This window comes from Pelodiscus sinensis, chromosome 2 (assembly GCF_049634645.1).
Source record: "Pelodiscus sinensis isolate JC-2024 chromosome 2, ASM4963464v1, whole genome shotgun sequence".
In the NCBI taxonomy this organism is placed as follows: domain Eukaryota; kingdom Metazoa; phylum Chordata; order Testudines; family Trionychidae; genus Pelodiscus; species Pelodiscus sinensis.
Window position 1 is genome coordinate 170,437,645 of NC_134712.1, and position 121,323 is coordinate 170,558,967.

At 43.7% G+C, this 121,323-nt stretch overlaps 1 protein-coding gene across 1 annotated transcript; it reads right to left on the bottom strand.

Annotated features, from left to right (window-relative positions):
• Window positions 1-480: 480 nt before the first annotated feature.
• On the bottom strand, window positions 481-97,647 carry NPSR1 (neuropeptide S receptor 1). Its single transcript, XM_075919805.1, has 9 exons — window positions 97,501-97,647; window positions 82,958-83,090; window positions 39,553-39,656; window positions 37,143-37,236; window positions 32,812-33,013; window positions 13,617-13,693; window positions 8,142-8,231; window positions 1,386-1,566; window positions 481-1,210 (listed from the first exon to the last, which is right to left on the bottom strand). The coding sequence occupies exons 1-9, from the start codon at window positions 97,645-97,647 to the stop codon at window positions 1,120-1,122; spliced, it is 1,119 nt and encodes a 372-aa protein (XP_075775920.1). The 3' UTR covers window positions 481-1,119.
• Between the last annotated feature and the right edge of the window lie 23,676 nt (window positions 97,648-121,323).

Sequence of the window (121,323 nt, forward strand, 5' to 3'; positions counted from 1 at the left end):
TTAATTACTGAAGGCAATTCATGGGTTGTCAAATGTGAACACGTCTACTAAATATAACTTCATTAGGATTGCCAGATGGTGTCAGCAAAAATACTGGACCATCTCCCCCCTCAAAAAAAAAGTGCCAGGAAAAAAAATAGGCCACCAAAATGCAGTTGTGTCCCATTTAATTGGTGGGCCCAATCCTCTGCCACTCCCCCCGCCCCTGCCGCATGTCTGTTGGGCACTGAGCCCGGAAAAGTAGATAATACTGGACATTTTGTATGTCTGGTATTTCCTCAATGTATTTACCGGACAGAAGGCACAAATACCGGTCCAGTTCAATACCGGACACCTGGCAACCCTAAACTTCATAAGATCTGATTTGACAAACAGGAATATGGGTGTGAATAGTCCTCTTAATTTCACTGGAACTCCTCACAGACATGTTTGTGGGATCTGGCTTTCAATTGCAATACAGAGGCTTCTATATTTAAAAAAACCAATACAATCCATCTGCACTAGTTTTATGACTATTGTATTAGCTCTTACTTAAACAGGTGGGGAAAGAGCAATGGCTGTTGTAAATCAGGGGCATTCTACAGCTCAAGGGTGCTACACCAGTTGGTGTCACTAGATATTTTGGCCCATTAATTACTATTTCCCCCACTGACTTTTTGCATACTCCATAAATCATGGCATGTAAACCAAAATCTCACCAATACATTAAACTGAAGGTGTTATGGGCTGAACTGAGATGATGCCAACACTTCATTGTGCATGTATTAAATAAGGCCCCTGTCTGTAATTAGCTCTAAATGTTCTTTGTTGCATGAGCCTGTGCAGTATTGAGCTTCAACAAGATAATCTTTAAAAACAGATAGAAAATCCTGATCAATAAAATCTATTTACATTTAGGTACACCACTTGGATACATACAACGGCTTCTCTGGAAATTGAGGGCCAAATTCAGACTTGGCGTAAAGGCATGCAACTTTCCTTTATCCCCGAGCTGAATGTGGCCTGACGGAGATACAGTGGACGAATTTGCAATGCCATTCCAAAATCCATATGCTGTAGAGCAAGAATGAGATGTTAACGTTCCTCGGGCAGTACTGATGTGATCTTGTTACGTGCCCTCTAGATGTATTCAGGCTTGGAGAGAGCATGCATCTCCTGCCGATCAGTTCGCTCTCTGGAAGTTCCCCCTAAGTTTTTTGCTCTTCTTTCCCTAAAGAAAATAAAAGGTAAAAATTAAAATACTAACCCACCAGAATTATCTATGCACAACTGATAAAATGTATAAATTTTATTTATGTCCTCCTTCCCCCTTTTATTTTATTTCAGCTTTTTAAGGGGAGAGGGATAGGTGTTAGGCAACAGATACTGCAATAAAGAAACAGTACCCAAAGGGACGGCAGAGGCTGTTGCTGAAGATGCAATAGATGAGGGGATTAACTGCACTGTTTAAAGATGGTAGATTCTGAATAATCACAGATGCATAGAAGCGTTCTTTGGTCTCAGGGAGCATGTTGAAGTTGTCCAGGATATCAAAGAGAAAGTAAGGGCTCCAGCAGAGGACAAATGCTGCAAAAGAAAGAGGGAGATTTAAAATGCCTTAAATTAGATGGGGTGATTTTTTTAAGATTACCATGAAACAGATTGGCCACATATACGTTTGCTCATGCAAGAATCTCTCTCCCTATTAGAAAGTCCCAGTTAAGCGATTCGTTATTAAATCTTCCTCTAGCTGCTTTTTTATTTTTAATGTAATAACTACAAATTATTGTGCTTCTACCAGTAAGTGTATTCATAAAGAGGTCCTCCTAGATGTATATAATAGCTAACAATTAATTTAAGGTGACATTTGTAAACAAGAAACAGGCAACATTATTGCCTGCAAATGTAAACAAACGTGTATGTATTAGTGACTGGCTGTGAATAAGAAGTAGGACTGAGTGGACTTGTAGGCTTTAAAGACTTTTTTTGGTTTTGAGTTCATTTATTTTTTTACATAATTCTGCATTTGTAAGTTGAACTTTCATGATAAAGATATTGCACTACAGTGCTTGTTTGGGGGAAATTGAAAAATACTATTTCTTTTGTGTTTTGCAGTGCAAATATTTGTAATAAAATATAAATATATAGTGAGCACTGTACTCTTTGTATTCTGTGTTGTAACTGAAATAGATATTTAAAAATGTACAAAACATCCACAATATTTAAATAAATGATGTGCTATTATTGTTTAACAGTGCAACGAACCATGTGATTAACCACAATATTTTTTTTTAAAATTGTGCAATTGAGCTTAATTTTGTAATTGCTTGAGATCCCTATTGTATGTCTGAGAGAGACAGAGACTGAAAGCTGGAAATTAATCCCTAATTTACCAACATCCACTGAAATACAAAGCACGGGTGCTGGCTTCCTCTGGCCCCCAGGTGTGCTTCACCCTCTGTTCTGCCAGTGACATATGTTATCCCTACATGCAGTGAGGTAGACAAAGCTCACTGTTCCCATTTGGGCAATCAGCATGCTTCTAGCATTGAATCAAATTGCTACATTTTCTCTCCTCATCCCCTGCTTCCCAGATGTCTGCATTTCTTAGTCACCGCAGATCTAACAGCTGAAAGTGAAGTCAATGTATAGTTGTTTTCCCAGTGTCATTTTTTGCATGAATTGTGTGTGCCTCATATATTAATCAGGAGCACTGTGGGGTGTCAATATCTCTCAGCTCGATCTCAAATCTGATGTCAACTGTTTAATCTTCCAATATGCTTGCTAATTTAAGTGGTAATACATAAAGCTGACATTCGCTCATGTAGGAAAAAAGACTTCAGCACCAGCAAGGACTGTGGAAGACTCTGACTGCAGGTGCCACCAGCTGAGTTCCATTATTTTGGAAACGGGCAGGTATGGAGATGATTGCAGAACTCTGACGTAACCCTGAAGGCTAAGGCAGTGAGAGATGGGAGCGGATGAGAAGAGCTGTAGCCAATGAAGCCAAAACCATACACATCTGTCGCCTACTGCTTTGTATGTGTATGTGCGGGGTGGGAAGGGTATTACACACTCGCAGAGATCATTTTAAATGGCTGAGAGTAAGGAGAGAGAAGGTGGGTGAGATAACGACTTTTATTGGACCAACTTCTGTTAATGAGAGTAGGGATGTAAGTGACTAGTTGAGTAGTTGTCTACTGAGAAGCCTAGGCCTATCAGGTAGTCAAGTCAACATTGCATTCCCTACCTCCCACCACTCCCGCTGCCTCGGTATCGGAGGCAGCAAGGGAAGCAGGAGCCGGTGCTGGGGAGAGCTGGCTTAAGAGCCGGTTTCCCCCAGCACTGTCTCCGTGCTGCTGCCTGCATCTCCCCATGATGCTGCCCAGGCTCGCCACAAGCAGAAGCTGCTCCACATACTGCAGAGCAGCAGGAGGCTCTTACTACATTTAAAATGCAGAGCTGCAGCGGTCCCAGTCCCAGCTCGCACCAGGTCCAGCAGCCCCTGTCTGCATGGGTCCCAGTGGGGAGCTGGGATCCCCTGCAGACAGGGGCTGCTGCCGGAGCAACCAGTATTTGCAGCCAGCCCCATCAGCCGTGGACAGGGGCTACTATTGCAAAGCAGTCCCTATCCGCAGCAGCTTGGGCTGGCCACAAACACAGGATGCTCCAGCAGCAGCTCTTGTCCACAGGGGATCCCAGCTCCCCACTGGGACCCACGCAGACAGTGGCTGCTGGACCTGGTGCGAGCCAGGACTGGGACCACTGCAGCTCTGCATTTTAAATGTAGTAAGAGCAGGAAGCTCTTACTACATTTAAAATGCAGAGGCACAGTGGGGGTAGCTCCTGGACCTGGTGCGTGCTGGGACAGAGTGCCTCTCCTTATCGACTAATTGTGTAGTCGATACAAATTGTCGATACAAACCCATCTCTTAACATCTTTAGATGAGAGAGAGAAGCTTTCAAGCTTACATAGAGCTCTTCTTCAGGTCTGAGAAACTTAGTCACAGCTCAGTACAAAGTGGGACAGATTATTTAGCTCATGTGGGTGACACATTTCAGGGAAACATTCAAAGTGAAATGGCCCATGAACATCTCTATAGTCCTAGAGAGGAAAGAAAATGGAGGGGGACAGCAGGGATAGTTAGTGTTACAAACTGTTGAAATAAGCCATAAACACAATATCTCTGCTCAGTTCCTGATTTTTAGGCTATGTTTACAGTGGCAATTGAATGACAACACTTTTGTTGTTTTGAAGTGTTAACCCTCCCTTCAAGGGTTCCCTGCAAATTGTGAGCTTATATGGCCATTCAGGAAAGATTCAAATGCCCCCTGGTTGATTAGCGGGTGTCCACAGCTAGGTTTTGTTTCAGTTGTTGGTTCATGTTCATACATGCCTCAGTGAACATAACAAATGTGTGCGGCACATGGATGGAAAAAATTCACACATGGGTGGAAAAGATTAGAGGAAACCTCATCCCCTCAATGAAAGACAAAAGTTTGCCACAAGTGCCAGTGTGAACAGTGTATGGTTGGCAGAAACATTCTCCTTCTAACAATACAAATAACACTCATGGGGGAGTATTTCGTTGGCAAAATAGCTGAGAAACAATGCCTATATTGTTTAACTTTTAGTGACACAGCTGTGTTGACACGACAATCATAGAATCATAAAATACTAGGACTGGAAGGGACCTCGAGAGGTCATCGAGTCCAGACCCCTGCCCTCATGGCAGGACCAAATACTGTCTAGACCATCCCTGATAGACATTTATCTAACCTACTCTTAAATATCTCCAGAGATGGAGATTCCACAACCTCCCTGGGCAATTTATTCCAGTGTTTAAGCCCATTGCTTCTTGTTCTGTCCTCAGAGGCTAGGAAGAACAATTTTTCTCCCTCCTCCCTGTAACACCCTTTTAGATACCTGAAAACTGCTATCATGTCCCCTCTCAGTCTTTTCTTTTCCAACCTAAAGAAGCCAAATTCCTTCAGCCTTGCCTCATAGGTCATGTTCTCTAGACCTTTAATCATTCTTGTTGCTCTTCTCTGGACCTTCTCCAATTTCTCCACATCTTTCTTGAAATATGGTACCCAGAACTGGACACAATACTCCAATTGAGGCCTAATCAGTACAGAGTAGAGTGGAAGAATGATGTCTCATGTCTTGCTCACAACATACCTGTTAATGCATCCCAGAATCATGTTTGCTTTTTTTGCAACAGCGTCACGCTGTTGACTCATATTTAGCTTGTGGTCCACTCTAACCCCTAAATCCCTTTCTGCCGTACTCCTTCCTAGACAGTCACTTCCCATTCTGTATGTGTGAAACTGATTGATCCTTCCTAAGTGGAGCACTTTGCATTTGTCCTTATTAAACGTCATCCTGTTTACCTCAGACCATCTCTCCAATTTGTCCAGATCATTTTTAATTATGACCCTATCCTCCAAAGCAGTTGCAGCCCCTTCCAGCTTGGTATCATCTGCAAACTTAAGTGTACTCTCTATGCCACTATCTAAATAGTTGATGAATATATTGAACAGAGCCGGTCCTAAAACACATCCCTGAGGAACCCCACTTGTTATATCCTTCCAGCAGGATTGTGAACCGTTAACCATCCTCAGAGAGTAGTTACAGTATTATCCAGCCAGTTATGCACCCACCTTATAGTAGCCCCATCTAAGTTGTATTTGCCTCGTTTATTGATAAGAATATCATGCGAGACCGTTTCACTAAACAATGTCACTAAAAACTGTGTAGTATAGACAGAGCCTCAGTGTCTAGCAAAATTATGAATTCAAGCTCCTAGGCTTGTCTTTTGAAAGAGTTGTGCAGGTTTCTTTTGAGGTTGAGATGATACTTTGATAAAGTGGAAATTCTCATTCTAGAAAGGAGTTGAACTTACACAAGAGAGATCAAAATTCAGTGTGTTTCCACTACATCATTTTCTGGTAACGTCATTCTCTGTCCCTAAAATACTAGTTAAAATCCTTCCTCTGCAAGTGAGTCCACGAGGTACAATAATTCCTCATTTAACACGTGCCCGCTTAACACGTTTTTGCGATAGCACGATTTTTTTGGGAACGTTTTTTGAATTACATGATCATCCCCGGAATAACATGATTTCCTCAGCCAGCCCATTGCTGGTGGCTGCATGGGGTTTCCTCTGCCTCCCTGCAAAGCGACGCAGGGTTCGCTGCTCGCCGCGCCGTTCCCTGCTGACTCCCCCTTGCCTGACACCTTGCCCCCTGTCCTTCACCCCCACTTGCAGGCTGGCAGCATGGTTTCCCCAGCTGGCCCGTCACCGGCGGCTGCGTGGGGCTTCCCCCTCCTCTCTGCAAAGCGGCAGAGGGTTCACCACTCGCCGCGCCATTCCCCGGTGACCCCCCCCCTCGCTTGACGCAATGCGGGTCCCAGCAGACCCGTCACAGGGGCATACTCCCAACCCAATCCCCCTCCCCTCTCCTCCCCTTACTTTTCCCAGAGCCAAACACCTCCCCTCCCTGCTGTAACCCAGTCCCCTTTCTCCCCCAACCTTATGTCCCAACAGACACCACCGCTTGAAACGCAACCCCCCCCTTTTCCATTATTTTCAATGGGAAAATTGACCCCACATAATATGTTTTCACTCAACACAGTCATTTTCTGAAACATATCTATAGTGTTAAATGAGGAATTACTGTATTTTCATTCTAATATCTAGCTCTGTGTGTGTATGTTTGCACAAATCTTAGCTCTCGTTTAATTCCAGAAACAGAGTCCCTTTTTCTCCTTCTCAATGCCATGCTGGCAATGCTGAGCTCTTTGCTAGCCCCTTTTTATACGCCTCTCCTAATCTATCTATGAATTCAGTGAGGGTCAGAGTCTGCTTGATTTCCTCATACTGTGTAGTATCTCACCACAAGCTGTCTCATTAAATGTGAATGGAATATCCAGGGTGTGTGTTCAAGTGTTTATATATAACATATCCACTAGTTGGATTTATACAAAAAGACATGAATTTTAAAATATAATTACATAATTGTGAGGATAAGATGAGAATTAGACAGTGTTGTGATACAAGTGGCACAGAGAAGGCAGTTGTCATAAAAATGCTTAGTTGGCTCTCTCTGGGTAGGACTCAGGAGTGGTCAATATTGAGGTGTATTATAATAATTCCTAATACTTCATTTTGACAATTCAGATGAAGCTCAGCTCAGCAGAGCCCGATAACTATTACCATCTGATGGCTGTCGGATGGTCTAATGTGAAATGAGCTCTTATTTCAGACCACATCAAAGAAGTGTGCCGGTCATAAAAAACTGTAAACAGCTACAACAAACCTAAACCCACATCTACAACAGACACTAACTGGAACTCTTGAGTAATTGCAGCCTAAAAGGTAGATTTCTGGGAAAGGACGTTTAGCAGTTAAATGCCATCTCTATCTGTTGCTACTGCAGTACCATAATTAGTCAGCCCCGAAGAGGATCTGGAATTATTCTGCTGAATGTTAGTGACTAAATGAGCTCAACTGAACAGTGACTACTGGAACTGTTATTGCTCCTGTTGAAGTCAAGGACACTTTGACTCATCTACATCTGAAATAACCTGTTTTGTTCTATTGAAGTCAATGGTGCTACCTGAGTTTATTTCAGTTGAGGATTTAGCCCTGGCTGGGGTGCTGGAGCTGTATGTAGAGTGGGGGTGCTGAGAGCCATTGATCCAAACTGTAAACTCTGGATATAATGGAAACCAATTCAAGTCGGGGGGTAGGAGGGAGGGGAGAATGCAACAGCATCCCCAGCATGAGCATCTATGGGATCTTGTCTTCAAAGGGTGCAGATTTAGACCTGTAGGGTGGAAACTAGTTTGGGCAAGGGACCTGTATTGTATGTCTGTGATGCACAGTGAGGACCTACGCCACTGTAGAAGTAATAATACATGTACATAGAAGAAATACAATGCCAGGTTAAAGTCATTCACAATTAAACATACTGGTACTTTCTAAATATCCTTACTATTTGCCAATGAGCCATTTATATTGCTTATAGCAAAAAAGCAGTTCTAAACGCATTGCAACCAAAGTTCTGGATCAATCAGTCAAATCCCTCTCTTATCTATTCCAGCTCTTTTCATTCTCTTTGCCGCTATGGGTACCAACTGTGTGGTTTTCACTTACCAAGAATAATTACAATGCTGTACTTGATAGCTTTAACTTTAGCCTTCGATATAAGACCTCGGTGTGTGTAGCTGGCACAGAATTTGCCATCTGGGGAAATAAGAGGGGAAAAGGTCAAATATAGGATTTCTAGTGAACCAGCAGGAAATGCAAGGATCAATGGAGTTACAGAATCTGGCAATGCATTGTGGTCAACCTTCCACTAATTTAAATAAATTTCAATCAGACACAGAGTGCTAGCACTGAATGGGAATCTTCAGAAAAACATTATTAATGTTCATACATGCTGATTCATCAAAACCAAAGCTTCATGGGAAAGAGTCTGATATGATGAATTTTCCTACTGGCAACTTGTTTTGGAAAAAGTTTTAAAATTATCAATGCCATTTTGACATTTTTGAATGGTCAAGTGTTGCTTTTTGGAAGTTTACATTTTGAAATATTAGTTTCTCTCTCTCTGTGTGTGTATATATATATATATATATATATACACAGAAAGAGAGAGAGAGAGAATTTTTCCTACTGTATGACAGAGTTAACAGGCTCTCTCAGGGAAGCAAAATCAGCTAGAGAGAGGGAGATAGGCGAAAGTGGGAGAGATTTTCCCCAGGGAGGCTCAGTTGGGGACGGCCCATTACAGTGAGTGCTGGCTGGAGTGCATGGCGCCTTGCTGCTGGGTAAGCCAAGCAGTGTTCCCTCAAGCTCCGCATCAGCACAGCTTCACAGATGATGAATCAGCCCCACGTCAGTCAGCTCCCTGAAGGGAGCCCTGTAAGGTTACCAGATGGCTTTCAAAAAAATACCGGGCACACATGATCTCAGAATTGGAGGTGGGGGGAACCGGCCGGCAGGGAGCGGGGCTGGCCGGGAGGGGGTCTGGAGAAGCGGGGCTGGCCAGAGAAGATCAGGGGAAGGAACCGGCCAGCAGGAAGCAGGGCTGGATGGGAGGGGACCAGGGGGGGAGTGGGGCTCGCCGGGCGGAAACTGGCCAGCGGGGAATGGGGCTGGCCGGGGGCGGGGCTGACCTGGGCACATGCAGCTCCTGGGATGCTGCCCGTCCCGTGCACGGTCCTGGCGGGGCGCATGGGCGAGTCCAGCCCCGGGGATTCCATCCTGCCCTGGCTCCGCTCCCGCCCCCCTCCTCTCTACTGTGTAGCTGTGTACTGCCTGGCTGGTAGACACGCTCACACAGTACGCAACTACGTGCAGATACTCATTATAACAATAAAACTTACTTAATTAGAAAATATTTTTTTGTCCGGTATTTTCTCAATTTGTTTCCCGGACAGAGAACTCAAATACCGGACTGTGCAGTTCAAAACCGGACACCTGGCAACCCTAGAGCCCTGTGCCCCTGTCTGGGTGGAGCTGACTAATCAGCTGTGAAGCTCTGCAGTCCTGCAGCTTAAAGGGAACACTGGAGCCAAGGCAAGCTTGGAGTGCTGCAAACAGGAGGGAAAACCTGGCCCAGCCACAACCCGCACTGTCAGTGGGTGCAATGTGGAAAAGCCCTGGCGCAGGGCACTGGCCGCACCACAAAGGGCTCTTTGTGCACTACCCATCTCCCTCGAAGGTGAGGCCAGAGTGGAGGGAGCCCCTGGGCAGCCTGGTCTGCACCAGGGCAGCGCAGTGGCGGGATGTGGCAAGTTCCCTGCTAATGGCTTCCTCCCTCCTGACCCTCTGTGCAGCAAGTAAGAGGCTCTGGCACCACCATTGTGCTCCCGCCCTGTCCCCCGCCATTTGGGTTCGGCACGATTGTTATTTACTGACTGGTGGTTGCCCAGGAGGGATGTTACTGGGGGAGGAAGGGGGGATGTTCTTGGATGCAGAGTAGCTGTGCAAAGCCCCCTGAAGCTAGAGAGAGGCAAGAGGCCAGGCAAGGGAAGGAATTAGGGGGGCAGAGGGCATGGGAAGCTTCCTGAGCCTGGCTCAGATAGGGGCTGGCATGGTGCTATGGACAGGGAGTGTAGCAGGGACTGTGCAGGCATGGGGTGGGGCTGGCAGGGTGCAGCAAGCGGTAGGGGAGGGGAACTGCAGGGCCCAGGCATGGGGAGGGATAGGGGACAGAGCAGTCGGGGGCATTGCAGGAGCTAGACATGGGGAGGGGCTGGGGAGGCACAGAGGGCGGGGAGGGGGGCCATTGAATGGGCTGGGCCCAGGGAGAGATTATCGGGGTGTAGCGTGCTGGGTGTTCTGCAGGGACTGGGGTGGGCATGGAGAGGGAAAGACGGTGCAGTGGGAGTGAGGAACTGCATGGGCTGGGGCAACAGAATGACGTCATCAGCAGGCGCTGTCAGTGAAGTGGAAGCGGCCAGAGAGAGGGGGTTGGTGAGCATAGCGAGCAGGGGGCACAACCCCCTAGGATATTAACCAAAAAATTAAATGAAAATGAAACAAAATATTTCAAAACTATCAAATGAAACCTTTCAGTTGACCCAATCCCAATATTTTTCCTTTATAATATTAGTTTTTCTTCTATACATTCATTATTTTTGAGAGTTTGACCTTTTGTCCTGATTTTGAGGCATGAACATTTGAAATCTCAAAAACTCTCACAGAATGGGAACACTATTTCCTGCCCACCTCTATTCGGCACATTCTGATAATCCGGCCCACTTGAATGTTGGGCCTCCAAAAACTGATCCACCCAAAATCGCTATTCACCTTTCAAAATTGTGGCCCAGGTAAAAACTTACCCAGCAACAGCCACGCAACTTTGCATGTGATACTTTGTGAAAGGTGTTAGACATCATCACACACACAAAAATACTTTGGAAAACATAATTATTATTCATTTCTTAAATGCATTTTACTAAGAAGAATTTTTTAAAGCTATGCTCTCAATTCCCTTAAGTAATCCTTTTCTCTGTTTTTGATCCCTTAGGTAATCAATCATACATTTTCTCCTACTCGTGTTTATTTAATAATGAGAAAGGGCTTATGTTGAACCGCTTCTCAGAAATAAAACGTGCCTTGAATTTAGAAGCCATGAACCTGATTCTGTTCTCAGTTACCCTGCTGTAAGTTAGATGCAAGTCTCTGGAAGATGCACTGCTGTAACTGAGAGGAAAATCAAGTGCTATAATTGAATAATTACACCAAAGCCATGGCTATAATATACATGATTTCACTGTGATTATCCATTTTTTTCTCTTGTTGCTGTTGTGATGTCACAGGGCTTGAACCCAGCCCAAGGACACCTCAAGTAACTGCTATGGCCAGACCTCCACTGAAGGCTGGTAGGCTAAGGAGCTAGTAGGAGTATAGCCTCTGCCAAAGCTCAGCCCACATGAGGCCTAATTGGTGGATTGCCCAGCTCCACTGATTGGTACATCCAAGCTATTTAAGCCAGAAGGAGGGATAAGACGTTTGTCTCAGCAGCATGGTGATCTCTTGTTGTGGTTGTAGTCAACCCTGCTTGTTTGCCTGCACCCAACCTTGTTTATGATTTGTGCCTATTTCCTGCCTTTGGTCCTGTTCCCACTGTGCTCCTCCATGCTTGATCCTTATCTCCTCCTCCAGTTCTTGCCTTTATGCATCCTCTCCAATCACCTCTTGCCATTTTTGTCTTTGATCCTGGACTCCGACTACTGACCCAGGCTCTAGTTTGACCCACGGTTCTGGTGTTTACTCTCTGACCTCAGCTTTGATTCCTTGTTCTGACCCTGGCTTAGTGATTGGCAGTTGACTCTGGTGCAGACCCTTGACTTCTTTCCTCAGCCTGGGTGCCTGTTCTGCCCGCTACATCTGACTCGTTCTTTGACTACTAGGCAAGACTGCCTGCATCCTTGTCCATGGCAGCTATAAGGTAAGGTTAATTACATTTTAAATGTAAATAAATTTGGGGATCATATTTATTAACTGACCTCTTGTCTTGCATCGCCTCAGCTTAGAAGTGAAACATTAATGACCTCTTTGGAAAAGGCACACTGTGTATATAATGTCGTCTGCATGTCTTACTGCAAGAACGTGTTGAGGCTGCACAATTGGTGTAACAGGTTGAAAGGATCAAGATGGTTTTGTAGCCAGTGAAAAGTACCATCTGGAAGCTGACTGAGCTTACATTTAACATTAATGGAAGTTAAGCACTGGCCCAAAAAGGAAACGATAGCCCATAGACAAGATGGGTTTCTTTTTTCAGGCTGCCTGAGCCTCACTGAATTATGAACTGGTGGAGTAGCTGGAAACCTAAACTAGATCTGTTCTGATTTGCTAAGTGGAGGTAAAGTTTTGCAAGTTATGCGATTGATAGGTCTGATATTATGATGCAATGCTAATTGTGTGGAAGCATCATCATATTTTTGATCTTACCCCATAAGTGCTTATTGCTCATGTATAAATGTGTACATTTACCTATTCAAAATTGCATACCCAAATTTACCTGATTTATGCATGTCAGTGTGGGATATGCTAGCATGCAAATTTTGGATGCATCACTTTATTATTGGTAACTAGAGTATGCAGGTCTGAGTGGTACAATAATCTAAATGCCTGGATGGGGGGCACTTTAAGTAACCATTTGCAATAAAATATACCTAGAAACAATTAGGGATGTGAACAGGTGATGCTCCCCCCTTTAATTGGTTAACTGGCTAAACACTACATTTAACTGGTTAAACAATTAAATGGGATTTTACATCCCTAGAAACAAGTGAAATATTTGTATTTGGAAAATGATGGGTTGAAGGTAAATCTCTGGTTTTAAAAATAAAATCTTATGTATAATTAGGACCCCAGCTAAAGTGATGTCATTGGCTTGTTTGTTTTATTAAATCATACCTCTCCTTCCTATCTCAATATTCTGGTTCTACTTAATCTTCAGAGTTAATTGGTTATTTCATATCAGGCAATGTTGTGAGTAGGGGAAAGAGTAAGATGGTGACAGCTAGTGAGTGGGAAACATCCAGTGCATCTTAAGGCTAAGAGAAATAGCTGCCAAAAAACTCAGGCATTTTTTCAAATCACATCAGAACAGTCTGAACCTCTTACCCTACAGAACAGGGAAAGAAACCCCAGGAGAACAAGTCTGTTATTTTGACATTTGGGTGTTTCTGATGCTGACTGGATTCCAGAAGTGCAAAAACATGTCAAAATGTAGCAAAAGTAAAAAATGTTTTGACAATAAAGTGTTTGTTCCAGACATGGAAGCTATAGAGAGAATAGGGGATCTCACTCTTTTCTCATCATCTGTCTCCAGTAAAAATGGTTTCTTTGTCCAAGGAAAGAGGAAATTGTACAGATAGGTTAGAGATGGTCAGTGAACAAAAAACCATTAAAAATAATTCCAATAATAAAAATAATACAATATAATAAAATAATCGTAATTATTATCCAATAATAAATTACTATATTACACATTAGTCTCACACCAAGACTCTGGGTTCAGCTGCTCTCAAACGTTAAGGAGATCAAAAGCTTGAAGACCCACATCAGAATGTTATGGGTTTGGCCCATCTCTCAAAAGTCTAGACTCACCAGAACAGTTGGAAACAATCTCGGCATGAGCTTTACTCTTCATCCATATGGTTCGAATCACAATGAAGTAAATGACACTAGAGTTAGGGAAAGAGGGAAATAAAATAATCTTTGAGGCTATGAGATGCAGTGAACTTAACTAAGGCCCTGGATGGGCATTGAGCTCTTTGTAGGGGCAGAGATCTGATTATTTGGCACTAATTGCAGGGTCAGAATCGAATACCTAGCTCCTATTATCAGGAGATCTCAAAGCGCTGTACAAAAGAGGTAAGCACCAGTATCTCCATTTTATAGATGGAGGGGAGAATCAAGGCAGAGTTGAAGTGATTTGCCCAAGGTCAGAGTCCACCCGTGGAAGAAGTAGGGATAAATCCCACATCTCCAGAGTTCTTGTTTCTCTCATGTTTATGGAAGGACACAGTGCAAAAATGTTACACCCTATGCTATGGAGGAAAGGGAACTCCCCCCACACCCTGGGTTTCTTCCTGTCTGATCCAGGGACCCAAATACATCATTCAGCCAGACTCTGAGCATGTAAGCAACATGGACCAGATAGGTATGGGAGAAAGTTATCTGTAGTAACAGGGAGCCCTCCCTGTCCAATGCCCCATCTCCCACCATTGGCAATTTTTCCTACCGGCAGTTGCCAACGGACCACATGCATAGGCAGCCCCATCATACCATGCCCTCCATAAACTCATCAATCTCAGTCTTGAAGCCAGTTAGGTTTTTTGAGCTACACTCCCTCACCACCACCACCACTACCACCCCTCCCCTTGGAGGTCTATTCCAGAACTTTACTCTTCTGATGAGGTAGAAATCACTGTCTAATTACAAGCCTAAACTAGTCATCAACAAGTTTATCCATTTGTTCTTGGGTCCCCCTCCCTCCACCGTTGGTGCTTAGCTTAAATTACTCCTCTCCCTCCCTGCTATTTATCCCTCTGGTATACTTACAGAGAACAATTCTATCTTCCCTTAGCCTTTGGTTGGGGTTAAAAAAAAACCAAAAACCTCTGAGCTGCTTCTCATAAGTTAGTTTTTCCATTCCTTAGGGCATCCCTTGTCTGCATCTTTTCTAAGTTGAATTCATCACACAGTATTCCAGATAAGGTCTCACCAGTGTCTCATACTATGGTACATAACACTTCACTGTCTTTACTGATCCTACCTGCCTCTGGACTGTATTAGAATTTTTGTGGCCCTTATCATATTGATGGCTAATAGCCATCCTGGGATGAACCAATATACCCACATCTTCCTTCTATCACTACCAACTGATAAGACAACAAGCACATGGGTCGCTGGTATGCTAGGCAGGGGTGGGCATTGCCCTCCCAAACTGCCAGCCTAGCCCAGCTGGCTGTGGAGTGTTGCTGCCCCCAGGGCCTGCCCTCCCTATGTTCCTGGCCGAGGAGGCTGAATCCACATACCCTCCACCTTCGTCTGTGTTCCAGGACAGGAGAGGTTGGAGCTGCTCATCGCCCACCCTCCCCATGCTCTGGAGTTGGGTAGGCTGGGACTCCACTCTGCACACCCTCTCTATGCTTTGAGGCCCACCCAGCTTCCTTCCCCCTCGTGGTGGAGGGGTGGGGTGGGGAGATGACTTGGCTCTCATTGGCGGTGGGGCTTCAGCTGAAGGGGCAGGGCTGAAGTCTTCCCTCCCCCAGCCCTACCTTCACTGACCACCCATGGACAAGCCAATAGAATCGAAGAGATCTATTTGGAAGTCTGGTTATGAATTGCCATTATGAAAACAGAGTCACTTATAACAATGAATAAACTTGGGGCTAGGGAAGGAGTGTGAGTGTGATTCTCTAGCCTGGTGGTTAGCACACTCACTTAGCAGGTAGGAGACCCATTTTTCAGTTCTACTATTTATTAAATATAGAACTGTTTCAATAGGAAAAACTAAGCAGACTCTGACCCCAAAAAATCCATGGATCAGTGATTTGGGCACTTCCCTATAATGAGAGAAGAAACAAATGCAAATCCCTGCTCCATGTCAGGCAGAGGGAGGTTGAACACTGGTTTGCTACTTCCTTTTTACCAAGTAATGATAGTCATGGCTGTTGTCAGAGTACAATTTATGGATAGTTTAGGGCCAACCAAAAGAGAATTTGTTAAAAGCTATTTGTCCAGAACACTTGCCCAGCTCTGTAATAAAGGGAGATCCTATACTGCAGCTCTAAGAGCAGCACAAAACTCTCTGTCTAGACAGGGAGGTCACCGTGATGACACTAAGTCATTGCTGCACCCTACCAATCAAAGCACTTCCTTGGTGTACCTTAGACAGGTCTCCAGTGCTGTCTGGGCAATAGCAGCTTCCTCTGGGCTCCAATGCTGAGGTGATCTGCTGGGTCCAGCCTTTGCACATGTCCCCTCCCCTCACTGTTCCCTGGTATTTGCCCCACTGACATATACGTGCCCAGGGTTGCCAGAAGACTCTGGCTACTCTGGAGGAATCCTCTTCCAGCTTTTAGGGCTTCTTTACTTTATCCATAAACATGGGGCTTGGATACTTTATCCATAAACATGGGGCTTGGAAGTGTGTGTGTGTGTGTGTGTGTGTGTGTGTGTGTGTGTGTGTGTGTGTGTGTGTGTGTGTGTGTGGTGTGAGGATCTCACCCAGTGAATAATTAAGGTGGTAAAATGAGACAAAACATCCCTTCTGTGCTTCTTTTAATTGAAGAAATGGGACTTGTCACTCCACCTTCTTGGGATGAATTTTGAGTTGGAAGGACATGAAAGAGAAGAAAAGCAGGTACATGGTGGCTTCCATTCTAGAGCCTGGTCCTGTACCCATTAGACAGCTATGTAGCTCTAGAAGCATTTGCAGCAGCTGTCCCTGTTGCCAGTCAGGACACACACATGTGCCTCTTTCCTGTTAGCTAGCAACTCCATAGTGAACTAGGCTGAAAATTAGAACAGTTTGAATAGCTTTACAGAGACCAAGAAGTGTCTTTCATGCCTATCTTTCTACCCCATGACTTTATTAATAACAAATAAGACAACTTATAAATGAAAAGGTTACTTCCAAATCTTTCAGGGAGAACTTTCATAATAATACAAGAGACCTTACTGTTGATAGTTTCATTTTGGCACTTGCAATGGCTGTGCTTGCATCCTTTTGGGGTCACAACTGTAGAAGTTAATCATCTGGTTTCCAAGCACCATATTTATGAAAATTGAATTTAATTATCTGATCTGTTCAGCCAATAAGGGTTTTATTTACATAAGTTAAAGATTCTAGCCTGCTCTATTTGCTTCATTCAATCAGACACTTGGATTAACTTCTGGCTGACATTAGAATTTTCTTTTTTATCTTTAGAGGTTTTCAGTGACCAAATCATCTGCTTTGGCATGGGTGAGATTTCCTTCCCATCTCTTTGCAACCTTAGAAAAGTATTTGTCATTGACATTTCTTCTTTCATTACTTTAAAGCGATAGTTCATTAATTTTGTAAGTGCGCCTACCTCTTCTGAAAAGAAATTATCTTGCCAGCTCATACAGATTAATTTTTCATTTTGTTTACTTGACCTTTTTATGGACCAGAACAATATGTGCCTCATGTGCAATTTAATCTCTACCTAGTCTTTGTTTCTCATTCTTACCTTTAATTTTTGACCTTTCCTGCATATTCACATAGGCCTTGATTCATTCTCGGCACATTCAATATAATCAGATACATAAACAGTAGTTAATTGAAATTTTTTTTTAGTACTGTTAGTTTTTAATTTCCTTCTACGCTCCTCCTTTAGTGTTCTTCTCTTCCCCCCTCCATTTCATCCAAACTTTTATCTCCACCAAAATGGCGATAAAAGCCAGATCCTGATGTTCTTGTTTTTGTTCCCCCCAGCACACATTTGAGCGCAATCAAAAGTCAACGTATTTAAGGGTTATATGTGATTTTAGAGGGTTTTTTTCAGTAATCAACGCAATAACAAATGTAAATTGTTTTTTACAATCGCTTATCCCAAGGTTTCAGAAACAATACACACAGAAGAGCATTGAAATACAGCGTCCTCAGGGATGGAGCTCTGTGCACAGCCCGTTAGTAGGGCAGAAAAAATGGCACTTCTCATAAGAGTAGTGGTTTGTCCTAGTGATTTTATCATGAGACTTTCAGACTGTCTTAAAAAAAAAAGTAGTAAGACATGGGATCGAATCCAGTCTTCACTGGCAAACAGGTATGCAGCAGGTATAGTAGGGGGCAACTAGTCACATGTATAGAACTAAGAACATCCTTCCATCCCATGACTGAGCAGCATGGCGTACTGTGGTGTGCTTGGTACATTCTAAGTATAGGCAAAATGCATATCTGCTCTGCTGCTGGTGAACCCTTGCCACTGACATCCTACCTAGTCTAGTTTGACACCTAACGGCACCCATTTTACAGAAAAGAATGATTTTGTAGGTCATCAGATAGGTGCAGTTTCCAGAACATTCTTGTGAGTGCACATTCTGAAATACTCTGAACCAAATCTTTTGGCTTTGTTTGTAGAGGGATATTCTGACTTATGTATTCAGTCTAAAAGTCAGAATTCCTGGATTCCAGAATCTAATACTCTTTTATAGTCTTGTTTAGGATATGTTTCCTGCACTGCATTTAATTCAGAGGACACTATTTGGTGAAAGTTGGTTTCCATTGTGAGAAGCATGAAGCTCTGTGTTTATCTAATACACATTGAAGAAGTGGATCTCCTATTTTAATGCAGAAAAGATCAAGTGAGTCTAAGATTTCATCCCAAAATAAATTTCTTGGTACATTCAGAATTAAAGAATGAATGAACCCTGCTAGGATATGAATATATAGTGGCATGAGGTATATAAGATCCAAAGCTTACAACACCCAGTTAGTACACTGAATATCAATTAGTGACATTTATTCCTATCATGGCCGCTGCTGTTCAGTTGTGCTAACTAATGCAGGCCTGGATTCTCCCCTGCGTATCTCATTGATGTTGAAATAAATAGGTACATGGCAAAAAATTAGAAAAGGGTAGTGGCTTCAAGCAATGTCACCGAAGACCTTGATGAATCATACATAATATGTATACTATTTTTATCAGTGACATTAAAAATCAGGGAACACAGTTCATTGCAGGTGGCTTGTTCAAACATAGTTATGCCATGAGTGATTTTCTTTTTGACACTTCTATTTATTTTTCTTTCCTAGACTCATACAGCAGGTGGTACTTCAGGGTATTGGCTGCTTTGACTGGTAGAGCTTATATGTGCTGTAATACTGCCAAGTTTTAGCACCCTTTCTCTCTCAAGAAAAGAGAGGTGCAGCACTGATTGCTTCCTGATGGCTGCTTTGTCGAGCACAGTACCACCATGATCTGTTAGGACTAAGTGCTATTGGCCTACAAATTAACTACAGTCAGTTGGTTACTTGTACGTTTTGTTCTTTATTTTAAAAAAAAGTTGCAGGTGCTATCAGCTGAAAGTAGAGGGCTTTACCCAGTTTATGTAAAGTGAAGGTTTCTGCTTAGGAGGTCATAGCCATGAGAAAATGCAAATATTTTTAGGGCACAATCCTTCTTTCTTAAAAAGGAAGAGCAAGGAGACAGTCCCAAAGAAGCGGAAACAATTCCCAATTGAGAGAGACGGAGGTGGTAGACAAAGAAAATAATGAACAGGGAATGGTGTACAAAAATACAGTCATTGGTGTGCACAGTTCCAGGCATCTCTCAGCTTACCATCTCTTTGTATTAGCATTCATTGCCAAGATATCAACAGTCATCATAGATGGGCCCATAACCATGTGAGCGTGGAACTCATTTAGCAGCAGCAAAAGTTTTCTCTGCAAGTTCCTTAGTATAGATCTAACAACTGACAAGCCCCTTCCATAACAAGTAAGGTGCTGACAGGAACTGTGGATGAAGTCATGTCATTTTTCTGGAAAAAGTCCGATTGACTTCATTAATTTCACTGGGAGTAGGATTTTACCCTGTCTCTGTCTGTACAGCATTTAACACATGCTTAATCCTGAGTGGGGGCTTGGGAGGCGGGTTATAAATCCCAAATTGAGAGCACTCTTGCTAAAGCCTGAGAACTCTACACCTGGATAGAGCAGCAGTAGCTTCAGGAAGGAATTAAAAGAAAGGAAAGAAATGCAGTTGGGTGAAGGTGACTTAGGAGACAGGTGATGTGGAGTTACCACTCTGTAGGAAGGATGTGATGGTAGTCAGTCAAGGGGAGAAACTTATCTAAAAGATGAGGTCTGGAGCAGGCAGAAATTGCTTAGTTTCTATTTTTGGACTGTTTTTTTAGATTTGTTGAGGGACTCCAGAGGGAGGCCCTGCAAGCTGCTCTGGAAGGAGAGTCAGGCTGATGAGCCCAGAAGGGGTTGAAGACATTGTGGTGTTTGACAAAATAATTACAGAGTTGAGGTGTTTGGAACATTGCTATGCCAAGTGGCATGGAACTGTGGTGTAACGTGGCTGGAAAGACAAGTCACCATTGCACCAGACCAGTGCCCTCCAAGGTGGAGCCTAAGGCAAAGTTGCCGACATGCTGTGTTGCGCCATAAAAGGGGTGTTGTCACGTGGTGAAATCATGATAAGATCTTTGGGTTCTACTATAATTAATTTGATCAGTAGTGGTCATTTTAAATTGTCATTGTTAACATTACTTCTAAATGAACGGCTAGAAAGGGAATGGAGACCCAGGTTGGAGGAGGCATGTAAGGGTATGTCTACACTTGCCCCCTAGTTCAGACTAGGGAGGCAAATGAAGCATACCGAAGTTGCTAATGAAGCGTGGGATTTAATTATCCCACGCTTGATTAGCATATTCGCGGCCGGTCGCCATTTTAAAATGCTGGTCACCCGATTTAACTTGCTGTGTGTAGATGCGGTAGTCTGATCCAAAATCCTTCCCTTGAATTAACTGTTACTCCTCATTGCAATTGAGGAGTAACAGTTAATTCGATGAAAGGCTTTTGGATCGGACTACCGCATCTATACGCGGCAAGTTAAATCGGGTGACCAGCATTTTAAAATGGCGACCAGCCACGAATATGCTAATCAAGCGCAAGATAATTAAATCCCGTGCTTCATTAGCAACTTCGGTATGTTTCATTTGCCTCCCTAGTCTGAACTAGGGGGCAAGTGTAGACATACCCTAAGTCTGGTGTGAAACAGAATCTAGACAATTTTCACATGAGTCCACTTGGAAAACAAAGATCCCGTGCTGTTGGGTTGTAGAAGTGCAGTGTTGATCAAAAATAAATAGCACATTCTGTAAATCAAACTTCTAGAAGTGACAAAAAAGGCTTAATGTGGTCCAAGTCTCGGAGTTTGAGGGAGCTGAGATTAGTGACTTTATGAATGTCAACTTTTTTTACTATAAAAAAATTGGGACATAATCCAACAAACCTTATTGTATTCCTTTTGAATAATGGCTGTCATTATCCATTTATAGCATCAGGCCCATTATTTATCATAACAAAAAGTGATGTGGGAATTAGAAGTATCTTAACCAGCAGACATTTTACATCCTACAAGAAATAACGATCTTCAGACTGACAGGAAAACGTTAGTGAAAACTCAATCTCCTACTTTTTAAACAAACCTGTTGTATTTTGCGTTTGGTAAATATACTCTGGTAGCAGGTCATCCAGGCTCAATATTTAGAGGTTCACATCACCAGTATGTCGATAAACAGACAAATGTATTTTCTGTAAATTGCTTACAATTATCTTAATTTGTCTATTGTTCCTCATTCTCTGCTTTATGTAATGCCATGTCACTGAATAGGAGGGTATTATGCCTCCTAATTGTTGGCAATGACTCAGTGTTTGTAAATTAGTTGACTAATTTTCCCACAGACAAATAATTATAGGTATAACCGGTAAGTGAGCTGTCAGGCTGACATGACAAGAAGTGTCAGAAGCTAGTTTTTAGATTCTTAGATGGATATAGGAGCAGAAATTACTCAATCAGAAGCAATCAATTAGCTTCCATAATTTCATTCCTATTCACTGATGTCTAACCTAGCCTCTATTTCACTACAGTATTTTTTTAAACTCAAATTTCTGTATAAATATTGAGTACTTACTTTTTCTCTGCATATTTTTCCTTTTCTGCAATCTGATTTTTTTTTAACCATCTGGCATTTTACTATATTTCAAAATACTTTTGGTTTTACTGGGGTGATGGTGGGGGGCTTTACTAAAGTCTACTTTAGTAGACTTTACTAAATAAAGGTATGTCTACACTACAAAGTTAATTCGAATTAACAGTTGTTAGTTTGAATTAACTTTCATAGGTGCTACACAGGCAAACCACTAGTTTGAACTTAATTCGAACTAGCGGAGTGCTTAATTCGAACTAGGTAAACCTCATTCTACATGGACTAACGCCTAGTGCAAATTAAGTAGTTCGAATTAAGGGCTGTGTAGCCACTTAATTTGAACTAGTGGGAGGCTAGCCCTCCCCAGCTTACCCTGGTGGCCACTCTGGGCACCACCAGGGAAACTTGTCTGCCCCCCTCCCGGCCCCAGAGCCCTTAAAGGAGCACGATCTGGCTACAGTGCCCGTGCCAGGTGCAAGCCTGCCAGCACCCAGCCAGCAGACCCTGCACCTGGCATGGATGAGCCAGCCACCCAGCCCTCCGCCTCTTCCCGGGACCAGGCTGGCAGCTCTCAGGAGCCTGCCCAGGGCCGCAAGAGGCGGGCGCCCTCCTGGTCTAGTGCGGACATCGTGGACCTCATCAAGGTTTGGAGGGAAGCCTCCAACATCTATGACCTCCGCACTAGGCACAGGAAAGTGGCCGTCTAGGGCAGGATAGATGCCAGCCTGGCCACCCAGGAGCAGGTTTGCATGAAAATCAAGGTGGTCGAGTGAGACCCCGACCCTGAGCCCTGAGCTTAGAACATAAAAACACAACAATGGCCGTACTGTGTCAGACCAAAGGTCCATCTAGCCCAGTAGCCTGTCTGCCGACAGTGGCCAACAATAGGTACCCTGGAGGGGATGGACCAAAGACAATGACCAAGCCATTTGTCTCGTGCCATCCATCTCCAGCCTTCCACAAACAGAGGCCAGGGACACCATTTCTACCCCCTGGCTAATACCACTCCATGGACCCAACCTCCATGAATTTATCTCACTTCTCTTTAAACTCTGTTCTAGTTCTAGCCTTCACAGCCTCCTGCAGCAAGGAGTTCCACAGGTTGACTATTTGCTTTGTGAAGAAGAACTTTCTGTTATTAGTTTGAAGCCTGTTACCCATTCATTTCATTTGGTGTCCTCTAGCCCTTCTATTATGGGAACTAATGGAGAACTTTTCTTTATGCACCCTCTCCACAACACTCATGCTTTTATTGACCTCTATCATATCCCCTCTCTGTCTCCTCTTTTCTAAGCTGAAAAGTCCCAGTCTCTTTAGCCTCTCTTCATATGGGACCTGTTCCAAACCCCTGATCATTTTAGTTGCCCTTTTCTGAACCTTTTCCAAGGCCAAAATATCTTTTCTGGGGTGAGGAGATCACATCTGTACACAGTAATGAAGATATGGCGTACCATAGTTTTATACTTTCCCTCCTCCTTCTTCCCCTGGCTTCCCCCTTCCAGCTCCCTCCTCCCAGGTTTCCTCCTCCCCTCTCCAACCCTCTCTCTTCCCCTCTCCCACCTCCTTTTCCCAGTCTCCCCCAGTTTTGTTCAATAAAGAGCGTTTCTATTTTTGAACACACATGTCCTTTATTTTGTACATCAGGAAAGGGGGGCTAGGGAGGGGCAAGTGGAAGGAGGTGAGGGAGGAATGGGGTACGAGCCCCCGATGGGGAGGACTGGGGTGGCTCTGCAGGCTCCTCAGGGTGAAAGCTCTCCTGCAGCCCCCCGATTGACCCCCCCCCCCGGATGGCAGCCTGCGGCAAGTGCAGCCGGGCTGATGGCCGAGTGCTGTGATGTGCCGAGTGTGGGCATTCAGGGCACTCCAAGCCAGGACTGCTTTGCTGTCCCTCATCGAGTTAGACAAGCGAGCTGGGAACCCCTGAGAACTGTCTGTCCGGGGTGGGGGTCGGGTCCCTTTAAGCACAGCCCTTGGCTAGCCTGAGACAGCAGCTCCACGCTCTAAGTCTTAATATGATGCCCTGACGGCACTTCTTCCGGCCATCCTTAACCTCGGTTCAGGGTCCACTCAATGTGGACATGCTAGTTCGAATTAGCAAAATGCTAATTCGAACTAGTTTTTAGGTCTAGATGCACTAGTTCGAATTAGCTTAGTTCGAATTAACTAATTTGAATTAAGTTAGTTTGAATTAGTGCTGTAGTGTAGACATACCCTAAGTGAGTATGTGTTAATACTACAGGCAGTCCCCGGGTTACGTACAAGATAGGGACTGTAGGTTTGTTCTTAAGTTGAATCTGTATGTAAGTCAGAACTGGCGTCCAGATTCAGCTGCTGCTGAAACTGACCGCCAGTTCTGACTTACATACAGATTCAACTTAAGAACCCCAAGCTTCCCCAAGTCAGCTGCTACTGAAACTGATCAGCGGCTGATTCCAGGAAGCCCGGGGCAGAGCAACTCTGCCTCGGGCTTCCTGTAGTCAGCGCTGGTCAGTTTCAGCAGTGGCTGACTTGGGGACGCCTAGGGCAGAGCAGCTGGGGTGCTGCTGGGTTGCTCCAGTAGCACCGCTCCTCGGCGCTACTGGACCAACCCAGCAGCACCCCAGCTGCTCTGCCCCAGGCGTCCTGATTCAGCCACTGCTGAAACTGACCAGCAGCGGCTGAATCAGGACCTGGGGCAGAGCAGCTGGGGTGCTGCTGGGTTGGTCCAGTAGTGCCCAGAGCGGCGCTGCAGGACCAATCGGCAGCGCCCCAGCTGCTCTGCCCCAGGGTCCAAAACAAAAGCCTGGTCTGCTGCGCCCCCCCCCCCAGCAGACCAGGGACACGGGGAGCAGAGCCGCAGCGGCAGCGGGGTGCCGCGCCTCTGAGGCTTTGCTCTGAGGCTTTGCTCTGCGGCTGCGGCTTCAGTCCCGGTGCCTGTGGTCTGCTGGGGACGGTCCCCAGCAGACCACAGGCACTGGGACTGAAGCGGCAGCAGCGGCGGTTCCCCGCGCTTCTGAGGCTTTGCTCTGGCAAAGCCTCAGAAGCGCGGGAACCCGCCCGGTGCCCCTGGTCTGCTGGAGACGGTCTCCAGCAGACCAGGGGCACCGGAGCAGCTTACGAACGGGGCTTTCTCGCCCCAGAGCTCGCAGGTAGCAATCCGCCACCTCGACCTCCGGGGCGAGAAAGCCCCGTTCGTAAGTGTAGATCCGACATAAGTCGGATCCGCATAAGTCAGGGACTGCCTGTACTGATTAAACAGATTAAAGCGCAGCAAATGACAATTTATCAGTTAAATAAACCACTAAACAGAACACGGACCTTTCACAGATTCTGAATTGCTAGAGGTACAAAGTTTTAAAAATCTCAAATGCTCACTACTGATTTTAGTGAGGCTCTGACATGAGTTGCAAGAAAGAAACCTTATTTCTGGCCTCTTTCACATTACATGAATGAATCAAAGGTTTATGACAGAAATCTATTTCCACAGACTCCAGAGGCTACTCTTCTAAAGAAACTGACATAACATTCATGGGTGTAAATCAGTTAAATTGACACCTTTGACTACAATTGAAGTTGCAGGTATTACCATTTGTCAGAATCTGGCAATGTGACTTCAATCACAATTGGTGGTATTCTGTAGGATTAGACCCAAAATAAGACTGGACACGTCACTATGGTTTTGATACTTCTGGTCATTTTGGTTTGAAGTTGTTTGGATATACCACCTCCAGAATAGGAGGGAATTTTGCTTGAATTATGACTGAAGAAAAAGGCCACTGTGGAAAATGGTCTGTTATGGAATTTCTGATTCTTGCCCGACAAAAAGCAGTAACTTAGGATCAGAGGAGTAGCCGTGTTAGTCTGGATCTGCAAAAGCGACAAGGAGTCCTGTGGCACCATATAGACTAACAGATATATTGGAGCATAAGCTTTCATGGGCAAAGATGCATCTGATGAAGTGGGTCTTTGCCCACGAAACTTATGCTCCAATACATCTATAAGATGCCACAGGACTCCGTGTCGCTAGTAACTTAGGAGGCACTCTTGTAAAGAAGAGTACACATACCCCTCACAATGCAGCATATGCTTTGGGAAAAGACTCCAGTTACTACTTTTTATATTTAGACTAGTTCTTCGTGGAGCTGAACATTCCTAACACAACACCAAAATGCCTTAAACTGATTTTTATGGTATATTGCAAGCTCCAAATTCAGTCCACTTTGCTGAAAGATTCACAAAGCCATGTGTGAGTGTTTTAAACAATCCTCGGTTGATCTATGCTTTTGTGATATTCAAAATCATGGTGTGGTGTGTGTTTTGTTTTTGTTTTTGTTTTTTGTGAAAGGACTTCAGTTCTTCAGTTTTAGGTTAATTTTCTTTGAGTTTTCAAGTATGATCAAACCCTAAACTCGCCTCGCATCTCAAAGTATACTAGACTTAAAATTATAGTTCATTAGCTTAACTTTAATAAGTGTTACCTAACTGGGTGGTGGTTCTTTCAGCAAATTTATTTTACTCCCCTCCCCACATTAATATATTTACTTAGACTAAGGTTCTGAGGAACATAGGAACAGATTTTCTTAGATTTAGGTAACTCAGGACCTTTGCAGTATTGCCATGCCAGCTGTGTAAAAGTCACAAATTAGTCCCCAAAAAAGAGATCTTAAGTAATTTTGGTATATTTTTATTCATATTATTCACGTTTTGGTTTCTGAGCCTTTGGAGTGCACTCAGGTTACCTTCTGCGGGCTCTTCTCTGCAACCAGAAGGGCAAAAATGTATTTTAACAAAAGCTTTAGGTTCCCTTCAGAGGTTGGGCTATTATAAAAAACACCAACTATTTTGAAACGTGTGATACAACTATAAGAGTTCAACATGTTGCCACTGCCTCAAATTTCAGTGCCCCAGGGAAGTGGAATTTAATGAAATTTGCAGTTTCCTTGTAAACAAGATTGCATCAGAAAGGTTCTTTGCTTCTCCAAATGCAGAGGGACAAAGAAGTACAGGAGTGATTTCTTAGCTTCCAGCATGAAGCCTTGTTGACCAACAGACCTGTAAGCTCATGGTCTGTCTTTCTCCAGGGCCACAATGCTCACAGCTACTGCGCAGTTTTCCTGCCTCTGCCCTCTGGTCTTGTGTGTTCAGTTTCTGTCTTCTCTCCTTATCAATGGAACCCTTCAGAGACTGCCCAGAAACTAGCACCATATAAAGGCAGTCCCCGACTTACGCGGATCCGACTTATGTCGGATCCACACTTACGAACGGGGCTTTTCTCACCCCGGAGCTCATGGGTGGCGGGTCGCCACCCGTGTCCTCCAGGGCGAGAAAAGCTTCTCCCGGTCTCCCTGGTCTGCTGGGGGGATCCAGCAAAGCCGCTGGACCCTCTCTCCCCCAGCAGACCAGGGACACCCGAGCAAAGCCGCCCAGGCGGCGGGAGTCCCATTGCCTGGACAGCTTTGCTCGTTTGCCCTGGAGCAAAGCCGCCACCTGGGCGGCTTTGCTCCTGTGCCCCTGGTCTGCTGGGGGGGGGGGGTCCAGACGGCGGCTTTGCTCTGGTGTCCCTGGTCTGCTGGGGGGGTCCAGTGGCTTTGCTGGACCCCCCCCCCCCAGCAGACTAGGGGGACAGGAGCAAAGCCGCGGAGAACGCTCGCAGTGGGACAGCCCGGGAGCGCTTGGGCTGTCCCGCTGCGGGCGTGCTCCGCGGCTTTGCTCTCGTCTCCCTGGTCTGCTGGGGGGGGTGTGTGTGTGCAGCTAGTGCTCCCCCCCCCCCCCCCCCCCAGCAGACCATGCTTTTCTTGCCTACTCCTGAGGTAGAGCAGCTGGGGGCTGCCGGGTTAGTCTCGCAGCGCCGCTCCGGACCAACCGGGTAGCACCCCAGCTGCTCTGCCCCAGGCGTCCTGATTCAGCCGCTGCTGGTCAGTTTCAGCAGCGGCTGAATCAGGACGCCTGGGGCAGAGCAGCTGGGGTGCTGCTGGGTTGCTCTAGTAGTGCCGAGGAGCCGCGCTACTGGAGCAACCCAGCAGCACCCCAGCTGCTCTGCCCCAGGCGTCCCCAAGTCAGCCGCTGCTGAAACTGACCAGCGGCTGACTACAGGAAGCCCGAGGCAGAGTTGCTCTGCCCCAGGCTTCCTGGAATCAGCCGCTGATCAGTTTCAGCAGCAGCTGACTTGGGGACGCCTGGGTTTCTTAAGTTGAATCTGTATGTAAGTCAGAACTGGCATCCAGATTCAGCCCCGGTTGAAACTGATCAGTTTCAGCAGCGGCTGACGCCAGTTCTGACTTACATACAGATTCAACTTAAGAACAAACCTACAGTCCCTATCTTGTACATAACCCGGGGACTGCCTGTAGTTAATTAGGCCCTGTTTTAGATGTGATACTTTCACTGTCTCTAACAAGTATCATAAATGAAAGTCTTGTTCATGCATCAGTTTGAACATGATTCTAGTTCAACCCATAATAAGGCTTCACCCAGCTCATTCCAACAGCAAGTACTGTAAGTCAGCTGCAGTATGAGACTGGAAGAGTGAAACCTGAAAGATATGTAAGGTAACTGGACTATGACAAGGAAAAAAAAAACACTTCAGTTGAACTTGCATATTTATAGGGAGTTACATTTTGTGTCCAAAGATGTCAATGGTTATCCCTTGGTTATGCATTTCTGGTAGGGTACATCCAACGTACTATCATTTTAGGCAGTATATGTCTGTTGGGCAAACAGTCTATACAGAGATTCAGAGAAAGCTAACTTAGAATGATTTGCATCTGATGATGCCTGCAAAAATGTTTCAAATGTATTCACAATGTTATCCAATCATAGTTAGTTTGAAGAGGTAGATGAAGCAGGTTTACAAAGGAGTTTTTCAGAAATGTGTTCTCTCTATTTTCACATGTTCTGTTATAAAAACTCTCGTAAGCAAATTGTCCCACCCCTTCACCAAGACCCTACCCTCTGCTCCCTCCATCACTCACTCATTTTCACCAAGTTGGGGAAAAGAGGTTTGGGTAGAGGAGGGCTGAGGGCTCCAGCTGGTTGGGTGCTAGGTGCAGAAGGGGCTCCAGGCTGGGATGAAGGGAGTGGGGTGCAAGAGAGGGTGCAGCTTCCAGATGGGAGTTTGGATGTGGGAGGGGAACTCGGGGCTGGGGCAGCCATGGGTTGGGAAATGCAAGGGGGTTCAGGGTGCAGGCTCCAGGCATCACTGATCTCAGGCAGCGCCCAAGAATTAGTAATAGCAGCCCTGTGGGAAAGGGTAGCACACAGAGCTCCTTTGGCTGCCCCCTCACATAGAAGCCGGACATGCTGTCAGCTTCCCAAGTGTTGCATGGAGCTCAGCAGGAAGCCTGCCAGTGTCACAGTCAAGGGTGGAATTTCGGGAGAGCAGGGGGGGCAGCAGCCGTCCAGGACATAGCTTGCTTTTCATCCCATTCCCCAGTGCTAAGGGAGAGAGGGGAAAGTTCTTTCATTCTGTGCATGGCTCTTGTACGTGGCTTGAGAAGGGAGCTCACCAGCCAGGTGTGAGAGGCACGTACGGAATGCTGTTGCCCCCCCTGCTCTCCTGAAATTCCACTCTTGCCCACAATGTGATCAACCAGACTGCTAATAGCCTGGTCAGTGGTGCTGACTGGAACCACCAAGGTCCCTTTTTGACCGGGAGTTCTGGTTGAAAACCAGACACCTGGCAACCCTAGGCACAGGCATAGAGAGGAACAAAGTGGCCTTAAATACTTTTGGGCTCTCTGGCTACAAGTGTCAGAAGGCCCTGTAATTCTGGCATCAGAGTAGCCCTGACACTCATCTAATTGATGGTCTGCTTCACGTAACCTCCATGACCCCGACAATCCAATGAGTAGAGAAGGCTGGAGCACACTGAGCCATGGTCATACTCACTTCCCCTTCGTTCAGCCCCCATAAATAATTGGCCATGTATGTTTATGCTGGTAACTCTAAATAGGTGGTTTTGGAGCTCCTCTATTCCACCAAAAAATGGAAGGGGCCCAGGCCCGCCGGCAAGGGGAGACAAAGAAGACAGTTGCCCTGTGGCCTGTCAGTTCAAAAGGGCCCGGGGCTCCCCACATCTCCTGCCACTAGTGCAGTATCTGGAGCCTGGGCCCTTTAAATCACTGCCAGAGTACCATGCTACAGGTGCTACAATTAGCTCATAGACTAGAGAAGGCTACTATTAGGAAACCGTGCCTTAATTAATCTAGGCTAGGGCTTACATATCTCTCTTCTAGCATTCTCCCACTGCTCCCTAGCTATGCTAAATTGCAGGCCTTAGAGGAACTGAGGACCAGCTTTATCAAATTCAATTAGAGTCTTGCCGTTGAGGTGTTTTGGGGAGGAGCTGTGTGTGTGTGTGTGAAATAGGATCACACCTATAATGCTGTGCAGCATTGGTAGTTACTGTTGTATATTGTGTGTGACAGCCTAGGACATAGCATTTATCCCCACCATTTGTGTTGAGCTCATTCTTGAATATCACATTGACCATAGCTGACTTCAGGATCATCAGATCAGAAAGAGTAAAACTTTTCTTGCAAGATTTACAGTAGAAAGCTAGGAATGTTGGATGAGTCCTACCTGCTCATACCTAGAAAAGCACATTTGAACTAGTAAGGTAATATACTGCAATGCAATCCTCTCTGGTTGTGAAGTGGAAGTCTTCATAACAGTAAAGTAATATAGTAATATTTTGCCAAACAAAACTTTTGCCAGCCTCCTCCACCTAGAGAACCACTTTTTTTCTTCCAACTTTATGGCTAAAGAGCAAATACCAGAAAGGGTTTTTCAAAATGCCCACTAGCTATTTTGGGTATCAAAGTTTGACCATTGCATTTAGTTTAGAAGGATTAGCTTTTAAACTCCTGGGCTCCCTACAAATAATATAATAGCAAAGGGTGCCGTAATACTTTATCGATGAGTAGCATATACAGACCTTTTGAGGTTGGAGGTTCTAAATATATTCAGTTCTCTGAAGTACTGAACTTCAAAACACATTTCAAAAATACCAAACACTTTGCTGTCCCTTATTTTGCTACTGATCTTATTTTATCCTTATGCCAATCCTCTGAAAAGTGTTTGTATTCATCCCCCTCCATCCATAAGGAAAATGTCACTGACATCTAGAAATTGCAATAAACTTTCTTTGCAAGACAACCAACCAAATAAGAAAATAGAGAGCCCCATTCACAGATGGGAATCTAAGATCTGCCGGGAATTGGTTTGCCTTTTGCCGTGAGTTTATATTTGGGTTGTAATGAATAATACGAGAGTGTGATGGTGGAGGTTTGTTGGGGTATGTGGAATTATTGAATGTGTGTGTGAAAGAGGAAGAATGGCCTCACCTAAGACTTGGGAGACAGTGGTTCAAGCCACTACTCTGCCACAGGGCTTCATGACCTGGATAAAGTTACACAGCTTCTCCGTGCCTCAATTTCCTCTATGTAAAAAAGGGAAAATAACACTTCCTTGCCTCCCAGGGTTTTTGTGAGAATAAATAAAGGTGGGGGCCACACAAGTATCTAAGTTGGGTTTTTTTGTTTGGTTGTTTTTTTTAGCTTTGAAATGGTTGTAGTCTTAGCCTAAGGAATCATCAACCTCTCCTGTGGCCAGGTAAGGAATATTTCCCAAAGCATCCTAAAACCAAAGGTCTATTTAAATAAAGGAAAATGGATTAGAAACTTGAATCAAATTCAAAGATGTATGGAGCAACACATGCCTGGTCTAAGTCACACAGAAGCTCTTAAATTTCAGTAGAGAAGTAGAGTATGAGTCAACCATTGAGTCATAAAACATTCAGCCTGTGTCTATTCTGCCCTTTTTTGTTCAGGGTCTTCTCCCTCAGAGAATTAAATCTTCCCGCTTCCTTTACTAGCCACTAGTATCCATGTTGATCAGCCCCAGGCTCTTTTGGATAACTCATTATGTTCTCCCGACCTCCACTGCTGAGGGATTTTAGGATATGTTCATACTACAGCAAAACACCAGTGGCACCAATGCTCAAAGTCTTAGTCTTTTATCTGCTTCGTTGAACTGCTTCTTATGGAAGTTTTCTTTGGCCTTAATCTGTGTTTATAATTTTGGTCCCTACCTCCCCCCACATCTGACCTGTTTTATACCCAGTGATTACTGCTGCATATCAAATGGAAGGAACAACTTTTGTGTCTGATCCTTTTCTCATGTACATGGATGTAAAGCAGGAGTAACTCACTCAAAATACAAGGAATCTCACTGTAGTAAAACTGATGTGAGGTGAGACTCAGGGTACATTTAGACTGCATTGCTACTTAGGGATACCAGAAATATCCCGAAATGGCAACACTACGTCTTTAAAAGTGCATGCTATTTCCCAAAATAGAGGGCACGCTATTCTAGCGTCCCTGTAATTTTCGTTAGCGCAAATTGCGTAGCTTAGTCCAACAGAAGAGCGCTTTCTAGACATACCCTCAGTCCTACCTTTAGAATGTCTCATGCTTTGTCAAAAATGAAACACATGGCCAAGGAATAATCCTGTGAAGCAAATACCTGTAGGGTCTGATCCAAGGGGGCTGGAACAATTTTTATACTAGGGGTGTTGAGTGTCACTCAGCCAAACTTTTAAACCTTGTGGAGTGGAAACCTGGTAGAGTGGAAACCACTTGCGGTCTGATCTTATTCCCATTGAGTGGGAGAGCAGATCCTCACCACGCATCTTTGTCCTGAAACTATTTGCATTTGAAGAACAAATACAGGAATTTCCCATGCTGATAAATATCCATCCCCATGTGCTGCACTGCGATACATAATCACTGATGAACCCCTTCACTTCTCAAAAAGCTGTCTCTTATTGACATACTACTGCACATGGCTTTCTGAACTCAGCTCTTTTTATAGACATTGGCCAGGCCTCAGTGGGGTGAGTGTTTGTGGCCTCTGCAGTGTCATTGGTAGAGCTCCCTATTGGAATGGAAGGCTATGTTTGAGACAGTGGCACATGTACCACATGGTTTCCTGTCTCTTTCCTGGATCAGTAATATCAAAGCAGTTTAGGATAAAACATTTATATAAACAAAGGCCAAACTAGCTATTTAAAAACTCCCAGTTACATGTTTTCAGCAGGTATCCACTATGTATCATATCCCTGCCAGGTTCTTACCTGATGATGATCAAAGGAATGAAGTATACGAGGAAAGCGACCACAGTCATGTAGGGTATCCAGTAGGAATCATCAGGCCAGAGGGCCCAGCATTGCACTTCACCATTGGACAGCTGCCGTTTCCCAAATATAATCAGAGTTGGAATTGAAAACAGGAAAGAGAGACTCCAGGCCACCACTATGAGAACTTTTGCCTGCCTTTCTGTTCAACAAATCCAAACAAATTTTTGTTAGCATAGGTCCTGGCACTTCTGAAGCATGTCTTTGGACATGTACATCAGGCTAAAGAGAGGGTGGGTAGGGGGGACTTGTGTGGTAGTGCCTGCTTGCTTGGGCAAAGCAAGGCTGAGGTCAGCATGATGGCACATCAGAAATCAAAGAAGCCTTCACCCTGTAGCTGACAGAGGAAGGATAATATTGAGACTGTAACTGGTGCTTCAAGGTGCAGATATTGAAGTTTAATTTCGAGAGAGTGGATCTGCTGACCAATGTAGCTGCACCAGCTTACAGCAACCACAGCTCTCATACACTCAGGCTATGGCTACACTGTAGCCTTTTTCTGGAAAAGCTTATGCAAATGAAGCACAGCATGGACTATCACCACTCTTCATTTGCATAATTAATTAGCAGCCACTTTTGAGCAAGAGGCTTTTGCGCAAAAAGGAGCTGTGTAGACGGCTCCTTTTTCCGCAAAACCCACCTCTTGCGCAAGAGCCGTTCTTCATTTTTTCAGGAAGAACAGCTCTTGTGCCTACACAGCTCCTTTTTGCGCAAAAGGTGCTGCTAATTAATTATGCAAATGAAGCATGGCAATATTCCATGCTGCTCTTCATTTATATTAGCTTTTCTGGAAGAAGGCTACAGTGTAGCCGTAGCCTCAGAGTACTGGAGGATTGCAGGAAGAAAGTACTAGAGAAAAATCATATCTCCTACCACCCGGGCACTGTGATGTTTTGACAAGTGGTGCTTTATATCTCCAGATGATTGACTATATGCTGAAGTAGAACATTACATTAAATTGTGCACTGCAAGAGGCTATATTTAAAATCTATACTCAATCATTTTTAAAGTGTTATAAAAGTGCTTAATTTTTTTTTGCTTCATCCAACATCAGTTATAATATTTGTCCTTATTTTTAAATATCACATTTGATCAGCACAATAGAAGCTTGATTACGTAAAGTGCTTTGAGATCATCCATAACCTTTAGATCAGTGCTTTTCAAACTTTTAGGTTGCATACCCCTTTCTAAATGTCATCCACTGTATACCTTATCTGAAAGAGATTCATAATATACATCTGATTAGACTGTCAAGTCTTACTAAATAAATGTGGTATCTGCCATTATAGGATTTTTTCTTGCAGATCCCCTGCTAAGAGCTTGGGTACCCCAGTTTGAAGACGACTTTTTTAGATAAAAAAGGAAATGAAATTGAAGGATGTAAAAATCCTTCTGGGAGAAGAATTATGTAAAGAAATTCTGAGGATTAACAATTAAATTTATGAAAAAAATTGAGGGTACATATTAAGAATAATTTCCTAACAGATTTTTCAGTTAACCAAGGAATGAGGTTGGAAGACGAAACCTTTGCAACTCAACTAGGCTGAATGCTAGGAAAATATTCTACAGAAACCTGAGCTGGCAGAAAATAGGCTAGCTAACCTGCAAGGTCTTATCTCAAGTTTTTATAGGAACTATTTAGTTTCAATTAAGAATTAGGGCAACAACATTGTCTAGTGGCTAAAATGTTAGATTAGGGGACCAGGAATAAGAAGCTCTAACTTTTGGCTCCTCCATAGATTTTCTTATTGACACAATGCAAACGCTGTAACCATTTTTCTCAAAATACCTCCTGTAAAATGGGTATGATGATAATTAATTTGTTCCTCCATTAAGACAAGGTGTGTGTGTACACATGTCTGTTGCATATGTGTTAATTATGACCCAATTCTGATACTGCTTATGGTAGTTAAAGATATCTTACTTCAGTAGTCTGTCTGAAATCAGTGGATATACTCTTGAAGGGCATATATCAGAGTCTGGATTGCTATCTCTGAAAAGCTTTGAAATTAAAGAATTAAAGGTGCTGTGAAATGCGAAATCCTGTTCAATACACATCCGCAATATTTTCTTTTTTAACTGCCTCATTTAAAAAAAAGTAGTATTCTGAGGAATACCAATTGTGGCTCTTGTTTGTGTGTGTATCTTTTTCCTTGATGAACATTTCTATTGAGAGGCTTTGGAATTGTCTCCCTTGCTCCTGGCCTCAATAGTTTTTGGAACACACTGCAGGATCTCTTTACACTGGCTTTCTTTGAGCTCTTGTCTTCACTGGAGTGTTAGCTTGAATGATCGACACTAGCAGTAACTCTTAAGTTAGCTTAGCTGGAGCGAGAGCAGTCATATTGTGGTGCTCAAGTGGTTTTTCTAGTGTTTAGGCAAGCAGCACAGAGTTGCTGGATCCCCACTGCAATGTTAGCTCTTGCATCCCCACTGCAATGTTAGCTCTTGCATCAGCAACACCTGAGCTAGATGTCTTACAGCTCCACTTAACTTCACCTAGAAGTGTGTGTGGGGACAGGCCAGGTGCCTGGGCTGGCTGCCTTGCACCAGTTTTGGGGTTTTTTTTGGTTTTTGGTTTTGGGTTTTTTTGTAAATACTTTAATGCCTTGTGGCTGGTGAGTCTTACTTATTGGACATATGTATAGGATAAATAAAATCCTCTAAGTCTCTGAATAGGGTGTTTTTATATGACAGGTTGAGAACCTTTTTCTATTACCAAAAATAAAACAGTGACCGTGCTGATTTAAAACCAGGATTTTTGGATTATTGTAGTGGCCATGGGTAGAACCTGAAGCCTCAAACCTTTAAATTCCAGTCCAAACTCTGACACTATCTTTATGCCTTTGATCATATCACATTGTCTCAGATGCCTTTTTTTTTTTTTTTTTTTTTTTTGTAAAACTGAGACAATATCTCTTACTGAACGCTCCAGACTGAGGCTTAATTAATGTTTGTACAGCTCTCTAACATGTTGTATGAGGCAAAAGAATTGAGATTGGGCTACAGACAGGATTTGATTCTCCATTGCCTTGGACCTTCTAGAGCAGTGTTTCTCAAATGGTGTTCTGTGGAACCATGGTTCCACAAGAAAATTCCATTACAATAACATTTTATAATCCAAAAAATATTAATGAATTTTATTGAAAACAATTTTCATTTGTTTGCCATGATAAGTGTCCCTGTGTAAAGCAAGCTTAGCCAGAGAGTGGGGACGATGACGTCACTACTCAACACTGATATCCGTATATTAGACTGTTATTAGGGGTTCCACAAAATTATTTTGTGTTTAAAAGGGTTCCATAGCCAAATAAAATTGGGAAACACTGTTCTAGAGTCATTAGCACCCAGGCATACTGAGAGTAAAACTCCTATTGACAGAATCCTTTTTGTAAGAGATCTTTAAGCACAGCCTTTTTCACAGGAGTTTCCTGTTCTCGCCTCATATTGTAATTGGTCTCCGGTCTAGCCTGGGATCTCAAACTCCTTCACAAAGGATGTTAATGGGCATAAGAGGCAGTGAATATTTAAGAGCACCTTATCCCATTCTTTGGGATGTAGAAGGTGTGGATTCAAATCCCTGCTCTAAATCTTAGATCTATATTTCCTCAACCAATTATTCATTCAGCTCTGGGACTGAGTGCCCAAGATCATATGGATGAAACTTCAGGCAAGTATAGGTGTGTGGGAAAGATTAATGGGGATGTGTAGGGAAACTGCTTTATATCTTAAGACTTGATTCTGCTAGAATTTCAACTCTTCCAATTTTCCCTTTGACACCCTTGTAAATATGGGTGATGAGCTGGTACTCCTTCAAAAAGGATGTCCAGGAGCATAAATAGCATTGTGAGCTAAAGGTAGTTTGGCAAGTCTTGCATAAAATAGCACTTCTTGCATCTGCTCAGGACTTGCTTTTTCCATTCTTTGGGTACAGACACACAGCGGCCAGCATGCATGTGCAATACAGAAGTTGTAAAAATAATGGTTCAAATTAATTCCTGATGTGATGCTTGTAGTCAAGAGAGTTGCTCTAAGGTTTTGTCCATTGGCTGTAATTAATTTCCCAAAATGCTGGAAGATAGAGGAAAACTTTATACTTTTAAAAATAGTTTTATTCCACATTAATTTATAGTCTTGGTAATATTATATTAATACAGGATCTTAGTACACTAATCATAATAGTACTTCTTTCATTTAAAATTTGTTGCTTTAGCATCTTTAGTTGGCTAAACAAGATCTAGAGCAGCAGCAGAGTATAAAATTTCTCTTACCTCCTTGAAGGAACTTCATTGGATAAACTATGGCATGGTATCGATCTATGCTGAGTGAAACCAAAACATAAGTTGAAGCATACAGAAGCACAACCTGAGGCAGAAGGCGGGGGAGAGGGGGGAAAACACACACAAGCATTTGTTGTAGATTGACTTAAAAATACAGTGGGTAGAATTCTCAAGGGGAATTTGGCTGATGATTTCAGTATTTAACTTTTAGGAACACGGTGTGAAATATCCACCCCTGAATTGGATGCCCACATTCCATTATGCAATACCTACATGATTTGCAAAAGCCATTACACTGAGTGGGGAGATGCCTAAGCTGCTGATAGGAAATTCCGAGAAAAGGCATGTGGCCTAGGCCCCACTGGTCAAAGGAAATTAGGTGCCTAATCTGGGTCTTAGTGCGAGTGCCCTAATCACTAGGTTATGGGATATTATGTGGGGCAAGTCTCAAGTTCTTCTGCTGATGATGTTTAATTTTCTCTAAAATACATAAATATTCCTTGGGCCAGAAAGAGAGAAGGAGACTGACTCTATAGTCCTGTGCTTCCACCTTAGATGGGAGGTTAAGTTGAAGGCCCTATTCCAGTGAGTATTTCAGGTGGCTTTGGCCTGATCTTCTGGATCAGGCCAAAAAGGCAATGCCCACTCTGTGAATCTTGCTTAGGCACAGGTGTGAGTTAGGAGCCAAACTACTCATGGTGTCAACAGTATGGCAACTCCATGCATTTTCACTGATGGAAAATTTAGGACTTTACCAGTGGAAACATAAGCAGCTCATCAGGTACTTTGATCTAAATTTTGAATTGAGGTCACTTTAGGCATGTAAGTTCCTTTTGTAAATCCCCTTCTCTCCCCTCCCTCTCCCCCCAATATTTCTCAGTATGTGATATTTGGCTAACAGAGCATGATCCTGCTACCCTTCCTTTTAGTACCTTATTGCTGCAGTCACAATAATGTCAATCAGTGGGCCCATCTTCTAAGTAAAGTTGAACCTGAGTGTGAGTAAGGCTGGTAGAATCTGTTCCTAAAATTCCATTTGGCTTGAGGAGGCTGAACACAGCAAGGAAGCAGCACGCATTCTTGCAGCTCATACAATTATTATAATTTCCTCTCCTCAGTCTCAAATTTTGATTGCAATTGGCAAGGTCCAAAACAATAGAATTAGATCTTAAATTTGCATACAAAAGAGCAGCCCTATGAAATACCATCATACTTCATGATCAAACTCCAAGAGGGTGCTGCATTCCTAAGAAGAGATGGTATGACCGCTTATAAATAACTCTTGTTCTGAGCTTTCTGCTGCCCAGTGGACACACCTGCACAGGAGTATTTTAACCAATGAAGTCTGCATTATTTCTAGTATTACTGGATCAGATTATGTTCCTAATTATTTGAATGTGAAATACTAGGGCTGTCAAAAGATTACAAAAATTAATTGCGATTAATCACGCGATTAATTGCATGCGCTGCCTCTTTGAAATGCTGCGGCAGCATTTCAAAGGGTCAGCGCTGCAGAAGCCCGCTATCAGCTGTAGTCCCCAGCTGACCCTGGCTTCCTGCAGCACTGCCCTTTTGAAGCGCTGCTGCAGCAATTCAAAGGAGCAGCACATTAGGAGCTGGGGATCAGCTGGGGATTCCAGCTGATCCCTGGCTCTGCGTTGCAAAGCCCCTTCAAAGGGGCAGTACAGCATTAATGCCTACCTTAAAAGGACTAAGGTGTTAATCCTGTCCTGCGTTAATCACAGGCATTAATGCAGGTCAATTGACAGCCCCTGAAATAACAGCACTGATTTTCTGTGGAGTTGCTTTGGGTTTACAACAGGCTAAGTCAGATCAGAATCTGCTTTGCTATTTTTGGACTAAGATTAGACATATGGATTTCTGAGGGGGAAAACCATCAAGGGAGAGCTTTTCAAAGGCACAAATGTCTCTTAGGCACCCAGCTCCCAAGAAAGTTCAATGTAAATTAGGGGTCTCTTACATTTTTTATTTAAAAAATCTCCCCTGATTAGTAATTACTCTTAAATACTGTTGCTATTACCCTTAAATGGCACTTTTCAAAATTTCTTCCGTTTAGTGAATGGGAGACAAGAGACAGCATACATTTAATGGATATGATGCTCAGACAAATTCTGCTCTGGTGTAAGCAAAAGCTGATCTATTGACTTGAATGGAATTTGTAGCTGCTTGCAATTTTCTCTGATTTTTTCTCCATTCTCATATCTACCATTAAACTTTTATGTCTTGTACTTTAAATGCCAGGTCTGTTAACTTCTTTGATTGTGGGTGATTTAAGGGCTTTTATACAACAATTTAACAAGCACATGGGGATACAAGACTAAGTTCTTATCTTAGTCTGGGTGCACGGCACTAGGTATTAGATATTGAATAGTTTCTGTACCTGCAAGTAGCGAACAACTCTGCACACAAGATCAGGGGCCATGAAATCTCCTGTGAAGCGCCAAATTATATCAGTCAGTATATTTATGAATCCTGTAAAACAATCTGCAAAGAAAAATAAAAATACATGAATGGAAACTAATATGTGGCAGAAGTTAGTTATTTCCTGCCACATCACTTATTGTGTCCTGTTCATTATAATCTAAAGATTCATCGGCCTAGTGAGACAAAGCAGCCATTTTGTGAAACAGTTAAATGTGGATTGTGAGTCTGGAAATGCACTACATTACCTTCTATTTTCCTTTATCATCTTTTCTTAATCTAAAGTAAACTCCATTCAAATCACAACAGTACTTGAAACACAAGTTCAATTTTTAGGCAACACCGAGATCCACAAAACTCCCATTCAGCTATCATGAAGCCTTACTTAGTGCTTAATCTTGGTGCTTGGTGCTTAGCACTAAAAATTCCTTTGGTGCTTATGTTTCTGCCTCTGGGCATGTGAACCAAAACCTCACTCTAGGCACCCAGATTCTTATTTCCCACCCAAGCCCCAGCATGATTCCAAAAATGGGGCAAAATAGGTGTTTTGTTGCCTGAGCTGTGTGGAGCCCCGATCTGGTAGGAGTGCTCAGAGTGTGCCTACTAAACTAAGCCTCTAGTCCAGTTCACGCAACAGATTATCTCTCTTCCCCACAGCTAAAACTCTGGCTCAATTAATATTTAATTATTCAGGTATTTAAAGTAGAACAATTTCAATAGGAGATACTAAGGAAGACCCACCTCAGAATATCCAGTAGCCTCATGGTTAAGGCACATATAAGGGAGGTTTTGAACAAGACTCTACCAATCCCCATCCCAGGAAAAGATGCCTCACTCAGGATTTGTGGATTGCAATGTAGTTTCTGTGGTTTATTTCCCCGCTGGGTGTCTTGATGCTTGGCATTACAACACTCAGTTCCTCATGAACACTCACTTTCATGAACCTCAACCAAAGTAACTCTTTGTTTTTTGCATACAGAGCAACATAATAATGACCATATGTGTCAGTTTCACATATGAGTCAGGCTATGTCAGCACTGAGAAGGTTTGATGACAAAAGTGCTGTGGACAAGCAAAAGTGCAAATGGGTCCGACTTGTTTTTCTGCCTCCCATTGTTGACATTTCATGGCCACGTTACTAGTTCTCTTGTCAACAGACGGAGCAAATCAATGCGGGTAAGCATCCCACAGTGCAGTGTCATGGGAAGGGAGATGTGACACCTGCATTTCCTGGGATTCTTTCTGAGTTCTCCCACCGCATTCTCAGCAACTGGGAGCAACATCATGAGGAGGTCTGTGATCTCTCTGTGCTGAGGACTGTCAAAGCAGCACAGCAGTCTCTCCAGCCCTCCCCCTGCAGCAGCAGTCTGCCTGCTGCTATGTTCCTAGCAGGGCAGAATGGGAGCATTCCAATGATTTTCTCTTTGTTCTCCAAAGTAAGCAGTTCTCTCAGCTGTCAGATGCTTCCAGGAGCTTTGAAAGGGGAGGGGCACATGCCTGCAGGGCAGCAGAGATCAAAACGTTGAGCAGCCATCAGGGAAGGCGTTGTGGGATACTAGCAGAAGCCAGTTCTCTCGACAAAACAAAGTCTACACTGGCTCTTTGTCAACAATAAAGGGAGGGGGAAAGACAAAAGTCTCTCGCAGGGCTGGAGGTTTTTTGTCTCCAACTGGTGTTTTTCCCAACAAAAGTCACATTGTAGTGTGAACACTCTTAGGGTATGTCTACACTACCACCCTAGTTTGAACTAGGGTGGTTAATGTAGGCAACCGAAGTTGCAAATGAAGCCCGGGATTTGAATTTCCCGGGCTTCATTTGCATCTTGCCGGGTGCCGCCATTTTTAAAGCCCCGCTAGTTCGGACTCCGTGCCCGCGGCCACATGCAGCACGGACTAGGTAGTTCGGATTAGGCTTCCTATTCCAAACTACCGGTACACCTCGTTCCACGAGGAGTAACGGTAGTTCGGAATAGGAAGCCTAATCCGAACTACCTAGTCCATGCCGCGTGTAGCCGCAGGCACGGAGTCCGAACTAGCGGGGCTTTAAAAATGGCGGCACCCGGCAAGATGCAAATGAAGCCCGGGAAATTCAAATCCTGGGCTTCATTTGCAACTTCGGTTGCCTACATTAACCACCCTAGTTCGAACTAGGGTGGTAGTGTAGACATACCCTTACTGTTTTGTCAACAAAAGGAAATTTTTGGTGACAAAACATGCCAGTGCCAACAAGACCAAAATGTTCACATAGGGCTGGATCCTCAATACAACTACTCACATGTTTAAAGTTAAGCATGTACTTAAGAATTTGCTGGATCCTGGACAGAGTCCTCAGCAATTAGTAGGATTGAGACCATGATGTTCTTGTTTTATTACAAATTCCAGAGTAGGCCTAATCTAGCCCATAGTTTCAGTGAGTTTTGCAAAGCATTCCTGTGTACGTGTCCAGGTAAGTCAATGTCTGGGCCACTTTATGGCTTTGAGTCATGTTTGCTTAGTTTTCAAGCAATAAAGGACAAAATTTAGATTGGGTTTTGTAAAAGCAATTTTCAGTTATAACAAACCAAAACTGTGACTTTTTTCAAATTATTTTGTTTCAGCCATATTTATTCCATCCATAGTAGAAGTACTGGCAATCTTTTCTCCTGAGGTTTCCAGCCTTCTTGCTACAGACCCATGGATATTTTATCTATTACCAATACAGGATTGCATTTGGGTAAAATGTTGGGTTAGCACCCAGATGTACAAGTACTTACCTCAACTGAACCAAATATCTAATAGTTTCAATAAGGTTCATACCTCATTACCTTTTTATTGTCCTTTTCACTATATCAGAGGAACACGCTTCTCTGAGTGCATCAACACAGCACCCTTAGCTAGAAATAAACTATGCAATTTGTGCTATGCAAATTGCATAGCTTATTTTGAGTGTATTTCGAAATAGCTTATTTTGTAATTAGTGCTGTCTATGCAGTGCCAAATGTCAGAATAACTCGCTATTCCAAAATGTCTCTTAACCTTTGTGGAACAAGGGTTACTGGGATGTCAGACTAAGCTGCCCGTTATTTCAAAATCTTTTTCAAAATAATGGGCTGCTTCAATAGACATGGAATAGCTATTTTTGGATAGTTCCAGCATCCCAAAATAGCTCTACAGTGTAGACGTACCCTGGCTGAAAACCTCTCTGGCGAAATAGTGTCCCTCCTCCCCATTGAAGTCAATGGGAGTTTTCCATTGACTTTGATATGGCCAGGATTTCACTCCTGGACCAATTATTTTGCAACCATCTCTGTTGTCTCTTTATAGTTAACCTCCTTATGTCTTTCTGATCATGCAGCTCATATCATGGATAAATTCATGCCCCAAGCCCTGTTGTGTGTGTAACCCAAACCCATTGCTTATAAAGGCAGGATGGTGACATAAAAGAGCCCAGTAGTTTCTCTGTTACAGGCTGAACAAATCAACATTCTAAGCTGTTCAGTATTTTATTAAAAACTTTACACTGAGAATCAACAAAACTGTTATGCTTCAGTTCCATTGAACAGTACTGAGTTCTTGTATCTTCTTTACAAGTCCCTTCCTGGAGGACATTTGATTTGAAAGTGCTATGACTGCATGCATAAAAAGCTGCTCTTCAAAGGAAAATGGCACATCACTCCTGCAGCTTTCCGTCATGGAAAAAAGCATGCTATGGGCAGATTTCTCTGTGACCTGGATTCTGTGAACTGGATCTAGCTAATGTTTTGACTTCTCTGCACATAAAGCATGCATGACATGAAAATATTCTCATTGCTGCAATAATTAGTGAGCCTGTATTATGGCTTTATCTTTATTTAATCCTTGGTAAGTTATTTCTCTCCCTGCCGTAATTGTCCTTCATACTCCATTTTCCCTTGTGTGTCTGCACCTATTCCTTGATGCTTTCCATCCTTTTCTGGTCTAGCTAGGATTTTCTTTTGGGGCCTTTATGATGAAGGCTGCTCAGTAGATTAGTGGAAGTGTCATATTTACATAATGTAAAGCATTCACCTTGGCACTTTAATGCGTTGTTCTTTCCTGCTGATATATCCCATGATAAAGCGAAGATGGTCCATGAGAAGAAATCCCTGTCACCCTTGTCTCTGCTTCAGGACCAGCTGATATTGAACTATTGTGTTTTACTTGCCATTTAGGGACTATGTGGCCTCCTGCCTCTGGCTGTGTGTGACCCTGGACTCAAACAGTCCCAGATCGCTAGCTCAGACATTTGAAAGGGCTGAATATACTCTGTCTTTGGACTTGTTTTGATAAGCAACAGATGAGTATCCAAACTTCTGGGTGTTTTCTTGACTAGATTCAGCCTTCCAGATGCTTTGACATCTGGAGATTGGTAGTGTATTTTGGCTCTTTTTAATAGCTAAGAGAGTGGATGAACTCTTTAAGCTCATCACCTATCTTTTTAAGAGCTCAAAGCATTTTGGCTGAATCTTTTATGCAGTACAGCATGTGTTTCCTGGAGTGTGAATGCATGAGATTAAATACAAGGCACCTATAACCAAATGGAGATGTAGATTCAAATTGTTTCTTCCTCTCTAAGGGTATGTCTACACTAGCCCCCTAGTTCGAACTAGGGAGGCTAATGAGAGTGACCAAAATTGCAAATGAAGTGCAGGATTTAAATATTCCGTGCTTTATTAGCATGTTCCCGGGTGGTCGACATTTTGGAAATTGACTAGCCCGGAAGAACTGCCTGCGTCTACACGCAGCAGAGAAGAGCAATTCCAAAATAAACTCTTTACTTCAAATTACCAGTTAAACCATGGAATGAGGTTTAACTGGTAATTCGAAGTAAGGGGTTTATTTCGGAATCGCCCTTCTCTGCCGGGTTAGTCTATTTCCAAAATGGTGACCGCCCGGGTACATGCTAATGAAGCGTGGGATATTTAAATCCCACGCTTCATTTACAATTTCGGTCGCCCTCATTAGCCTCCCTAGTTTGGTTAATCGACTATAGTATTACATCCCTAATTCCCCCCGCCCTCCCTCTGAAGAGCAATGCAGACTTCAGCTCTGGGAGAATGTGGTTCATGGGCACAGAATCCAGGAAACCAGTCACCAAATGGGATCAAACCCCCAAATTAATCAGTCTCGCTCTGTGAGTTTCACACATTGAAAGCTCATTCATGTAAGCCCCCTTAAACAACAAAAGTAGGATGTGCACTAGGGATGTAAGTGTGTAGTTGAGTCAACTATCTGATAAGCCTAGAAGTATTGGGTAGTTCAGTCAGCTACTCTCTTCCACCCCCTTGCTGGCTGTGTATCTGTGCTGGGGTGGAGCTGGCTTAAAAGACAGTTTTCCTCAGCATCATATCTGTGGTACTACTTGCCCATCTCCATGCTGCTGCCTCTGGTAGGGGCAGCAGCACAGGGTGGGAGGACAGGGGAGGCTTCCAAGCCGGCTCTTACTACATTTAAACTGCGGAGCCACAGCAGGGGTAGCTCCGGGACCCAGCGGAAGCCGGGACTGAGAGCCTTCCCTTATCGACTAACCTGTTGTCAATACAAATTGTATTGACAACACGATTAGCCAGTTATCTACCTCTTAACATCCTTAATGTGCACACTGGTTGTTTCCCTCAGGTAACAATTATTTACACTGGGGTTGATAATAAGTAAAGATTTTTTTGTTAAGTACAAGCAGTAGGATTTAAGTGATTGCAAGTGAAAAAGGCAGATCAAAATAAATTACAGAATTAAAATAGAAGAAAATGCATAGCTAGTGCTAATACACTGAAGCTTATTTCAAACTTACCCTAAAACTGTTCATATTTCAGGCAAACCTTCAAGTCAGAGAGGTGACCTGAGTCCCTGGCTCCCCTTTTGGGTGTATCACACCAGCCAGAGGCAAAGACTGATCGTTTCCCAGCTTAAATAAGTTTCCTTTTAGGTGGGAACCCTTTGTTTCTACACATGCCTTCTTCCATGGAAAATTACCTGGTTAAACTGGTACCCCCTCTCCTACCAGCTGGGGTGATCACAAGTCTTCCTGGGACGAACTACTGCTTAGACTAAAAGGATAAACAAGGCTGTTCTCAAGTCGTTAAGTTGATCATCGAGTCATTAAGGTGTCCCAGTGTTAGAAACACCGTAGAAGGCTTTCATTTGTACATTTAAAACCATAAACCATCCATACCCGCATATTTTTAACTTTACATACAAGAGTGATACATACACTAAAAGAAGATATACACATATAGCAGACTGTGACATTAAAACTGATAGATTACATGAGGTATTTTGACCAAAGCATCTTCAGAGTTATGCTTATTTGTTTTAAGACGATTTCATAAAGGATGAGGGGAGGGGGGCTGTCAATGTTAGTGGCAGTCTAGGCTGTGTTTGTATTTGACAAGCCTTTTTTATTATAAGTATTGCTAGATTGTGTACTCAATGTACTGTACAAGCTAAGTGTAGCTCTCAGAGCCTACACATCTGATTTATCAATTTGCTCTTTAAGGGTGTTCCTAAACTCGAAATAAGATACGCAATGTGCACTATGCAAATTATGTTTCTTATTTCGAAACTCTCTCAGAATAACTTATTTTGAAATGTGGCATGTCTACACAGTGCCAGATTTCAAAATAACATGCTATTTCGTGCCATCCCTTATCCCTTGTGTAAAGAGGTTTACCAGGATGGCAAAATAGCGCACCCATTATTTTGAAAAATATTTAAAAATATATTTTGAAATAACAGGTGGCTTGTGTAGACACGGTATCCCGAAATAGCCATGCAGGCTAGACATACCCTAAGAGTCTCATCTCCATGGTACCAGGGTACCATTTAAACAGCTGGCTTCCTTCCAATAAATAGTCTTTTAATTATAAATTCAAGAGATATCTAACCTTTCCATCCCCAAACAATGCAATCTGACTAGCTAGTCAGCTTTTTATGCCAATATCACCTACTTTCCCTACTTCGAAGGATCTTGTCTGTGTGCCTTAAGCCTTCTGCTTATGTTGCTAGGCAATCACAAACACAGTAAATAATATTTCTCCCTCCCCTCCAAAGTAGAGGGTAAAAATTTCAGACTGGTTTTTCCTTCTGCTTTTGATGGGGAAAAACAACTCCATTTACAATTGATGAATCTGAAAGTGTTCCATGACTCATAACAATAAGATCACTCTGCATATACAAAAATACACAGGATGCTTCCTTTTCAAAGAAACTATAATTGCACTGATACGGAGGAAGAAGATTAGTGGTTCTGGATTGAAAAGAAAAAAAAAATCTTATTTTTTAATTGCTTTACAAATTCTATGGGACATTAAATAAATTAAATTATAGTGGTCCAGGTAAAGTAGCATTTGCTGTTAGTAAGAGCCAAATCCTGGTTGGGTTTAAGTATATTCCTTTGACTTCAGTAGACAAACAGGGTTTGGCCATCTGTGTCTGAAGCTTTTTGATCTTTAAAGACCTGATCCAAAGCCCACTAAGTTTTTGTCTGAGCTTCATTTGTTTAAGAAAATGTAAACTTTCCAAACTGTGACTTTTTTTTTAATAAAGAAAAAGGAAGTTCATTAAAAAGAGCATCAGTGAAGAGTGGGGGTGCGGAAGATCTTGTCATTTCCAGGACACGTGAAGCAAAGCACTGAAAACACTGCTAGAACTTTTAGGGCTGGAAAAGATTGCAGCGGGTGAGGCAAAATTTGACAATATTGGACACCAGAGGTCATTTATACTCTTTTACATATTGTGTTCTGTGGAATTACTTTGCATAATCACTGGTGTGATTGAGGGCAGAATTTGGCCCCAGAGAGTTGTGACTAATGGAGCCACTAAATGCATAAAATGACTAAAGAGTCTCCTGTAGCACTGCTTTGTGAAATGATTAAAGAGAATATAAAAATGAAAAGGGTGTGCACTGAATGTAGATATGCCATGGAGACCAAGTAAAATAGAGACCATTCCATCACCCAGAGCAAATTAAGGTAATTAACAAATGAATGTGGAAATACACTTACGCATGGTCATTCTTCCTTTGTTATATGGTCACTAGAATTTCCCATCTGATATATTTGACTCCATATGCAGGATGGCTAGAACTAGGGGAACGGACAGAATTGCTGAGACCCTGGGCAAGGTGAGAGGGGGCCTGGCTCTGCTCACACAGAAGGGGTGCTGCCTCAGGTAGAAGAGGTGAGACAGGTGCAGCCAGCCCTCCCTGCCACCCGGAGCGTGCCGCACCTTGCCCCGCCCCCTCCCCCCACAGCCAGCCCTGAGAGCTGCTTTGAGTGCTGTCCAGGACTCCAGCTCTTATCCCTGAGCCCTTTTGAATCACTGGACCCTGGGCAATTGCTATTTTCCCCACCCAGTCGCTGGGCCTGGCTAAAACCAAAGACTAGTCAAAGGGAAAACAGCCTGACACAAGTGGATAGCTCATTATAAACATTAATTCAGCCCACCATCTTGGTAACTAAGTAGTGGCAGACTCTCACCCAGAACAGCTCAATTATTTAATTATCTTTAAGGGCACTGCTTTGTGTGGTCACTTCCCCTGAGAACTCTGCAGGATGTTTCGGTGGGACGTGGATTTCTATGAAGCCATCACTTTTTCATATACAGTAAAAGCTCTGTTCTCCAGCACTCAGTTTAATCAGAAAACTAAATTAACCCACATTTCTGATATTTCCCGCTACAAACCTGCAGTCTACTACCCAGGACTAGGATACTGCCCAGCATGTTATCCTACAGCACATTCTGCACTCTGCTCATTTTATGCAAAAGAGACCAAAAGTCAAATAAGCAAACTGAAATCAGATTTATTAAAAAAGCAGTTTCCTGGGTATGTCATAGGGTCATTATAGATTCAGCCCAGTCTCCTAGACCTACAATGATAACTGATAAAAACAATGAGTAGTCCTGTGGCACCTTAAAAACTAACAAAATATATAGGATCATGAGTTTTTGTGAGCAAAACCCACTTCAACACATGAGTTGAGGAAGAAATAACAGAATCCAAAATATATACAACAGCAAAAGCAGTTAGGACCCATGTTTATTAAGCTAATTGAGTGGTCTGGATGTGTCCCATTCATAGCTTTGAATGTGAAAATGTGAATGTCAAAGGCAGGGGAAATTGGCTTTGTAGTGCATTAACCAGTTAATGTCTTTATTCAAGCCCAGGGTAAAAGTGTCAAATTTGAAAATGAATTCTAGTTTTGCAGTATCTCTCTGTAATTGGGAGATAAAATTCCTTTGTAGAAGAATGGCTACTTTTAAATCCATGGCTGATTGACCAGGTAGGTTAAAATGTTCCCTGCAGGTTTGTGTGTTACCATTCCTGATGTCTGATTTGTGTCCATTTATTCTTTGTTAAAGAGACTGTTCAGTTTGGCCAATATACATGGTAGAAGGGCATTGCCGGCACTTGATGGCATAGATCACATTGTTGATAAGGATGACGCTGAGACAAGATACCAACGAGCCTCGTGAATCATCAAAGAAAGATTAAATTATGTTCAGTATCATTCTAGTGTTATGTATATTTTGGACATATCACCCACTATGATATGTAGTGTCATAAGATAGACTACTCTATAAAAAACCTGTATTCAGCTAAGTGCTTTAAGAAATGAACCTGCAATGAAGCACTACTACTGGATTGGTGAGAACCTGTGTACTATTTTATGCTTTATTTATTTTATTGTAAGCAGGATTTGAAGGAATGTGTCCCTTACACCTAGTAAGAAGAAACCCTGGTTATGGCAGGTGAATACAACTGGCTCCTGCTTTGTTAAATATTCAGCTGATAGAGTGGTGTTTTACTCATTGTAATCAACTTGGCTGGTGTTGGGTCACAAATTGTATGAATTCTAATTGCAATGTCTGTGATTACGGTGGGAATACCAAAAAAAGACTGTGCTAATGGCTCTGAAAAGGGAAATACTCGCAGTTTAAAGAATGGGAACTCTGGGTGTATGCATATCAATACAGTTTGATCTTGTTTGCTTAGATTTGCTAGATAGTCAACTGATATAGTGATATTTTGCTCATTGTAATCAATTTGGTTGTTGTAGAGTCACACATTATATTAATACTAAATGCAGGAATTGTGAAATATGATCACTAATGCTTGTAATTACTGAAGGAATGCAGGAAAGACAGACTGTGGTTAGCCCAGTTCTAAAGGAGAGAGACACTGTCAGCTTAAAGGACATCAGGCAAATAAGGACTCCATTGCCAGAGTTCTGTGAAGTTAGGAGGGGAGGGAAGGACTCTAATTTAGTGGGCTACATGCCCTTCTGGTGTTGGCTGTAAGACTGGTTCAACCTGTTTCTTCCCACTATCTCTATGGTAGAGCTCAAATAGGCTCCATAAGGAATCTTCTATTTGAAATTTACTCTAGGGCTATGTCTACATTGGCGGCTTCTTGCGCAAGAACATCTTGCACAAGGGTTCTTGTGCAAGAAGTCTTGCGCAAGAAAATGTCCACACTACCATGTGTGCGTTGTGCTTTTGCGCAAGAGCTTCCATGGCAGTGTGGATGCTCTTTTGCGCAAGAGAGCTCGGATGGCCATTTTAGCCATAGGGCTCTCTTGCGCAAGAAATCCCTGCCGAGCTTCCACATTGCCCTCTTGCGCAAGAGCTCCTGCACAAGAGGGCTTACACCAGATAAAAAAGAGTGTAACTCTTGTGCAAGGAGCCCTCTCTTACCATGCCGTACTGTAAATTTCTTTGTGCAAGAGCAGGCGGGCAGTGTGGTTGCTCTGCAGATTCTTGCGCAAGAACGGATGTACTTGCGCAAGAAGCCGCAAGTATAGACATAGCCTTGTGGATGCTGAAATTTCTTGTGGCTGGATTGTGCTTTGGGCTGAGAGCTGAGATCACTGGGTTTTGCCCAAAACCCAAATCTACCACAAGCAGGCAGGAGCAGCAAGAAATTGGCAGTCCGGGAGATGTGGAAAGAGGCCAGCAGGGTGCGATATGCAGCCAGCAGGGTGGCAGTGGAGAGGGGAAATGAAAGGCCAGCAGAGCAGCAGTGGAGAAGTGTAATGAGCAGCCAGCAGGACGGTGGCAGAGAGCAGTGGGCAGGTGGGTGGCAAGTGACCAGCACAGTGAGTAAGATGCCTCTTTACCTCCCTCCACCCAGGATGGGAGGTAAGCTCTATAGCTGCACCTCTGAACTCTGGGGCTGCCTTGACCAAGGGCAGCGACTGTGAGTGGAGTGCAGAGAAGGGTTGGGCATGTGAAGGGGACATTTACATTGCTGGACTTAAGAACCTAAAAGGAAAAGGGCATTGCCCAACCTAGTTAGAGTGGGACTGTTGCTCATGGTTTTTATGAACTCAGTTTATGGCATTTTCCCAAATTAATGCCATGTTACTCCTCTTGCTTTCATTAATATTTTCTTTTCTATTCTCAGACTCTGTGCTTGCCAGTGAGGAAGCATTGTCTCTCAGTAATGCCCAAGGGGGGAGTGGGGTGAATTTCACAGGCTACTGGGTGGGAAGCTGGAGCCAGGTCTGTGTTGGATAAATGGAAGGGAATCCCCTAGATCAGTGATTCTCAACCTTTTTCCCATGGAGGAACCCCTAAAATAATTTTTCGTATCCCGAGGAACCCCTACCTATGAAAACATTTGCTTGGACAGAAAATGTTGACAGCAGGCAGCGCAATTCAATTACTGCTAAATTATTGTCAAGAAAATTTATTTGTAAAGAGCTGTTTATATATGTCAGCTTACAGTGTAAGGAAAAAATTGTATTTATTTATTCCACGACTTCTCAAGAAACCCTTGACGATCTGTGGAACCTCAGGGTTCCACGGAACCCTGGTTGGGAAACAGTGCCCTATATATTGAACCTGGCCTTGGCTGCCGCTGGCTCTACCTGGCAGAAAGGGTACATTGATATTCCATTAGTAAAGTATAACTCTTTTAACCAGAATATTTGATTATCCAGCAACCCCCATTTCCCTAACATGCCAGAACAGTTTTTACTGTACATAAAAAAACAATAAATGGTCTGGTAGCACTTTATAGACTAACAAAACATGTAGATAGTATCATGAGCTTTCGTGGGCACAGCCCACTTCTTCAGATGACTGGAGTTATGAGTAGAGGATTTGAAAACTAGAAATAAATAGGAGAGGGGAAGAGAAAGGAAAGGGGGAGAGGGAGGAAACAGGGCATCATTAAGTATCTGGAGAATGGGTACTTAAACCTAAGCAGATAAAGATCAAAGTCAATAGATAGATTGCTGAGACAGGAAGGATACCGCTCAGAAAGCTGTTAGCACCTTCAGTGATAGAGTCCCCACCAGCCTGTATCTTGATTGAGTCCATTAGCATGTGAATTGAATTTGTGTATGTACTGTAATTCTTTCCCTGTGGATTTGGCTTGAAGAGCTGGCTTGTGTCAAGACCACCATCTGCAGGTCTGTCAGAGTGTGGTTAGGCAATGTTCTCCGATTGGTTTTTGTATGTTCTTTTTACGTATATCTGATTTGTGTCCATTGATTCTTTCCCACAGAGACTGTTCAGTTTGTCCAATATATGTATAGCAGAGGGGCACTGTTGGCATTTGATGGCATAGATCAAATTACTAGATGTACAGTCAAATGATCCTTTGATTTTGTGGCTTATGTTTGCTCCAGTGATGAATTCGTCAGTGTAGATATATGGGCAGAGGAGTTCTGTTATTTTCTCTTTTGGGTCTGTCTTGAAGTAGTTCGTGTCTGGGTGGCTTTTTTTGGCTCTGTCAATTTGTTTTTTCACTTCCCCAGATGGGTATTTCAGTTTTATGAATGCTCTGTAAAGATCTTTTAGGTGATTGTCCCTGTCTATGGGGTCAGAGCAAATCCGGTTGTATCGTAGGGCTTAGCTGTGTACAATCGACTATACAGTACATGGTTATCAGTTGCAAGGGTAGTTTTGATTATTTTTTCTTGCTGCTGAGAATAGTCCTGCTGAGACATGGTGACCTAATGGATCTGGGTTGTCAACCTTTGGCACGTGGCCACCAGAGTAATCCGCTGGTAGGCAGAGAGACAGTTTGTTTATACTGGGACTACAGTTACACTGCCAGGTTTTTTTTTGTTTTTTTGGTGGAGGTTTTTTCGGAAGAGGCACGCTCATTTGCATATCTTCTTCCCATTCTTTTTGCAGAAGAGGTTTTTACAATAAAAAGCCCTGTGTAGACAGGGCCATTTCTCAGAAAAAAACTCTTTTTCGCAAGATCTTGTAAACCTCATTTTTTGGGGAATAAGGGATCTTGCACAAAAGGGTTTTTTTCCCTGACAAATGGCCCCGTCAACATGGGGCTTTTTAGTGGCAAACCCTTTTTGCGGAAAAGGATTGGCAGAAGATATGCAAATGAGGTCCTTTTTCCTATCTTCTGCCAAAAAAATGGCAGTGTAGACATAACCTCAGTGTCTGCAGGCCTAGCTCCTTGTAGCTCCCATTGGCAGTGGTTGCCCTTTCCAGCCAATGGGGGTTGCAGGAAGTGGCATAAGGGCCATTGCTGCTTCCGATAGCTCCCCTTGGTTGGGAACAATGAACCACAGCCACTGGAAGCTGTGGGGAACCAGGCCTGCAGATACTCAATGTAAACAAACTGTCTCTTAGCCCACCATCAGATTACTCTAGTGGGCCATGTGCCAAAGGTTGCTAACCTCTGTATTAGATTTTACAGAGGCTTTCTACTAAGTTGATTTTTCTGTGCTTGACACCATCTGGTAGTATTACATCACTTTCTATACCATGGAAATACAGTAAAGAGAACATAAAAGGGGGTGTTTGGAATTGATTTATTTACAGCCTCAAATTGCATGAGGTAATGTAGCAGCACATTTTGTAATGCAAAGCAGAGGGCATTTTCTTGCAATAATACAAGGTTTCCCTTAGCTGAGTTTTGTGGGGGGTTCCTTGTGTATGCATTTTCTTCACCAATCTCTACCAAAAGGAAACTTCTTTCATGGGTTTAGGAACCAATAGTTTGTTGTGCTCAGCATGTAAGGGAGGGATCTAAGTTTTATAGCTCTGTGTGATTGCCTCATTGCGCTGATAGGGCTCTACACCCATAAATACTGTGTCTTTGAAACTGCTTGACAGTTTTCCCCAGAGCACTGGCTTGCCAGTTAACTGTTTATAACACTCCCGCAGTTATACTGTAACTTTAAGTATCAGAGTGGTAGCTGTGTTAGTCTGAGTCTGCAAAAGTGACAAGGAGTCCTGTGGCACCTTATAGACTAACAGATTTATTGGAGTATAAGCTTTCATAAAAAAAATCTCTTGATTTATATTTCATGGTTGGCGGTTTGTTGCAGAGCTGCTGTCCAACTTCTTAAAACAGCTGATTTCGTTACAACCCGGGAGACCCAGCTGAGCCTAAAATAAAATGAACTGAGTGCTTTGAAGGGGCTAAATAATCAGATCACGAGACCAAAGTTTTCCACAGAATGGGTATAACATAAGCAGAAGCAGTATAGGCTTTCATGCCCCCACCCTCCACGCATACACGTCATCTGCTTATGTAGCCCACAGAACTTGAAGAGCATCCAATGAGAAGTAGAAGGATTTCCACGCTCAACCATTCATTAGACTACTTTCACTGACACTGTCATAAGGGTGCTAGTATTTCCAGCTTTGGAAATGCCTTTCTGATATGGACTCAAACCACTTGAAACTCATTTCCTACAGCTATCAAAACAGATCTGGTTACTTCTGACCTGGTAGGATTTGAATTGGTGGCCTAGGATGAAAGACTCCTCATCCTATTAGTAGTCTCTAGAGCTATTTGGACATAAAATGGCGATGCTCTCCAAAGGATTTTAAAGTCTGTTTCTGTTTATTTTCTTCCTCCCTCTCTCTCTTTGTTGGAAAAGAATCACTAGTTGCTAACAACTAAGTTTGCAAAATCTCCCTCCAGACAACATAGTGCCATTCCTTAAGCCCTTGCTTTTCATACGCTAACCACTAAAGCACGAACAAACAGCTGGCAATGGTCCAGCAACAGCAATGAGTGCTACTTCTTCCACCATCGTGCTGGACAGCACCACAAGCAAGCGGTATAAGGCTCACACAGCAGGTTTAACTGTGAATGAGGCCAAACTGAGTTTATTTTAAATGTCCGTGAGAGACAGATGCAGATATTCAGATTTACTGCTAAATTACTAAGTGCCTGATTAGGAATGCATTGCTAATAGCAGATGTATTGGCCCAATGGCAGGTTGCTCTGAGTTCTCATTGGAAACTAGCAAAAACATCCACATCCTCTGCATTGTGGCACTGTGCTACATCAGAGTGCATGCTATGCAGTATCTTAGATGCTAAGATGTGTTCCAGGCTTCCCAGAAAAAAACAAACATGCTCCATGCTCCCAACACATTTTTAAAATCAATACATAATACAAAAGGGCACCATAAAAGGAGTGGGTGACAGCAGTTTTTATTGCCATAGGATAGCATTTGAGTTATTCTTGTGCTATACACACTGAAAGACACGGTCAGTGGCCCAAAGAGTTTACAGTTTAAAAAGACAAAAAAGGTTGGGGAAGGAGTGTAACATACAAGAAAGATCAGGTTTTTTTAACTTTTGCTTATTAATAAATCAATGCCTATCTGTCCCTTATGCTACCGTTGGGATGCTCAGCAAATTACAACTGGGTAAACGAACCAGATGTTTTGCTGTATGTACTATGCTTAACATAGCATGTCACTGATTTTTAAAAGGCTTCTTAAGCAGTAGCAGTAGAGCAGATGTAGTAGAGGACAAATAATAAGTTATCTTGTTAATAGGTGCCTATAACATTCTACATTGCCTGTGGTTTTGATTGCATAATTTTAAGAGTCCTTCAGCAAAGTGGAACATTGTTCAGATGTGTGTGTCAGATCAAGGTGTGGGACAGAGAGCACTGCCAATGCAAAACTATGCTCCCAAGGTCTAGTGTACCAGAGAGCCAAGCTGGAATGAAAAGGCAAGGGACTTTTTTCGCTGAAGGATCTCTAATGATTCACAGATCTAGAATATCCAGTTGCCTGGATGGTGGGAAGTAGGGGAGACCCACCCAAGAGACTGAAAATTTTCAGGGAAACTTGACCCCCCCCTTCATAGTTATTTCCATGTAAAGAAGAATGTGGCCCTTCTATTCAGAGGGGATGAAGATCGAGTCCTCATTTTCACTTTTTGTTGATTTTTTTTCTTTGTTTGTTTTGTAAGTCTCTAATATTAGGTGTCAGGATGACGTAAAGTATTGTACAAAGTCTGGTCGGGTGCTTGTTGAATATATTTTTATACTGAGGATTGTGCAGTAAGAGAGAGGCTTTAGAACCTGTTCACTCAGCATGTCCTGACAAATGTGGTGGCATTTTGTGGATTATAGTAAAAGGATTCCTCTCCCCCCCCCCCTTTAATGAGGTCTTTTAATGTTGATCAAGGCTTTGCAGCGGAAATATAGGTGCACATATCTCTTCCTAACTTTCATGTGTATGTTCTTTCATGCTAAATTAACAAAGTTCTCAATCATTAGTGTTAGTTGTTGACAAATGATTTCGCAAATTGAATCCACAGTTTAATCCAAATTCTTGTTCAGGTCATGCGAAGGAAGAAAATAAAGAAATGACAAGAGTTATAGAACAGATACCCAAGCATCAGGGAAATAATCCAGCACACTACAAACTACAGAGGGCCAACTCCTCAGCTTGGTTTATGGGTGAGTAGTGCCTCTGAAATCACCAGCAGAAGGATTGGCCCTAAGGGTCTGAACAGATAACTAGAAAACTCAGAGGTAGTTTCTGTAATCAAGGATATTAAAATCAGATTAATTTAATTATATTTTCATTTTTTGTAATTTCTATCTTCCCTCGCCTAACACAGTTTATTTTAAGATGCTACCTAGATTTTTTTTTTCAAGATTCATCTGAATAGTTTTCTTCCCCGGAAAGAAAACTACACACTATTTTATTTTCCTCCTCAGTTTCCTTCCTGGGCCCTTTCCTGCAAAGCATAAGTTCTATCTCTAATAATATAAAACCTGCTCATCAGTATCACAGGCTATGTTGACACTTAGGGTACGTCTAGACTACATGCCTCTGTCACCAGAGGCATGTAGATTAGGCTACCCGACGCAGTAAAATGAAGCGGCAATTTGAATAATCGCCGCTTCATTTAAATTTACATGGCTGCCGCGCTGAGCCGACAAACAGCTGATCAGCTCAGCGCGATAGTCTGGACGCTCCCCTGCCGACATCAAAGGTATTTGTCGACCACCCAGGTAAACCTCATCCCAGGAGGTTTACCTGGGTGGTCGACAAATACCTTTGATGTCGGCGGGGGAGCGTCCAGACTATCACGCTGAGCCGACAAACAGCTGATCAGCTGTTTGTCGGCTCAGCGCGGCAGCCATGTAAATTTAAATGAAGCGTCAATTATTTAAATCGCCGCTTCATTTTACTATGTCTGGTAGCCTAATCTACATGCCTCTGGCGACAGAGGCATGTAGTCTAGACGTACCCTTAAACTCCTCCACTAGCACATCTGCACCACTGCACTTAGCTATAGCTGTAGACACTCATTATAGCAATGGGAGTTAATCCACCTCCATAAAGTCAGGTCCACACTACAGGGGAAGGTTGGCTTAAAGTTGCAATTCCAGCTACCTAAAACACGTAGCTGGAGTCAACGTACCTTAAGCTGAGCTTTGTTTGCATTGTCCTCACAGCGGAAGATCAACAAGAGAAACTTAATTCACTTCTCATGAGGAGTAAGAATACTGGTGCTGATCTTTAGTAGACCTGCTAAATCAACTGCCAGAAGATCAATCACCAGAAAGCATCAGTCTTCCCTCAAGTGGAAACATAGCCTGTGAAAGTTGGGGACTAAGCTGACAGCCATTTTTTTTTTACCTGGTGCTCTCTAAACCCTAAGTGTGGTCAACTTAACTGCATCACTCAAGTGTGGATTTTTCACTCCCTCAGCAGTGTAGCAGAGTTGACTTTTTAGTGTAGCCCTGGCTCAGTCAGAGGGTATGTCTACACTTGCACCCTAGTTCAAACTAGGGATGCAAATGCAGGCATTCAAAATAGTCAATGAAGCGGAGATTTAAATATCACGCGCTTCATTAGCATGATCTCACCGGTGCGTTACTCCAATTAACAGCTGTTTCAAAAGTGAAAGTGCGCACCAGGATGCATTAGTTTGAACCAAACCAAAAAATGAGGAGTAATGTTACTTCGAACCAAGGAATTTTTTTGAGGAGTAACATTAGTTCAAACCAAAGGGTTTGGTTCAAACTAACACATTCCGTCGCGCACTTTCACTTTCAAAACAGCTGTTGATCGGAGTAACACGCCGTCGAGATCATGCTAATGAAGCATGGGATATTTAAATCCCTGCTTCATTGACTATTTCGAATGCCTACATTTGCATCCCGAGCTCAAACTAGGGTGCAAGTGTAGACATACCCAGAAAGAAAAGTAGGTTGTTTTTCCCTTTTAACATTGCTCATCCTGAAAATATCCTACTTCAGTGTCACTTTGCCATGTGCAGCACTGTAGTTGCTGAGAACTGTTTCTGAAAATACTGTGCCAGTAGACCTGGAAGTAAATTAATGTAGCTTAAGTCAATGTTCTTGGATCTACTTAGTATGGTGTCTTCACTGCAGTGAGTTGGTAGCAGATGCTCTCCGATGAACTCAACCTGTGCTGCTCATTGGGCTGGAATACCAGAGACTATGGGAGAGCACTCCATACCCAGGGCCGGATTGAGGCATGGGCTAGCCGGGAAACTGCCTGGGGCACCAACCTATGGGGGGCACCTGATGGCAGCTGTAAGGGGTGCGCAACGCCCCTTACAGCTGCCATCAGGAGCCGTACACCTGGCTACCGGATTGTGGGCTGCAGCAGCTACCAGCGGCCACCCTGCAGCAGCCGCCCGGGGCGGGGGCCGCGTTAACCCCCACAGCGCCAGCCAGCAGCACCCTTCCCCCCGCAGCCATGGAGCCCTGCACGGCCAGGCATGGCTCGCCCCGGACGGCCCCGGGCTGCTCGCCAGCGGCAGTAGCTGGGCTGGGCCGGGCTAGGCACATCAGTCCTGCTGCCGCCAGCTCCGCACGCCCTCCCCCACATGCCGGGTGGGGGCGTGGCCACGCATGTGCCCTCCCCCAACCCGGGGCACAATTAACCTGTCTGCCCAGGGTGCCGGAATGGCTCAGTCCGGCCCTGTCCATACCAGACACATTAAATCAATGCTTGCAGGATCAACTGCTGTCTGTCAAGCCAGCGGGTAATGTAGAAAAGCCTGGAGCGTGGATTCCCTCACAGCATCAAATAGGAAGCATTCTTCCATGTGGACAGTCCCATGCTGTGTCTTGTGACTGAAAATCAGGTTTAATGTAGTTTGACTAAACACAGGATAGCTCTGAATAAGGAACTGAAATCACTACCTCCTCAACTTCTTTGCAGCTGTTCTAGCATGCCAAGAATATTGAGTTATTGCTCAATATCTTACATGCTGCTGAAAGTGTGCCCTGGCTTTCCACGGCGATGTTGATACAACATCAGTTAGAAATGCAGCATCAGAGATGCTGGAGTGAAAGATCTTCAGGAATTATACATTGAATCTTTCACCAAACCATAACTTGTCACAAAAGTGCATGACATTTCATGGGGCACTTGGAGTTAAATGCAGTTACTGACATGTTCTTGTGAAATACATCATAAAATGGTGTAACTTGGGGGGCAATTTCTGTGCCTCTTTTCACAAGTACAGTATAATTGTGATAGTCAATGGGTTGAAGAACTTGTTTAGTTTGTAAATATGTGTAGACTAAACCTGGTAAAGACCTCTCCTGTCCCTTAGCTAGTGTTAGTCCAGGTGCTTTCAGCTCATTAACACAGCTGAGAATTAAACAGATCCTTATAATTCATAAACAGCATTTCCTTCAGGTGAGCCAAAATGGGACAGCTTCCCATCAGCTTATGTGAGGAATAATAGTGATCATACAGATTGGGACAGAAAGCACCTTGAGTTAGATTCACTAAGAACTTAAGTGGTATACCACTGGGCATCATGACATCTAATTTTTAAAGAGCTGAATTATCACAGCTCTGTAAAAGTTAAATGGAATTTGAAATTCACAAAGCCTACGCTCCTATACAACGCATGGGAAGAGGTAGATGGCTTTGAATACAATCCACAGAAGACAGAACACGAGGTAGAGACTCACCCAAGCTAGCCAATGGGAGATGTCAATGACAGGGGTCTATCTTAAGGTCCTCCCTTCCCTCGAAGATAGTCACCTAAGCCTGGAATGCCAGGGGACATCTCTCTCTACTTAGCTATCCAAAAATAGGGACCCTTCCCCTTGCAGTCAGATGTCTTAGGTGCCTAATTTTTAGGCATGAGGAAGATGCCTGTTTCCACACACAATAGGAGAGGGAGATTGTGATGGTGCCCACATTATAATTCTCAGCTCAATGGTTACAGCACTCGGTACACAGGAGACACAAATTAGTCCCCATCGCCACCCCTCCAATGCCACTCCCCGCCTGAAGGGGAAAGGATTTGAATGGGGTATCCCACACCTCTCAGGAGAATACTCTTACCATGGGCCTATGGGGTTTTGTGATGTCAGGTTCCTTCAGTCTCTCCTGTTAAAACTGTTCCACTGTGGATTAGTCATTAGAGCAGGGCAACTGGTCTCTAGGTCTCCCAGCCCCAATCTATACCTTCATTCTGTCTTGCTCCCCAGCTCAGTGATACCCTCATTATTTATCCACAGCTTCAACAGGAGACATAATCCATAATTCAGTGGTTAGATCACTCACCTAAGGCTATGTCTAGAATGCAAGCCTCTTTCGAAAGAGAGCATCTAGACTGCACGCGGAACTTTCGAAAAAGCAAGCTGCTTTTTCGAAAGAAAGCAGCAAGTGACTCTGGATGCTCTCTTTCTAAAAAGCCCTGTTTGCTTTCAAGAACACCTTTTTTCGAAAGAGCACTTTCTAAAAAAGGCATTCTTCCTCGTGCAATGAGGTTTACCGCCGTCGAAAGAAAAGCCGCGTACTTTCGATTTAATTTCGAAAGAACGCGGCTGCCATCTAGACGCAGGTGAAGTTTTTTTGAAAAAAGGCTACTTTTTAAAAAAAAAAAACCTGAGTCTGGACACAGCCTAAGAGGTAGAAGGCCCTTGTTCAAGCCTTTCTTCCTCTCCAGAAAGAGGGGAGAATTAAACCTGTATCTCCCACATCCCTGATGATTTGATGAATGCTGTAAGCACTGAGGGTATATCTACACTACAGCGCTAATTTGAACTAACTTAGTTCGAATTAGTTAATTCGAACTAACTTAGTTCGAATTAGTTAATTCGAACTAAGCTAATTCGAATTAGCGCAGCTAGACTTAAAAACTAGTTCGAATTAGCGTTTTGCTAATTCGAACTAGCATGTCCACACAGAGTGGACCCTGAACAGAGGTTAAGGATGGCCGGAAGCAGTGCCGGCAGGGCATCAGATGAGGACTTAGAGCATGGAGCTGCTGTCTCAGGCTAGCCGAGGGCTGTGCTTAAAGGGACCCGACCCCCACCCTGGACAGACAGTTATCAGGGTTCCCCGCTTGCAAAGCAGTCCTGGCTTGGAGTGCCCTGAGTGCCCACACGCGGAACATCACAGCACTCGGCCATCACCCCGGCTGCACTTGCCGCAGGCTGCCATCCGGGGGGAGAGGGCAATCGGGGGGCTGCAGGAGAACTTCCACCCCGAGAAGCCCGCAGAGCCAGCCCAGTCCTCCCCTTCGGGGGCGCGTACCCCATTCCTCCCTCACCTCCTTCCACTTACCCTTCCCTAGCCCCCCTTCCTGATGTACAAAATAAAGAAAACGTGTGGTCAAAAATAGAATCTCTCTTTATTGAACAAAACTGGGGGAGACTGGGAAAAAGAGGTGGGAGAGGGGAAGAGAGAGGCCGGGAGAGGGGAGGGCAACTAAAATGATCAGGGGTTTGGAACAGGTCCCATATGAAGAGAGGCTAAAGAGACTGGGACTTTTCAGCTTAAAGAAGAGGAGACAGAGGGGGGATATGATAGAGGTCTATAAAAGCAAGAGTGGTGTAGAGAGGGTTCATAAAGAAAAGTTCTCCATTAGTTCCCATAATAGAAGGACTAGAGGACACCAAAGGAAAGGAATGGGTAGCAGGCTTCAAACTAGTAACAGAAAGTTGTTCTTCACAAAGCCAAGAGTCAACCTGTGGAACTCCTTGCTGCAGGAGGCTGCGAAGGCTAGAACTAGAACAGAGTTTAAAGAGAAGTTAGATCAAGTCATGGAGGTTGGGTCCATGAAGTGGTATTAGCAAGGGGGTAGAAATGGTGTCCCTGCCCAAAGTTTGTGGAAGGCTGGAGATGGATGGCACGAGACAAATGGCTTGGTCACTGTCTTTGGTCCATCCCCTCCAGGGTACCTAGGGTTGGCTGCTGTCGGCAGACAGGCTACTGGACTAGATGGACTTTTGGTCTGACCCAGTATGGCCATTCTAAGCTCAGGGCTCAGGGTCGGGGGTCTCAGTGGACCACCTTGATTTTCATGCAAACCTGCTCCTGGGTGGCCAGGCTAGTAGCTATCCTGCCCTAGACGGCCACTTTCCTGTGCCTAGTGCGGAGTTCGTGGACGAGGTCCACGATGTCTGCACTAGACCGGGCGGGTGCCCGCCTCTTGCGGTCCTGGCCAGGCTCCCGAGAGCTGCCAGCCTGGTCCCGGGAAGAGGCGGAGGGCTGGGGGGCAGCAGGTGGCTGGCTCATGCTGTGCCAGGTGCAGGGTCTGCAGGCTGGGTGCTGGCAGGCTTGCACCTGGCACGGGCACCGTAGCCAGCCCGTGCCCCTTTAAGGGCTCCGGGGCTGGGAGGGGGGCATACATGTTTCCCTGGTGGTGCCCAGAGTGGCCACCAGGGAAAGCTGGGGAGGGCTAGCCTCCCACTAGTTCGAATTAAGGGGCTACACTAGGCTTAGTCCTCGTGCAATGAGGTTTACCTAGTTCGAACTAAGCGCTCCGCTAGTTCCAATTAAGTTCGAACTAGCGGAGCGCTAGTGTAGCGCCTACGAAAGTTAATTCGAACTAACGTCCGTTAGTTCCAATTTACTTTGTAGTGTAGACATACCCAGAGTTAGAAATAATAAGGTGAGCTGCTGTTTCTTGCCACTTCCTTCTGTCAGATTGGGTCCCCTTCCAAATCTTACAGAAGTCCTTCCATGCACACTACTAGATCAGGCTCTGCATGCAGGATAAGCAGGCAAAAGCTTATCTTCCCTCAGTTGATAGATCACTCTGGAGCTTAAGTGAGAGAGACACATTCAGATGTCCAGAAGGAAGAAGCAGGGTGCATACCCAGAGGCAGAAATTTAAGGATCTCGGGAACTTTTACCTCGAAAATGTACGTGCCAAGTGAGTTTAGGCATTTGCAAGGTGTGGTCGGCGTTTTTGTGGCTCTCAGTGGAGCTAAAATTGAGGGTACGTCTAGACTACAGGGTTTTGTCGACAGAAGTTTTGTCGATAGTATCTGTTGACAAAACTTCTGTTGACAAAGAGCATCTAGACACATTCAGTTCTGTCGACAAAGCAAGCTGCTTTGTCGACAAAACCCTGTAGTCTAGATGCAACCCTACAGGCAATAACACCTTCTGTCGACAGAACTCTGTCGACAGAAGGTGTTATGCCTCGTAAAATGAGGTTTACCAGCGTCGACAAAACTGCTGAGTTCTGTCGACGTTATGTTGACAGAACTCAGCGGTAGTGTAGACGTAGGTATAGTTTTGTCGACAAAAGTCCACTTTTGTAGACAAAACTCAGTAGTCTAGACAGACCCCTAGACACACCTTGAGACATAAGTGCCTAAGTCTGGGATTTAAGTGCCTAAGTACATTTGTGATTCCCACCCCATATAGTAAAAAATAAAATCCCAGCGTGAACATCTGAAAGGCTAACAGTATAGGAAATGCAAGAGTGGTTCAAAACAAGGTAACGATTACCCAATGCTGCAACTGTCAGAACAAGAGTGATGTTTTGCTCTCTCCTGATAGAAAAAAAAAAGTGCACAGCCTGTGTTAGTGGATGTAAAGTGTACCCATATAGTACAAAGGCCAGAACAATCAAACAGGAGGCAGAAATGGCTGTTATTTTAAGATAACATGGCATCTATTTTTACTGCTGGGAAGCAAAGGAAAACCTCTGGACCAGTATGTGTTTTCACAGGAACATATTAGACAGGGAATGTAATAAGTGTAAAAATAGCTGCTGTTTTTGTACACTGGAACTTCAGAAGAACTGGTGGCTTTTGTGTGTGTGTGTGTTTGTGTGTGGTGTATGTGTGAAGAGTGCTATATATAATGTGATACAGTGCAGAAGCACTAACATTTTGGTGTCCAGGGATCATAATAATACTTAGTTAATATTAATAAGTGCTTTGAAAATGTGAAATTCTAAGAGAACCAAACCCAAATGGAGCTGTAAAATTCTAAAGAATTTGATTACCTCCTTCACCTGATCCAAAGCCCATTGAAGTTAGTGAAACTTTTCCTGCAAAAAGGGATGGATCAGGCACTATTTTTGGTTTTGAGGCCAGGATCCAAAGAAGAAATACTAAAATACTATATAAACAGCCTCTCTCATTCTGTTGTATTTTCACTCAAAATGAAACTACAGAAGAGTTGACACTGCAAGAAGTCATGTGACATCAAGGTTCTCAACATCCTTCCTAAACCAAAGAGATGAACTTTGGGTGAGTATCCCAAACTGTGGATGCCCACTTGAACCAAGTTAAAGATATGAACTGAGTATAAATAGTGCAGAAATAGTCTTGTTTTTTAAATGAATTCACTTTAGTGCTTCTTTTGCATTCTTCTCATCAATATTCTCGCAAAAATTCAGAATGTTTGCTGAAATAGTGACTTTTAAATGAATGCCGAATAGTCACAGAATTTCAAATTTGTGTTGCATTCACACTGACAACCTGATTCTAAGATAATCCCATCAAAGAAGCTTGAATTTCTTTTTGAATAAAGAACATTCAAATCAATACGATAAATGAACAGTTGGTCTACTAAATTTATTGACTAAAACTGGATATTTACCGGAGCCTCTACATGTATAGGGGATTACAGCTCCTATTGGCCACGAATCAGTGTTCTCGGCCAATCAGAGGTGTATTCACCCATACCTGCAGAGGTGCATATAAATATAGCATCAGCAGCACTCCAGGGGCTAAACCTAGTGAACTGCCACTGTTTTATTGCCCACTCCTGGGCTAAAACATACAATGAATAGCTTCAACCATTGAACAAAGTTGCTGAAATCATCCATTTGCTGCAAATGATTAATATACAGAGTCACACCTACGTTGCACTAAACTAAAGGCATTTTATTTTTTACTAAGAGTCAGGTATTCTCACTTGCAGTCCAGCTTATATAACTCCCTAATCTCTTAGTACCTCACTTTTCCTGTTTGGGGATAATAAAACCTGTTTTGCATAGATGTTGTGGTTAATTTTGCATTTGTAAAGATTTTTGAGGTGCTCAAGCAAGAGCAAAATATTTATTTTTGTGATATTGGCTATATACACCAGTTTAATGGGTCAAAATCATTTTATCTGGGGGTACTCTCATTCAGCTTGTCATGTAAAACATTTTAGTTACAAGAATATCAACAAGGGATTTAAGTTGGATGGCCTCTACTTTTTCAATATGTCAGATCCACTAGAATGAGCTTATTGAATTATTTGTATTAACTTTCAATTTCTGTGAACATTTTTACGTCTATGTATTCCAATATCATTTTGATTGTAGTCATTTTCTCTCTGTTATATAACATCTTCTGCCTTTCCTGCCTCCCCCTCCAAAAGAAAACCAAAACAAAAAAAACCAACAACCCTCGCATTAATGTTATGACAGCAGTGGATGTTGAACTGCATGCAAACCATTCAGACAGTGCATATACCACACTATTAGAAGTGAATGCCCTTAGTGTCCCTATATTTAAAAAATGTACAATCTGAAGTCCTTTAATGTTTATTTCAGAAGGTAACATACTGAGACACTGTCGCTGAATCAGTGGTATAATTTTTAAGCTAGAAACTTCTCCTTCTCTGCAAATCAATTTGGTTTGACTCTCTCATTCGCAGCCTAATTCAGGGAGACAGCTGCTTAAATAGTGGTTTGGTAGGGCGCATGATGAAAAGCAGGTGATAAGCTGTCACTAACATCTCGTACGTAAGGTTCTAATTAAGAGCATACCAAACAATCTGGCACCGTTTGATATTGACAAATATAATCCTCCCAGCCCTTAAGTTTCTGAAGAGCTCCCTGCTGAAATGAAGCAGCTTGGGCTAATCTATTTTCAGAAGTTGTGAAGACCTGGGCTAATTTTAGATGGCTGTGAAGAGCTTCCATCCCAGAAAGAGAAAAGTTTTCTCGCTGTCTCTTCCGTGTAAGGTGAATCTCTATTGGTTCGACTGACCTGTGAAATCTCCCTTATGTAAAACAACAAGGCTATGTCTACACTCGCGGCTTCTTGCGCAAGTACGGCCGTTCTTGCGCAAGAATCTGCAGAGCATCCACACTGCCCGCCCGCTCTTGCGCAAGTAAATTTACAGTACGGCATGGTAAGAGAGGGCTCCTTGCACAAGAGCTTTTTTAACAGGTGTAAGCCCTCTTGCGCAGGAGCTCTTGCGCAGCCGGGCAGTGTGGACGCTCGGCAGTGATTTCTTACGCAAGGAAGCCCTATGGCTAAAATGGCCATCAGAGCTTTCTCGCACAAGAGAGCATCCACACTGCCATGGGCGCTCTTGTGCAAAAGCTCAGCTCGCACATGGCAGTGTGGACATTTTCTTGTGCAAGACTTCTTGCACAAGCACACTTGCGCAAGAAGCTGCCAGTGTAGACAAAGCCCAACAGATTTACTTCAAAGGAAAACATATTTCTGTCTGCAGGGACAGTGACTTGGCTTGTCAATGCACTAAAACAAATATTTCCATCAGGTCTTATCTTGCTTGATTTTTCAGAATAGGTCTGATGTTCAAGAATGCTGATGGTCTCGACTCCAACAGAAGTCTTTGGGAGCTTTTGTTACTCAACGGCTGTGAATATCAAGCCTTAGCTAGGTTGCTAATAGCTTACCCAGATAGAATTGTTTAGTGCAGTCCAAGGTTGCCAACAATTTACGAAATAGCGTGCCCACTGATCAAACAAACCACTAGGTCTGACATGGGCTTTTGACAGACAAAAGAAAACCTAGCTTCTCTCTTAGATTCATGATGCTTGTTTTCGCTGAATGAATTGAAGTTCCTAAAAATAAAAATGGAACAGCACGTTTTAACTTGAACACTGAGCATTCTAAAGTAGCCACAGGCACTCAATCTGCTAGCACACAGCTATCCACTACGGCAAAGTGGTCTTGTTTCATTGTATGAAAAGCTTCGTGTTCATTTCCAGAAACATATTCTTCTGTGCACAAATGGAGGGATTTTTAGAACATGAAATTGTTACACCATTTCACACTGGTTCCTTGCAGGGAGTGACTTTTATATATTTTTACATCAAAAAACAAAAACAAAAAACAAAAATTGTGTTCCATTCCTGGAGCACACAGGCTCTTTGGAGCAAAAATATATATGTGACCCACAAATAGTGGAGCACAAGTGTTTATATAAGAATGGTACTTCAGGAGTTTCAGTGAGCTATGTGGATGTCTGTCCAAACTGAATGTAATCTGTAAAGTAAATAGTTTCTTTCTTTAACACCGAGGCCAATGAATTACACTCAGTGTGAAGGAAAGATTTTCTGCCCTTTAAATCATTTTAGTGGGATTTTGGGAAACTAGATGCAATTTCTAGCACTACTATAGGTTTCCTTGGTGGCCTTGGGCAATCTCTTGGTCTCTCAGGTCTCCATCTGTACACTATAGATAGCACTACCTTTGTGTCAATCTTCTTCTGTCTCATCTTTTTACATTGCAAGAGCTTAGGCAGGCACTGTAACTTATGGTTGTGTAGGTGCTATGGAACCTTGAATTTCAATGAGGCCTCCAGTTGCTGTTGCAACCAAAGTAGTCCTTCAGAATCTGTCAATCCCAATGGAGCACAGCAGGGCTTTGCAGCTTCTATTGCTCGGTATCCTATAAAAGCTTAGTGTTCGTTACTGGTCAACTTGCAATGTGCGTTTTATTCTATGAATTTAACTCTCCCTCCCCTCCTAATGTTTTGAAAACAAGCTGAGGATTTGTTTATTTCACGTTGTTCACCCAATGTCAGATTTCAACCAATGGAGGGGCTGTCCGACTGTTGGTTGTGCATATTCCTCTGAGTAATCCCTATTGGGAATCTGATATTGGAGCTGTGACTGGTCAAGAAGTCACATGGTATTGTTTCTCTTCTCTGCGAGGTGGTTTTTATAACTGTTTTCCAGAAGAACTGGAAGTCAATCTTGTTTCATTACAAAAGACGCTTTTTGGTTTCTAGCTGAAATTTAACTACAGGTTAGAAATTTATTTTCTACTAACATCAGTATGAGCAAAAATTCACTTACATAAGTGGTGGTGCAAAATAAATAAAAAGCGGTTACAATCTTCATCAAATTGAAACTATATTGAGATGCCACCTAAATGTTAGCAAATGTTGCCTCCCCCAGACTTATCATGACTTACCGCCCATGCTCTTTGTGTATGATAGTTGCAGCCCAGGGAGGCTAGCCTCAAGGGGAAAATAGGGCATTAGCCCAACCAATCAGAGGTGAAGGTAAGGGGATGGAGTGCACCCCGCTGCGCAGCTCTGGCAAGAGCTGACTGAACTGCAGACAAAGCCATCAGGGAGTTATTTAAAGAGCTGGCAGTGTCCTGGGTTGTGGTAGGACAGTTCCTGTAAGAAAGTTAAGTTACTTTCACCCCCAGTCCAAGACCCTATCTTCCACAATCCACACAGACACATCTTCTCTAAAACACCAGGCAGTTAACTGTTTTCAATCATTCAGAGTGAGCTGTAGTCTTCCAGGAAGCCTAGCCAATATAAGACAATGGGGACTTGAACTACAACCCACATGAGGTGATGTTCTAGAGAAATGCATTTTCTTTTTTAAATTATTCCAAATTGGGTAAAGTCAATAAAATGAAATTGTAGATCAGATCAAACTGACCCAAAATAAAATATGCATTGTTGTTATAGCTGTTCTGGTCCCAGGATATTAGAAAGACGAGGAGGGTGTGAAATAATATCTTTTATGGGACTTGGTGACAGAGACATGCTTGTGAGCTTACACACAGCTCTTCTTCGGGTCCTTCCAAATCTGGTTCAATAAATTATTACCTCACCTACCTTGACTCTTCAGAATAAAATATTTCACTTTGATTTTCTTGGCACGTAATTTCAGTTTTGCAGAAGCTGTATTTTTCCTTTGGAAAATCATATCAAAGCAAATTTCCCAACAGCAGAATATTTTATACCAAATCTGCTCCTTGTGCTTACATTAGTTATGCTGCTATTTCTGTTATGTTGGGGAGGCTTTGAACTAGAGAACACTAACAAACAATTATCATTCATTGGCTTGGTGGGAATTAAAGCAAATTAGTTTACTGACAGTGTTTTCAAGGATCTGCTAAAGGGTTAATTAGCCAGCCATGGTATGATTTAATTTAAATTCAGAGTTAATCCTTCCCTGTCTCTCAAACCTTATCATTGCCATTCACTGCAACATCTCTACCTTTTAAATTTCTCAGTGCCTGCTTTCCCCCCAGCCTCTGTCCTCAATCTGCACACAGGTCACTTTTTCAAGATTTATACACTTTCTCTGTCCCTCCAGCAATGGATACCCCCTGGAAATCAGTGTGTTGGTAAAACTAATATCTTCCTCTACTAACACAATAGGGAATCTTCAGAAAAGTCAATGCAGCCTGAGGCTGTCTTCAACAGCTATCACACCCTATGGAACATTTCCCCAGATGGAAGGTTCCAGGGGCTTCAGTAGGTGGGTGATATGATGCTGAGAGAGCTCCAGGGAACATCAACAGGAGGTAGAGGATTCCAGAGCTAATGCAGAGGAGGTTTTCTCGTAGATCCAATGGAAACAGCAGGTTGTGTGGGCAGAAATCCATTTGCTCCTTCCTGTGCATAAGCATGCAGAATACTGTTCTGGAATGACATATGCCACGTTCCATGGAGCATGTTGTTTTCTTCTCCTTGATTCCCATTTGTGGGTTTTTCAGTGGAAAGGAGCTGTCTAGCTCAGAGTTAATGGTAAAATAGATGCCCACAGGTTCCATCAGATACTGCCCGTTTGGGGAATGTATGCACAACGTATGCATCCTGACTCATCCTAGAAGCTCTGTGCCCAACTCTAGCTTTCAGTGTGAATTAGACAGTTGCTAGAGAAGAGTGATCAGAGGCATGGACTTTGCCTTCCCAAATCACCAGGCATGGCCCCCACACATGCTGTGCCCCCAGAAAATCTGCTGTAGATGGAGTGTTGCTGCCCCAAGTGCCCACCCTCCCTGGTGTTCTGGGAGCCAGGGAGGTAGGAGCCACATAGCCTCCTTCCTCCCCAGTGAGCTGGGGGCTGAGCAGGTTGGGGAGCATGGTCTCTTCCTTCCCCGGTGCTCAAGAGGCTGGGCAGGCGGCAGCTATGCAACCTCCTTCTCTTTGGTCCTCTGGGGGCCAGAAAGGTAGGAGCCATGCTACCTTCCCCCCTCCCCAGTGCTGAGGGGACCAGACAGGAACATGGCCCCACCTGTGGAGGAAGCACTTTTGGCACGCTGCCCATGTCCTCTTTTCCCCATGGTGGGAGCAGGGCCTTAGCAGAGAGGCTGAGGATTGGGGCCTGCCTCTCTCAGCCCCAGCTGTGCTGATCACCCATGATCAGATGTGTCTCAAACCCTGTTTAGAAGCTGCTCCCGATCATCAAAAACCAGTTAACACTGAATGGCTATGTCCACACTGGCAGGTTCTTGCACAAGAATGGCCATTCTTCTGCAGAGTGTCCACACTGCCTGACCTCTCTTGCGCAAGAAGATTTACAGTAAAGCATGGTAGGAGAGGGCTTCTTGTGTAAGAGCTACACTCTTTTCTAACAAGAGGGCAGTGTGGACACGCAGCAGGGTTTTCTTGCGCAAGAAAGCCCTGTGGCTAAAATGGCCATCAGAGCTTTCCTGCACAAGAGAGCATCCACACTGCTATGGATACTCCTGCGCAAAAGCACGTGGCAGTGTGGATGTGTTCTTGAGCAAGGGTTCTTGTGCAAGAACCTGCCAATGTAGACATAGCCTATGACTCTTCTGTGGGGCATGTCTACACAGCAGGGCTAAAGCCGAAATAAGCTACACAACCTGAGGTACATCAATTGCATAGCTTAAGTCAAAATAACTTATTTCGGCTTTTGGCACTGTCTACACATCAGGAAGTCTGAGTTAAAGCACTCTTCCTTCAACTTTCCTTACTCCTTGTACAATGAGGGTTACAAGAGTTGAAGTAAGAAACCCTTCAGCTTGACCGTATTTTGACATGTTGAAATATTTGCTTGCAGTGTAGACACAGAGGCTATGTCTACACTCGCGTCTTCTTGCGTGAGTAATAATCAAATGAGGCTAAACGTTGAATATCGCTGAGCCTCATTTGCATAACTAACGAGCCGCCATTTTGAGGAAGAGGGTCTTGCTCTAGACGGAGCTGTCTACACTGCCCCTTCTTGCGCAAGAAAAACCCTCTTGCGCAATGCCGTTACACCTATTACTTGAGAGGAAGAACGGCATTGTGCAAGAGGGTTTTTCTTGCACAAGAAGGGGCAGTGTAGACGCTCCTTCTTGCACAAGAGCCTCTCCTAAAAAAAATGGTGGCTTATTAGTTATGCTAATTTGGCGCAGCGATATTCAACTCTTAGCTTCATTTGCATATTACTCGCGCACGAAGACGCGAGTGTAGACATAGCCAGACTGTGTTATTTCAGAATAATGACAGTTATTCCAAAATAACCCTGCCATGTAGAGGTAGCCTGGGAGAACAGCACACATGCTAAGAGATTAGTCAAGCTAAAGGAAATTGGTTATGCCAGATTCATTGGCATGGTGGGATTTGGACAGGAAACATTCTCCAGTAGAGCAGAAAAAACAAGAAAGAAGTTTTGGAAACTGCTGAGCTCCTGAGGAGCCTGTTGACTGCTGGGCCTGACAACTAAAGAGACTTTATAGGGACAGACAGAGAGAACCTGTAGGCGAGGAGGGTTTTAGGACTTTGCTAGGACTGATCAAAACCCAGAAGGTTCTTGGCGTAGGGAGGACATCGGAATACATTTTATGCAGTCAGATGCTTTCTATTTGCATAGAATTGTGAGGCTCTAGGCTTTCCCTAGGCATAAAGAGTGTGCATTCTAAGATGGTACTTTACAAAGCCTCGTTGCTGCAACCACCATGTGTCCCTTAAGGCTTAAACTATAAATCACAGTGCCCTCAGGATGGAGCTCTGTGGGAAGTTGTATTAAGTGCCTGGGATGGCTTGTGGAGGAGCATAGGTTTCATCACTGAGCAGCTGGACCACAGGTGCCAGATAGGGAGTCTACAACCCAGATGCGAGCCCAGGACACCAGAGACAGTGCCTAGACACTACACAAATGTAATGAGCTAAGAAGCACATACGATTCCAACAGAGCAGCCTGTGGAGTGTCTAGAAGGTGAAGTTTAATTAGGTCTGTGACATGTACATCTCCATTTGCTTTGGCTAGCCTGGTGAGCTCATCATTTGTACATGCAGGCTGACAAATTAGCCTCACTTACACACAGATCTTGGGAAGTATGTAGGACAACAAACCACTAGCCCCAAATCCCCACTGTTAACCGGCTAATTGTAGAGTGGATTTCTCCAGGTCAGATTTGAATTGGTTACAGTAAAAGAGCAAATTACACTTCCACTGTTTATGTTGTACCTTATCTGTGGAGAAAGGACTCCCATAAATATATACAGAAAAAGAATTAGAATTAAATAGAGATTAACTCAATAATTATAAAGATTACATATTTATAGAATTTAATAGTGATAACTTTATTTCTATACGGTTTTTAAAAACCATCCTATTGAATTCAGTACTGGGGATATAATTATTACTCACTGCTTATTGCATAGAAAAGCTATCTAATCACTGACAGGCACCTCTAACTGGGTAAGGCTGATTAATCACCTCTGAAGATGTGCGGCTGTGCAGCTTAGCGGGAACACTGTATGCGACTCCATGGTAAGACAATTATGTGACCCAGGAGTTCACATTTGTTACTGGCTTTGTGAAATCTACTTATAGACCACACCACCAGATTGGATGTTTGGTCTTGCTTTTCACTCTGCTTTGAGGAAGGCACTCATGGCTGTGAACCACTCCAGGCAGTGTAGCAAGGGGAACCTGTCAGGAAAATATTTTCATATTTATTCTTTCATAAAAACTAAATGACAGCTGCAAACCTCTCAGTAATATAGGCAAAGACTTCCTATGTAATCCCAAGCAATGTGTACATCTCTTCCTCACTATCCTAAGCTATACAATGGAGATAATACTTTTTTTTATGGTGTACAGCAGGGGCGGGGAACCTTTTTTGGGTTAGGGCGGGGGAGGCACTGACCAGAAGAAAAATCAATGGGTGGGGGGCTACACACAAGTGAGAAGAAGGGAGACTGGAGCACCAGCGCAGGCTCCCCAATGCTGGAGGGGAGGACCCTGAGTCTTACAGGCCAGAATCAGGCAAGTTGCAGGCCACACCTGGCCCCCAGCCTTTAGGTTTTCCAACCCTGGTGTAAGGCCATTCATGAAAATTTGCTAAACATGTTGAGCTGTAAGACACTGTAAATATGCAAAGGATTGTCATAGCTCTGCCCTTCATGCGATTAGAGTGACAATGCATTTTATGTGAGCTTGGGCTGGTGTTCTGCTGCTGACCCCACCCACCTCCCTAAGCTTCCACATCTGAATGTCTGCACGTCTATTTTTAGCACTGTAGTGTCAACCTGTGGACCTGGGCTTCTGCAGCTGGGTGTTGCACCATAAGTGACTTGTCCCAGCTTATAAGCAATTGAAACCAGAGCTCCCAAGTCCCAGGACAAATTACTCTATCTGTTCTAAGCTATCCTACTTTTCTTCCCTGATATGATTTTTTGCTCTTGGTACACTGATGCCCGGGTGGAGGGGGGAGAAGGAGTCTTATCAAACCTTATGGCTCCCTTTCCTGCAAGAAATAGCTGGATGGAACCCAGTGCTGGTTGGGTTAGTTGAAAGGTTTGTGTTATTTAAGATAAGATTCATTTGCTCTCTAGAGACATTAGCCTCCTGGTTGGATTCTTGGGAAGCACGGCAATATAGTCTGAACCTCCATAGTGTGGACTTTTGTAGTCCAGCAATATCTGTGGTCCAGTATCCCCGGGAGTGCTCCTGATTGGAGCACTCATGGGGAAAAAGCTGAGATCACATGCTCAGCAACTCCTCCTAGAGTCCAGCAAATAGCTTATTTGTGGCATTCAAGCTCAGGATGGGAGGGGGAGAGAAGAGGCTGGGGGGATACTCAGGGGAAAAGGCAAGAAGCCCTTGCAGCCAGGAGCCAGGAATGCAGCCTATCAGCTGTGAGGTTCTGCAGCCACCCTGCATCCTCCCCCCAAGCACTCCCACCCAGTCCCTGCGTGGTCAGTTCTGGCCCCTCTCTTGCTGCTGGAGTAGAGTCTTGCAGCTGGCAGCTGCTGAGGGGTCAGCATTGACCTCCCCTGCTCTGGCAGATTCCCTGGTACAGGACCGGTTGGGTCCTGAGGATGCCAGACCAGGGAGGTACAACCAGTAGACACTTTATGAAAATGGACACTTTAATCTGTGATGGAAGTTTATGTCTGAGGCTAAATTAACAAGAGTCACTGCAGCGAGTTAAAACTTTTTTCAGTTTGGGACATATATTTTTCCTGAAGTCACAGGGTATGTCTACACTGCCACCCTAGTTCAAACTAGGGTGGCTAATGTAGGCATTTGAACTTGCAAATGAAGTCTAGGATTTAAATATGCTTCATTTGCATGTTCCCGGGCGCCGCCATTTTTAAATGCCCCGTAGTTCGAACTACCTGCCCACGGCTACACACGGCACGGACTAGGTAGTTTGAATTAAAGCTCCTAATTGGAACTACCATTAAATCTCCTTGCAGGAGGAATAACGGTAGTTTGAATTAGGAGCTTTAATTTGAACTACATAGTCCGTGCTGTGTGTAGCCGTGGGCAGGTAGTTCAAGCTACCGGGCATTTAAAAATGGCGGCGCCCGGGAACATACAAATGAAGCCTGGGATATTTAAATCCCAGGCTTCATTTGCAAGTTCAAATGCCTACATTGTAGGCAGTGTAGACATATTCACAGAGACACATGAGTTAGGGTGACCAGATATCCCAATTTAGTAGGGACAGCCCCAATATTTGGGGTTTGTCTTATACAGGCACCTATTACCCCCCCCCACACACACAACCCCAACCCAATTTTTCACATTTGCTACTTGATCACTCTAACATGACTACTTGCATATTTCATTTGAGCTTAGGTATATCCTGAGTAACTGATGTGAAGAGGAGCTCTGGGTAGCTCAAAAGCTTCTCTCTCTCACACATATACATTGGTCCAATAAAAATGTATTACCTCACTTGTCTTATCACGGTAGCTTGTCAGTGGGAAAAATATAACATGATCCAAAGATGTTCTCCTCAATACATGATACAGAAAATGCTTACTTGCTTATGGGCTGATTAGTTTCTTCCCTGCTAATTATGAAGCCATCTCATAGGATTCAATACTTAATTAGAAATTTGAAATTCATGGCAAAGATTTGAATTAAATCTGTGAATAGAAGGCTAATTCAAAAAATATTAAATGTGGCAAAGGGAGACTCACACTTGAGACCTGACTATTAATTCTTATTTTTATAGCAATTAAGAGAGAACTTAATGCAGAATGCTTTCATTGATACATGGCAAGTTAGTTTGCAGCTAAATGTTTTTACAGCTCCCATAACCAATACATTGAAACTTGTTTGGTGAAATTCAGAAGTAGTAAACCTGTGTTCCTGGTTCTGTGTTCTATTTCTGTACTTGGCTATGGCCTCTGATTTTCCAGAAGCAAGCTAGCATGCAAGTAGCACCTCTGAACTCTGGATAGCAATGCTGCAATCAACGGATATCACTGCAGATGTGTAGACATACCCAAGCTAGCTCTAACACTGGAGTGGTAAAGCAGTGACTTCTAGGACTTGGAAGGGAGGAAGGCAGTTCTGGTAAGTCTTCATGAGGCTACGATCGTACCCTGTAAAAGCAGCATAGATTGTCCGCAGTAGGTATGTGCTGAAGCGCCTTTCTGAATTGAGACCTATGATAACAGAAATTTGTGCAGCTATGTTCATGGCATTCCTGACTCCACACAAAGTATCACAAGAAAGCCAATGTTCAGCTTTCCAGGGTAAATTTTGAATAATGTAGCTACAGTTTTGTAAAAGCTGATTTTTGGGGCCCTTAAGTGAACCTTAACAGGTTCTGTTATGACTAGTATCTAGAGCTGGTTGAATGATAGTACATTGTTTGTCTGTCAGCTATATTATTCAGTGAATATTATTCAACCGGAGTTGGTCAAATGATGGAAAAATTAGATAAACAGTTTATCTAATAAATAGCTTCATTTGTCTTGCTCTGCTATTGATCCAAATACACATTTATACTGCTGCTCTGACAGTCTGAGTACAGCTCTCATGATCTCTCATTGGAAAGGGTTGGGTAAACTCATCTGAATTTACAGAATACGTTATTGTCCAAAAACACTGTAATTCATCATCACTTTAAAGTGGTATTGCTGGGGCTGTTCTGTTGTAAATTGAGGATGCGCTTTTAAAGGAAAAAAATATTCAGTATCAGTTTGGCCAAAGATTCCTTTACAAATTGGTTCTCCTCACCTGCTCGGATACAAATCAATAGAACTGTAGTCAAATTGTACTATTGTACTGCCCAAGATTTAACACCTACAGTCCAGTTACCAATAAATGCTAATACTTAAAAACTGCTTGGCCTTTGCTATGCAAACTCTGGATTTTCTCTTAGGATACAAATCTTAGTTTTAAAGCTGCCTACATAGTATATTTCCAGGCAGCTTCCAGAGGAAGGAAAACTGTACAATATTTTATAAGGTAATCACATTTTTGCCCTCATTCACTCCTCACCTTAGTTTTTACCTTCATGTACACATGTTCATTTGAATAGAGGTGCTCCTGATTTATATGAAGGTGAGAACAGAATGCCCTATAACAGGATGCAATTGAGTAAATCATGCCTGAGACAAGCTTAGTACAACTCCTCCTTGTACAGTCACCTGCTGCCCAAGGATTAATACTTCAATTTAGTGAAGTAGAGCCTAACTCTATGAAAACTTCAAAGGGATTTAAAAGTCAATAGGGACAGACTTCAGCACATATTTCAAGTTAAGTGTTTTGCTGAATGAATACCTCTCTGAGTAGTTCCATTTAAAGTCAACGGGACCTCTGACATGCTTAAAGCTAGGAGCATCTTCAAATAGCGCCTGAGGGAGGACCAGTTTGAGTCTCGACTCTGTGAAGCTGCAAATCCCCCAAGCCACCTAAACCACTGGATTTTGGGGATAGGGATGAGGAAGTGCTCTGATTAGTTTATTCCCACTCTTGTGTCTGGCATAGCAGCTCGTTGGCAAGCACAAAAAAATCACTTATTAACTAGTCATGTACAAAGGATGGCACATTCTGAAGAAATTGTTGATTCTATGTCCTGTGTTCATGTGGATAGGAGGAGTGCTGGCCAGCATTCGATGACTAAAAGGTAAAACTCAGGTGTTGTCAGGGAGCCAGGCGAATCAATAGGATACAGTGCTGAAATTTGAATTGAAAAGATATACCTGCCTGCTGTTCTCTTTGTGTGACTTTAATCCAGGACCTGGGGCAAACAAGACGAGTTAATCCAGGAAGGACTACCATGCCTACAAGGAATACTGGGCATGAAAATGGGATGGACCTTGAAGTGGATCATGAGTAAATAGGGAAAATATTTATTTAGTTGTAATCAGGTTATTTTCTTTGTTTTGTTGTTTGGTTAAGCGTCTCTGTGTAAAATCCATGTGCCTCCCCCACATTCACTATATCTAAACTGTACCCAGAGATACTATGTTCTCTGTTTTAATTTGTTTTTCTTAGTTTCTCTGTAACACCTGACAACCAAGTATGCTTTATGACGTATATCTTTTTGTTTTTGTTAATAAAATCATCTTTTTTTAAGGCAATGATTTGATTCTTGTGTCCTCTAAAGTAGCAGGGATCTGTGTATGGATGCCTAAGACTGAGAGGCCAGCTATCAGAGACTGCAGTTTGTTTTCTTTTTTTCTCAAGCTCTCTTGTGGTAAAAGAGCTTGGGGGGTACCCCTCTGGAAGAAGTTCAAGTACTTCCTCCTGCGTTTCAGAAGAAAAGGGTTTTGTTATTACACTTGATGGTGGCAGCTATCTCCAAGGGCAGGAAATCTGTGACCTGGGAGTGTTTTTTCTCAGCAGAAGCCTATAGAGGCAAGGTATTTAAAGTTTCTTCTGGGCCCCCATCTTCTGCATTCAGAGTGAGGAACAGCCTTGACAGTTCATTTTTGCTCAGATAATTAAAAGCCACATTGTCCTAACCATAGAGCCAACCGCAGTTGAAGGTAAAAAAATAAAGCTTGAAAATGACTGCAACAATAAAGCAAAATCCATTTTCTACCTCCACAGGGGCACAAACAATAAATATTTTAAGAATCAAGGAAAAGATTAAAGTAGTAATGTTGAATAAATAGAAAACGCTTCTGCTATAAGATTAGTAATTCAGGTTCTATCTTATAGGATCTGATTGTGTGCCACCTACGGGCATGTCCCTCAGTGAGGTGATGAGCCATTGTTTTTATAATACACTGAATACAATTTGTAGCCTGGTAAAAAGAATGCTGATCACAGCTGATCTTTTTGTTGTTGTTGTTTGTTGTTGTTCACTGACACTGATGGTCATTTTATAGCTTCTTTTAAAAAAAATCTTCAGAGTAAAATGCCATTTCTTTCCTTCAAAATAAGTGGAGACTTGTAAGGGGGAAGGGTGTAAATTCAATTTATGAAGGCTTGTTCCTTTTTTCTGTACCTCTTCTGAGCCCTGGTCTACAAGGAGCAAAGTGTAGACACACACAAACAACCTAGTTACTATGGCAGCTGTGTACCAAAGTAAGTTAGATCAATTCAATTTTGTAGTGTAGAAATGCCCAACTTTTATCCACAACATTCCAAAGATATAGCCTTTTGTCTGTCCACACTGTCAGTGCTCTTACTGGGGCCTTTGTCTTGTACCACAAATACTGCAATCTCTACTTCCCAGGCCCAGGTACCTTCAGTTCTCCCTTCAAGTCCAGTCAGGATGCTGCCATTGGAACTATCATCCTGGCTCATTGCTCCAGTCAGCTCACCCACCTGTTTGCATCCTTTCACTAGCTCCTCCTTTTCTACTGCAGCAACCAGGAAGTTTATCTTTCAGGCGCGCTGATGGGAGGTGAGGGTGAGAGGCAAAGGGGCAATTGTCCAGGGGCCTGGGCAACTTAAAAGAAGTTGCAGGCCATCCCCACTGGAAGCCCAGTGGGGCTAAGACAAGATTCCTGCCCCATCAGCCCTCGCTCTTCACCATTCCTGGAAACGACTGGCACCGTTCCCACAGCCACTGAAGGAAGGGGGGAGTCTCCATGCACTACGCCCACCCCAAGTACCGACACTGCAGTTCCCATTGTCTGGGAACTGTGGCCAATGGGAGCTGAAGGGATGGTACCCTGAAAGCAGCAGTGCACATGGAGCTCCTGGCCCACCAGCCTAGGATCTGATGCCAGAGGGGTGTGCTGGATGCCTTCAGCAGCTGCCTGAGGTAAGTGCTGACCCCTAACTCCATGCGGCACTCCCAGCTCCTTGCCATAGCCCAGACCCCTCACTCAAACTCCCTCCAGAGCCTTCACTTTGTACCCCCTCCCACACCTAAATGCCTTCTCAGAGCCTGCACCTTCACCTCTCTGTATCTCAAGCCCCTATCCCATCTTAGACTCCACACCCCCTCTCACACCCAAACTCCCCCGAAGAGCTTGCACCCTCCACCTGCTGCCATGAAGGGGCAAAGGAAAAGTCTTTTTGTTTGCCCAAATCGACCTATCAGGCAGGCATGGGACAGTGCTGGCAATGCTGGAGAAGCATACCCAGCAGCACAGCGAGCACTAAGGTGGATGCAGCCCTGCCCAAGTGTCAGGCAGACTGTCTCTGCATGGGCATGGTTTGTGCATGCATGGGGGCCCATTAACTGTTCTTCCTGGAGCCTGGAATTGCTGTTGGCAGACTTGTTGTCTTCAAAACGAGCCTCCACCTCTAGTGTTCCTAGGGGGCTTAATATTTACACTACAAGTGCCAATGCCTGCCTCTGCTCTGAAAACAATGCCAGGCTCCCTAGGCTGCGCCTTACATGAACTGGGCTTGTTTAGTTTGGAAAAAAGAAGATTAAGGGGGGACATGATAGCGGTTTTCAAATATCTAAAAGGGTGTCACAAGGAGGAAGGCGAAAATTTGTTCCTCTTGGTTTCTGAGGACAGGACAAGGAGTAATGGGCTTAAAGTGCAGCAGGGGAGGTTTAGATTGGACATTAGGAAAAAATTCCTAACTGTCAGGGTGGTCAAATATTGGAATAAATTGCCAAGGGAGGTGGTGGAATCTCCCTCTCTGGAGATATTTAAGAACAGGTTAGATAGACATCTGTCAGGGATGGTGTAGACGGAGCTTGATCCTGCCTTGAGGGCGGGGGGCTGGACTCGATGACCTCTCGAGGTCCCTTCCAGTCCTATTATTCTATGATTCTATGATTCTATGATCTCCTCCTTACAAGCCTCCCTGCAGTTGTTCCTTTGCTGAGATGCCTATAAGACACTGTTCTCCCATAATAAGTAGGCAGGAAATAAACAGAGACTGTCAACTGACTTGGCAAAGCACGCTTCATGGACTGTTCCCCGCTGACAGGTCCGAGTTGATGCCAGGGCTTGGCAATTCATAGACTCAACATCTTTCATTACAAGTGGAGCACTGAAAGTGAAGTGCCAGGTATAAGAGGCCAAGGTAGGCTAAGTCTCCCCAACTGGAGGCGCACCAGCCCATGCTGGTCCTCCTCCTGCCCTGCTTCTTCCCCCAAGACCCCTCCCTCACACCCCTTCTTCCCATGCTCATGCCTCTCCTTCTCCAGAGACTCTCTCTCACCTGCTGTTCAGGTTTCTCTGCCCCGATGGACAGTGGGGTGAGCCTCAAGGGGGTGGAGAGACATACACAGAGGATGGGCAGGCCTCGGGGGTGGGGCTGGAGAAGGGCCTGGGACAGAGTGGGGGAAGGGGCTTTCAGGTGGGAAGCTAAATAGGGATGGGCCTTAGGGCAGAGCAGGGGGCCTGGCCCACCACCTCTGGGGAGCTTCCAGCACTTGCTCCCAGCCTCCCCAAATGCAGGCGTCCTGAAAGAAGAGGGTTTCTAACGAAAAATGCTGCCGCCACGTATCATTAAAACCAAAGAGACAGAGAGAGACTGATGAGGAAAACCTTTCATTCTGCAAGACTTATGATGAAATGAACACTGAACTGAACATCATCTGTCAGTGTTATTCAAAGGAGCTACCACATGCATTTGCTTCCTTCACTTTTTAAAAATCCTTGGGCCGGATTGTCTACAGAAGAACAGGCTAGCCCCTTTGCCCCGCTCAGCGAGCTGCCAGTGCCCAGTAAACAACTCCCTCAAGAGAAGCCAACTACCTGCCGATACAAGTGTTCCCATTGCCACACTTGAAAGGCTCTTGGCAGAAAGGGTGTGTGGTGGAGGCATGGCAGGGTGGTGCTACAACTGTCCTTCCCAGCGCAGGCTCCATTAAGAATGTTACACCGGGCTGGCCCTCAGAATCAGAGCGCACTAGTGAGCCCTTTGATTCTTCACTCCCAAGAAAGCCAGGAGCCCCTAACTACTTCTCCATTGAGCAGGCATTCATTTATTCTGGCAGCGTGGAGGTCAGAGACTGAGGCAGCTGTGCGGTTGCTTTTCCAGTTTAAACAGAACCAGTATCTCACAATGAAGGCTGCAACGTCACTGTATACGATAGCGCAAAGAAACATGCATCAGTTTGCAGAAGCGATCATTGGGCAAGATTTGTTATGGGGTCTGGTTCTAGTCTCCCTTAAGCGTTTTTTTTAAATGCCTGCAATAAAGTCACTCCACAGGCCACAAAAGAGTGCTGTTTAGACACAGGTTTGCATTTTACATTGTTTGGGGCTTGATTTCATTCTTATTTGGTATGAGTTCTACTTTACCAAACACTGGTTTCCAATCAGCTTTCTTTATACATTGAAGGCCTGATGCAATGCTTACAGCAGTCTTTTCCCACTGGCTGTGTCCAGACTCAGGGGTTTTTCCGAAAAAAGTAGCCTTTTTTTGAAAAAACTTCACCTGCGTCTAGACTACAGCCACGTTCTTTCGAAATTAAATTGAAAGAACGCGGCTTTTCTTTTGACGGCGGTAAACCTCATTTCATGAGGAAGAACGCCTTTTTTTCAAAAGTGCTCTTTCGAAAAAAGGTGTTCTTGAATGCCAACAGGGCTTTTTAGAAAGAGAGCATCCAGACTCACTCGCTGCTTTCTTTTGAAAAAGCGGCTTGCTTTTTCGAAAGTTCCGCTTACAGTCTAGACGCTCTTTTTCGAAAGAGGCTTTTTCGAAAGTATCTTTCGAAAAAGCCTCTTTCGAAAGAGGCTTGCAGTCTAGACATAGCCACTGAGCTTTGGATTGAACCTCGTTTTTGCTCTAGAAAGAAAAACAACCCAGCTCCGCCTCTCGTTCACACTTCTACATATACATTTTTGTGACAAAACAGAACCCCTGATCATGCAGCCAGGAATCTGTTTTATTAAAGTCTTTAAAAAGGTTTTAGCAGAAGAACACTGGAGATGCATTCTAATCCATTTTAATATAAACAGCTCTGTAATGACACCTGGGAACAGGGAAGTGGCACAAATTCAGACTTCTTGCTAAGCCTCCATTAAGCTGTCATATTGGCACCTGTGTCCATCACAGCTAATGGAGTATCTTTAGAGATCAAAGATTGAGTGCAAGCCTAGTTCAAACAGCTGTTGCATTGAATTCAATGGTGTTGCACCTGCTTACTCCAGGGCTGAATTTGCCCTCTAGAGAAATCTTTAATCTTAGTGGAAATTGAATTCTTCACTTTTCATCTGGCATTTACATATCAATGTAATGAAAACTGCACATCTTAAGCCTACATCTCACCCCATTCCATATCCCCTTCTCAGACAGTACCTGTGATGGCTAACTGTGTTACAAAAAAGGTCATGCGTGATTTCCTCTTCCTCTTCCATGTAGAGAAAAGCACGATGGAATTTCCAACAACTGTGACAATAAAGAGAATCCAAAGAGTAACCAGCTGCTCTGTCTGCATGGGAAAAAAAAAGAAACCAAGTAAATGGGTGGATGGATGAAAGTGGCATGGGTTAAACATGGTGAGGAAGACTCAGCTATAAGGAGCAAGATGGAATTAAGAATGGGATTTAACTCTGAGTTACTGATAGACTTTTTGAATTAAATTAAAACTAAATTGTTGTACCAGAAAATTAAAATGCAGTAGTGTTTTTTTAAAGGAATAGTGAAATCAAGTCCTAGGCAGCTGCATTGGGAAGAGGGATGGGGTAATGATTGCACAAAGCCATCCAAAACATACCATTAAGTATCACTAACATAGGATGCACCTTTCGTTTGTCTTATGTTGTTCTAGTGAACCAATACATCTGTCTTACTATAGAAAACAAATTTTACAGATAGGCACTTTCAAAAAACTAGGGGAATAAAATGCTTTGTTTTCTGAGCCAGGCAGGTGTGGCTCATGCAAGTACATCATAATTAATCAATTCATCTAAAAAGAGGGCTTTAAGCCTAAAAAAGGGCATTGCCCTTCAGTACTAGTGGAATCACGTGATTCAGAGAAATACATAATGACAAAATGCCCCCTAAAGGTAGTAGGTGTAAAAATAACAAATGTAAGACAGTTCAGGGGGTAGCCGAGTTAGTCTGTACAGGATAAACTTTAAAAACAACAAATGGTCTGGTAGCACTTTATAGACAAACAAAACATGTAGACGGTATCATGAGCTTTTGTGTGCACAGCCCACTTCTTCAGATGACCGGAGTTTTGAGTTTAGGATGTGCAGATCCTAAACTCAAAACTCTGGTTGTCTGAAGAAGTGGGCTGTGCCCACGGAAGCTCATGATACCGTCTACATGTTTTGTTAGTCTATAAAGAGCTACAAGACCATTTGTTGTTTTTTAAGTTTAAATGTAAGAAAAGTTACTGAAACCTTTCAATGTCTCAAATATTGAGCAACAAAAATGAAGGAAGGCTGAGAGATGCCTATGTATGTGATGTGGGGGTTTTTTTTACCCCATTTTTCTCACACGCCAATATGTGTACAATTTCTGCTAACTTCTTCATAAGAACATAAGAATGGCCGTACTGGGTCAGACCAATGGTCCTTCTAGCCCAGTATCCTGTCTACCGACAGTGGCCAGCACCAGGTGCCCCAGAGAGGGTGGACCGAAGACAATGATCAAGCGATTTGTCTCCTGCCATCTCTCTCCAGCCTCTGACAAACAGAGGCCAAGGACACCATTTTATCCCCTGGCTAATAGCCTTTTATGGACCTAACCTCCATGAAATTATCTAGCTTCTCTTTAAACTCTATTATAGTTCTAGCCTTCACAGCCTCCTCTGGCAAGGAGTTCCACAGGTTGACTACATGCTGTGTGAAGAAGAACTTTCTTTTATTTGTTTTAAAACTGCTACCCATTAATTTCATTTGGTGTCCTCTAGTTCTTCTATTTAGGGAACTAATAAATAACTTTTCTTTATCGGCCCTCTCCACACCACTCATGATTTTATATACCTCTCTCATATCCCCCCTCAGTCTCCTCTTTTCTAAACTGAAAAGTCCCAGTTGCTTTAACCTCTCCTCATATGAGACCCGTTCCAAACCCCTAATCATTTTAGATGCCCTTTTCTGAACCCTTTCCAAGGCCAAAATATCTTTTTTGAGGTGAGGAGACCACATCTGTACACAGTATTCAAGATGTGGGCGTACCATAGTTTTATACAGGGGCAGTAAGATATTCTGTGTCTTATTTTCTATCCCTTTCCTAATAATTCCTAGCATCCTATTTGCCTTTTTGACTGCCGCTGCACACTGCATGGAAGTTTTCAGAGAACTGTCCACGATGACTCCAAGATCCCTTTCCTGATTTGTCGTAGCCAAATTAGCCCCCATCATACTGTACATATAGTTGGGGTTATTTTTCCCAATGTGCATTACTTTACACTTATCCACATTAAATTTCATTTGCCATTTTGCTGCCCAATCAATGAGTTTGGTGAGATCTTCTTGGAGTCCCTCACAGTCTGCTTCTGTCTTGACTATGCTAAACAGTTTGGTATCATCAGCAAACTTTACTACCTCACTGCTTACCCATTTCTCCAGATCGTTTATGAATAAGTTGAAAAGGATTGGTCCCAGGACTGACCCTTGGGGTACACCACTAGTTACCCCTCTCCAATCTGAAAATGTACCATTTATTCCTACCCTTTGTTTCCTGTCTTTTAACCAGTTCGCAATCCAAGAAAGAACCTTCCCTCTTATCCCATGGCCATGTAATTTACACAAGAGCATTTGGTGAGGGACCTTGTCCAAGGCTTTCTGAAAATCCAAGTATACTATATCTACTGGATCCCCCTTATCCGCATGTTTGTTAACCCCTTCAAAGAACTCTAATAGATTAGCAAGACAGGATTTCCCTTTACAGAAACAATGTTGACTTTTGTCCAACAAATTATGTTCTTCTACATGCTTCACAATTTTATTCTTTACTATTGTTTCGACTAATTTGCCCGGTACTGAATTTAGACTTACCGGTCTGTAATTGCCAGGATCGCCTCTAGAGCCCTTTTTAAATATTGGTGTCACGTTGGCTACCTTCCAGTCATTAGGTACAGAAGCCAATTTAAAGGATAGGTTACAAACCACAGATAATAGCTCAGCAATTTCCCATTTGAGTTCTTTTAGAACCCTTGGATGAATGCCATCCGGTCCCGGAGATTTGTTAACATTAAGTTTTTCTATTTGTTCCAAAACCTCCTCTAATGACACTTCAATCCAGTCATTCAGGAGTACAGCAATAATGGGTTCTTCTTTTAATGACCATGTACAATCAGACTGAAATGGCGAGCAGACGAAGCATTTATACAAACAGTTCGTTCACACAAACCTGGCTGGTCATGACTTTGCAAATGAGGTGATGAAATGCAGCTGAAGGAAGAGCTGCACTTGTAGCCATCTCCCAACTCTAGTGAGAATGAGGTGCTGCTGGAGGGGAAAGTCTGTTCACTGTCTGGGCCGCTGGATGGAGATGCAAGTACACAGGGCTACTGCTAGGGCTGGTGGCTTTCCTCAGTTGCTTGGTGGGGACGTGACTAGGCAGAGGACCGCAGGAAAAAGGTTTCTTGAGCTGCACAGATCAGAGGGCAACCTTCCCTCCATGGTGGGGGGGAGGAGGGTTTAAGACTCAGCTGGGGAAAGCAAGCTGTAGTCTAGTCCCTTTGGCCCAAACCCACACCCATTCCCCTGAAATCACGCCCCTTCACCAAGCTCCCTCCCCCTTCAAGCCTACATCCTGCCCAACCACAACCAGGGGCCAGGATGCTGTATTGTGGCCACAGCCATCCCTGGCCACTGGGAGCTAGACCGCCACACCACAGTCCCACCCCTTCCTGGTGGCCAAGGAGCTGGGCAGCTGCACTATAGGCCCAGCCCTATTTGGTGGCTGGAGAGCTGGGCTGCCGGGGGAAGGGGGCCCTAGTCATACCCAGCAGCCAGGGAGCCAGGCTGCTGCAACACAACCACAGCCCCTCCCAGGCAGTGTAGGCAGTTTTGGGAAGGCAATGCCCTCCCTTGCCTGCATTACTCGCTGCCCACACCTCTCTCTGACATGCCTTGCTACAACACTACTGAGCAGGGATGAGCAAAGTGGGCTGTGAAGCCCTGATGACCGTGGCCAGAAAATATTCAGCCATGGGAGTGGAACGAGACATTTAGAAAGGAACAAAGCTGCGTGCAAGCAGCTCACTCCTCCGCACAGTTCTATGTAAAAACAGTGGCGGGGAAGTTTGGGTCCTTCTAACTGTGTGTCTTTGGCTTACATCTTCTTCAGCTAAACTGGTTCATTATTCAATAGATAGGACACACTAATCATAGGACTGGAAGGCTATGTCTACACTGGTGGCTTCTTGCACCAGAAATATGCAAATGAGGCTAAGCGTGGAATATTGCGGAGCCTCATTTGCATATCTAATGAGCCGCCATTTTGCAGAAGAGGCTCTTGCACCAGAAAGCACTGTCTACACTGCTCCTTCTTGCGCAAGAAAAACCCTTTTGCGCAATGCCGTTATTCCTGAAAATAATCAGCGTAGCGGCATTGCGCAAGAGGGTTTTTTTTTGCACAAGGGGCAGTGTAGATGCTCCTTCTGGGGCAAGAGCTTCTTCTGCAAAAATGGCAGCTCATTAGGTATGCAAATGAAGCTCAGCGATATTCCACGCTTAGCCTCATTTGCCTTTTTCTGGCACAAGAAGCTGCCAGTGTAGACACAGCTGAAGGGACCTGGTAAATCTTCTAGTACAGTCAGTGGCCTCAGAAGCTAGGAGGGCAGTGTCCTCTCACTTTTTCCTGGGGAAGGCCCTGCCCCATTCCCCTCCTCTTTCTCCCAAGGCCAGAGTGGAGCCCAGCCAGGGAGGGGAGTCCAGGCAGTTATGGAACTCATGAAGACCTTCCACCTGCCCATGGTGCAGGGGGTAGAGAGCAGCTCCTGTCCCTGCCCCTCAAGCGCTCCACCAGGCAGGTAGAGCTGGGATGTCCATGACTCCACACCAGTGCTCCACAGTTGCAAGCATGAATCTCTCAGCCCCAGCTCCAGCTGGAGGAGAGCCCTTCGAGTTGCAGCTGGGCCATGGTAAGAGCTGTGCCACAGGCAGCTGTGGGGAGTCATGGCCCCTATACCTGAGCTGGGAGCCTGGATGAAGGGACATGGGCCACTGGCTTTTCTCATTCCCTCACTCAGGCCAGGGGTGTGGGCTCCTCAGCTCTACTCCAGCTTCCAGCTTGACAGGAGGCCGAGGCCTCAAACAGGAGCCCCCATTCCCCTGCCTTTGGGAAGTCTCCAGCACTTCTGCATCCAGTCACCTGCTTTTTTATATTTTGTTTTCTTTATAGCATGCCCTGGTGATTATTGTTGAAAAACAACCTTTGCACATTAGCTCACATTTCTCTCTAAGGGCAGAAGATTGACACATGGGATAAGTTGAGAATAGTATTTCTTGCTGGGAATGTGATATAAACTATAAATGAGACAGTCTGCTCTCTCCCTTGCAGTAGAGGAATATTGACTCAGAAATCCACAATATTCTGCAGGGGATGGTGGGGCCTTTGTTGCTAAAATCTCCTGAGGTTTTGCCAGAAGGAATACACATGGGTTTGACGATAGTGTTAGTCTGGACCATCTATCTGGAGTACAAAACATATTCAACGTAAGAAGAACACATTCCATATAAATCCCATCCTGCTTTATTAAGGAGCAATACTTGACTGTAGGTAGCCCAGTGTTCTGAGGAAATGGACAATGGAACTACTCCCACACAGATAATAACTCAGTTAAATAAAAGATGAATGCAAAAGGGAATGTTTGACTGACATGACGCTGATGCAAAGGAACCAAATCAAGAAATAAGGCTTCTATTCTTCAGTCCAGCGGGGATTTACATCACTGAGAGAAAACAGAAGAGATGAACCACTATGAATTAAGGATCAACAAAGACCAGTGTTAATTATCAACGCCTTTGCAGACTGACTTCAGCTTGCATTCATAACTGCATTCCATTGACATCCTTGTGATTCAGGGCAGCAGCTAGCTCTATGTTTATCATGCTAATGGCGTATATAAATGTAACACTTTTTTTAATTTCATTGACTTGTTTTGGCTTTTAACAAAAACACTTGTACAGTAATTTCCACCTAAGTTATCGAGTTACAAATCATAGTTACCATTAAAAATAATAATTTCCCAACAGATGCCAATTATTACTTATTCTTTAAAAAAGTGTGTGTGTGGTTGTGGGGGGAGGGAATATGTTATCTCCTGTATCACAGCATAACAACTCTTGGTAAATAGTGACCTTGTAAACAATGACTGCTAGAATTAATCTGCACATTATTATCAGCTACTGCTTACAGAGTGGTACGTGGAAGCACAGTTTAATTAAGTGACATGGTCAAGGTCACAAATCCCAATCAATGACAGAGCTGAGCATGGAAGTTAGGAGGTCACAGACATTTCTAATCTATTGTAACCACATAGCTCTATGTGATCACTGATGCTGATATGAATATTTTGCTAATTTACTTTATGATTAAAAACAACCTTTGCCCACGAAATGAGTTAGAAAACAGCATCTGAAATAAGAAAGAAAAGATATGAAAACAAGTCTGAAAATATACAGATTTTACTTCACTCGTGAAATCTTATTATCTCAAAGATGAATGTCTGTATTCATATGATGTGATGACAGGACACCCTGAAAGCTTTGGCTAACTAGACTTATGACCCTACCAAATTAATGACCATGAAAAATGCAAATTGTGAACTTTAGTCTCCCTCCCATGAAATCTGGTCTTTTGGGTGTTTTTGCCTCATACTATAGGGATTTCACAGGGGACACCAGCATTTCTCAATTTGGGGGTCCTGACCCAAAAGGGAGCTGCAGAGGGGGAAGCACAAAGTTATTTTTTGGGGGGGAAGGAGGAGGTCACAATATTGCTATCCTTGATTCTGTGCTGCCTTCAAAACTGGGTGGCCAGAGCTAGCACCCTGCTCTGAGGACAGTGGTCCACCTGCAGCATCACAGAGGAAAAGCTGGCAATACCATACCAGTCCCTTCTTATTTCTTCACTGCTGCCTTCAGAGCTGGGTGGCCAAAGAGTGGCAGCTTCTGACAGAGGGCCCAGCTCTGCAAGCAGCAGTGCAGAAGTAAGGGTGGCAATACCATGCCATGAGTCCTCACTGCTACTGGTGGCAGCTCTGCCTTCAAAGCTGGGGTCCCAGTCAGCAGCTGCTGCTCTCCAGCTGCCCAGCTCTGAAGGCAGCTCTGCCACCAGCAGCATCACAGAAGTACCCCCACAGCTCCTTGTTGTGTCAGGGTCCCTACAATTACAACACTGTGACATTTCAAACTGAAGTGGCTGAAATCATGAAATATATTATTTTAAAAATCTTGTGACTGTGAAATTCACCAGCATTGACCGTGAGTTTGGTAGAGCACTAAATATACTTGAGGAAAAGTACACTGCTTGCAGGTTAGTATATCACTAAGAAGAAGTTTATAAGTCATCTCTAGTCTGAAGTCTTTCAAGACCACAGCTACATTTTCATATCATTTGCCTGCAAGGGGGCCAACAGAATTGCTGTCCCTTGGACAAGGTGGGGAATGCCCTGGTTTCATGCTCCTGAGAGAGATGGGGCCTTGGGTGGAAGGGATGGGGCTTCAGGCAGTCAGCTGGGAGCCCCAGGTCCTTTGGAATTGTCGGTCCCAGGGCAACTGCCCCATTTGTCCCCCTGCTATCAGTGAGGGTGCTTGCCTGTACCCAATTAATGGCAAAATTCACCTCACAGACCAACTCTGGAGTTCTTGGGTTGTCTATGTTTACGGAATATGGTAATGAAAAGTTTTAACTTAATAACATAAATGAAGTTCAAAGTGCTACGACCTATCGAATATTGTTGGGCAATTCTGTTCTCCCACTGATTTAATTGTGTAGGCAGTAATGGCGATAGTCTTAACTTCAGCACTCATGTCAGTGAGCTCGCAAACAGGCCAATAAGTTGAAGATGACATGGGGGAGGAAGAAAGTGTCAAGGTGAACTGCCATCAGATGATGACCCTAATTCTACTTGTATACTTATGCACATGCAGACCAACATCAATGATCTTTTGTAAAGATAACTGAGTCTTGTGTATCCACAGATACAGAAACATGTGAGAGGTCAGAGCACTCCTACTGAGATCAAATAATCTGTAACTTGTCAACAGAGCAAGGGGTTTGTCACTTGTGCTGCTATTTCTCCACAGCTCTTCCAGGGATAATACGACCATTCTGTACATGGAATCTTGCCAGACTTTGTTACAGGCGTGTAACCAAATACAATGGCTTTTCTCCAGAAGCTGATGGCCCACAAAACCAGTCTTACTCATGCAGCAAAGCCGTAGTGTTCTTCCAGATACATTCTTAGCCCCAATTCACTCCGATAAGAAAGAACTCTTGAACTTAATGGAGTTACAAAGAGATGGGTGAGATAAGTATCGTGCTTTATAACCTTTGTAACATAAAAAGAGAACCAAAAATGTACCACCATGGCTAAACATCAACGTAAAAGAAGCAGCGAGAGGCCTCATTTAGAAAGTGGAAGGTAAATCTGAGGGAGGAAAATAGAAAGGCGCTTACATTCTGCCAACTGAAGTAGTAAAACATAATTACGAAGGCCAAAGCTAGCCACAGGCTCAAAAAATAACATCAAAAAAAGTACATGAGAAGCAGGAAGACTGCTAAACAGCCAGCAGGGCCAATCAAGATGCTAAAGGAGCAGTCAAGGAAGATAAGGCCATTGTTCTACTTCCCCCTGCTGTTGGTTGTGAATGCTACTGCTGGTGCCAGCCCCCTTCTCCTTCCCCCTCCTTCCCCCTCCTCCCCCCCCCCCACTAACACCCTGGTCTGCCCTGGGCCCTGTGAAGCTCCCTTAAGTGCAGGACGTGGGGTGGCTGGATGAACTGACCAGTGGACAGGAAAGTTCTGATTATCAGGCCCCAAGGCAGCTGCTCCCCTGCTAGTGGCCCTGTTGGTAGGGACTGGCAACACTGTACTGCCAGGTTCTACTGACAGGTCCACTAAGATGGGGGAAGCTAAAAATCAGCTGTGTGCAGGCTAGTTCTTATCAGAGTGCCACAGGGCCCACTATCACCATTGATAAAGGGGTAAATAGTGAGATGGCAAAATTAAATGTAGATTTGCATAACTCCTCAAGACAGTTAAATTCCAACCAGATTGTAAAGGGCTATGAAAAAAGCTCACAAAGCTGGGTGACTGCAAAACAAAATGGCAGATGACACGTAATGTTGAAACATGCAAAGTAATGCAGATTGGAAACTATAATCCCAACTACACATGTAGAACGATGGGGATCTAAATTGCCACTCAAAATAGAGATTTTTTTTAGTCATTGTGGGTAGTTCTCTGAAAACATCCACTCAATGTGCAGCAGCAGGCTAAAAGCAAACAGAATATTAGGAAAAGGATAGATAAGACAGAAAATATAGGTCCATGAAGGCTATTAGCCAGGATTATCAGGGATGGTGACCCTAGTCTGTTTGCCAGAAACTAGGAATGAGTGACAGGGCATGGATCACTTGATGGTTACCTGTTCCGTTCATTCCTTCAAGGGCATCTGGCATTGGCCACTGTCAAAAGACAGAATACTGGGCTACATGGACATTTGGTCTGATCCAGTCTGGCTGGTTTTATGTATATGGTCTCTCTAGAAATTCTTTACTGCTCTACATCATCAGTTCTTGGTCCTGGGCCACGCTTGCTTACTCAAGCTATGCTAGCATGTTGCATGGCTGTGTCCAATATTGCTGTTCCTACATGTAGAACAGGACCGAGGAGGCAGCAGAGACCTCCTTATGTACGTTGCCACACACTTGGACAAGAGGAATGCTGGAATGGGCCTGGTCCTGCATTTTGTATTCAGGCAATGCTCCATTTTATTTCAGGTGGAGTTTTGCCTGGATGAGGACTGCGGAAACAATCCCCTTATGGAAGGTCATGTGGCTATTTTGGAAGGCCATTAGCTCTGCCACTGTACAATGGAATCTGCTCATTAACTTTTATAAGGAGGTGTAGGTATCATTATCCCCATTTTATACCTGGGGGCACAGAAATGAAGCAACTTGTCTAGGAACCCACACCAAGACAGGGAATAGAAGCCTGGGCCAATGACCTACTCATAGGCCCAGAAAGAAAAAGGCATAACTTCATGACTCTGACTACTGGTATTTGGCTTGTGAGGAAGATCTAATTAAAATGAATGGTCTTAGCTCTATTTGCCCACAGCAGGGACTAGACAGAGGCAGTACAATACACTGTGTGAGAGCTGCTGCTTTTTCTCCCCTAACAACCAAACCCAGTAACTAGCATTCGGTCTCACAGGACAGGCTGTGATTGGAATAGAAAGACGGACATTTCTATCAATAACAGATGTAAAAAAATTCATTCTCACAATAGCTAGATCAGAAGAGGCTCTCTGCTTTGTTTGGGTAGGAAATGGCCAGGAAATGTGGGCAGTATTACTTCAGTTATATGATTTAACTGCAAAATGCACCTTCTAAGACAATGAGAACCGGCTACATTTCTGAATATCTGCAACTGGCAGCATTTCTTTATTTTTACTTGTCTTTTCATGAGGTGAGTAATTCAAGGAATAATTACGTACTTTTTGCATTTACAGAAAATTAACTAATGGACATGTACTGGATCAGTCAATGGGCCAACTTAGACTTATGTTACTGATGTGTAAGAGTAAGCAGATCTGAAGTGTGTAGATTAGTATGAAGGGATTTAGCCTATGTCACAGATGCATTTGATCTGTAATGAAATTGTCAATCATGTTTATCACATGCACTCAGAAAAATTTCCTTGCTTCTATTGCTCCTGCAGAAATTTTTTGTATGCAAAAAAATACACAGCAGCATACATGGAAAGAAAGTACTTCCAGGCATCAGTACTTTCAGTACTATATAGCACTTTCAAATGCTGAATAAACTAATTAATTTATTCTAACAATGCCGATGAACTAGTTATGTGTCATCACCATTGTTTACAGAATGAAAGACGGAATCGAAAGTGATTCGACAAAAGCCATAGCAGGATTGGAACTCTGTGGTCCCTGGTCTCAAGTGCTAGACATCCTTCTCAATGTACTTCTTCTCTTTTATGGTACCACAGTGAGCATATTGGTGTTGTTTCTGGGCACACCCCTTGTATCCTAGTTTGAAATTTTAGCACTTAGTTGAATATTTATCCTGGATCCAATTGTTTACATTTTTTTCCCCAGCACAATGTGTGCCTAATCAGAGGGGGATTGGGTTTATTGATTCTTAGCTCATGCTCGTAATGTTCTATTACTATTAGAATATTTGAAGGATTTATTAAATACTTAGGGGACTCTTTCTTTGTCTTTGCTTGATGTCGCTGCATGGTTCAGGACAGCAACATCGATATTAAGGGAAATAATTTGGACCATGAATAAACCATCTGAATAAACTACAAGCGATTCAGTGATTCATCTAACTTTATAAAATTTCAAACAACAAAAGCTGTGTCCAAGGTTGTGCTTCCCACTTGCAGGAGCAGTTTTCACTAATTGATCCTGTTTATCTCCTTTTCATGGAAGTGCAGCATATTCCTGCCCACATAGATGACATAAATTACATAGCAGAATCATAGTGAAGATTATAGTACTTACATAATACCAGCTGGCACTTACAGAGCACTTGTCATCCAGAGATCTCAAAGTACCTTATAAAGGAGGTCTGTATCATTATCTCCATTTTATAGATGGAGAAACTGAGGCAAAGGGAAGGGACATGACTTGCCCAAAGTCAACTAGCAAACCAGTAGTAGAACCAGGAATCGAACATGTCCCAATCCAGTCCCCCATCTATCCTATATTGTTTTATTCATAGCACCTGGAAAGGATTTGCATATTTCATTGTTCATTCTGATTTTGAAACAACCCTGTACAAAACATTTTTTCTGTTTATATATCATATTTAAGTAGCCCCATGCATGTTTGCATTTGCATCAAGGGAAATTATGCAAACCAGATAAGTGGCAAATGCCATGCACCCTCTCTCTTACATAAACTTTTTTTTATAGTGCCAAGAACTTCTTTTTACATATGTGGCAATATCAAAGAAGAAGAAAAGCCTGATTATCATTAGATAAAATATGTTAATTTAGAGGCCATCAAGAATATAATTGCTTATCACTTTGCAAAGAAATACTGGAGTAGTCTGGTTTGCAAATGTGACTGAGATTCCAGGGGAACCAGCTCAGGTCACTCACATAGGGTGAACTACAAAGAATGGGGGAGCCATTCCCCAAAGCTGGTGGATAGCCAAGTACTTGGATTTACCAAGCCAGCACAAAACCGCTTCTATAATACCTTACTGGTTACCCGGAAACCAACAACACAGTTCCCTTAAAGCCACCCAGCCTTAGGCCTCCACCCAGACACTCAAGTTAAATAAGATGATCATTGCATATTTCAATCATATAAAAAAGTTCTACTGATACCAAAGGATCTGACACCTTACCTCCCAGATCAATTAATATTTCAGCTCTAACCCCAAATACATGCTTATAGTCAATTCTTACTAACTAAATCAAAAATTAAAAAAGAAAAGATACAGTTCTGAGATCAGATTAATCGCAGAGATGTTGAGCTTTGTAGTTGCAAAGAGGCCTTACAGAATTAATTGATAGGTTATAATCCAATGTACATATTCATTGTGAATCCAATTTGGGCTTGGAGATCTCAGTCTCGCAACTCAAACTACCCCTGATTAATCTTAAACCCTAGTGACTCCAGATACCATTTTTGTTACCAGTGATTTGCAACACTGGGAACGAGTTTCCCGTCACTTGGCAGAAGCTATGAAACACCTTGGAAACATTTCCATTTTGCTTCTTTCCTGCGCAAGCCTCTGGACTAAGAGAGGGAGGGCCTTCCAATGACTTGGAAGTAGTCAGACATGACTTAAGCCAGCAGTTTATTCACTCACTGTTACAAGCCTGACCCAAGAACTTTGCAATTATTGTATGTACTTGATTTCTTTAAACAATTTTAACTCTTATCTTTCTTTTATAAATAAGCCTTTTATATTTTATGTACTAAAGGATTGGCAACAGCATGATTTTTGAGTTATATATTGACCTGGGTGTGTGGCTGGTCCTTTGGGACCAGAAGAACCAGTTACTGGATGAGACTGGTTTAAAAAAAAAGCCCCACTCATCTTTCTGTGAAGGTGCACACCTGCATGGCTGGTACAAGGTAAGTGCCATTGTAATCAATGTGAAGTAGGATCCTAAACACCTGCTCACTCAGTGTGGAAGATCCAACAGTAGAGTCTGTGGGTAAGGTGGGCCAGTATGTCTCAAGATACACATGGAGGTCCATTTGCAGCCTCGTCACAGGAAAGTTATGCTTAAGTCTTGCAGTTGTACAGACTATATATAACTATAATTGGACTATAACCTATGGATTAATTATGTAAGAACTCTGTAAAAATACCCATGAAATTCCAATTGTGATATCTCTTCAGGTTCCTTTCTTCTCCATCAGCCTGCTTCTTCCCCAGAACTTGCTTATTTGCTCTTTTGTATGAATTTAATCATCAATAATTCAACAGCACTATTCCCTGGTCAAACTTCAGTACTATGTATGATCAGTGCAAGGAATAGTTCAGGTCCCTCCTCTGCTTTATTTTCCTCATAGCACAGGAAATCCAAAGTCAAACTTAACACAAAAAAGTTATATGCTATAGATTGTTTGAGGGTTCCAGTTGGATTATATACAAGAACCACAGTCCAATTTCTTGTACACTAGGGGAAATTTAAAATAATTCCACCAACTTTGTTGGAGTTACACCAACTTTACACTGGTCTCTCAGTGATCAGACTCTGTCCCGGAACATATCCCTCTATAGCTCCCTCATCATCATATAAACAAGTACCTCAGTTTACTTGCCTGGGTTCATGATGACACAGAGATCTCTTTCTAAGATAGAAATACACAGGCATCCAGGCACTGCATATATTTCTACATACATATTTTATACTGAGAACTTGAATGATCCCACAGCCATCATAACAGAAGCATGGCAGGTGTGCAGCCTGAATGTAAGTGCTTTTTAAAAGACATCAGCCAAAGCAATCTAACTTAAGGATGTCATTCATTTGCTCACACACATACTTCCCGCAACCCTGTCCCCTACATTCACATGGTACAGCACTAGAAACACGCCTCCCCATCCAAACTGCTGCACTTGACAAAATGCATTCATGTTATCGGCTCCATTCGCAACATCCTTTTCACTGTCATGCTTGCAACATTCTTAAGAACAAACTTGTCTCCTCTTCACAGCCTCTCAAAATGCAAAATCCAGTCAGCTCCATTCACAATTACAAACAACTTTTCTTATCTGCGTACAACATGTTGCTGGGGCAGATATCATCCTCTGCATATTCAGGGGACGGCTGTCAGAGAGAGCATAGCTGAGAGACTTAATTCAAATAAAAAGCTACTTATATGAAAAATTATCTGTATAATGACGTGACATTCATAGGAATGCAGCACCATGCAATCATGCATTACTACAAATCATTTAGGACTTCGAATATGTGGGGCTCCTCTTTAGGGCTTCGACTATGTGGGGCTCCTCAGTAACAGCCTAATACAGGAAATAGTCCTTACAAAGCCAACCACAAGTTTTAGGCATAAACTCATAGTATGAAGCTTTTTTTTTAATAAATAATCTGAGCCTCTCCCACCTCCCTCCCCGCAAAAAAACCCCCAAAACCCCTACTGAGAATGCAGAGAGCTGCAAGCAGGTGAGAACAGTAAAACATGTTGTCTGTACCTTAAAGGAATAGTGGAAGGATCCCCATTCCTCTTCCTCCATCACTTCAGTGAAAGTCATTATTTCTGTGCAAGTTACAAGTGTAAAATCCAGCCTTTCTCTGCTTCCATTTAAGCTGCTGCTGGCTTCTGTGAAACCGACTTGCATTGCTAGGTTTTGTTCTGGTTAAGTTGGTGTTGCTGCTGTGACAGAGAGTTAAACACAGCCAAGCTCTCCTCAAAAGAGCACAGCAGAAAATACAGCTTCACTGCTCCACCACTGGCTATGAGAGGCATGAGACTTCTGTGCAGCTGAAGGATTCAAATCCAAGCTGGACCCTTTCTCCAAAGCCATCCTTATTGATAGAATTCTGATGATAGCTGGCCATACATTCCTCTGCAATAGCAGCAACAGCTAGTTATAATGTACCTCCTCCTGCACATGTAATCATCTTGCAACCTTGTTAATGCTCACCTCACCTCAAAAGTTTCTAACTCTAGGAGTCAGGATTACTTGTAAAAATAAGATCCATTTGTTACAGTCTAGCACACTGGTCTGCATCTTAGCTCCTTATTTTTAGCACAGACCAGTCAGTTTCTCTCTATGGCTTAGTTTTGGTTTAGTAATAGAGAGGTAGCCGTGTTAGTCTGATCTTGCTGAAACAAAAGGAAAAACTATGTAGCACTTTAAAGACTAACAAGATGGTTATAATCATTGGAAAGGGACAGCCGTTTCCATAGAACATAGGCTGAGGAATGACTGACGCTGGTACCTGACATGTGGATAATGAAAAATGTTGTGCAAGAAGTGAAAGTGAAGACTAATGGTCCCAGCAGTGAGTCAAAGGATGTTTAAATTGTCCCATGTAGACTGCAGGGCTAGGTCTTCCTGTTGTATTAGTGTTAATCAGGATTAAATGTCACTATAATCAGTGGCATTACTCCAGAGTTACCGCAGGATAATTTAGGAGATTCTGCATCCTTTCCCACATGAACTAAAATGTAATGTCATCTGGAACACAATCCATTCACAGTAACCACCTGTTTCAGTGGCATTATTTTGCCTTCAGACTAATGTAATTGAAAGCAGAATGTGGCCTATTTCAGAGTCAAAACACTCTTATACCAATTTGTAATTTCCCTTTGGTGACATTATCTGCCTCTAACCTGGATTTTCAATTGGTTTCACAGTGTAGCAAAAGAAAAAAAAAAGAGGCTACATTCCATTTATTTCTATTTGGTCCCAAATTGAGTCCTGGCCTTAGTTTCCCAAGGGTAGCAGGATGCTATTTTCAACACTGCCATGGATTTCCAATGTGACCTCAAGCCAGCCTACTTCAGGACAGATTCCAATACCCTTACCTACTCTCTGACTTTACTAGACTATGGATAAGGTCCTTTGCTAGTAGTCCATTTTCAGCAGGCCCATTTGAGAAGTAAAGCTATTACCCCAAGTACATAAGAGCAGGGAACTCTGGTCCTCAACCTCAGTGTGCTTAAGTTTCTTCTTTAGTGAAATGTGGCTTATATAGCCCTCTCTCAAATAAGTGCTGTGGTGCTTAATTCATGAATGTTTATAATGTTAAGGTGTTCTGTTGGTAGGTGTTAAAAAAGTAACTTTTTAATTTTGTTTTCAATATACTTGACTTTTTTTTGCCACCTTATTCTTAAACACTCAGTGATTTAGGGCTAATTCCTAACTATGTGAGTACTCTGTCCAGGCCCGCTGATGGAGGATGGGAAAGGGGCAGCTGCAATTCAAGGGGGCCTGGAGAGCCTGGCCATCATCTCTGCTCCTGCAGCAGCTGGAGCCCTGGGGCTTTTTAAATCATTGCTGGAGTGCTGTACAATGCACTCAGCATGGCTCTGAAGGCTGGAAAGGATACAGCACCATGGTTCAAGCAGCACTGAGGGCTGGCTGCCCTGGCCCTGCCCCTTCTGCCTGCTGAGGCCCCGCCCATTTTGGAGCACAGAGCCGGGTCCTCTTACACCGTGCCCAAGGCCAGCAGAAGCTGCTGGCCCCCCTGACTCTGACCCATTAGTTTACTCACGCAAAGGCTTTGGAATCCTGACAGACACTACCCAAGCTGATATTCACATAATCACTTCAGTATGGTTTGTTCCACAGGAAAAGAATGAAGTTTCTTATAAAAGCCACAATCATAACGCCAGTCTTATCAGAAATGGGGTATCGCGTGAGTCCCCTGTCATAAAAGCCATGGAGTATGTTTGCTAGAGGAAATTTCAGACCACTGACAAAGGGCTCTAAGACCTCGGGGGAAGGTCCTTCTCACATGCACTAATTCTTAACTCTTGCATCTTCCAAATTATAGAATGATGATCCAGTCAGCAATCAATTAACCAACTTTATTCTAGCAAGTGGATGAAGGGAGTATAAAAGACCAGGCTCTTCTTCTGAGTGGAAAAAAACCTAAATTCTTTGTAACGAAACCAAGAACTAGGACAAACAGGGCAGAATGATCCCCATAGTAATGAGGCCAGGGCAGTAGTTTGACTAAGGATCAATGGAGTTTACTCACTTTTCCTCTGGAAAAAATGGAGTTTGGGTTGCCCCCCTTCTTTTTTTAAATAGTGTAATGCTAAGACTTTGCTTAATGCATTTATATTGCACCCTCATTGGCCAACAGCAATTCAGAGGAGGTGTCAGCAAGGGACACTGTAATCACAGTACCACTGACCTCATCACACCAGCATGTTCCATCAGAACTGACTTTTCCGCCCCACCAGAGGGTGTGTCTAAACTACATGGCACCGTCGACGGAGCCATGTAGATTAGGCAGCATGGCAAAGGGAAATGAAGTGGTGATTTAAATAATCACAGTTTCATTTAAATAAAAATGGCCGCCACGCTGCGCCGATCAGCTGATTGTCGGCACAGCACAGCAGTCTAGACTGGGAACTGCCGACCCCAGAACCCTTCGTCAGCAGATCCTTTATGCCTCATGGCAGCCATTTTGATTTAAATGAAGCGGCGATTATTTAAATCACTGCTTCATTTCCCTTTTTTGAGTACACTAATCTACATCGCTCTGTCAACGGAGCCATGTAGTTTAGACGTACCCAGAGTGTCAGTATGTGGCAGCAGTGACCAACTTGCTTCTCCATGCAGCCAGGGCTTTACCCAGGAATGTTTGCTATCTGAGGCAGGGCCATATCTGAATGTTGACCCTTTTTAAACCCAACACTGAATATGTTTGTATCTAGGCTCCTGTTAAAGCTGCTCTATTTGACCACATACTGGTAATAGAGCAGAGGGATGAAACCCATCAGTAATGTACATCTTACCCTATAAGTAAATCTAATGAGACTCTTGAATAAGGAAATGGAGAGCTAGCTGTCCTGGATTCAGTGTGTGAGAAAAAGAGGAAGTGTCAGGGTCTTCCTGAGCTCACACTGACTGATGTGGCAGTAAAACCAGAGAATGTGGAGATGGGCAGAGTGGATTTATGATATTTTGCTCCAGATTTTGAGCACCCCAACATTTGGGAGTGTCTGGAGCCAGAGGTTTGGACAGACCTCTAGGGATGTAGAAAAGCCCTGAATTTCAGGTCATGGATCTCCATTCCAAGCTAGGGAAGGGGCTTTGGATTCACGATTTTGGTTCAGGACCAGCTCTAGCTAACACACTTCAGAGACTGAAGTAAGACAGCCAGAGCTTTTTTTGTAATGGTACTGCCCGGTACGTAGTACCAGCACCTCCAGATGCAGTACCGACACCTCCAGTCAGAGCTCAACAACTTTTCCCTGGAGTACCAGCACCTATTTTTTTTTTAACACAAAAGAAGCACTGGAGATATCTTAGTAAAAAGTGAGATGTAGATAGTGTAATTGCTGTAATTTAGCAGGGTAAATTATCTTAGACCCATGCTCTTATAGACCATGATCACCTGTGATAAATATGAGCCAGGTAACAGTATAAAAATAAAAATAAAGGGGATTATTCATAGATAACAAGGCAATGCAATAAACAATGGCCTGTAGCCATGGGGAGAAGATATTTAGCAGAGATGTAAGGGGACATGTATTAAAAATTAGTGGAATAAACTAGAAAAAAAAGAACATAAGAACAGCCATACTGGGTTACACCAAAGATCTCTCTAGCCCAGTATCCTGTCTGCCAACAGTGACCAATATAAAAAAATGTTCCATTGCTGCAAAGATTCAAGTGGTGAGACAAGACTTTAGGTATGACTGGAAGGGAAAGGAATTAATTCGAATGGAAGATGGGTGCATGAATAGACTCAAAGAGCCGGCTGGTAGAGAGAGATCAGTCAGAGTGGCAAAATCACTGTCCATGGTAGGCTTCCCCAGGCTTTGCAAAGCCGCGGGGGGGCTCAGGCAGCGGGGCAGCCCAGGTCTGCCTGGTCTGCCCCGCTGCCCGAGCCCCTCCGCGGCATTGCTCCGCGTCTTCCTGGTCTGCAGACCAGGAAGACACAGAGAAAGCCCCGGAGTACACGGGCGGCAGGACCGCAAGGTCCCGCAGTCTGTGTCCTCCGGGGCGAGCCCCGTTCGTAATTGCGGATCAGACATAAGTCGGATCTGCGTAAGTCGGGGACTGCCTGTATTATTAATCAATTGTAGCTGATAAAATAATAATACAGGTTGAACCTCTCTAGTCTGGTACTCTCTGGTCCTGGCAACATCTGTGGTCCATCATGATTTTAATTAGCCAGATGTCTACATATCATGGGCGTGGCCAAGTTTCTTATGGTCCCATACAATTTGTTTACAGTCACCAGGTCCTGGCTCTCAGTGTTCTGTGCTGTTATCTAGCTCTAATTTATACCTAAATGTCTTAGTTCGAACTAGGGGGGGTAATGTAGTCATACGGAATTGCAAATGAAGCCCGGGATTTGAATTTCCAGGGCTTCATTTGCATAAAGGCGTATGATAGGAAGCCTAATCTGAACTAGCTAGTCTGTGCCGCGTGTAGCCGCGCGGCACGGGGTCCGACCTAGCCGGCATTTAAAAATGGTGCCGGCCGGCTTTATGCAAATGAAGCCCGGGAAATTTAAATCCCGGGCTTCATTTTCAACTCCGTATGACTACATTACCCCCCCTAGTTTGAACTAGGGGGTAGTGTAGACATACCCTCAGTAAGCAGTGGAAATGTTGGTATGGCAGCTAGACAATATTGACCTCCCATGATCCAGCAAATTCTCTGTTTTGGTAACAATCATGTCCCGAGGGTGCCAGACTAGAGAGGTTCAACCTGTACTTGGTTAGTCATTTTGCTGTGAGAATAATATATATAGACTAAATACTCCCACTGTCATACTGTTTAGATATGAGTATATAGTACTATAGTAAATGAAGCAATGAATTCACACTGTGGTGGTTCTTTTGGGTAATGCTGATCACTAATTAGGCTCTTGAACCTCCCCATTCCACGAGGAGTAACGGTAGTTCGAATTAGAGATCCTAATTCGAACTACTTACTCCGTGCCACGTGTAGCCGTAGGCACGGAGTTCGGACTAAGGGGGATTTAAAAATGGCGGCGCCCAGGAAGATGCAAATGAAGCCCGGGACATTTAAATCCCAGGCTTCATTTGCAACTTCGAATGACTACATTAGCCTCCCTAGTTCGAACTAGGGGGCTAGTGTAGACATACCCAGAGACTGTTTGCATTCCAGTGTTAGGTATTCTCTTCACACTAATGCAGAAAGGCTACAGCAAAGTCTTACTGACTTCCTAAATGCCTTTGTCCTATCTAAGTAAAAACTAAAGCACTCACGGTGTATATGTTTGGAGCATAGTTTCCCCAGTAGGCGCATGAAGTTCTGAGAAGAAGAACAGAATATTAATAAACTGGGTGAGGAGGAATTCACATACCACGTTTGGAAAATGTTTTGGTGAGAATCTAAGATAATTTTATCCCCATGGCAAATGGTTAAAGGAGGATCAGTCATTAAGGCCTGTCATGAACCAACATCACCCAGAGGTATTTGGAATTTAAAACATTTTTAGTAAAAAGCACATTCTCAACTACTCAGAATGTGAGGCCATGTATTTCATCAGTACCTGGGTTGAGTCCCACTAGTGGATTATTTCTCTGACATATGCCAAGATATTTAGGAATCCTGTGAAGTTGTGATGACTGAATGAATATATTGATCAGATGATATACTGAGATAGGCAGGGGAGGCTGGAAAGAAAGTGGAGAGGCAGAGACCTAATCTACCTTAGGAAATTAGGGTGGTATAACAACACTGCTTACAGGAATGAAAAATCCACACTCCCAGTGTGATACAGTGAAACCAACCTCACTGCAGCATAGTCAAGTGCTAGCACTACAGAAGAAATCTGCCATCAACCCAGCCATCACCTCCTGGGGAGGTTAATTACCTATGGTGGCAGGAGGAGCCTTCCTTTTGGCATAGGCAGGATCTTCATTGAAGCTCTACAGCAGCACTTCTACACTGGTGCAGCTGTGCTAGAGCAGCAGAAGTACAGACAAGACCCACCTGGCAACATAAATAATAATAATAAAAAAAAATTTCACCCAGCTTGAAGATGAGGGCCTTGATCCACTAATGTACTTAGATCCCAGACAAAGGTTCTTACTATCCACTACGTTCCTGCTCAGTTGCCACATAATCTTGTAAGTGATTAAACTCACTTGGCACCTAAATTTCTGCTGTCAGAGTTCCTTAGGCACCTAAGGGTACGTCTAAACTACATGCCTCCTTCGACGGAGGCATGTAGATTAGCCAGATCGGCAGGTTTACCTGTGCCGATCAAGAAAGGCTTCTTTGTTGGCGCGGAGCGTCCAGACTGCCCCGATCTGCCGACAAACAGCTGATCGGCAGAGCGGGGCAGCCATTTAAATTTAAATGAAGCCGCGATTATTTTAATCACGGCTTCATTTCCCTCTGCCGATCTGGCTAATCTACATGCCTCCGTTGACGGAGGCATGTAGTCTAGACACACCCTAAGTTTCTATCTCTGGGCAAGGTGCATTGCTGGCTCACTCCAGAGCTATGTCTACACTTGCGGCTTCTTGTGCAAGTATGGCCGTTCTTGCGCAAGAATCCGCAGAGCGTCCACACTGCCCGCCCGCTCTTGCGCAAGAAGATTTAAGTTCGGTGTGGTAAGAGAGGGCTTCTTGCACAAGAGATACTCTCTTTTCTAACAGGTGTAAGTTCTCTTGCGCAAGAGCTCTTGCACAAGACGGCAGTTTGGACCCGTGGCAGGGGTTTCTTGTGCAAGAAAGCCCTATGGCTAAAATGGCCATCAGAGCTTTCTTGTGCAAGAGAGCATCCACACTGCTATGGATGCTCTGGCACAAAAGCAAATCTCACACATGGCAGTTTCACACATGAGAACCCTTGTGCAAGATTTTCTTGTGCAAGAAGCTGCCAGTGTAGACATAGCCCAGGTGTCCAGGCAACAGTTTCTTGCCTCAGCCCCAGAGAGATCCATGCACCAAGGAGGCCTGATCTGGTAGGCATCCTTTGAGGGCAACTGTGGAATCAGGTTCTACTCAAAGTTGGGGATGGAAGGGAGATGTTGCTGCTACCACTCACTTTACACCACGGAGCTCAGCCATGATACTCTGATACCGGGGCTCAGGAGATGCAAGTGGCTTTTATGGGGCTCCTGTAACTCTTTAAAACACTGTGATTTAATATAATAATACACTTACGTTTTTAACTAGTCAGGATGCTTTTACTATGTTATTCAACTGTAACTGATAAAAATAGTAACACTTAGCCCTTTTGCTGTAAGAATCATTTTATATATAAAAATCTAGCAGAATTACAGTGTTGTTCAAGTCCTGAACTCAGTTTTTTTTTTAAATAAAAGGAAAATGTACACGCTTTATTGAAAAATTGTTTTTTTAAAAAGAGAGTATTTTTTTATAAAGTTAATTTTAGTCATTTTTTAAAAATGTGAATTCCATCAAGTGTATTTTTTCTTCATCCCTCTTATCATTCACTACGTTTTAACAAAAAAAGGTGCAGTTATAGTAAATCTGGTTTCCAATAATATTATCTTCTAGTTTTCAAACCTTAAGCATTGATTTAGCTCTGCCAAAACATTTCTTTTCTGTAAGGTTTATTGAGACGCAATCCTATTCCAGGTCCATCCTATGTTTTCGGCTCAGCTTGGTTCAGCCTCTTTCAACATTTGCTTAGTTATGTCAGTTTGGAAGATTATACTTGCTTTGATGACTCTGTATCATTTCTGTTTGGTTTTATGAGAAGCAATCCCATTCCAGGCATATCCCATTATCCTGGCACAACCAAACTCTTACCTTGATTTGAGCTATGAGAAGAGGAAGCTGTGTACCAAATTTGGTGGTCCTAGCTCTTACCATTTTAGGAGTTCTTGATCAAACAGAGAGACAGACAGACAAACTCTCTAAATATATAGAAGACTAAATATGAATATAGCATTGTAATAAATGAAACAATGAATTCACATTATTGTGGCTCTTTTGGGTAATATCGATGGCTAATTTGGTTCCTGAATCATGGAGTTAGAAGATTCATCCAAGATGAGGGAGCTCTGAGGAAGCCTGGGCTTCCTTCCCACCCTCCCACACATACCCCCCACCTATTTGATGAGAAGATTGCTGTTGATATCCTGTCTCCCACCTCTCAGGAGAGTGCTATAACCTCTGGGTCAGGAGATATTCTGATATGTGAGGTCTCCCAGTACCTCTTGAAGCTGTCCCACTGTGGGTAAACAAAGATTAAAACCTGGTGGTGAAGGCATCCACCAGGGAAATGGGAGACCCAGGGTCCTGTTTCCTGCTCCGATGACTGTTTATACACATAGGAACAGCTATAGCTGGAAAGACTGAGGGAGCCCCACTTATAATTACCTCAGAGCTCTTAGGTCATCAAATGGGGAGGAGAGTCAACAGGGTTCTCCCATGGCTCAAGCAAATGCTCTAACCAGAGAGCTGTAACATATAGGATGGGCAGCACTATGACCAGAGGCCTTTGTGTGTTAAGTAGCGCAGAACCCTAACTCATGATCCCAAGAAGTGACTGAGATATCTAACACGGTCTCATTTCAGGGCAGGAGTTTCCAGCTGTGAATTGCTAGCAAATCTAGGTGCGTCTCTGCAGCCCTGACTTAGGTGCCTTTTGGGAATAAGTTCTGGACACTCTGGATGCAGTGAAAACAGGCAAGGGATTTATTACACACAGTGCTGGTGGAGTGCCAACAAGGGGTTAAGCTGGCTCACACTGGTTAAGCAAAACATTACAATACATTATACAGAGGGCTTCGGGCAGGAGGGGAAGCAATTTGATAGGTTCTAGCAGCAAGACAAAATGAGCACTTAAGCCAATAGCCTAAGAAAGATTACGTAGCATCTCCGCCCATTGCCAATTAAACATCTTATCAATAATACATGCCTAACGCGCTAAACAAGCCGACATAAACAAACTGACAATTTAATGGCAACTTTGTCTATTGGAGTTATGATATGTCTACAGAGAGATGGTGCTGCCTTACACTGGCGTGGTCCTTGGATTATAGGCCCATTATCTAGGATTGAAGGAAAACAGTAAGACATATCACACTCACTAAATTAATGAGGTTGTTTTGGTACCAGCCAGTGTCTTATCTGGATGAGGCCCCTTGGAGTGTGGTTACTAGGGAGACTATGCCTTCTTCTCAGGATCATGCTGATCTGCGTATCCTGTGTTGTTCAGTTCACAAGCCTGTCTCAAACTTTAGGACTGAATAGGGGTTCTTAGCGAAATACCTTGGACTGCCTCAGTTTACCCTACAGTGCCTGTTTCCATGAGAGGGGCAGGACCTAAGGCACTCACTTCTCTCATTGGCACCTCCTATTGCCAGTTTAGGTGGCTCCCTGGCTAACATGCCAACTTGTGTAGATCCCATTCTTGGTTACTTCTGTCTTCCTGTGCATTGTCCAGAGAACCTACATACCCAACTCAGGCTTTGGAGACTGCAGTGTTGTTCCCTTGATTTCCTGGGTGTCTAAAAATTAAGCTTTGAGACATTCAGAATCACAATGTCCAAGTCCCTTTATGGATCCAGGCCAGGTCCCTCCACCCACCTCTGAGATGGTCAGGAACACAGGACCCTTTTATAACCCCACCCCGAGTATCCAGTGCCATGAGAAAGTGTAGATAGCAGCATGCACAGACATTGGAAGGTCTATCCAAAGAATGGGAATGCAAAACAGACACTACCCACAGAAATATTGCTTTCTTTGAAAGGAAAGATTTTCCATGCTTAGGTCCAATGATATAAAATCAATTGCTGTACATGGTGTTTAGTTATTAATGGACCGTGTTGTTCTATTAGTTTAAACTTGTCAAATTAAACTGTTGCTTCTGTTCCAGTCTATATTGTCTGTAGTTTCCCTTTGAGAAGGAAATTGCAAGGAACTTCAATATTGTAGACTTACTAGCTCATATTTATGCAGTGGGGAGAACAAACAATTGAGTATATGCTTTCTTCTGTGAGAGTAGATGAGCTGAATATAATTGTATTACATGAAAGAGGAGAATAATCCTATAAAATATTAAAGAGATTTTGGCTTGCTTTCAAGACAATGAAATGCTACAGTGCATTTCTGCAGCAAATACTCTTCTCCAAATCACACTTGAAAGAGAAGGGGTTCGGTCTGCTCTTCTCTAATTTGCTGCCCATCCTACTACATGAAAGCTTAAGATACACTGAGACAGACCATGGCTCAGTTAGGGGTGAAAGGAGGATATTGGTAAATGGACAGCTTTAGCCTGTATCATTCCCTAGAGATCCACTCCCTAATGTCTTTTGCATCAGGGAGTGGGGGAGGGAGTTACCTTTGTAACACAGCTCCCTCCTCCTTCCTGATTCTTCTACCCCCTGCCTAGAAGGATGCTTGGTCAGTTCGCTACCACCAGCAGCTTCTGCTTGTTACCTGCTTTCCAGGTGATTAAAAAAGCAGCAAATAGATGCAGTATTGGAAACAAAAGTGTTATGCGTACATTCAAAGCACTCATTCCATAGGCTGGTATTGCTCGCCAACATTTTTCAGCCAAGTAGGCTATGATCCTTTTTTCAGGGAAAAAAAGGCACACTCAAAACTTGTCTCATCTCAAGGAGGCATCTATAGGTTAGTCCAAAAAGCCACTGTTTTCACTGTTTCCAAAGATGAGAGCTAAAGGCTCAGATACCTTCTCTATCAGCTCTTTAAGTATTCTAGGATGCATTTCATCAGGTCCTGGTGACTTGCAGACATCTAACTTTTCTAGGTGATTTTTAACTTGTTCTTTTTTTATTTTATCTTCTAAACCTACCCCCTTCCCACTAGCATTCACTATGTCAGGCATTCCTTCATCAGTCTTCTCGGTGAAGACTGAAACAAAGAAGTCATTAAGCATCTCTGGCATTTCCAAGTTTCCTGTTACTGCTTCCCCCTAGTTTGAGCTTGTTTTGTGCCTTTGTCTTTCTAATCTTGCTCCTGCATTCCTGTATTGTTTGCCTATATTCATCCTTTGTAATTTGTCCTAGTTTCCATTTTTTATATGACTCCTTTTTTATTTTTAGATCATGCAAGATCTCCTGGTTGATCCAAGGCGGTCTTTTGCCATATTTTCTATCTTTCCTACTCAGCTCAATAGCTTGCTTTTGAGCCCTTAACAATGTCTCTTTGAAAAACTGCCAACTCTCCTCAGTTGTTTTTCCCCTCAGTCTTGCTTCCCATGGGATCTTACCTACCAGCTCTCTGACCTTACCAAAATCTGCCTTCCTGAAATCCATTGTCTCTAATTTGCCGCTCTCCCTTCTACCATACCTTAGAATCATGACCTCTATGATTTCATGATCACTTTCACCCAAGCTGCCTTCCACTTCCAAATTCTCAACCAGTTCCTCCCTATTTGTTAAAATCAAGTCTAGAACATCTTCCCCACTACTAGCTTTTTCAGTCTTCTGAAATAAAAAGTTGTCTCCAATGCAGTCCAAGAACTTATTGGATAGTCTGTGCCCCATTGTGTTAGTTTCCCAACATATATCTGGATAGTTGAAGTCCCCCATCACCACCAAATCCTGTGCTTTGGATGATTTTGTTAGTTGTTTAAAAAAAGCCTCATATATCTCTTCCGCCTGGGTAGGTGGCCTGTAGTAGACCCCTAGCATGAGATCACCCTTGTTTTTTACGTCTTTTAGCCTAACCCAGAGACTCTCAACATGCACGTCTCTTATGTCCATCTCCACCTCAGTCCAAGTGTGTACATTTTTAATATATAAGGCAACACCTCCTCCCTTTTTCCCCCGCCTGTCCTTCCTGAATAAGCTGTACCCTTCTATACCAATATTCCAATTGTGTGTATTATCCCACCTAGTCTCTGTGATGCCAACCATGTCATAGTTGTATTTATTTATTAGCACTTCCAGTTCTTCCTGATTATTACCCATACTTCTTGCATTTGTATATAGGCATCTAAGATATTGATTTGATCTTGCCTCCCAGTTCTGCCTTGTCCCTCCTTTCTCTCTGCTATTATAGCCCACACTCTCTCCCATTTCTGACCCATCTCCCAGGTCTCCATGTTCTTCACTTACCCGTGGGCTTTGGTCACCTGTCCCTGTCAAACCTAGTTTAAAACCCTCCTCACTAGGTTAGCCAATCTGTATCCAAATACAGTCTTCCCCTTCCTCAAAAGGTGAACATTATCCCTGCTTAGCAGTCCTCCCTGGAATAGCATCCCGTGGTTGAGAAAGCCAAAGCCTTCCTGGCAACACCATCTTCACAGCCAGGCATTCACCTCCAGGATGCACATGTTTCTGCCTTGGCCCCGACCTGTGACAGGAAGGATCAAAGAGAATACCACCTGAGCTCCAAACTCCTACACCTGTACTTTCAGAGCCCTGTAATCACTCTTGATCCGTTCAGTGTCACACCTCGCAGTATCATTAGTGCCCACATGGATGAGTAGCATGGGGTAGTAGTCAGAGGGCGGTCCGGATAATCCTCGACAGTGCCTCTGTAACATCTCGGATACAGGCCCCTGGCAGGCAGCATACCTCCTGAGATGACATGTCAGGGCAACGGATGGGTGCCTCCATCTCCCTCAGAAGAGAGTCTCTGACCACCACTATCCTACTTTTCCTATTCGCAGTGGTGGCAGCAGACCTCTCAGCCTTGGGGTTATGAGGCTTCTCCTCCTCTGTTGTAGGGGGTGATTCCTTATCTCCTGTATCAAGAAGAGCATAACGGTTTCCTAGTACCATGGTGGGAAGGTTCGGAGCAGGGAGTGTCCACCCTGAGCCATCTCCTCCTCCATCTGGGGTATGTCAGCAGTCCTGTGTACTGGGACAGCTACCTCAGCTGTCTCCACATGAACACTGTCCAGGAATTGCTCATGGATTTGGATGCTCCTCAACCTAGCCACCTCCCCCTGTAGCTCTCCCACCTGCTGCCTGAGAGATTGAGAGATTCCACCAGCAGGCACCTTTCACATTGGATGGGCCCCCCTGCCTGGATATGAATAAGTGGGAATTGCAAGCCACAGTCCCTGCAAAACCACACCAGGATCTGGGTAGAGGCATCCATGCTCAGGCACTCTGTCTGGCTACAGGCACATGTGGAGAAGACAGAAGCAGTGCTGGCACAGGTGTTGTGGTTCTTCCTGACCATCGTGGGCCTCCCTCTGTCAAACTCCCTCTTAAACTTTCCTGTCTGCAGGCCCCTGGTCATTCTGCCTCTGGCTATTAAAGCCTGCTCACCTAGGTCAGGCCTGCCCCCTCGTGAGTCACACAGAGGAAGGCTGATCAGAGGCAATCAAGGGAACAATCAAGGGAACAAAAGTCAGGCACTCAGTCCCAACTGCCATAGCAACTGAAACTTGTCAGTCCCCGTAATACACGAGGTTCGAAGGGATGCCGGAAAGGATGAGACCACAACTGGGGGTTTCAAAAAGCACAAACTGATTTTATTTTGATGGCGCCAGACAATCATCAGAACAAAAATTAAACAGATTGCCAGACAACACAAAACAATTCCCTGAGGCTTTTCTAAATCACAATAATTCCCAATAACTGCCCAGGGGTTAGGAACAGTTGAATTAACACTGGTATTATCCATAGGGCTGATTATTTACCCAACTTTATACAAGGAAACAGTAAAAAACCTAAACCACAACTATTTATAAACTAACTTAGTAACTTTTTAGCCACTGTCACTTGGCAAGCAATAAGGACAACTAAAAAATCAATTAGGATAGGGATGATGGTGGGGGGGGGGGGTTATACCAGTTCTGGAGACAGCAGGAACACAAGTACCGGTCACACGCTCATAAACTGTCTCCACTCGGGTTGACCAACTTGGAGTACGCCCAGTAAGACTCAAGAGCGGGGGGTTCAAGGCGTCTGGGTGATCAGGCCAGGCGTTCACTCAATGCAAATCCCCAGTGAGAGAGGGGCCGCCTGCCTGTTTTATTGCCTGTGAACTTATCACCCCATAGGTTGGTTTTTGCTGCAGTGGGTGGAGTAGCAGGCCTGAGCACCAGTCAGCCCATTAGCTGATCTGTTACTGCAATGGGTGGAGCGAGCAGGGGAAGATTATTAATTTACATGCCCTTATATGGAAAACACTCCACCTCACAGACAGAGCCCCCTATACGAGCCTCAGAGGTATTACAGGCTATGGCTCCCTGCGACGGGCAGCCATTTCTGATGTTCTGCCTCGGACAAAACTGAAGTCACCTGAAATCAGAATCAAAATTCAAACAGTCAAGCAAACTCACTCACACCTGGTAGCCTGTTCAGCAGCAGGATCTCTTGCTCTCCCTCTTAAATTCCCCTGTCTGCAGCTCCCTGTCTGATTCTGTTAATGAATGCCCAGGTAGATTGAAGTGTTCCCCACCAGGTTTTTGTATGTTCCCTTTATAGATATCTGATTTATGTCCATTAATTCTTTCCTGTAGGGACTGTCCAGTTTGTCCAATATATATAGCAGTGGGGCATTTGATGGTATAGATTACATTCCGGGATGTGCAGTTAAATGAACCTCTGATTTGGTGGTGTATGTGGATGGATGTAATGAATTTGCTTGTGTAGATATGTGAGCAGAGTTGGCATCGGGGCTGATTGTAGGGCTGGGTTCCTGGATGATTATGATGTGATTGTGTAGCATGGATACCGAAGAGAATTTGTTTCAGATTGGGGGGGTTGTCTGTAAGCGAGAATAGGCTTTTCCCCCAAGGCCTCTGAGAGTGAGGGATCATTTTCGAAGATAGGTTGTAGATTGTGAATAATGCATTGCAGGGGTTTAAGTTGTAGACTCTAGGTAATAAATAGAATTCTATTATTTTCTCTTTTGGGTCTGTCTTGAAGTAATTCATGTCTGGGTACTTTTTTGGCTCTGTCAATCTGTTTTTTCACTTCTCCAGGTGGGTATTTCAGTTTTAGGAATGTTGCATATAGATCCTGTGGGTGTTTGTCTCTGTCTGTGGGATCGGAGCAAATCCAGTTGTATCTTAGGGCTTCGCGGTACACAATAGATTGAGAAATGTGTCTGGGATGGAAGCTAGAGGCATGAAGGTAGTTGACCTTGTTTGTCTTTTATCTTGGGACCCTGATTCTTAGCTGTGTCAGAGTTCTGTTCAGAGAACCCTATGTGAATGGGGTCCAGCCCAAGTGTTCTAAATTTAGCCAGAGGGAGTGTTGCATGGACAAGCAAAGGTGGCGTATGGATACTTATAAGTTAAGTGGTTTCAGTGGTCCCTAAAGGAAGCCACCCGCTTCCAAAAAAAGCAAGAGTACTGAACTCTGGCCATATTCCCATTCTGGTATGCCTGCACTCTAATCCCTGCATCAGAGCTGGAAGGTAAATTGGTAGAGCCCTTAAACAAGAATATAATCTGCAAACTGCAGGGGGAGATGGCAGTGCTTTGCCTCCCCTCCCCACTATATGGTAGTGGCACATAAAGCGTTGAGTCATTGTCAAAGATGTTACTGATTTGGTAGCTAGCATCTGTACTTGGACCAAGGGCTAGCACTGGAGTTTATGGACTCTCCAGTGGGAATGAGAGAGTGAATGGTCTTATGATTAAAGCAGAAGACTGTGACTCTGGAAGGATCTGTTGAGTTCCTGGGTCTGCCACAGACTTCCTTTTTGATCTTGGGTAAGTCAGCACATCTGTCACATAGTTCTCCATATGACAAAGGAAGATTGACAAGGCAAAAGATTGAGAAGAAGAAAGTACAGGTTAGCCATACCTGGTCCAGCACCCTCAGGACCTGACCAGTTCAGACAAGGAAGTTTGCCAGACCAAGGGAGGTTTAAGGTGTGGGGGGAGGGGGGAGCGGGCAGGCACCAGCTTCACTGCTGGGCTCCTCTCCCTACCCACCTAGCATCTCTGCCCACTGGCCCTGGCTGTGGCAGCCCCAAGAGCATTAGCAGCCCTGCCAGCGTTCATGGCCCTCCTGCCCTGCAGTCTCCAGTGGCCCTCCCCGCAACTTCCCAGCCCCACTAGCTGCAGACTCTGATTGGTGCTTGCAGCCACTGGCAATCTCTGTGCTAGGGCTGTCTAGTCCAGCAAAATCCATGGTCCCGCTGGACCATAGATGTTGCCAGACCCGAGAGTCCCAGACCAGAGAGGTTCAACCTGTATTATCCTATTTGGACAGTGAGCTCACTGGGGCAGAGGAGGTCTTAGTATGTGTATTCATACAGCGTAGCAAAAGCCTAACATCTTTGAAAGTATGGCAGACCGTATACTCCTCCTTTGTAAAATAAGGATATGTTCTTCTAGGACATAAATTGCAGGATTGCAGACACTTCAAGGAGCTACAAATGTGTGAAGATGTAATAAGAGATTACTCCTCCAAATTGAATTTCTTTCACAAATTAGAATGAGGAGTTGGAATGAACAAAATCCATGCTTTCGTGATGAGAAGCTGAAAGCAGCAGTATAGATTTACACTGGAGAAGGGAAGCTATTAGATAAAGTTGCACAACTTTTCCTATTGTTCATTATCACAGATATATAACGTCTCAAATTAATGCCTTGCCAGGGCACCAGTAATCTACAGTAATAGGTATGTTACCCACTGCTGTGACATCAACATAAAACAGGAAAAATAAGTGTTCTTGGACAGATGGGAGCAGGTTACTCTCAATCCTCTCCAGCAAATCATAGGATTGCAAAACTGAATGTTAACTGTTCAGGTTGAACCTCCAAAATCCAGGACCACAGATGTCGCTGGATCAGAGAGCCCCAGCACCCGGGAAATGCGAACCAGCTGGGACCCCTCATCCTGGGTAGCTTCAGCCAGACAAGGCAACAGTGGGACCAGTGAGCACCATACTGAGGAGTTCTGGCTGGGCAGCAGCAGGGAAGCCAGCTGCAAAAGCAGGGCAGCGAGCAAGCCCCATCCCCGGGGATCCCCAGTCAGGCGGGGAAGAAGCGGGGGAGTCTGGGGAGCTCCGTCACTGGGGAACCCCAGCAGGCTGAAGCGCAAGTCCAAGCCCTGTAGGCTGGAGCCCAGTGGCAGTGGGGCCAGAGTGGACTCAGCTGCAGGGAGAGGAAGTGTCCTAGAAGGCTGGTGTCAGGGGACCTCCAGGGTATGTCTACACTACCCCACTAGTTCGAACTAGCGGGGTAATGTAGGCATACCGCACTTGCAAATGAAGCCCGGGATTTGAATTTCCCAGGCTTCATTTGCATAAGCGGGGAGCCGCCATTTTTAAAACCCCGCTGGTTCGAACCCCATGCAGCGCGGCTGCACGGGGCACGAACTAGGTAGTTCGAACTAGGCTTCCTCATTTCATGAGGAGTAACGGTAGTTCGAACTAGGAAGCCTAGTTCGAACTACCTAGTTCGTGCCCCGTGTAGCCGTGCTGCACGGGGTTCGAACCAGCGGGGTTTTAAAAATGGCGGCTCCCCGCTTATGCAAATGAAGCCCGGGAAATTCAAATCCCGGGCTTCATTTGCAAGTGCGGTATGCCTACATTACCTTCCTAGTTTGAACTAGGAGGGTAGTGTAGAAATACCCCCACTGATTCAGCAAATTCCCTCATTTGGGACAGGTCAGGTCCTGAGGGTGCTGGACAATGGAGCTCCAACCTGTACTTCTGTTATGAATAAGCGGGTGAGATATAATGTGATTATGCACAATTTGCTTCCCTCTTTATAACCATAGTAGGATAGACCTTCCAGATAGAGGGATAACACACTTGTAATAGTACTCTCCCCTTTAAAACTAGGCAGAAACAGGGAGAAAACTGTGCAATTTGAAGCAGCCCCAGGGTAGATTGGAACTTCTCCTGGACGTGGGAATGTGACCTATATTGGCAGTGTTCTGTGGTCATTTCTCTATGGGGACAACTTGCATTGGCAACAAATTGACATGATTTTTGAGTTATTGATGTCATAATGACTTTGTGCTCCACTTAGCGGAGCACATATGCACAGGTTTGTGTAGCAGGAGCAGAGGGAACTGACAAAACACAGTCTGATGGATCAATCTCAAATGGATAGATGGATGTTGTCTCTGTTCCTTTGTGTTTATGCTGAGATGTGCAATTGCATATTTCCACACAATGTTTCTAGTTACATACATAAATGAGAACACCAGTCCAGGGCTGGCAGGCAAGATGACTACAACAGATTTATGACACACACCTGTTAGCTATAGCTCACGAGTGTATTTAATATTCAATGCAGATGATATCATATCATGACTGAGTGACCACAAATATAAGCTGTTCTGTCTACTGGGATTCAAGACCTCATTCTCCATACACACTAGCCTTCTGCTCACACACTTGCCAGGCATAACTTTCTGGCCAGGCATAACAACCTGTAGAATGGTTAGCTTGGGAGAAAGAGAGGGGGGGAAAGGGCAGTATTAATGTCACTGAGGACATTGTGAAACTGTTACAATGGGAAGTTGAGATGGACTTGTTTCCCATTTTAACAAATAAATTCAGAACCTGTTTCCTTGCCTGACCAGAAACAGTAGAATACCGATTTTCCATTGAAACATACTGTGCCTATCTTCTAGCAAAAGCAATATATTACAATGATTATGTTGAGAAAACAATGTACCAAGTTCACAATGTAAGTGGTAAAACATGGCTTGAATCCAAGTAGAAACAGTGTGCCAGATACTCGGCATCTATTTTCATGGTTCTATTGATTCCGATGGAGCCAAGTCCATCAAATGAGGATCTAGCCCATATGTCTATTTCTTAATATAAACAGGATACTGATTTACAAGCATAGCTAGTAATGTTAATCTAAAAATGCAACCATTCAGTCATTTAGAGTCATTTCCAGGTACAACTCATTTTCAATAAAGCCACTGGAATCTCTTTCAGAGGGGTAGCCGTGTTAGTCTGTTTCAGCAAAAATGAGTCCAGTAGCACTTTAAAGACTAACAAATTTATTAGGACAAAAACTTTCCATGAGCTACAACTCACTTTCACAGATGCTGAAGAGGAAAAAAACAAAGGAAGGGATACAGAGATGGGAGTATGACATCAGTGCTAATTAAATCAGAGTGGACATGACTCATCTACAACATTGGTGAGAAGATCTGAATGGGAAATTACATATCGTAATGGGAGAACCGCTCCATGTGTCTATTTAAACTTTGTTTTAGGGTGTCAAATTTGCATATGCGACGAGGAGTCCTGTGGCACCTTATAGACTAACTGAAGTGTAGGAGCATAAGCTTTCGTGGGCAAAGACCCACTTCGTCACATGCATCTGACGAAGTGGGTCTTTGCCCACGAAAGCTTATGCTCCTACACTTCAGTTAGTCTATAAGGTGCCACAGGACTCCTCGTCGCTTTTGCAGATTCAGACTAACACGGCTACCCCTCTGATAAATTTGCATATGAATTCCAGCTCAGCAGTTTCTCATTGCTTTCTTGTTGGAACCTTGTACTACTTTCTGTTCTTAGCAAAATAGGTCTTTCATATACTGGACTGAGTTGATGTTCATAGTTATAGGCAGTTTCCTACATGTTGATTCACAGAGTAATGCAAGTATTTGCACACCGTGCCTCCCAACATTTGCTCAAGTTTGCTTCCTCCACATATGGAACATCTTCTCTTAATGGAACCACATGGGTGAGTTGCTGCTCATATTGCAACGTTGGATGCTCCCATGGAAAATGATACTCAACAGCCATTTTAACTCTCCTTTCATTATGGAAAAATATACTTCACAGATTTTACCGTCTGTTTGGGGGAAAGATGTTGAAAAGCGTGCATCTGAGGGAAGCGCTGTCACAAATATTAGCCAATTTCTGTCCAAGAAACAGGTCACACAGTTCCCTTCTGTGGAAATCTGAAATGGGTTCAGTGCATGAAGAGCTCAACCAGTTACTGGTGTCAATACAGGTGTAGGTGGATGAAATTCTATGGCCTGTGTTATACAGGTAGCCAGATTAGATAATGTAGTGATCCTTCCTGGGCTTTTAAAAAAACCAACAAAGAGCTAGGAATACAATGAGCACCAAAGTACCAGTGAGCACATTGAAAATCATCCTTAAAAATATTAAGGTAATGGAGGAATAGCATGAGCAGAAACATGAGGCTTTTGCACTATGAATAAGCAAGTGTTCATACTTGCTGCTTGTAAGACGTGTTTAAAACCAAACCATATATTACAAATATTTCAAAGATAATTAAGAAAATTCTTCAGTTTGTAGATAAATGGAAGTGCTAAAAAAAAAAATCTTGCAAAGTAAATAGAGAAAAAACAAAAGGGTTCTCAGCATAAAGGAATCAAAGGAAAAGCCAACACAGACAAAAGGATACATTGTTTGGTTCATCAGAAAAAGAATTCATTGGGGATCCAAGACTTCAGAAGGGAAAAAGGGAACAAAATCATGTGCATATAGCTCCTTTGATTTTTCTCCATGGTTTACCCTTTTGTATGTATACATTGATGGATATTTCCCATGCTTCTTTCCTTTGTCTTTAGAAGATTAATAATCATTTTATTACTTTATCATAAATTCTCTATGGGATTGTCAGTGGCCTTTGACAAGCCAATGTAAGTTAGGTTTGGCATCTATAAGCAACTCTATGTAAAAAATTTAAGGTCTGGTGATAGGTGAATTGAAACAGTTCTTGTACAGCATCTGTGTATTTGTTCTTTCATTCGCCATCCCTCACACACCTCCCTGCCTCTGCCCTTTGTCCCAATATTCTTACCTAAAGAATTATTTGGAAATCCCTTGTTAGTTCAGGATGAATCTGACCAGACATGTTGTGAGAGGCATGTCAAGCTCATGAAAGAAACAGGAACTTTCCTTTCTACTCCCCCACCTCCACCCCACAGAAAAAAGGAGTAACTGCAACACCGGTTACATGTAACAGTTATTTCATAGTACAACCCACCTCTCTATCCAACAATACAACACACACAGCACTGAGATTCACCACAGGCACAGCCATGAACAGTGCAGGGAGTTCCCCCTACTATGGATGCCTTAGGTCTCTAAATGCAGCAAGAAATTGTCTTGTTAAGAGTCCTGGCTGGACTGCCTTCTCTCTGCCCCTCCCCCCAGTCCCTATAAAAAAATTCATTCTGGAAAAATTAAGCCACCATCAAAAAGCTGAGATCTGAAAATTTGATTATCTGTGCCCCCAAAATTTCTATTTTCCGATTAAAATTGAAGGCAAATCATACTTTCCATTGTCTTCCTGTAACATTCCTCACCCAGGACCTAGTTGGGGAGTGTGGCTGAGTGGTCACAATCACAACCCCAGACTGCCAAAGGGGTTGCAGCCTGAACTCTCCCACTCCACTAAGCTCCAGCTCAGGGCCCCTTGGTATACAAGTAGTCTGGTAGTCAAGGCTGCTTAAGGCTGTCCTCCCTGGGCCAGTTCCTCTCATCTCCTTTGGCTTTGCTCTGCTCTACATGTCTGCTCACTTCCAGCTGTATCACCCAAATGAGCTAATTCCCTCTCTTCTGATTCCTCTGGCAGGTGGAGCATTTGCCTACATGAAACCAGGGCCAGATTTCCAAGATTAAGCATAGAAGGCACATGCTTAAAGGCACCAGCGTTCTAAGGGCATTTCACCTCTCTAAAACTGTGTGCAATATGAAGGTCACTTGTAGGGCAGGGCACTGAAAATGCTGCGTGTAGGGGCACATAAGTTATTAATCTGGCCAGACATGAAACCAAATATACCTTAAAGCTCTGCTGCCAACCCTGGCCTTCTGTTTTTAATCTGTCCAAGTTCTCCTTAGTTCGTTGTTCTTCTTCCAGAGCACCATCCTACAGTGCCACTCCCCTAGAGCCCTGCTCTTCAGTCAGGGACCACCACAGAGCTAACTTCACTCCCATTACTCCAGACAGTGGGAACTCTAGACCTCTTCTCCCCTGGGTCTTGTCTTTTCTTGCTGAGCTCCTTCCTTCTATAAGCCTAATTCATCCCCAACTTGGTGTGGTAAGAAATTATGCCTGATATATCATCCAGGTGTAACAAGGTGGGCTAATACAGTCTTGAAGCACCTGCTAACTCTTTATCATGGCATCATAGGGAGCATGAGACCATTAACTTAGGCCCAGTTCCTCAACTGCTGTAAATCAGCATAGCTCTATTGAAGTCAATGCAGCTACTGAAACTGACACTAGCTGAAAGCCAGTCTCAGAATTCTGTGGGGTTGCACAAGCCATAAGTCAGGGCAACGTTTGGTCTTTGGGCTGGTACAGAAGCTAAAGACAATGCATTTCCCTTCCACAACTCTTTCAATATATACAGATTTCTCACTGTAAATGGCTTTTGCCAATTTGTAAGATTTTTGAGATGCAGGAGGTATTGGTGTTGGTGTTACTGTGAAGTTTAAGAAGCATATTCCAGAACACGTTAGATTGGGCACGTGCCTGTTGCCAGACACCTGGCATGTTCTACAACAGTGGTCTTCAACCTTTTTAAGCACAAGGTCACTTTTTGAATTTAAGTGCAATCCAAGATCTACCTCAAAAGCAAACACCCTTGTCCTGCCTCCTTTTACCCCTTCTCTGAGGCCCCATCTCTGCTCACTCCATCCTTCGTCCTTCCCCCATCCTCCTTCACTTTCACCAGGCTGGGCAGATGGTTGGGGTACAAGCTCTGGTCTTGGATTCAGGGATTTGGTGTGTGAGAGGGGCTCTGAGCTAAGCCTGGGACAGGCAGTTGGGGTGCCAGAGGGAGTTCTAGGTGCAGGCTCTGGGAGGACATTTGGATAGAGGTGCTCAGGGCTAAGACAGGGACTTGGGGGGCAGGAGGGGGTTCGGGATGTGGGCTCCAGCTAGGCCCTGTTCAACTCAGGTGGGTGGTGGTGCAGTGGAGCTAAGGGAGGTTCACCCTTGTCCTGGCCCTGCATCCCTCTCAAAAGCATCCAGAAAACTCCGTCCCAAGTCCTGCTGTGTCACTTCTCTGCTCTGTGGAGATAGGATACTGGGTGGGAAAGGGGGCACTTTGACATCAGCACCCCTCATCTCCCTCTCTGTCCTGCACAGCAAGCAGGAGGCCCCTGAGGGGACAGCTCCAAGGCAAAGGGCAGAAAATGCACAGCAGTGGGGAGAGGAGCAGCTGACCTGCCAGCCCTTGATAGCCTCTTAGCCAAACCAGTCAAGATCACCTTTCAGAGGCTCAAAGATCTACCAGTAGATCCCAATCTACTGGATGGTGACCACTGTTCTACAAGCTTTACGGGTCGGGGGAGGGGGACATGAAGTCATTCAAATCTTTCCAACAGGAAGATTCTCCTGGGATAGAAGTATAGTTATAGGCCGTTTCTGAAAAATTAAACAAGTGATACTGCAGCTAAAGTAATAAAGTTATTAAAGTTGTGCTGGGGTGCTCAAGAATGAATCACTCCAAGTTTACTT

Excerpts from the sequence above, each read along its gene's own strand:
- NPSR1 (XM_075919805.1), bottom strand. The coding sequence starts at position 97,647 with ATGCAAGTCGGTTTCACAGAAGCCAGCAGCAGCTTAAATGGAAGCAGA. Across the intron at positions 33,014-37,142 it reads AATGAAGTTCCTTCAAGGAG|AAAGGCAGGCAAAAGTTCTC; the intron begins GTAAGAGAAATT and ends TTTGTTGAACAG. Across the intron at positions 1,211-1,385 it reads AGCCTCTGCCGTCCCTTTGG|GGAAAGAAGAGCAAAAAACT; the intron begins GTACTGTTTCTT and ends TATTTTCTTTAG.